The sequence below is a fragment of the Pristiophorus japonicus genome, chromosome 3 (genome assembly GCF_044704955.1).
Source record: "Pristiophorus japonicus isolate sPriJap1 chromosome 3, sPriJap1.hap1, whole genome shotgun sequence".
NCBI lineage: Eukaryota > Metazoa > Chordata > Chondrichthyes > Pristiophoridae > Pristiophorus > Pristiophorus japonicus.
The window spans coordinates 7,432,515-7,576,693 of NC_091979.1; the positions used below are offsets into that span (position 1 = coordinate 7,432,515).

Below are 144,179 nucleotides of genomic sequence, written 5' to 3' on the forward strand. Positions count from 1 at the left end.
CAACACTCCCTCCGTTCTCTCTCTCTCCAGCCTACTCCCCCTCCAGCCCCCTTCGCTCTCTCTCTCTCCCCCCAGCACCCCACCCCTCTCTCTCTCCAGCAACCCCCCCTCTCCCTCTCTCCAGCAACCCCCCTCTCCAGCAACCCCCCTCTCCCTCTCCCTCTCTCCAGCAACCCCCCCCTCTCCCTCTCTCCAGCAACCCCCCCCTCTAGCAACCCCCCTCTCCCTCTCCCTCTCTCCAGCAACCCCCCCCTCTCCCCAGCAACCCCCCTCTCCAGCAACCCCCCTCTCCCTCTCCCTCTCTCCAGCAACCCCCCTCTCCCTCTCCCTCTCCCTCTCTCCAGCAACCCCCCTCTCCAGCACCCCCCCCCCTTCTCTCTCTCTCTCTCTCTCTCTCTCTCTCTCTCGCACCCCTCTCTATCACCCCCACCACTTCGACTACACAATGTGAAATTGAAGGCTTACCAAAATTCCGACTTGGGATGGTTTTAAAGACTGAAATCAGCTCTGCATTGAAGCCAATCTCCACTCGGAACCGATCCTCTGCGTGCTTCACACACCTGCCCCTGGAGTTACTCCACCAGTTTCCGACTGAGCTCCCCGCGGAGCTGGTACAGCTCTCCCCTGTTCGGCAGCGGGGGCTACCGGGAATCACTCGCTTCGTCCCCGGCCGAGGCTCCTGCTCCGATCTGTAAAACGCTGACACTTTCATTGCTTCAGTTGCAAAGGTTGGAACGCCCTGAATATTGGAGTCAGTTTGTGCCGGGCATACATTGCACCGGGTTCCGCCATTGTCCAGAGAGTCCGGAGTTCGAGAAGCAGGCTTTGGCTGAGCCGTGTTCACAGGTGATCGCACCTCCGCTGCCGATTCACCGCGCTGTGCCAGTGCAAGGTGACTGGGAGAGGGTGGCAAACGCGAGCCATCCTGCCGATGGGACGGGGCCGCAGATTTCGGCGGAGTGAGAATTTGCTGCTGCAGTAACGCCAACCTCTCTGCTCGCCTGGCCAGTGCCTTCTGACGATTCTCTTCAATCCTCCGCTTCTGATCCTCAGTCAGACCCGTCGACATTCTCCCTCGTTCCTTCGAGCTGCCGCTAATCGGGAATGGCAGGTCAAGGCATCGCACCACGGCCAGCTCGGAAGTACAACCTTTAACAAATTATTTTAAAAATACACACACACACACAGAGCGTGTGAATGATTAGTCAGTAAGAAGCTAAACAGGCAATACACTCAGCCTGCACAGAGGTCATAGCTGAGGTGATTTTATCGAAACGTATAAGATTATGAGGGGGCTTGACAAGGTGGATGCAGAGAGGATGTTTCCACTGATGGGGGAGACTAGAACTAGGGGGCATGGTCTTAGAATAAGGGGCCACTCATTTAAAACTGAGATGAGGAGGAATTTCTTCTCTCAGAGGGTTGTAAATCTGTGGAATTTGCTGCCCCAGAGAGCTGTGGAGGCTGGGTCATTGAATAAATTTAAGACAAAAATAGACAGTTTCTTAACCGATAAGGGGATAAGGGGTTATGGGGAGCGGGCGGGGAAGTGGACCCGAGTCCATGATCGGATCAGCCACAATCTTATTGAATGGCGGAGCAGGCTCGAGGGGCTGAATGGCCGACTCCTGCTCCTATTTCTTGTGTTCTTATGTTCACGTGCCAGCCCACTCCAGGGAGATCGAACTAATACAGAAAACAGCTTCAATCCCGGGGCCGGAAAATATTACAGTCTCGAATTGAAGATGAAATTACCACGCACTGAGGCCAGGGGAAATCAGAAGTACTCAGTTAGATAGAGAGTAAAGCTCCCTCTACACTGTCCCATCAAACACTCCCAGGGCAGGTACAGCACGGGGTTAGATACAGAGTAAAGCTCCCTCTACACTGTCCCATCAAACACTCCCAGGGCAGGTACAGGGGGTTAGATACAGAGTAAAGCTCCCTCTACACTGTCCCATCAAACACTCCCAGGGCAGGTACAGCACGGGTTAGATACAGAGTAAAGCTCCCTCTACACTGTCCCATCAAACACTCCCAGGGCAGGTACAGGGGGTTAGATACAGAGTAAAGCTCCCTCTACAATGTCCCATCAAACACTCCCAGGGCAGGTACAGTGGGTTAGATACAGAGTAAAGCTCTCTCTACACTGTCCCATCAAACACTCCCAGGGCAGGTACAGGGGGTTAGATACAGAGTAAAGCTCCCTCTACAATGTCCCATCAAACACTCCCAGGGCAGGTACAGTGGGTTAGATACAGAGTAAAGCTCCCTCTACACTGTCCCATCAAACACTCCCAGGGCAGGTACAGGGGGTTAGATACAGAGTAAAGCTCCCTCTACACTGTCCCATCAAACACTCCCAGGGCAGGTACAGCACGGGGTTAGATACAGAGTAAAGCTCCCTCTACACTGTCCCATCAAACACTCCCAGGGCAGGTACAGCACGGGGTTAGATACAGAGTAAAGCTCCCTCTACACTGTCCCATCAAACACTCCCAGGGCAGGTACAGCATGGGGTTAGATACAGAGTAAAGCTCCCTCTACACTGTGCTGCCACCAAAGCCGAATATCCCCCCGGTTGAGTAGCGACACTCACAGCCCCCGCTCCAGGCCGCCTCAGGTACGTGAGCCCCAGGCTTTCTCCACTCGCAGGCCGCAGTGGGCGGGACCGGAAGGCAGTCGAAAAGTGATTGACAAGCCCAGCAGCCAATCGGAGGACGCTGTTCAGCCGCCGGATCACGTGACGGACAACCACTGACCGGGCTCCGTATTAAAGGGACCAGGCCCCGTATTAAAGGGACCAGGCCCTGTATTAAAGGGACCAGGCCCTGTATTAAAGGGACCAGGCCCTGTATTAAAGGGACCAGGCAGGTATTAAAGGGACCAGGCAGGTATTAAAGGGACCAGGCCCCGTATTAAAGGGATCAGGCAGGTATTAAAGGGACCAGGCCCTGTATTAAAGGGACCAGGCAGGTATTAAAGGGACCAGGCCCTGTATTAAAGGGACCAGGTAGGTATTAAAGGGACCAGGCCCTGTATTAAAAGGACCAGGCAGGTATTAAAGGGACCAGGCCCTGTATTAAAGGGACCAGGCAGGTATTAAAGGGACCAGGCCCTGTATTAAAGGGACCAGGCAGGTATTAAAGGGACCAGGCCCTGTATTAAAGGGACCAGGCAGGTATTAAAGGGACCAGGCCCTGTATTAAAAGGACCAGGCAGGTATTAAAAGGACCAGGCCCTGTATTAAAGGGACCAGGCAGGTATTAAAGGGACCAGGCCCTGTATTAAAGGGACCAGGCAGGTATTAAAGGGACCAGGCCCTGTATTAAAAGGACCAGGCAGGTATTAAAGGGACCAGGCCCCGTATTAAAGGGACCAGGCCCTGTATTAAAGGGACCGGGCTATAGGGAGGGAGGAACTTAATACAATCACTATCATTAATGAAGTACTACCAGGTAAAATAATGGGACTAAAGGCGGACAAGTACATCCTTGGGTCTTAAAAGAAAGGCCTGTCTGCTCCCCCGACTATTGAATCCCCTACCACTATAGCTCTTCCATTCTTCTTCCTCCCTCCTGTGCAGCTGAGCCACCCGTGGTGCCGTGGACTTGGCTCTGGCTGCACTCCCCAGAGGCACCATCGCCCTCACCGGTACTCAGAACAGAATACTGGTTGGAGAGCGAGATGGACTCAGAGGACTCCTGCCCTACCTGCCACGTCCTCCTCTTCTGTCTGGTGGTCACCCATTTCCTCTTTGCCTGCACACTTTTAAGCTGCGGGGTGACCACCTCCTGAAACGTGCTGTCCACGAAATTCTCAGTCTCGCGGATGCACCGCAGTGACTCCAGCCACTGCTCAAGCTCGGAAACGTGGAGCTCGAGTTGCTGTATCTGTTAACACTTCCTGCACGTGATCGTCCAGGCTACAGGAAGTGTCCAGGACTTCCCATGTGGCACAGGATGTGCACTCCACGGGACTAAGCTGCCCTGCCATGCGTCTATTTAATAACGTTCGGTGAGTAACGGCGAGAATTTCCATTTTTAATGTTTAAAGTAATTAAAACTAATCGCCCGGCAAGAAAATGGGCGTTGCACACTCATTGTTGGTGGTCTCTCGGCGGGTAAGTGGAAAGTTACTAACATGGGCAGTCGTTACCGGAATGGATGTTAAGTACTAAAATTTAGTCCCAGGCTGCGGTTGGGCCTTGGGAGGGGGGAAAACTTAAAAAAACATTTTCAATTAAAAAAATAAATAAAAACGTACAAAGCATTCCCAAGACAGTTTTATACCTAATCGCCATTTTATAATGAAAGAACCTTTAACTGACCTCTCTCTGCAGGATTCCCCCTTACCGCCCGGTTTAAACAGCTTTTACCGGGCGGGTCTCTCGGCGATCGGACGGCGGCGGTTGAGGCCAAACTTACGCTCTGATGGTTGTTCTCGGCGTTACACGTGGGCGGTTTGATCCCAGCTGGCGACTTCAGATGTGGGCGATAACATGAAAAAACTTAAGTGGAAACCTTCGCCGGGCGGAAAAACAGCTGTACCGCCGAGAAAATCGCCGACAATGAAGGCAAAAGTCTAGCCCCAAGAACTAACCCGGCAGAAATAAACTTAAAACTTAACAAAGAACACTCACCAGCTACTCAACAATCAGCTCCTTCCCTTGTGCCGACATCACTTTTTCTACTCTGATGTCACCCTTTCGAATTCTGCCTCTGTTGAGATGCTGCTGCCCTCTCTCTGCTCCTGTTCATGTCTGCTGCCTCCTCACTTGATTCCCCTATAGTTCAAGAATCTGTCTATCTCTGCCTTGAATATATTCAATGACTCAGCCTCCACAGCTCCCTAGGGCAGAGAATTCCAAAAATTCATGACCCTCTGAGAGGAGAAATTCTTCCTCATCTCCGTGTTAAATGGGCGACTCCTTATTCTGAGACTGTGAGCCCTGGTTCTAGACTCTCCAGCCCAGGGGAAACAACCTCCCTGCATCTACCCTGTCAATCCCTGTAAGAATTTTGTATGTTTCAATGAGATCACCTAAACTCTAGAGAATATAGGCCTAGTCTACTCAATCTCTCCTCATAGGACAATCCCCCCATCCCAGGAATCAGTCTGATGAACCTTCGTTGCACTCCCTCTACGGAAAGTATATCCTTCCTCAGGTAAGGAGACCCAAACTGTCCACAATACTCCAGGTGTGGTCTCACCAGGGTCCTATATAATTGCAGTAAGGCGTCTTTACTCTTATACTCAAATCCTCTTGTAATAAAGGCCAACATACCATTTGCTTTCTTCATTGCTTGCAGTACCTGCATGTTAACTTTCAGTGACTGGTGTACAAGGACACCCAGGTCCCTCTGAACACCAACATTTCCCAATCTCTCATCATTTAAAAAATACTCTGTTTTTCTATTTTTCCTACCAAAGTGGTTAACTTCACATTTCTCCACATTATATTCCATTTGCCATGTTCTTGCCCACTCACTGAGCCTGTCTCTATCCCCTTGAAGCCTCTTTGCATCCTCCTCACAACTTACATTCCCACCTAGCTTTGTATCATCAGCAAACTTGGATATATTACATTTGCTCCCCTCATCCAAATCATTGATATAGATTGTGAATAGCTGGGGCCCCAGCACTGATCCTTACGGTACCCCACTAGTTACAGCCTGCCAACCCCAAAATGACACGTTTATTCCTACTCTCTGTTTTCTGTCCGTTAACCAATCCTTAATCGTTGCTCGTATATTACCTCCAATCCCATGAGTCCTAATTTTGGTGAATAACCTCTTGTGTGGTACCTTATCGAATGGCTTCTGAAAATCCAAATACACCACATCCACTGGTTCCCCCTTATCTATTCTGCTAGTTACATCCTCAAAACACTCTAACAGATTTGTCAAACAGGATTTCCCTTTCATAAATCCGCGTTGACTCAACCCAATCCTATTATTATTTTCTAAGTGCCCTGTTACCACGTCCTTAATAATAGATTCTAGCATTTTCCCTCCTACTGATGCCAGACTAACTGGTCTGTAGTTCCCCGTTTTCTCTCTCCCTCCTTTCTTAAATAGCGGGGTTACATTTGCTACCTTCCAATCTGCGGGAACCATTCTAGAATCTATGGAATTTTGGAAGATGACAACCAATGCATCCGCTATCTCTGGAGTCACCTCTTTCAAAACCCGAGGATGTAGGCCATCGGGTCCAGGGGATTTATCAGCTTTCAGTCCCGTAAATTACTCCAGTACCATTTCGTTACTAATACTAATTTCTTACAGTTCCTCATTCTTGCTAGACTCTTGATTCTCCATTTTCCAGAAAGTTTTTTGTGTCTTCTTCCGTGAAGACAGACACAAAGTATTTGTTTAATTTCTCTGCCATTTTCTTATTCCCCCCACTATAATTTCTCCTGTCTCAGCCTGTAAGGGACCCACATTTACTTTCGCTAATCTCTTTCTTTTTACATACCTATAGAAGCTTTTACAGTCTGTCTTTGTGTCTCTTGCTAGTTTACTATAGTGATAGGAGATTCAATAGTCAGGGGAGCAGACGGGCGTTTCTACGACCACAGACGTGACTCCAGGATGGTATGTTGCCTCCCTGGTACCAGGGTCAAGGATGTCACTGAGCGGCTGCAGGGCATTCTGGGGGGAGAGGGCGAGCAGCCAGAGGTCGTGGTCCATATCAGGACCAATGACATGGGTGGAAAGAGGGATGAGGTCCTGCAGGCAGAGTTTAGGGAGCTAGGAGAGAGATTAAAAAGCAGGACCTCAAAAGGTAGTAATCTTCGGATTACTCCCGATGCCATGAGCAAGTGATTACAGAAATAGGAGGATAGAGCAGATGAATATGTGGCTGGAAAGATGGTGCAGGAGGGAGGGCTTTAGATTCCTGAGGCATTGGGACCGCTTCTGGGGGAGGTGGGACCTGTACAAGCCGGACGGGTTGCACCTCAATGGGGCGGTTTGCTAGTGCTGTTGGGGAGGGTTTAAACTAGCTTGGCAGGGGGATGGGAACCTGAGAATAGATTCAGTAGGGAGGGGAGTAAAGCTGGAATTAGAAAGCAAAAATGTTGAAAGTGAGTTTGAAGGACAAAGGAAACAAGCAGGAAAAAAGGGTAAAGAAACAAATTTAAAAGCTCTTTGTCTAAATGCACGTAGCATTCGTAACAAAATAGAGGCGTTGGTAAATGGGTATGATCTGATAGCCATTACAGAGACGTGGTTGCAGGGTGACCAGGACTGGAAACTAAATATTCAGGGGTATTTGACAATTCGGAAGGACAGACTGAAAGGAAAAGGAGGTGGGGTAGCACTGTTAATAAAGGATGGGATCAGTGCGTTAGTGAGAAACGATATTGGCTCAGAGGATCAAGATGTTGGGTGGCGATAAGGAATAATAAAGAGAAAAAAATCGCTGGTGGGCGTAGTCTATAGGCCCCCTAACTATAGCTACAATGTTGGACGAAGTATAAATCAAGAAATAAAGGAGGCTTGTAATAAAGGAACGGCAATAATCATGGGTGATTTTAACCATCATATTGATTGGACAAAGCAAATTGGCCAGGGTAACCTTGGGGAGGAGTTCATAGAATGTATCTGGGATTGTTTACTTGAACAGTACGTTGCGGAACTAACCAGGGAGCAGGCTACCTTAGATCTGGTACTGTGTAATGAGACAGGATTAATAAATGATCTCGTAGTAAAGGATCCTCGAGGAATGAGTGACCATAATATGGTTGAATTTCAAATTCAGTTGGAGGGTGAGAAAGTTGGTTCTCAAACTAGGGTCATAAGGTTAAATTAAGGAGACTACAAAGGTATGAGGGCAGAGTTGGCTAAAGTGGACTGGGAAAATAGATTAAAGTATGGGACGGTTGATAAGCGGTGGCAGAGATTTAAGGAGATGTTTCATTACTCGTCAAAAATATATCTCAATGAGAAGGAAAGACTGTAAGAGAAGGGATAACCATCCGTGGCTAACTAAGGAAATAAGAGAGGGTATCAAATTGAAAACAAGGGTATACAATGTGGCCAAGACTGGTGGGAGGCCAGAGGATTGGGAAATTTTTAAAAGCCAGCAGAGAACGACTAAAAAAAACATTAACAGAGGGAAGATAGATTATGAAAGTAAACTAGCACGAAATATAAAAACAGATAGTAAGAGTTTCTACAGGTACATAGAAAGGAAAAGAGTGGCTAAAGTAAATGTTGGTCCCTGGAGGATGAAACTGGGGAATTAATAATGGGGAACAGAGATGTTGAACAAATATTTTGTATCGGTCCTCACGGTAGAAGACACTAAAAACATCCCAATAATGGATAATCAAGGGGCTATAGGTAGGGAGGAACTTAATACAATCACTATCACTAATGAAGTAGCACTCGGTAAAATAATGGGACTAAAGGCGGTCAAGTCCCCTAGACCTAATGCCTTACATACCAGGGTCTTAAGAGAAGTGGCTGCAGAGATAGTGGATGCATTGGTTGTAATCTACCAAAATTCGCTGGATTCTGGGGAGGTCCCAGCAAATTGGAAAACCGCAAATGTAACGCCCCTATTTAAAAAAGGAGGCAGACAAAAAGCAGGAAACTATATACCAGTTAGCCTAACATCTGTGGTTGGGAAAATGCTAGAGTCCATTATTAAGGAAGCAGTAGCGGGACATTTGGAAAAGCATAATTTAATCAAGCAAAGACAGCATGGTTTTATGAAAGGGAAATCATGTTTGACAAATTTGCTGGAGTTCTTTGAGGATGTAACGAGCAGGGTGGATAAGGGGGAACCAGCGGATGTGGTGTATTTGGATTTCCAGAAGGCATTCAATAAGGCGCCACATAAAAGGTTACTGCACAAGATAAAAGTTCACGGGGTTGGGGGTAATATATTAGCATGGATAGAGGATTGGCTAACTAACAGAAAACAGAGAGTTGGGATAAATGGGTCATTTCCCGGTTGGCAAACAGTGACTAGTGGGGTGCTGCAGGGATCGGTGCTGGGACCCCAACTATTTACAATCTGTATTAATGACTTGGATGAAGGGACCGAGTGTAATGTAGCCAAGTTTGCTGATAATACAAAGATGGGTGGGAAAGCAAATTGTGAGGAGGACACAAAAAATCTGCAAAGGGATATAGACAGGCTAAGTGAGTGGGCAAACATATGGCAGATGGAGCATAATGTGGGAAACTGTGAGGTTATCCACTTTGGCAAAAATAATAGAAAAGCAAATTATAATTTAAATGGAGAAAAATTGCAAAGTGCTGCAGTACAGAGAGACCTGGGGTTCCTTGTGCATGAAACACAAAAAGTTAGTATGCAGGTACAGCAATTGATCAGGAAGGCAAATGGAATGTTGGCCTTTATTGCAAAGGGGATAGAGTACAAAAGCAGAGAAGTCCTGCTACAACTGTACAGGGTATTGGTGAGGCCACACCTGGAGTACTGCGTACAGTTTTGGTCTCAGTATTTAAGGAAGGATATACCTGTATTGGAAGCTGTTCAGAGAAGGTTGATTCCGGAGATGAGGGGGCTGACTTATGAGGATAGGTTGAGTAGATTGGGCCTATACATATTGGAGTTCAGAAGAATCAGAGGTGATCTTATTGAAACTTATAAGATAATGAGGGGGCTCGACAAGGTGGATGCAGAGAGGATATTTCCGCTCATAGGGAAAACTAAAACTAGGGGACATTGTTTTAGAATAAGGGGCCGCCCATTTAAAACTGAGATGAAGAGGAATTTCTTCTCTCAGAGGGTTGTAAATCTGTGGAATTCTCTGCCCAAGAGAGCTGTGGAGGCTGGGTCATTGAATATATTTAAGGCGGAGATAAACAGATTTTTGAGCAGTAAGGGAGTGAAGGGTTATGGGGAGCGGGCTGGGAAGTGGAGCTGAGTCCATGATCGGATCAGCCATGATCTTATTGAATGGCGGAGCAGGCTCGAGGGGCCAGGTGGCCTACTCCTGCTCCTATTTCTTATGTTCTTATGTACTCCCATATTCTATTTTACCTTTCTTTATCAATTTCTTGGTCCTCCTTTGCTGAATTCTAAAATCCTCCCAATCCTCAGGCTTACTGCTCTTTTAGTCCAAAGAATGGGTCCCCGGTTCATCTCTCTCTCTGTCTCTCTGTGTGAACCGGGGACCGAGAATAGGACAGAACCGGACCGGGAGAATGGGGACTGAGAATGGGACCGGACCGGGAAAATGAGGACCGAGAATGGGACCGGACTGGCAAGTCCTTCTGGCAGGGTTGGAGGTTAGTTGCTGCTATGTGTTTTTCAATTCTTTTAGTGTGTCTGGGCATCTGCTGCGCCGATTTCCTTAACTCTCTGTAAGTATTTTCAGCAGAGGCCACATATGCTAGCCTTAGCCCAACTGGAGCAACTCTCAGCTGGCCAAACTTCCCTAATTGGCGTGGGTGGCTGGTTACAGCCGCATTAACTGAAAAAAAACTGACCTAAAAAAATCGTAACTAACTGAGTTACACTGGTGCAAATTGATTGGGGAAACTGTGGTTTTTCAACTTAGGTCAAAAAGAGCAGCCTGCTCCAAAAAGAAACGCCGCAAGTCACTGGGGAAAATTGAGCCCATGATCACTATTCCCTAAAGGCCCCTTAACTACAAACTTATTAATTAGCAGCGAGGTCGGGACCCAGGGAAGGTTCAGCACGGACCAGTAGTGAGGTCGGGTCCCGAGCCCAGAATACGCGTGGTCACTGGTAAAGAACCAACGACCAAAGCGTGAGCGCGGAAAAGCACTGGAGAGCTGGAGCCAGAGAGCCCGAGGTACAGTGTAAGTACTTTATGGACAAATGCACAAGCTGTTCCAAGGTTAATGCGCTCACCTACACTGCGACCTCTAAAAACCAGGGAGAGAGGACCTGAGGGAGGGAGGGAGGGAGGGAGGGAGGGGGTCAGTAGGAACATGTGCGTGTGTGTGTGTGTGTGTGCGCTGGGCTGTTTACAGGATTTTTAGACAAGACAGAGAGGGGTGTAAAAAGCAGGGGGTCGCGGTATTGATTAAAGAAACTATTACAGCGGTGAGGGGGGATGATATGTTAGAGGGATCATCAAATGAGGCCGTATGGGTCGAACTGAAAAATAAAAAAGGAGCGATCACACTGCTGGGTGTGTATTATAGACCCCCAAACAGTGGGAGGGAGATAGAGGAGCAAATATGTAGGCACATTTCTGGGAAGTCCAAAAACCATACGGCAATAATGGTAGGGGATTTTAACTATCCTAATATTGATTGGGACAAATATAGTGTGAAGGGTATAGAGGATGCAAAATTCCTAAAATGCATTGGAGAACTTTTTTAGTCAGTATGTAACAAGCCCAACACAGGAGGGGGCGGTTCTGGATTTAGTTTTGGGGAATGAAGCTGGGCAGGTGGCAGGAGTATCGGTGGGAGAGCACTTGGGTGCTAGTGATCATAATTCAGTCAGATTCAAGTTAGTTATGGATAAGGACAACGGATAGACCAGGAATAAAAGTTCCAAATTGGGGAAAAGCTAACTTTGCTAAGATTTGGCCACAGTGGACTGGAAACTAGCTACTTGTGGGTAAGTCAGAGTTGGAACAGTGGGAGGCATTCAAGGAGGAGATCCAGAAGGTTCAGGCCAAACATGTACCCTTAAAAAAGTTAAGAAAAATAATTCTAGAGCCCCCTGGATGTCTAGGGACTTACAGGGGAGGATAAAGAAAAAAAGGGAAGCTTATGTCATATACCAACGTCTAAATACTGTAGAATCTCTGGAGGAATATAGAAAGTTAAGATGTAAAATTAAAAAGGATATTAGGAATGCTAAGAGAGAGCATGAAAAATTCTTGACTAGTAAAATTAAGGAAAACCCAAAGATGTTCTATAAATATATTAAGAGTAAGAAGATAACTAAAGAAAGGGTAGGGCCTAGTGGAGACCATGAGGGTAATCTTTGTGTGGAGGCAGAAGATGTTGGTATGGTTCTTAATAAATACTTTGCGTCTGTTTTCACAAAGGAAAGGGGCAATGCAGATACTGCTATCGAGGAGGAGTGTGAAATTCTGGATGAAATAAACATAATGAGAGAGGAGATATTAAGGGGTTTAGAAGCTTTGAAAATAGACAAGCCCCCAGTCTCCATGATAAAATGCATCCCAGGCTGTTGAGCGAAGTAAAAGAGGAAATAGCAGAGGCCTTGACCATCATTTTCCAGTCTGCTTTGGATCTGGGCATGGTGCCGGAGGATTGGAGGACTGCTAATGAAGTACCCTTGTTTAAGAAGGGAGAAAGAGATAGGCCGAGTAATTACAGGCCTGTCAGCCTAACCTCAGTGGAAAATGATTGGAAAAAATCCTGAAAGACAGGATAAACCTACATTTTGAAGGGCAAGGGTTAATTAGGGACAGTCAGCATGGATTTGTTAAGGGAAGATCGTGTTTGACTAACCTGATTGAATTTTTCTAGGAGATAACCAGGAGGGTCGATGAGGGTAGTGCGTACGATGTAGTGTACATGGACTTTAGCAAAGCTTTTGATAAGGTCCCACATGGTAGACTGGTCACGAAGGTTAAAGTCCATGGGATACAGGGAAAAGTGGCAAGTTGGATCCAAAATTGGCTTAGAGATAGGAAGCAAAGTGTAATGGTTGATGGATGTTTTTGTGACTGGAAGAATGTTTCCAGTGGGGTTCCACAGGGCTCAGTACTGGGTCCCTTGCTTTTTGTGATATACATTAATTATATAGATTTGAATATAAGGATTATGATTAAGAAGTTTGCAGATTACACTAAAATTTGCTCTGTGGTTGATAATGAAGAGGAAAGTCATGGACTGCAGGAGGATATCAATCTACTGGTCAGGTGGGCAGAGCAGTGGCAAATGGAATTTAATTCAGAAAAGTGTGAGGTAATGCACTTTGGAAGGGCTAATAAGGAAAGGCTATACACATTAAACGGTAGGCCACTTAATAGTGTAGATGAACAAAGGGACCTTGGAGTGCTTGTCCACAGATCCCTGAAAGTAGCAGGCCAGGTGGATAAGGTGGTTAAGAAGGCATACGGAATGCTTGCATTTATTGGCCGAGGCATAGAATACAAGAGCAGGGAGGTTATGCTTAAATTGTATAATACTTTGGTTAGGCCACAGCTGGAGTACTGCGTGCAGTTCTGATCGCCATATTATAGGAAGAACATGATTGCACTAGTGAGGGTGCAGAGGAGATTTACTAGGATGCTGCCTGGAATGGAGAATCTTAGCTATGAGGACAGATTGGATAGGCTGGGTTTGTTCTCATTGGAACAGAGGGGGATGAGAGGAGACCTCATTGAGGTGGATAAAAATTTGAGGGGCCTGGCTATAGTGGATAGCAAGGACATATTTCCCTTAGTGGAGGGGTCAATTACGAGGGGGCATAGGTTTAAGGTGGTTGGTGGAAGGTTCAGAGGGAATTTGAGGGGAAGCTTCTTCACGCAGAGGGATGTGGGGGTCTGGAACTCACTGCCTGGAAAGGTGCTAGAGGCAGAAACCCTTACCACATTTAAAAGGTGCTTGGATGTGCCCTTGAAGTGTTGTAACCTGCAGGGTTATGGACCTGGAGCTGGTAAGTGAGATTAGACTGGATAACCTCTTGTTGGCTGGTGCAGATACGATGGTAAGTACTTCAGCGAATTTAATATGGCCAGTGTGGTCTCCTGGACTAGTGTCGATCGCCTGGATGGGTTGGAGAGGAATTTTCCCAGATTTTCTTCCCCAATTGGCCTGGGTTTTAATCTGTTTTTTGCCCCTCCCAGGAGATCGCATGGCTCCGGGTGGGGTGGAGTGTAAAATGTTGCGATACATGAGGTATCGCAGTTGTGTGAGGCGGACTGGTTGGGCCGGGTGCTCTTTACCTTTCCGCCATTATTCATTGTTCACAGGTTTATATGTAACCTTCAGGGCTGCTGACCGAGGGCCGTGTGGCTCTTTGTCGGCCGGCGCGGACACGATGGGCCAAAATGGCCCCCTTCTGCGCTGTAAATTTCTATGTTTCTAAATAATCATGCTTGCGCAAGGAATTGAATGGGCAGCGCAGCCCGTTAATGGTGCTGCGTACCCAAAAATAATTAGCGGCTACATTGACTTGGATATACATTGATGACTTGGACTTTTGGGGACAGGGCACAAATTCAAAATTTTCAGGTAACATGTAACTTGGAAATGTAGTGAACAGTGATAAAGATATGAACAGACTTCAAGAGGGCCATAGATAGGCTGGAATGGGCGGACACATGGCAGATGAAATTCAATGCAAAAAAATGTGAGGTGCTACGTTTTGATAGGTAGAATAAGGAGAGACAATACATGCTCAATGTATTGTTCCCTGGGAGGACAGACATACCAATATTAGCGTCCTCGACCAGGCTAACATCCCCAGCATTGAAGCACTGACCACACTTGATCAGCTCCGCTGGGCGGGCCACATTGTCCTCATGCCAGACACGAGACTCCCAAAGCAAGCGCTCTACTCGGAACTCCTTCACGGCAAACGAGCCAAAGGTGGGCAGAGGAAACGTTACAAGGACACCCTCAAAGCCTCCCTGATAAAGTGCAACATCCCCACCGACACTGGGAGTCCCTGGCCAAAGACAGTCCTTAGTGGAGGAAGTACACACGGGAGGGCGCTGAGCACCTCGAGTCTCGTCGCCGAGAGCATGCAGAAACCAAGTGCAGGCAGCGGAAGGAGCATTCGGCAAACCAGTCCCACCCTCCCCTTCCCTCAACCACTGTCTGTCCCACCTGTGACAGGGACTGTGGCTCTCGTATTGGACTGTCCAGCCACCGAAGGACTCATTTTAAGAGTGGAAGCAAGTCTTCCTCGATTCCGAGGGACTGCCTATTATGATGAGAGTACAAAAGCCAGGAAGTTATGCAAATATATAAAATCAACATATAAAATTCTGACGGGATTGGACAGGTGAGATGCAGGAAGAATGTTCCCGATGTTGGGGCAGTCCAGAACCAGGGGTCACAGTCTAAGGATAAGGAAGGGGTAAGCCATTTAGGACCGAGATGAGGAGAAACTTCTTCACTCAGAGAATTGTGAACCTGTGGAATTCTCTACCACAGAAAGTTGTTGAGGCCAGTTTGTTAGATATATTCAAAAGGGAGTTAGATGTGGCCCTTATGACTAAAGGGATCAAGGGGTATGGAGAGAAAGCAGGAATGGGGTACTGAAGTTGCATGATCAGCCATGATCATATTGACTGGTGGTGCAGGCTCGAAGGGCTGAATGGCCTACTCCTGCACCTATTTTCTATGTTTTTATGCTAAACCTATAAAATCACTGGTTCGGCTCCAGCTGGAGTATTGTGTCCAATCTGGGCACCACACTTTAGGAAGGATGTCAAGGCCCTGGAGAGGGTGCAGAAGAGATTTACTAGAATGGTGCCAGGGATGAGGTATTACAATTACGTGGATAGACTGGAGAAGCTCGGTTGTTCTCCTTAGAGCAGAGAGGTTTAAGGGGAGATTTGATCGAGGTGTTCAGAATCATGAAGGGTTTTGATAGAGTAAATAAGGAGACTGTTTCCAGAGCAGGAGGGTCGGTAACCAGAGGACACAGACTTAAGGTGATTGACAGAAGAACCAGAGGCGACATGAGGAAAAACTTTTTCATGCAACGAGTGGCCAGGATTTGGAATGCACGGCATGCTAGGGCGGTGCAAGCAGATTCAATAGTAGTCTTCAAAAAGGAATTGAATAAATACTTGAAGAAGAAAAAAATTGCAGGGATATGGGGAAAGAGCTGGGGAGTGGGACAGACTGGATTGATCTTCGAAAGTCAGGATGGGCCGAATGACCTCCTTTTGTACTGTTCTATTCTATGATTTAATGACATTGATTGAGGGAGTGCAGCGAAGGTTCACCGGGATGGCAGGACTGACATATGAGGAGAGACTGGATCAACTGGGCCTGTATTCACTGGAGTTTAGAAGGATGAGAAGGGATCTCATAGAAACATATAAAATTCTGACAGGACTGGACAGGTTAGATGCAGGAAGAATGTTCCCGATGTTGGGGAAGTCCAGAACCAGGGGTCACAGTCTAAGGATAAGGGGTAAGCCATTTAGGACCGAGATGAGGAGAAACTTCTTCACCCAGAGAGTGGTGAACCTGTGGCCTACTCCTGCACCTACTTTCTATGTTTCTATGAGAAGGAGGCCATTTGGGTCACCATGCGGTGCTGGTTGTTTGAAAGAACTATCTAATTAGTCCCACTGCCCTACACTATTCCCATAGCTTCACAATATTTTCCTTTTCACATATTTATCCACTTCCCTTTTGAAAGTTACTACTGAATCTGCATTCCCGATCATAACAACTTGCTGCATAAAGAAAATGTTTCCTCATGTTGTGTTATGTATGTATGCTTGTATTGTTAATGTACCTGCACACTGCAGGTAACCCAGTATAAAAGGGAGCTCACAGCTTGGTATCCTCACTCGGAGACCTGCAAATGAAGGACTACAGTCGACACAGTTTAAGTACCATAACCCTGCCTCGTGGAGTCACTACCGAGGTGCCTATATACATAATATGTTGTCTCTTGTTCTTTTGCCAATCACCTTAAATCTGTGCCCCCTGGTTACCGACCCTACTGCCACAGAAACAGTTTCTCCTTGTTCACTCTATCAAAACCCTCCAAAATTTTCAACAACCCTAACAAATCTCCCCTGAACCATTTCTGCTCTATGGAGGATGAGCCCAGTTTCTCTAAATATTAAAAGAACAGAACTATGAATATTAAAAAGAATGTCCGATTTTAATGGGGCAGAGCCTGTGAATATTCAAGAAAAATGAGGATGCAACTATTAATAGACAAAATCCAATGAATATGAAAGGAACAGAGCGCTTGAATGTGAAATGAGGCTGAGAATCACAGAATGAAGGAATGTTAGAATCACAGAATCAGACAGCCAGAGAAATGGAGAATGAGAGAATCACTAAATTGCAGAATAATGCCAGCAGAGAATCATAGAAATATAGAATCAAATAATCACAGAATAACAGAATCATCGAATCTCAGAATCAGAGATTCAGAGAACCACAGAATCACACAATCACAGAATTATTGAATCACTAAATCAGAGAATCACATATCAGACAATCATGTAATCAGGAAATCACACAATCAAATAATCACAGAATCTCAGAGCCACAGAATGAGATCATCAAACAATTACAGTAGCATTGAGTCACAGTGTCAGAGAATAAATAAAGCATGCTGACCCATCAAACACTCCCAGGGTTAGATACAGAGTAAAGCTCCCTCTACACTGTCCCATCAAACACTCCCAGGGCAGGTACAGCACAGGTTAGATACAGAGTAAAGCTCCCTCTACACTGTCCCCATCAAACACTTCCAGGGCAGGTACAGCACGGGTTAGATACAGAGTAAAGCTCCCTCTACACTGTCCCATCACACACTTCCAGGGCAGGTACAGCACAGGTTAGATACAGAGTAAAGCTCCCTCTATACTGTTCCATCAAACACTTCCAGAGCAGGTACAGCATGGGTTAGATACAGAGTAAAGCTCCCTCTACACTGTCCCATCAAACACTCCCAGGGCAGGTACAGCACAGGTTAGATACAGAGTAAAGCTCCCTCTACACTGTCCCATCAAACACTCCTAGGGCAGGTACAGCACAGGTTAGATACAGAGTAAAGCTCCCTCTACACTGTCCCATCAAACACTCCCAGGGCAGGTACAGCACGGGGTTAGATACAGAGTAAAGCTCCCTCTACACTGTCCCATCAAACACTCCTAGGGCAGGCACAGCACAGGTTAGATACAGAGTAAAGCTCCCTCTACACTGTCCCATCAAACACTCCCAGGGCAGGTACAGCATGGGCTAGATACTGAGTAAAGCTCCCTCTACACTGTCCCATCAAACACTCCTGGGGCAGGTACAGCACGGGGTTAGATGCAGAGTAAAGCTCCCTCTACACTGTCCCATCAAACACTCCCAGGCAGGTACAGCACGGGGTTCGATACAGAGTAAAGCTCCCTCTACACTGTCCCATCAAACACTCCCAGGGCAGGTACAGCACAGGTTAGATACAGAGTAAAGCTCCCTCTACACTGTCCCATCAAACACTCCCAGGGCAGGTACAGCACGGGGTTAGATACAGAGTAAAGCTCCCTCTACACTGTCCCATCAAACACTCCCAGGGCAGGTACAGGGGGTTAGATACAGAGTAAAGCTCCCTCTACACTGTCCCATCAAACACTCCCAGGGCAGGTACAGGGGGTTAGATACAGAGTAAAGCTCCCTCTACACTGTCCCATCAAACACTCCCAGGGCAGGTACAGCACGGGGTTAGATACAGAGTAAAGCTCCCTCTACACTGTCCCATCAAACACTCCCAGGGCAGGTACAGCACGGGGTTAGATACAGAGTAAAGCTCCCTCTACACTGTCCCATCAAACACTCCCAGGCAGGTACAGCACGGGGTTCGATACTGAGTAAAGTGAGTGGGGGGAGGGGGAGGCAGGGCTGTGCAAGGCCATTTTAAGGAGCTGGAGGGGGCGGGTTGTGAGGAGGCGGGGGGCTGATGAGAGGTCAGATTAGCTATGGAAAAGGACTGGCAAGAACCTACAGCAAAAATACTTAATTTGGGGAAAGGCCAATTTCAGTGGGTTGAGAATGGATCGGGCCCGGGTAAATTGTAATCAAAGATTGTCAGGCAAAAGTGTAATCGAACAATGGGCTGCCTTTAAAGAGGAGATGGTTCGGGCACAGTCGAGGTACATTCCCACGAGGGGGAAAGGTAGGGCAGATAAAGTCAGAGCTCCCTGGATGATAAGAGAGGTAGAGAGTCAGAAGAAAACAGAAAAATTTCAGGTTGAGAATACGTGAGAACCAGGCTGAATATAGAAAGTTCAGAGGGGAAATGAAAAAGGAAATAAGAGGGGCAAAGGGAGAGTGTGAGAATAGACTGGCAGCTAACATAAAAAGCAATCCAAAAGTCTTCTATAGGCAAATAAAAAGTAAACGGGTAGTAAGAGGAGGGGGGCGGGGGTGGGGGGGGGTCAATTAGGGACCAAAAAGGAGACCTATGCATGGAGACCGAGGGGTATGGCTGAGGTACTAAATGAATACTTTGCACCTGTCTTTATCAAGGAAGAAGATGCTGCCATAGACATAGATGGCCTACTCCTGTTCCTAATTCTTATGTTCTTATGAAAGAGGAGATAGTTGAGATACTGGATGGGATAAAAATTGATGAAGAGGAGGTGCTAGAACTGCTGACAGTACTTAAAGTAGATAAGTCACCAGGACCTTTCAATCCTCCGGGGCGAGGTGGCAGAGGACTGGAGAAATGCAAATGTTACACCCTTGTTCAAAAAAGGGTGTAAGGATAAACCCAGCAACTACAGGCCGGTCAGTTTAACCTCGGTAGTGGGGAAGGTTTTAGAAATGATAATCTGGGACAAAATTAACAGTCACTTGGACACGCGTGGATTAATTAAGGAAAGTGAGCACGGATTTGTTAAAGACAAATCATATTTAACTAACTTGAAAGCGTTTTTGATGAGGTAACAGAGAGGGTTGATGAGGGTTGACGTGGTCTACATGGATTTCCAAAAGGCGTTTGATAAAGTGCCATATAATAGGCTTGCAGCAAAGTTGAAGCCCATGGAATTAAAGGGACAGTGGCAGCATGGATAGGGAATTGGCTCAGTGACAGGAAACAGAGAGTAGTGGGTAACGGTTGTTTCTCGGACTGGAGGAAGGTATACAGTGGTGTTCCCCAGGGGCTGGTACTGGGACCACTGCTTTTCTGGATATATATTAATGACTTAAACTTTGGTGTACAGGGCACAATTACAAAATTTGCAGAATGACACAGAACTTTTAAGTACAGTGAACAGTGAGGAGGAGAGGGATAGGCTTCAGGAAGACATAGACAGGCCGGTGGAATGGGCAGACACGTGGGAGATGAAATTTAACGCAGAAAAATGCAAAGTGATACATTTTGGTCGGAAGAACGAGGAGAGACAATATAAACTAAAGGGTACAATTCTAAAGGGGGTGCATGAACAGGGAAGCGCGCATTGCCCCCCTCACGCCCCGGGCTCATTGTTGTGTGGGGCGGGGCACCTTTCAGCGGGAGACCCCCCCCCCCGGGTGTGTGTGTGTGTGACAGGGAGGCTTTTGACAAGGTCCCACACAAGAGATTGGTGTGCAAAATTAAAGTACATGGTATTGGGGGTAATGTACTGACGTGGATAGAGAACTGGTTGGCAGACAGGAAGCAGCGAGCCGGGATAAACGGGTCCTTTTCAGAATGGCAGGCAGTGACTAGTGGGGTGCCGCAGGGCTCAGTGTTGGGACCCCAGCTATTTACAATATACATTAATGATTTGGATGAAGGAATTGAGTGTAATATCTCCATGTTTGCAGATGACACTAAGCTGGGTGGCGGTGTGAGCTGTCAGGAGGATGCTAAGAGGCTGCAGGGTGACTTGGACAGGTTAGGTGAGTGGGCAAATGCATGGCAGATGCAGTATAATGTGGATAAATGTGAGGTTATCGACTTTGGGGGCAAAAACATAAAGGCAGAATATTATCTGAATGGCGGCAGATTAGGAAAAGGGGAGGTGCAATGAGACCTGTGTGTCATGTTACATCAGTCATTGAAAGTTGGCATGCAGATACAGCAGGCAGTGAAGAAGGCAAATGGTATGTTGGCCTTCATAGCTAGGGGATTTGAGTATAGGAGCAGGGAGGTCTTACTGCAGGTGTACAGGGCCTTGGTGAGGCCTCACCTGGAATATTGTGTTCAGTTTTGGTCTCCTAATCTGAGGAAGGACGTTCTTGCTATTGAGGGAGTGCAGCCAAGGTTCACCAGACTGATTCCCGGGATGGCAGGACTAACATATGAGGAGAGACTGGATCGACTGGGCCTGTATTCACTGGAGTTTACAAGGATGAGAGGAGATCTCATAGAAACATATAAATTCTGACGGGACTGGACAGGTTAGATGCAGGAAGAATGTTCCCGATGTTGGGGAAGTCCAGAACCAGGGGACATAGTCTAAGGATAAGGGGTAGGCCATTTAGGACTGAGGAGAAACTTCTTCACTCAGAGAGTTGTTAACCTGTGGAATTCCCTACCGCAGAGAGTTGTTGATGCCAGTTTATTGGATATATTCAAGAGGGAGTTAGATATGGCCCTTACCGCTAAAGAGATCAAGGGGATGGCGAGAAAGCAGGAAAGGGGTACTGAGGTGGGTGATCATTATTGAATGGTGGTGCAGGCTCGAAGGACTGAATGGCCTACTCCTGCACCTATTTTCTATGTTTCTATGTTTCTATGACCTGTGGGTATATGTGCACAAATCGTTGAAGGTGGCAGGGCAGGTTGAGAAAGCGGTTATAAATGCATATGGGATCCTGGGCTTCAGAAATAGAGGTATAGAGTGCAAAAGCGTGGAAATTATGATGAACCTTCATAAGTGGAGATTTGATAGAAGTGTTCAAAATCAAGAGGGGTCTAGACAGAGTAGATCGGGAGAAACTGTTCCCATTGGTGGAAGGGTCGAGAACCAGAGGACACAGATTTAAGGTGATTGGTAGAAGAACCAAAGGTGACATGAGGAAAAACGTTTTTCACGCAGTGAGTGGTTAGGATCTGGAATGCGCTGCCTGAGAGGGTGGTGGAGGCAGACTCAATCGCGGCTTTCAAAATGACATTGGATAAGTACCTGAAGGAAGAAAAATTGCAAGGTCGGAGGGAAAGAGCGGGGGAGTGGGACGAGCTAAAGTATTCGTGTAGAGAGCCGGCACGGGCTCGATGGGCTTCTGTGCTGTAAACATTCTGTGATTCTTAGGAGCTGGGGGTGAGGAGGCGGGGAGAGGAGAGGCTGCTTTAAGGAGCCGGGGGTGAGTGAGGCAGGGAGGTGCAAGGCTGCTTTAAGGAGCCGGGGGTGAGTGAGGCAGGGAGGTGCAAGGCCGCTTTAAGGAGCCGTGGGTGAGTGAGGCAGGAAGGTGCAAGGCCGCTTTAAGGGGCCAGGGGGAGTGAGGCAGGGAGGTGCAAGGCCGCTTTAAGGGGCCGGGGGGAGTGAGGCAGGGGGGTGCAAGGCCGTTTTAAGGGGCCAGGGGGAGTGAGGCAGGGAGGTGCGAGGCCGCTTTAAGGGGCCAGGGGGAGAGGCCGCTTTAAGGGGCCGGGTGGAGAGGCCACTTTAAGGGGCCGGGGGGAGAGGCCACTTTAAGGGGCCGGGGGGAGAGGCAGGGAGGTGCGAGGCCGATTTAAGGGGCCGGGGGGGCACTTTAAGGGGCCGGGGGGAGAGGCCACTTTAAGGGGCCGGGGGAGAGGCAGGGAGGTGCGAGGCTGCTTTAAGGGACCGGGGGAAGAGGCAGGGTGGTGCGGGGCTGCTTTAAGGGACTGGAGGAGAGGCAGGGAGGTGCGAGGCCGCTTTAAGGGACCGGGGGGGGGGGGCGGGGGGGAGAGGCAGGGAGGTGCGAGGCTGCTTTAAGGGACCGGGGGAAGAGGCAGGGAGGTGCGAGGCCGCTTTAAGGGGCCGGGGAAGAGGCAGGGAGGTGCGAGGCTGCTTTAAGGGACCGGGGAAGAGGCAGGGAGGTGCGAGGCTGCTTTAAGGGGCCGGGGGGGGGAGAGGCAGGGAGGTGCGAGGCCGCTTTAAAGGGCCGGGGAAGAGGCAGGGAGGTGCGAGGCTGCTTTAAGGGACCGGGGAAGAGGCAGGGAGGTGCGAGGTTGCTTTCAGGGGCCGGGGGGGGGGGGGGAGAGGCAGGGAGGTGCGAGGCTGCTTTAAGGGGCCGGGGGGGGGGGAGAGGCAGGGAGGTGCGAGGCCGCTTTAAGGGGCCGGAGGGTGGGAGCTGTCCCTGGTGTCGGTGCTGAAAGCGCCGGGCCGGGATGGGAGGCCGGGCTGGGGCCCGAGGCTGGAGCCGGAGCGGGGAGCGGGCGGAGGCTGAACCGGAATCAGCGGCAGCGGCGGCGCAGGGAGGGACCGAGCTCCGGAACCCGGAGACATAGAGCGCGTTTATCATCATAAACCGAGCGGCTCCCGGACCCGGACCCGGACCCGGCCCGGAGCGGCACTGAACCCGGACCCGGACCCGGAGCGGCACTGAACCCGGACCCGGACCCGGAGCGGCACTGAATCCGAACCCGGACCCGGAGCGGCCCCAGAGCGGCACTGAACCCGGACCCGGAGCGGCACTGAACCCGAACCCGGAGCGGTACTGAACCCGGACCCGGACCCGGAGCGGCACTGAACCCGAACCCGGACCCGGAGCGGCCCCAGAGCGGCACTGAACCCGAACCCGGAGCGGTACTGAACCCGGACCCGGAGCGGCCCCAGAGCGGCACTGAACCCGGACCCGGGCCGGTCCTGCCGCCGCCTCCCACCTTCCGATTTATCGATTTATTTCCTGCCATTCACCTGCAGAACGCGCGACTCTGAAACTGATCAATGAACGATGCACCAATCGATATATCGATACCGGCCCGACTGCAACCGCTGAAATCGGCTCAATATCGGTGATTCCTCCAGAATCGATACATTTCCGATTGTTACTGTTGGGGGAGGAAAGCAAGAAATCCAATAATAAATCGATCAATAATTCAGCTCCGGAAGGCCTGGGATTGACCCGGGCTGGGTCCTGTCTACCCCAGGGACTCCGGGCTCAGTCTAGTCTACCCCAAACCCCCCGGGCTGGGTCCAGTCTACCCCAGGGACCCCGGGCTCGGTCCAGTCTACCCCAGGGACCCTGGGCTCGGTCTAGTCTACCCCAGGGACCCCGGATTCGGCTCAGTCTACCTCAGGGACCTGGGTTCGGCTCAGTCTACCCCAGGGACCCCGGGCTGGGTCCAGTCTACCCCAGGGACCCCGGGTTCGGTCCAGTCTACCCCAAACCCCCCCCCCGGGCTGGGTCCAGTCTACCCCGGGCTGGGTCCAGTCTACCCTAGGGACCCCAGGCTGAGTCCAGTCTACCCCAGGGACCCCGGGTTCGGTCCAGTCTACCCCAGGAACCGCGGGCTGGGTCCAGTCTACCCCAGGGACCCTGTGCTGAATCCAGTCTACCCCAGAGACCCCGGACTGGGTCCAGTCTACCCCGGGTTTGGTCCAGTCTACCCCAGGGACCGCGGGCTGGGTCCAGTCTACCCCAGGGACCCCGAGCTGGGTCCAGTCTACCCCAGAGACCCCGGGCTGGGTCCAGTCTAACCCAGGGAGCCTGGGCTCGGTCCAGTCTACCCCAGAGACCCCGGGCTAGGTCCAGTCTACCCCAGGGACCCCGGGTTCGGTCCAGTCTACCCCAGGGACCCCGGGCTGGGTCCAGTCTACCCCAGAGACCCTGGGCTGGGTCCAGTCTACCCCAGAGACCCCGGGCTGGGTCCAGTCTAACCCAGGGAGCCCGGGCTGGGTCCAATCTACCCCAGGGACCCCGGGTTCGGTCCAGTCTACCCCAGGGACCCCGGGTTCGGTCCAGTCTACCCCAGGGAGCCCTGACCGGGGCTTCTTCTGTTGCTCAGCTGCACATTGTTGGATCACAAGCCACAGATGTTGCGCCAGGTCCGGCTCAAGTGCCGCTGCCGCATGTTGTTCAGCGACCTGAAGGTTCTGCTGCTCCGGCGACCTCCTCCTCCTGCTCCGCCGCCTCCGGTGATGAATTACGACCAGCTCTCTCGGCCGATCCACCAGCACGGAGCCCCGTCCAACAACAACACACTGCTCGGCAAAGGGAGCAAGTGGCGGGCCGGCGGCGCGGCGCCGGGGGAGGAGTGCCCTCAGGAACACGAGTACACCGGCTACGAGCAGCCCCCGTCCCCGGGGAGCCGATCGCCCGAGGAGTATTACCGGAGGAAAGGCGAGGACCGGGTGTCGCTCACCAGCAGCATCGCCAGTGGCTGCAGATCTCCCCAGTGTCGGATCTGCTTCCAGGGCCCTGAGCAGGTGAGTGTCCCAACCTCTGAAACCCCGGACCCCCACCTCCCCTACTTCCAAGCACATACATTTTGAGCTCTTTTTGTGAGGGTTACCTGGCGCCACATGTAACTGGCAGGACAATGAGTTTTGATGATGTGGGTGTCACTGGACTGTTTAATTGTGAACACACTTAAAATGGTCAAAGCCTTGCACAAGAAGACTTTTCAGCCCTCACTGGAGACAGTGACAGTTCGTGGGCTGCACTCCACAGGCGCAAGTCCCTAAAATGTCAATGGATATTGATGGTGAGAGACACCAGAAGTGAACCGACAGCCCACTCACACCTCCGACAGACACGTTCACACACACACACACACACACACTCACTCACCTCCAACACATGTGTGCACACACACACACACACACACACTCACCTCCGACAGACACGTTCACACAGACACACACACACACACACACTCACCTCCGACAGACACGTGTGCACACACACACACACTCACCTCCGACAGACACGTGTGCACACACACACACACTCACCTCCGACAGACACGTGTGCACACACACACTCACCTCCGACAGACACGTTCACACAGACACACACACACACCTCCGACAGACACGTTCACACACACACACACACACACTCACCTCCAACATACGTGTGCACACACACACACAGACTCACCTCCAACTCACGTGTGCACATACACACACACACTCACCTCCAACACGTGTGCGCACACACACACAGACTCACCTCCAACACACGTGTGCACACACACACACTCACCTCCAACACACGTGTGCACACACACACACGCTCACTTCCAACAGAAGTGAGCACAATATATTAGCATGGATAGAGGATTGGCTAACTAACCGAAAACAGAGAGTCGGGATAAATGGGTCATATTCCGGTTGGCAAACAGTGACTAGTGGGGTGCTGCAGAGATCGGTGCTGGGTCCTCAACCATTTACAATCTATATTAATGATTTGGAAGAAGGGACTGAGTATAATTAGCCAAGTTTGCTGATGATACAAAGATAGGTGGGAAAGCAAGTCGTGAGGAAGACACAAAGAATCTGCAAAGGGATATAGCCAGGCAAAAATTTGGCAGATGGAGTATAATGTGGGAAAATGTGAGGTTATCCACTTTGGCAGGAAAAATAAAAAAGCAAATTATTATTTAAATGGAAAGAGATTACAAAGTGCTGCAGTACAGAGGGACCTGGAGGTCCTTGTGCATGAAACACAAAAAGTTAGTATGCAGGTACAGCAAGTGATCAGGAAGGCCAATGGAATGTTGGCCTTTATTGCAAGGGGGATGGAGTATAAAAGCAGAGACGTCCTGCTACAACTGTACAGGGCATTGGTGAGGCCACACCTGGAGTACTGCGTACAGTTTTGGTCTCCATATTTAAGGAGGGATATACTTGCATTGGAGGCAGTTCAGAGAAGGTTCACCAGGTTGATTCCTGAGATGAAGGGGTTGTCTTATGAAGAAAGGTTAAGCAGGTTGGGCCTGTACTCATTGGAAATTAGAAGAATGAGAGGTGATCTTATTGAAACATGTAAGATACCGAGGGGGCTCGACAAGATAGATGCAGAGAGGATGTTTCCCCTCGTGGGGGGAATCTGGAACTAGGGGACGTAGTTTAAGAACAACGGGTTGCCCATTTAGAACTGAGATGAGGAGAAATTTCTAATCTCAAAGGTTCTGTATAATTCTCTGCCCAGAGAGCTGTGGAGGCTGGGTCATTGAATATATTTAAGGTGGAGATAGGCAGATTTTCGAGCGATAAGGGAGTCAAGGTTATGGGGAGCGGGCAGGGAAGTGGAGCTGAGTCCATGATCAGATCAGCCATGATCGTATTGAATGGCGGAGCAGGCTCGAGGGGCCAAATGGCCTATCCCTGCTCCTATTTCTTTTGTTCTTATGCTCTCACACCGATGTGTCCACACACACTCACACCTCCAAGAGAAAGGACATCACTCTGCCTATGCAGAACATTTTGATGGGGGAAGTGAACAGTCAGAAACTGAGGTCCAATTTGGAACCAATGATGTGGGAAGGAAAAGTGCTTAGATCCCCCAGACAGTGTTTCAGGAGCTACGAAGGAAGTTGAAGAGCAGAACATCAAAGGTAGTAATCTCTGGATTATTCCCATTGATACATGCTCGTGAGTATAGGAGCAGTAAGATGAGGCAGGGTGAGACTATGATCTAGTGGCAACAACAGAGTCCTGGCTCAAAAAAAGGAAGGAATGGGGATAATATTCCTGGCTACAATGTATTCAGGAATGATAGGGAAGGAAAAAAAGAGGGGCTGGCAGTATTGGTCAAAGATACTGTTAAAGCACGAGAAAGGGATGATTTAATTGAGCGGTGAAAAACAGAGTCTATTTGGTTACAGTTAAGGAACAATGGAGGAGCCTCGAAAGGTCTGGCTCTTCGGGTACGGAGTCGACACATTCCTTTAAAGGGGAAAGGAATGGATATCGAAAACCAGAGCTTCCTGGATGATTAAAGATACAGAGATTAAAATATGATAATATGATAACTATGGTTGATGATAAATATCAGATCCATATTTCAGTGGAGAACTAAGCTGAATACAGAGAGTGCAGTGGAGAACTGACAAAGTCAATTAGAGAGGCAAAGAGAATGAATAAGAATAGATTAGCAGGCAACATAAAGGGAAGTTAAAAGTCTGTTAAACAATCATTAGTCAACTGATTCGGGACCAAAAAGATCATCTTGTGGAGGAAGAGAACATGGCTGGTTACAGCACAGAAAGAGGTCATTCAGCCTGTTGTGCCCATGCCGGCTCTCTGCAAGAACATTTCGGCTAGTCCCGCTCCCCCGTACTTTGCCCTGAATTTTTTTTTCCTTCAGCTAGTTGCCCAATTCCCTTTTGAAAGCCACAATTGAATCTGCCTCCACCACCCTTTCAGGCAGTGAATTCCAGATCATAAATACCCTCTACGGACCTTGGAGTGCAGGTCCACAGATCCCTGAAGGTAGCAGGCCAGGTAGATAAGGTGGTTAAGAAGATATACGGAATACTTGCCTTTATTAGTCGAGGCATAGAATACGAAAGCAAGGAGGTTATGCTTGAACTGTATAAAACACTGGTTAGGCCACAGCTGGAGTACTGCGTGCAGTTCTGGTCACCACATTACAGGAAAGATGTGATTGCACTGGAAAGGGTGCAGAGGAGATTTACAAGAACGTTACCTGGACCGGAGAATTTTGGCAATAAGGAAAGATTGGAGATGCTGGGTCTGTTTTCTTTGGAACTGAGGAGGCTGAGGGGAGACCTGATTGAGGTGTATAAAATTATGAGGGGCCTGGATAGAGTGGATAGGAAGGACCTGTTCCCCTTTGTGGAGGGGTCAACAACGAGGGGACATAGATTTAAAGTAAGTGGGGGAAGGTTTAGAGGAGATATGAGGGGAACTTTCTTCGCTCAGAGGGTGATGCAGGTCTGGAACTCACTGCCTGAAAGGGTGGTAGAGGCAGAAACCCTCACCACATTTAAAAAATACTAGGAAGTGCACTTGAAGAGCCGTAACCTGCAGGGCTACGGACCGAGAGCTGGAAAGTGGGATTAGGCTGGATAGCTCTTGGTCGGCCGGCATGGACATGATGGCCTCTGAAATGGCCTCCTTCTGTGCTGTAAATTTCTATGATTCTATGTCACCTTTGCTTCTTTTGCCAGTCACCTTAAATCTGTGTCCTCTGGTTTTTGACTGTTCCGCCAACGGGAACAGTTTCTCTCTCTATCTACTCTGTACAGACCCCTCGTGATTCTGAACACCTCGATCAAATCTCCTCTCAATCTTCTCTGCTCCAAGGAGAACAACCCCAGCTTCTCCAGTCTATCCACGTAACTGAAGTCCCTCATCCCCGGAACCATTCTTGTAAATCTTTTCTGCGCCCTCTCTAAGTCCTTCACATCCTTCCTAAAGTGCGGAGCCCAGAATTAGACATAATACTCCAGTTGGGGCCGAACCAGTGTTTTATAAAGGTTCATCATAACTTCCTTGCTTTTATACTCTATGCTTCTGTTTATGAAGCCCGGTATCCCGTAAGCTTTTTTAACCACTTTCTCAACCTGCCCTGCAGGTTGTGGACATGTACCACAGGATTCTCTGTTCATGCACCCCCATTTAGGATTACATTACCACTCTTCATTCTTCCTATAAAAATGTATCACTTCGAACTTTTCTGCATTAAATTTCATCTGCCACGTGTCCGGCCATTTCAACACCACTGTATACCTTCCTCCAGTCCGATAAACAGCCGTTCACCACTACTCTCTGTTTCCTGCCACTTCACCAATTTCGTATCTAAGCTGCCACTATCCCTTTTATTTCATGGGCTTCAACTTTGCTGGCAAGCCTATTATATGGCACTTTATCAAACTCCTTTTGGAAGTCCATGTACACCATGTCAACCACTTTGCCCTCATCAACTGTCTCTGTTACCTCATCAAAAAACTCTATCATTTAGTTAAACACAATTTGCGTTTAACAAATCCGTGTTGGCTTTCCTTAATTAATCCACACTTGTCCAAGTGACTGCTAACTTTGTCCCCGATTACCGTTTCTAAAAGCTTCCCTTCTACTGAGATTAAGTTGACTGGCCTGTAACATAGAAACATAGAAGCATAGAAAATAGGTGCAGGAGTAGGCCATTCAGCCCTTCGAGCCTGCACTGCCATTCAATAAGATCATGGCTGATCATCACCTCAGCACCTCTTCCCTGCTTTCTCTCCAGGATGATCAGGGCTGGGAACTCAACATTCAGGGGTATTCAACATTCAGGAAGGATAGAATAAAAGGAAAAGGAGGTGGGGTAGCATTGCTGGTTAAAGAGGAGATTAATGCAATAGTTAGGAAAGACATTAGCTTGGATGATGTGGAATCTATATGGGTAGAGCTGCAGAACACCAAAGGGCAAAAAACGTTAGTAGGAGTTGTGTACAGACCTCCAAACAGTAATAGGGATGTTGGGGAGGGCATCAAACAGGAAATTAGGGGTGCATGCAATAAAGGTGTAGCAGTTATAATGGGTGACTTTAATATGCACATAGATTGGGCTAGCCAAACTGGAAGCAATACGGTGGAGGAGGATTTCCTGGAGTGCATAAGGGATGGTTTTCTAGACCAATATGTCGAGGAACCAACTAGGGGGGAGGCCATCTTAGACTGGGTGTTGTGTAATGAGAGAGGATTAATTAGCAATCTCATTGTGCGAGGCACCTTGGGGAAGAGTGACCATAATATGGTGGATTTCTGCATTAGGATGGAGAATGAAACAGTAAATTCAGAGACCATGGTCCAGAACCTAAAGAAGGGTAACTTTGAAGGTATGAGGCGTGAATTGGCTAGGATAGATTGGCGAATGATACTTAAGGGGTTGACTGTGGATGGGCAATGGCAGACATTTAGAGACCGCATGGATGAATTACAACAATTGTACATTCCTGTCTGGCGTAAAAATAAAAAAGGGAAGGTGGCTCAACCGTGGCTATCTAGGGAAATCAGGGATAGTATTAAAGCCAAGGAAGTGGCATACAAATTGGCCAGAAATAGCAGCGAACCTGGGGACTGGGAGAAATTTAGAACTCAGCAGAGGAGGACAAAGGGTTTGATTAGGGCAGGGAAAATGGAGTACGAGAAGAAGCTTGCAGGGAACATTAAGGTGGATTGCAAAAGTTTCTATAGGTATGTAAAGAGAAAAAGGTTAGTAAAGACAAACGTAGGTCTCCTGCAGTCAGAATCAGGGGAAGTCATAACGGGGAACAAAGAAATGGCAGACCAATTGAACAAGTACTTTGGTTCGGTATTCACTAAGGAGGATACAAACAACCTTCCGGATATAAAAGGGGTCAGAGGGTCTAGTAAGGAGGGGGAACTGAGGGAAATCTTTATTAGTCGGGAAATTGTGTTGGGGAAATTGATGGGATTGAAGGCCGATAAATCCCCAGGGCCTGATGGACTGCATCCCAGAGTACTTAAGGAGGTGGCCTTGGAAATAGCGGATGCATTGACAGTCATTTTCCAACATTCCATTGAGTCTGGATCAGTTCCTATGGAGTGGAGGGTAGCCAATGTAACCCCACTTTTTAAAAAAGGAGGGAGAGAGAAAACAGGGAATTATAGACCGGTCAGCCTGACCTCAGTAGTGGGTAAAATGATGGAATCAATTATTAAGGATGTCATAGCAGTGCATCTGGAAAATGGTGACATGATAGGTCCAAGTCAGCATGGATTTGTGAAAGGGAAATCATGCTTGACAAATCTTCTGGAATTTTTTGAGGATGTTTCTAGTAAAGTGGACAAAGGAGAACCAGTTGATGTGGTATATTTGGACTTTCAGAAGGCTTTCGACAAGGTCCCACACAAGAGATTAATGTGCAAAGTTAAAGCACATGGGATTGGGGGTAGTGTGCTGACGTGGATTGAAAACTGGTTGTCAGACAGGAAGCAAAGAGTAGGAGTAAACGGGTACTTTTCAGAATGGCAGGCAGTGACTAGTGGGGTGCGCAAGGTTCTGTGCTGGGGCCCCAGCTGTTTACATTGTACATTAATGATTTAGACGAGGGGATTAAATGCAGTATCTCCAAATTTGCGGATGACACTAAGTTGGGTGGCAGTGTGAGCTGCGAGGAGGATGCTATTAGGCTGCAGAGTGACTTGGATAGGTTAGGTGAGTGGGCAAATGCATGGCAGATGAAGTATAATGTGGATAAATGTGAGGTTATCCACTTTGGTGGTAAAAACAGAGAGACAGACTATTATCTGAATGGTGACAGATTAGGAAAAGGGAAGGTGCAACGAGACCTGGGTGTCATGGTACATCAGTCATTGAAGGTTAGCATGCAGGTACAGCAGGCGGTTAAGAAAGCAAATGGCATGTTGGCCTTCATAGCGAGGGGATTTGAATACAGGGGCAGGGAGGTGTTGCTACAGTTGTACAGGGCCTTGGTGAGGCCACACCTGGAGTATTGTGTACAGTTTTGGTCTCCTAACTTGAGGAAGGACATTCTTGCTATTGAGGGAGTGCAGCGAAGATTCACCAGACTGATTCCCGGGATGGCGGGACTGACCTATCAAGAAAGACTGGATCAACTGGGCTTGTATTCACTGGAGTTCAGAAGAATGAGAGGGGACCTCATAGAAACGTTTAAAATTCTGACGGGTTTAGACAGGTTAGATGCAGGAAGAATGTTCCCAATGTTGGGGAAGTCCAGAACCAGAGGTCACAGTCTAAGGATAAGGGGTAAGCCATTTAGGACCGAGTTGAGGAGAAACTTCTTCACCCAGAGAGTGGTGAACCTGTGGAATTCTCTACCACAGAAAGTAGTTGAGGCCAATTCACTAAATATATTCAAAAGGGAGTTAGATGAAGTCCTTACTACTCGGGGGATCAAGGGTTATGGCGAGAAAGCAGGAAGGGGGTACTGAAGTTTCATGTTCAGTCATGAACTCATTGAATGGCGGTGCAGGCTAGAAGGGCTGAATGGCCTGCTCCTGCACCTATTTTCTATGTTTTTCTATGTTTCTATACCCCTTGATCCCTTTAGCTGTAAGGGCCATATCTAACTCCCTCTTGAATATATCCAACGAACTGGCATCAACAACTCTCTGCGGCAGAGAATTCCACAGGTTACCAACTTTCTGAGTGAAGAAGTTTCTCCTCATCTCGGTCCTAAATGACTTACCCCTTATCCTTAGATTGTGTCCCCTGGTTCTGGACTTCTCCAACATCGGGAACATTCTTCCTGCATTTAACCTGTCCAGTCCAGTCAGTATTTTATATGTTTCTATAAGATCCCCTCTCATTCTTCTAAACTCCAGTGAATACAGGCCCAGTCGATCCAGTCTCTCTTCATATGTCAGTCCTGCCATCCCGGGAATCAGTCTGGTGAACCTTCGCTGCACTCCCTCAATAGCAAGAATGTCCTTTCTCAGATTAGGAGACCAAAACTGAACACAATATTCCAGGTGAGGCCTCACCAAGGCCCTGTACAACTGCAGTAAGACCTCCCTGCTCCTGTACTCAAATCCCCTAGCTATGAAGGCCAACATGCCATTTGCCTTCTTCACCGCCTGCTGTACCTGCATGCTAAATTTCAACGACTGATGTACCATGACACCCAGGTCTCGTTGCACATCCTCTTTTCCTAATCTGCCGCCATTCAGATAATATTTTGCCTTCGTGTTTTTGCCATCACAGTGGATAACCTCACATTTATTCACATTATACTGCATCTGCCATACATTTGCCCATTCACCTAACCTGTCCAAGTCACCCTGCAGCCTCTTAGCATCCTCCTCGCAGCTCACACCGCCACCCAGCTTAGTGTCATCTGCAAACTTGGAGATATTACACTCAATTCCTTCATCCAAATCATTGATGTATATTGTAAATAGCTGGGGTCCCAGCACTGAGCCCTGAGGCACCCCACTAGTCACTGCCTGCCATTCTGAAAAGGACCCGTTTATCCCGACTCTCTGCTTCCTGTCTGCCAACCAGTTCTCTATCCACGTCAGTACATTACCCCGAATACTATTTGCTTTGATTTTCCACACCAATCTCTTGGTCAGTACCTCTGTAATTTGCACCTTTACTTCCCTCAGCATCCTAGGATGCATCCCATCCGGTCCTGGTGACTTATCTACTTTAAGTACAGCTAGCCTCTCTAGTACCTCCTCTTCATCAATTTTTATCCCATCCAGTATCTCCACTACCTCCTCTTTCATAAGAACATAAGAAATAGGAGCAGGAGTAGGCCATGCGGCCCCTCGAGCCTGCTCCACAATTTAATACGATCATGGCTGATCCGATCATGGACTCGGGTCCCCTTCCCTGCCCGCTCCCCATAACCCCTTAATCCCTTATCAGTTAAGAAGCTGTCTATCTGTCTTAAATTTATTCAATGTCCCGGCTTCCACAGCTCTCTGAGGCATCGAATTCCACAGAGTTACAACCCTGGGAGAAGAAATTCCTCCTCATGTATGTTTTAAATGGGCGGCCCCTTATTCTAAGATTATGGCCCCTAGTTCTAGTCTCCCCTATCAGTGGAAACATCCTCTCTGCATCCACCTTGTCAAGCCCCCTCACAATCTTGTACGTTTCGATAAGATCGCGTCTCATTCTTCTGAATTCCAATGCGTGCCCAACCTCCTCAACCTTTCCTTATAAGTCAACCCCCTCATCTCCAGAATCAACCTAATGAACCTTCTCGGAACTGCCTCCAAAGCAAGTATATACTTTTGTAAATATGGAAACAAAACCGCACGCAATATTCCAGGTGTGGCCTCACCAATACCCTGTATAACCGTAGCAAGACTTCACTGCTTTTATACTCCATCCCCTTTGCAGTAAAGGCCAAGATTCCATTGGCCTTCCTGATCACTTGCTGTACCTGCATACTATCCTTTTGTGTTTCATGCACAAGAACCCCCAGGTCCTGCTGTTGCCTTTGGATCTTCACCAATCATCTTAAATCTGTGTCCTCTGGTTCTCGACCCTTCCGCCAATGGGAACAGTTTCTCTCTATCCAGACTCTGTCCAGACCCCTCATGATCTTGAACACCTCTATCAAATCTTCTGTCAATATTTTCTGCTCTTAGGAGAACAACCCCAGCTTCTCCAGACTCCCCACACAATTGAAGTCCCTCATCTCTGGAATCATTCTCGTAAATGTTTTCTGCACCCTCTCTAAGGCCTTCACATCCTTCCTAAAGTGCAGTGCCCAGAATTAGACACAATACTCCAGTTGGGGCCGAACCAGATATCCAATTAGTCCTATTCCCCCCTGCCCTTAAACATACACTGAATATATTATCTCACATAAATTATTTAAGACGATAAAACATCAGAGAGTGCGAGCAAGGGAGTTCATGATCTCGAGGTTTGAAACTAAAGTATCGCATTCCCATCGGAATCCTTTGTTCATTTATGAACCCCCACTTTTGGCAGTGCCGTGCCTGATGTAACTAAATAGGAAATGTGAAGTACCAAAGGCAATACATAGAAGATTCAATTTAGGGAAGACTTCTACCTGCAAAGGGTGGTACAAGTTTGAAACTCTCTTCTGCAAACTGCAGTTGATACTAGGCCAGTTGTTAATTTCAAATCTGTGATTGATAGGTTTCTGTTAAGGGAAATGGGCCAACAGCGGGTATATGGGGCCAGACTAATGGCTTCATTGTGGGCAACTTTCTCGGCGGTACAGCTGGTTTGCCGCCCGGTGACAGTTTCCATGTAAGATTTTTCCTTGGTATCGTCCACATCTGAAGTCGGCGGCTGGGACCAAACCGCCCACGTGCAACATCGAGAACAACCAGGTTTGGCCTCAACCGCCGGCGTCAAGATTGCCGAGAGACCCGCCCGGTAAAAGCTGCTAAAACAGGGCGGTAAGGGGGGACCCTGCAAAGGAAAGGTCAGTTAAAGGTTCTTTAATTATTTTTTTTTAATTTTAACACGACGATTAGGGTTAAAACTGTCTTGGGAATGCTTTGCACGTTTTTATTTATATTTTTTTAATGACATTTTTTTTCAGTTTTCCCCCCTCCCTAGGCCCAACTGCAGCCTGGGACAAAATTTTACTACTTACCGTCCATTCCGGTAACGACCGGCCACGTTGCTAACTTTGCATTTACCCGCCGAGAGACCGTCAACAATGAGTGTGCAACTCCCATTGTCTCGCCGGGCGATTAGTTTGACTTACTTTTACTTTTTAAAATGGAAATTCTCGCCAGCTTTTTTCGCCAAACGTTAGCGGTGCTGCTCAGCGGGCAATCGGGCGTTGAGGGCCTTTAGGGAAAGTCGAGCCCCATGGAGTTAGGTCCCAGATCAGCCACAATCTCATTTATTGGCGGAACAGACTCGAGGGGCTGAATGGCCTCCTCCTGTTCCTATGTTGCTTTGATGTACAGAGTGAGGTTTGGTGATGAGAACAATACTTTGAGGTCACAGTTAGAGCAATGTATTATCACAGCAGAAAACCAAAATTATCATATTGCATGCAACTTGAAAATGGTTCTAGTAACTCTGCATAAATTACTCGCAAGTATGAGCTGAAGTTAAATCTCACCTGCAAACAATAATAGAAAAATGAATGAAAATATCCGGCACATTGCCTTGGGTGGTGCCAGAATTATTTTCTGTGTAAATCCAATCCAGCTGTTTACCACCCCATCAGTCTACTCTCAATTATCAGCAAAGTGATGGGAGATGTGGTCAAGAGTGCTATCAAGCGACACTTATGACATTCAATGGCATTACAACAATACGCAAGCTCGACACCATCTAAGACAAAGCAGTCCGCTTGATCGGCACGCTACCCACCACCTTCAACACTCACTCCCTCCACCACCGGCGCACCGTGGCTGCAGTGTGCACCATCTACAAGATGCACTGCAGCAACTCGCCAAGGCTTCTTCGGCAGCACCTCCCAAACCCACGACCTTCACCTCGAAGGACAAGGGCAGCAGGTGCATGGGAAGACCATCACCTCCAAGTACCCTTCCAACTCACACACCTGACTGGGAAATATATCGGCCGTTCCTTCATCGTCGCTGGGTCAAAATCCTGGCATTCCCTCCCTAACAGCCCTGTGGGAGCACCTTCACCACACGGACTGCAGCGGTTCAAGGCAGCGGCTCACCACCACCTTCTCAAAGGGCAACTAGGGACGGGCAATAAATGCTGGATGTGCCAGTGATGTCCACATCCAGAGAATGAATTAAAGCAATCTGTCAGTGATCTGTCTGTCTATTACAGTGTCTGTGTATTGTATGTCCGATGCTGTTGTCACACCTCCATTGTGCCTCTTGCTGCTGTTTAGGGAGATTTGTTGAGCCCTTGTCGCTGTGCCGGATCAGTTCGCTGTACACACCAGCCATGCCTGATCAAGTGGATCAGTGAGCGGGGATCCTGGAGTTGTGAGCTGTGTTACTACAAGTACCATGTCATCGCCATCAGTGCAAAGAACCCCCTCCAGGTACTACCTCTGCTTTTTCTACTGTTGTTTTACTCCACGTCTCTCCTTTCCTCCTCAAGGCACTGACTCAGACAAGGATCAGTCACTCCCTAGTGCCTCACCCAAGGGGTCATTGCCCATCAGTGAGCCTAGACCAAGGAGTCATTGCCCATCAGTGAGCCTCCCCCAAGGGGTCATTGCCCATCAGTGAGCCTCCCCCAAGGGGTCATTGCCCATCAGTGAGCCTAGACCAAGGGGTCATTGCCCATCAGTGAGCCTAGACCAAGGGGTCATTGCCCATCAGTGAGCCTCCCCCAAGGGGTCATTGCCCATCAGTGAGTCTAGACCAAGGGGTCATTGCCCATCAGTGAGTCTAGAGCAAGGGGTCATTGCCCATCAGTGAGTCTAGAGCAAGGGGTCATTGCCCATCAGTGAGTCTAGACCAAGGGGTCATTGCCCATCAGTGAGTCTAGACCAAGGGGTCATTGCCCATCAGTGAGCCTCCCCCAAGGGGTCATTGCCCATCAGTGAGCCTCCCCCAAGGGGTCATTGCCCATCAGTGAGCCTCCCCCAAGGGGTCATTTCCCATCAGTGAGTCTAGACCAAGGGGTCATTGCCCATCAGTGAGCCTCCCCCAAGGGGTCATTGCCCATCAGTGAGTCTAGACCAAGGGGTCATTGCCCAGCAGTGAGCCTAGACCAAGGGGTCATTGCCCATCAGTGAGCCTAGACCAAGGGGTCATTGCCCATCAGTGAGTCTCCCCCAAGGGGTCATTTCCCATCAGTGAGCCTAGACCAAGGGGTCATTGCCCATCAGTGAGTCTCCCCCAAGGGGTCATTGCCCATCAGTGAGCCTCCCCCAAGGGGTCATTGCCCATCAGTGAGCCTCCCCCAAGGGGTCATTGTCCATCAGTGAGCCTAGACCAAGGGGTCATTGCCCATCAGTGAGCCTCCCCCAAGGGGTCATTGCCCATCAGTGAGCCTAGACCAAGGGGTCATTGCCCATCAGTGAGCCTCCCCCAAGGGGTCATTGCCCATCAGTGAGCCTCCCCCAAGGGGTCATTGCCCATCAGTGAGTCTAGAGCAAGGGGTCATTGCCCATCAGTGAGTCTAGAGCAAGGGGTCATTGCCCATCAGTGAGTCTAGACCAAGGGGTCATTGCCCAGCAGTGAGCCTAGACCAAGGGGTCATTGCCCATCAGTGAGCCTAGACCAAAGGGTCATTGCCCATCAGTGAGTCTCCCCCAAGGGGTCATTGCCCATCAATGAGCCTAGACCAAGGGGTCATTGCCCATCAGTGAGTCTCCCCCAAGGGGTCATTGCCCATCAATGAGCCTAGACCAAGGGGTCATTGCCCATCAGTGAGTCTCCCCCAAGGGGTCATTGCCCATCAGTGAGTCTAGACCAATGGGTCATTGCCCATCAGTGAGTCTCCCCCAAGGGGTCATTGCCCATCAGTGAGCCTCCCCCAAGGGGTCATTGCCCATCAGTGAGCCTCCCCCAAGGGGTCATTGCCCATCAGTGAGTCTCCCCCAAGGGGTCATTGCCCATCAGTGAGCCTCCCCCAAGGGGTCATTGCCCATCAGTGAGTCTAGACCAAGGGATCATTGCCCATCAGTGAGTCTAGACCAAGGGGTCATTGCCCATCAGTGAGTCTAGACCAATGGGTCATTGCCCAGCAGTGAGCCTAGACCAAGGGGTCATTGCCCATCAGTGAGTCTAGAGTAAGGGGTCATTGCCCATCAGTGAGTCTAGAGCAAGGGGTCATTGCCCATCAGTGAGCCTAGACCAAGGGGTCATTTCCCATCAGTGAGCCTAGACCAAGGGATCATTGCCCATCAGTGAGCCTAGACCAAGGGATCATTGCCCATCAGTGAGCCTAGACCAAGGGGTCATTGCCCATCAGTGAGTCTAGATCAAGTGGTCATTGCCCATCAGTGAGCCTAGACCAAGGGGTCATTGCCCATCAGTGAGCCTAGACCAAGGGGTCATTGCCCATCAGTGAGCCTCCCCCAAGGGGTCATTGCCCATCAGTGAGCCTCCCCCAAGGGATCATTGCCCATCAGTGAGCCTCCCCCAAGGGGTCATTGCCCATCAGTGAGCCTCCCTCAAGGGGGTCATTGTCCATCAGTGAGTCTAGACCAAGGGGTCATTGCCCATCAGTGAGCCTCCCCCAAGGGGTCATTGCCCATCAGTGAGCCTAGACCAAGGGGTCATTGCCCATCAGTGAGCCTCCCTCAAGGGGGTCATTGCCCATCAGTGAGTCTAGACCAAGGGGTCATTGCCCATCAGTGAGCCTCCCCCAAGGGGTCATTGCCCATCAGTGAGCCTCCCCCAAGGGGTCATTGCCCATCAGTGAGCCTCCCTCAAGGGGGTCATTGCCCATCAGTGAGCCTAGACCAGATGATCATTGCCCATCAATGAGTCTAGACCAAGAGCTCATTCCCCATCAGTGAATCTCGACCAAGGGGTCATTCACCATCGAGAAAAAAGGGACGCTTATGTCATATACCAACAGCTAAAGAGTATAGAATCTTTAGAGAAATATAGAAAGTTAAGAGGCAAAATTAAAAAGGATATTAGGAATGCTAAGAGAGAGCACGAGAAATTCTTGGCTAGTAAAATTAAGGAAAACCCTAAGATGTTCTATAAATATATTAAGAGTAAGAGGGTAACTAAAGAAAGGGTAGGGCCTAGTAGAGACCATGAGGGTAATCTTTGTGTGGACGTAGAAGATGTTGGTAAGGTTCTTAACGTATACTTTGCATCTGTTTTTACAAAGGAAAGGGGCAATGCAGATACTGCTATCGAGGAGGAGTGTGATATTCTGGATGAAATAAATATAGTGAGAGAGGAAGTTTAAGGGGTTTAGCAGCTTTGAAAGTAGATAAGTCCCCAGGTCCGGATGAAAAGCATCGCTGGCTGTTGAACGAAGTAAAAGAGGAAATAGCAGAGGCCTTGACCATCATTTTCCAGTCCTCTTTGGATCTGGGCATGGTGCCGGAGGATTGGAGGACTGCTAATGTAGTACCCTTGTTTAAGAAGGGAGAAAGAGATAGTCCGAGTAATTACAGGCCCGTCAGCCTAATCTCAGCGGTGGAAAAATTACTGGAAAAAATCCTGAAAGACAGGATAAGTCTGCATTTGTAAAAGCAAGGATTAATTAGGAACAGTCAGCACGGATTTGTTTAGGGAAGATTGTGTTTGGCTAACCTGATTGAATTTTTTGAGGAGGTAACCAAGAGGGTCGATGAGGGTAATGGTATGATGTAGTGTATATGGACTTTAGCAAAGCTTTTGTTAAGGTCCCACATGGTAGACTGGTCATGAAGGTTAAAGCCCATGGGATCCAGGGCAAAGTGGCAAGTTGGATCCAAAATTGGCTCAGGGGCAGGAAGCAAAGGGTAATGGTTGATGGGTGTTTTTGTGACTGGAAGGATGTTTCCAGTGGGGTTCCGCAGGGCTCAGTACTGGGTCCCTTGATTTTTGTGGTATATATCTATATCGATTTAGATTTGAGTATAGGGAGTATGATTAAAATGCCTGCCGATGACACTAAAATTGGCTGTGTGGTTGATAATGAAGAGAAAAGTCATGGGCTGCAGGAAGATATCAATCTACTGGTCAGGTGGACAGAGCAGTGGCAAATGGAATTTAATTCAGAGAAAAGTGAGGTGATGCACTTTTGGAGGGCTAATAAGGAAAGGGTATAAACATTAAGTGGTAGACCACTTAATAGTGTAGAGGAACAAAGGGACCTTGGAGTGTTTTTCCACAGATCCCTGAAAGTAGCAGGCCAGTTGGATAAGGTGGTAAAGAAGACATATGGAGTGCTTGCCTTTATTGGCCGAGGCATAGAATATCCTTGCTACTGGACCAAGACCTATCTCTGTCAAGCCCCGTGTGGTGGCTGGTGTGCAACGGCCACCCCACGTTAAAAAAATCCACACACAGGCATCTTCCACCTTTCAAGATTTAGTTCGGACCTGGAAATTTAGGTCCTTCATTGAAATACCGTGAACTTTTTGACGTGGAAGTAAGTCATCCTCGATTCGAGGGACTGCCTATGATGATGAGAATATAAGAGCAGGGAGGTTATGCTTAAATTGTATAATACTTTGGTTAGGCCACAGAGGGAGTACTGCGTGCAGTTCTGGTCGCTGTATTATAGGAAGGAAGTGATTGCACTAGAGAGGGTGCAGAGGAGATTTACTAGGATGCTGCCTGGAATGGAGAACCTTAGTTATGAGGACAGATTGGATAGGCTGGGTTTGTTCTCAGTGGAATAGAGGAGGTTGAGAGGTGACCTTATTGAGGTGTACAAAATATTGAGGGGCCTGGACATAGTGGAGAGTAAGGGCCTATTTCCATTGGTGGAGGGGTATATTACGAGGAGGCATAGTTTTAAGGTGGTTGGTGGAAGGTTTTGAGGGGGGGCTTCATTACGCAGAGGGTTGTAGGGATCTGGAACTCACTGCCTGGAGCTGGTAATTGGAATTAGACTGGATAACCTCTTGTTGGCCGGCGCAGATATAATGGTAAGTACTGCAGGGAATCGAATACGACCAGGGTGATCTCCTGGACTAGTTTCGATCGCCTGGATGGGCCGGAGAGGAATTTTCCCAGATGTTTTTCTCCCAAAATTGGCCTGGGTTTTTATCTGGTTTTTGCCTCTCCCAGGAGATCACATGGCTCCGGTTGGGGTGGAGTGTAGAATGTTTCAGTATAAGGGGTGTCGCAGTTGTGTGAGGCGGACTGGTTGGACCGGATGCTCTTTACCTTTCCGCCATTGTTCATTGTTCATTGGTTTATATGCAACCTTCAGGGCTGCTGACCGAGGGCCGTGCGGCTCTTTGTCGGCCGGCGCGGACACGATGGGCCAAATGGCCTCTTTTCTGCGCTTTTAATATCTATGTTTCTATCAGTGAGCCTGGACCAAGGGGTCATTCTCCATCAGTGAGCCTAGAATATGCGATAGCGGCCTTTCCATTTATTGGGGAGGGTCTTGTTCCCTGATGTTCACACACCTGCAATTTGTGACAGGGGGGTCACCGGACAGTGTTCAGGAACGGGAATCCTGGCTGCCTCCTCCACCAAGGTCAACTGTGCATGGACCCATCCCAGTTCTTATACTTCAGGTCAAGACTAAAGGCAATACAGACATGAATTTATAAAAGGCCTTCTCATGTCTATCAGAATATGCCAGAGTTCTTCACCTGCAATGAAGCAGTCAGTACCATATTGTAGACAAATGTGACAACCATTGTGTGCACAGAAAGATCCCACAAGTAGTAATTCAGTGAACTACCAGTTAATCTGCTTGTATCAATGTTGATTGAGGGAGGACTTTTGCATAAGACACTGGGGCATCCTGGACCGGCAGATCAGGCACACAAAGCTCACTATAATGTCTCATCCAAAATACATTTATCAACCGAACCACTGGGTGGGTACACACCTTCTGCTGAAGATTAGCCTTCATTGGTAAGGATCATTGGATATATTCAAGAGGGAGTTAGATGTGGCCCTTACGGCTAAAGGGATCAAGGGGTATGGAGAGAAAGCAGGAAAGGGGTACTGAGGTGAATGATCAGCCATGATCTTATTGAATGGTGGTGCAGGCTCGAAAGGGCCGAAAGGCCTACTCTTGCACCGATTTTCTATGTTTCTATGATATTGGCTCAGCTACCAATCGGTCACAAACATATCCAGCCGGAGACCAGAAGGAATTTTGAGGAACAAATTCTTCAGCACATCAGAAAGTCAGCACCGCACTGTCCAGATCTTGAGCTGGTCACTGGCTAAATCACAACCTGATGTTAGAAAACGCCTTTAAAGTGAATGCGGTCTTGAGCAATACTCAGTCCTTCAACACGAATCGGTGACACTCTAACGCCAGCCAGCACCATGGTATTTAATAACTAATAGGTATTCAGCCAATTGTTCCCTCCAGAATGTCTGCTCGCTTATGAACACGGCCTTTGCCACTTTACCCAGAGAAGGTAGCTGGTTATTGGGGGAGGTGTCCTCCAGTCACTCTGGATAGAGGTAGGTCTAAAGGGAGGGAACAATTAATTTTTCCTACCAAAGTGGATAACTTCACATTTATCCACATTATACTGCATCTGCCATGTGTTTGCCCACTCACTCAACCTATCTAAATCGCCTTGTAGCGTCTTTACATCCTCCTCACAACTCACAATCCCACCTCGTGTTGTGTCGTCAGCAAACTTGGAAATATTACATTTGGTTCCTTCATCCAAATTATTTTTTATGTATATATATATATATAGTGTGTGTGTGTGTGTATATATATATATATATATATATATAATATGTGTGTCTGTGTGTATATATATATAATATGTGTATGTGTGTACGTATATATATGTGTACCCCATTAGTCACTGCCTGCCACCCCGAAAAAGACCCGTTTATTCCTACTCTCTGTTTCCTGTCAATTAACCAATTTTCAATCCATGCCAGTATATTACCCCCAATCCTATGTGCTTTAATTTTGCACACTAACCTCTTATGTGGGACTTTATCAAAGGCCTTCTGAAAATCCAAATACACGACATCCACTGGTTCTCCCTCATCTATTCCATCAATTACATCTTCAAAAAACTCCAGTACGTTTTTCAAACACGATTTTCCTTTCATGTTGACTTTGTTTAATCGTGTTGATGTTATCCAAGTGTGCCGTTATCACATCCTTTATAATAGACTCTAGCATTTTCCCTACCACTGATGTTAGGCTAAATAGTTCCCTGTTTTCTCTCTCCCTCCTTTTTTAAATAGTGGGGTTACATTCACCACCCTCCAACCTGCAGGAACTGTTCCATAATCTATAGAATTTTGGAAGATGAATGCATCCACTATTTCCATGGCTACCTCTTTTAGTCCTCTGGGATGCAGATTATCAGGCCCCGGGGACTTATCGGCCCTCAGTCCCAGCTCTATTTTCTTATTAATAATTATTTCCTTTAATTCCTCTTGCTCACTAGACCCTTGGTTCCCTAACAATTCTGGGACGTTATTTGTGTCCTCTTCCATGAAGACAGAACCAAAGTATTTATTTAATTGTTCTGCCATTTCCTTGTCCCCCGTTATAAATTCTCCCATTTCTGACTGTAAAGGACCTACATTTGTTTTCACTAATTTTTTATTTTTACATACTTGTAGAAAATTTTGCAGTCGTTTTTTATGTTCCTTGCAGTTTTCCTCTCATACTCTATTTTTCCCCTCTTAATCAATCTCTTGGTCCTTTTTTGCTGAATTCTAAACTGCTCCCAATCCTCACGCTTGCTACTTTTTCTGACAACTTTGTATAACTCCTCTTTGGATCTAATACTATCCTTACTTTCTTTTGTTAGCCATGGTTGGGCCACTTTTCTTTTTGTGTTTTTGTGCCAGAAAGGAATGTATAACTGTTGCAATTCATGCATTCATAGAAACATAGAAACATAGAAAATGAGTGCAGGAGTAGGCCATTCGGCCCTTCGAGCCTGCACCGCCATTCAATGAGTTCATGGCTGAACATGCAACTTCAGTACCCCATTCCTGCTTTCTCGCCATACCCCTTGATCCCCCTAGTAGTAAAGACTACATCTAACTCCTTTTTGAATATATTTAGTGAATTGGCCTCAACAACTTTCTGTGGTAGAGAATTCCACAGGTTCACCACTCTCTGGGTGAAGAAGTTTCTCCTCATCTCGGTCCTAAATGGCTTACCCCTTATCCTTAGACTGTGACCCCTGGTTCTGGACTTCCCCAACATTGGGAACATTCTTCCTGCATCTAACCTGTCTAAACCCGTCAGAATTTTAAACGTTTCTATGCGATCCCCTCTCATTCTTCTGAACTCCAGTGAATACAAGCTCAGTTGATCTAGTCTTTCTTGATTTGTCAGTCCCGCCATCCCGGGAATCAGTCTGGTGAACCTTTGCTGCACTCCCTCAATAGCAAGAATGTTCTTACTCAAGTTAGGAGACCAAAACTGTACACAATCTCCAGGTGTGGCCTCACTAAGGCCTTGTACAACTGTAGTAACACCTCCCTGCTCCTGTACTCAAATCCCCTCGCTATGAAGGCCAACATGCCATTTGCTTTCTTAACCGCCTGCTGTACCTGCATGCCAACCTTCAATGACTGATGTACCCTGATACCCAGGTCTCGTTGCACCTCCCCTTTTCCTAATCTGTCACCATTCAGATAATAGTCTGTCTCTCTGTTTTTACCACCAAAGTGGATAACCTCACATTTATCCACATTATACATCATCTGCCATGCATTTGCCCACTCACCTAACCTATCCAAGTCACTCTTTCCAAGTTACCCAGAGAGTGGTGAGAATGTGGACCCCACTACAACAGGGTGTGCTTGAAGCAAATAGTATCGATGCATTTAAGGGGAAGCTGGATAAACACATGAGGGAGAAGGGAATAGAAAGATATGGTGATAGGGTGAGCTGAGAAAAGACTGGAGAAGGCTCGAGTGGAGCATAAACACTGGCATGGACTGGTTGGGCAGAATGGCCTGTTTCTGTGCCGTATAACCAACGTATCCCATACCTGGCTCAACATCAATCACCATACCTGGCTCAACCGTATCAAACTCCCCTCTACCAAAATCACTCATTATTCGGGCATCATCCTGGAGAGCAAACATAACACAGTTTCTTTTCTCTATACTAACCTGTTGCTTAATCCCCTCCCCACTGTACCCTGAACCCTCCCTCCGACAAATGGGATCAGCTCATGGATTTCTTCATGACCAAGATACAGACCATCTATTCAGCTGCTCCTGTGGCTTTTACTCTTCTTGCCCCTGAACCCACACCTCCCTCTTACCCTCGCCCTGCACCATCTATCCCCATGCCCTTTCTGATCTCATCCATCAACTCTACATCCTGCCCCCTTGACTCTTTTCTCCTACTACCCAGCTTTCCTTCCTGGCCCCAATGCCACAAAATGGCAACGATTCCCTATCCTCGAGTACTATGCCCTCCCTTTTAAAATCACAATCATACAACATTACAGCAAGGCAGGAGGCCATTTTGGCCAATCGTGTCCGTGCCGGCCGACCAAGAGCCGTCCAACCTAATCCCACTTTCCAGCCCTCGGTCTGTAGCCCTGTAGGTTACGGCACTTCAGGTGCACATCCAGGTACTCTTTAAATGTGGTGAGGGTTTCTGCCTCTACCACCCTTTCATGCAGTGAGTTCCAGACCCCCACCACACTCTGGGTGAAGAAATTTCCACTCAAAAATCCCCTCTGAACCTTCAATGTCCCCTGGTTATTGATCCCTCTGCTAATGGAAATAGGTCCTTCCTATCGACTCTACCTAGCGGAAAGAGCGTGTGGTAAACCAGTCCCACCCTCCCCTTCCCTCAACTACTCTCTGTCCCACCTGTGACAGGGACTGTGGTTCTCGTATTGGACTGTTCAGTCACCTAAGGACTCATTTTAAGAGTGGTCTTCCTCGATTCCGAGGATGCCTACGATGATGATGACCTAGGCCCCTCATAATTTTATACACCTCAATTAAGTCTCACCTCAGCCTCCTCTGTTCCAAAGGAAACAGCCCCAGCCTATCCAGTCTTTCCCCATAGCTAAACTTCCCCAGTCCTGGCTCATCCTCTTAAATCCCCTCTGTACCCTCTCTAGTGCAATCACAACTTTCCTGTAATGTGGTGACCAGAACTGCACGCAGTACTCTAGCTGTGGCCGAACCAGTGTTTTATACAGTTCAAGCATAACCTCCCTGCTCTTGTATTCTCTGCCTCGGCTAATAAAGCGTAGTATCCTATGTGCCTTCTTAACTAAAGGGTACAATTCATGAGCAGAGAAACTTGGGAGTATATGAACACAAATTGGCAGGGCAGGTTGAGAAAGTGGTTAAAAAATTCATATGGGATCCTGGGCTTCATAAATTAGAACATAAGAATATAAGAAATAGGAGCAGGAGTTGGCCATTGGGCCCCTCGAGCCTGCTCCGCCATTTAATAAGATCGTGGCTGATCCGATCATGGACTCGGCTCCACTTCCCTGCCCTCTCCCCATAAGAACATAAGAATTAGGAACAGGAGTAGGCCATCTAGCCCCTCGAGCCTGTTCCGCCATTCAATAAGATCATGGCTGATCTGGCCGTGGACTCAGCTCCACTATAACCCTGAACCCTTTATCGCTCAAAAATCTGTCTATCTCCCCCTTAAATATATTCAATGTCCCAGCCTCCACAGATCTCTGGGGCAGAGAATTCTACAGATTTACAACCCTCAGAGAGAAGAAATTTCTCCTCCTTGGTGGAGCAGGCTCGAGGGACCAGGTGGCCTACTCCTGCTCCTATTTCTTATATTCTTAAATCCATGCTGACTGTCCTTGATTAATCTATGCCTTTCTAAATGATAATTAACACTGTCCCTCAGAATTTGTTCCAATAATTTTCCCACCGCCCAGGTTAGGCTGACTGGCCTGTAATTATTCGGTCTGTCACTTTCTCCCCTTTTTAAACAGTGGTGGAACATTAGCAGTCCTCCGACACCACATCTGTAGCCAGAGAGGATTGGAAAATGATAGTCAGAACCTCCGTTATTTCCTCCCTTGTTTCTCTCAACAGCCAGAGATACATTTCATCCGGGTCTGGGGATTTAAGAACATAAGAAATAGGAGCAGGAGTAGCACATTCGGCCCCTCGAACCTGCTCTGCCATTCAATAAGATCCTGGCTGATCTTCGACCTCAACTCCACTTTCCCGCACTATTCCCATATCCCTTGATTCCCTTAATAGCCAAAGAGACTACTGTCAAAGATGCTAAACCCCTTAATACTTCCTCTCTGACTATGTTTATCTCGGCTAATATTTCACACTCCTCCTCAACTATGATGTCTGCATCACCCCTCTCTTTTGTGAAGACAGACACAAAGTATTCGTTAAGAACCATACCCACATCTTCCGCCTCCACACCTGTTACCTGCTTTAGTCTATAATAGGCCCTGTACATACTTTAGTTATCCTTTTGTTCTTTAGGTATTTATAAAACATCTTTGAGTTTTCCTCGATGTTACTTGCTCTTTGTTCCTGCCTTCTCTTTGCTTTCCTTATTTCCTTTTTAATTTTACCTCTTTCTCGACTCCTCTCGGCTTTCTGCAGTATTTAGTTCTCGGTACCTCGTTTGCCTTCTCTTACCGTGTATGCCAGTTGACATCCAGGGTGTTAGGGATGCAATAACTCGATAGACTGAATACTGTAAACTAACACAGGTACAAACCTGGCTCTGCTTTATTAGGGCCCAAAGTGATCACATTACAAGATGGCTTGCCTTTTATAGAAACATAGAAACATAGAAATTTACAGCGCAGAAGGAGGCCATTTCGGCCCATCGTGTCCGCGCCGGCCGACAAAGATCCGCACGGCCCTCGGTCAGCAGCCCTGAAGGTTACATATAAACCTATCAACAATGAACAATGGCGGACAGGTAAAGAGCACCCAGCCCAACCAGTCCGCCCCACACAACTGCGACACCCCTTACACTGAAACATTCTACACTCCACCCCAACCGGAGCCATGGGATCTCCTGGGAGAGGCAAAAACCAGATCAAAACCCAGGCCAATTTAGGGAGAAAAAAATCTGGGAAAACTCCTCTCCGACCCATCCAGGCGATCGACACTAATCCAGGAGATCACCCTGGCCGTATTCGATTCCCTGCAGTACTTACCATTATATCTGCGCCGTCCAACAAAAGGTTATCCAGTCTAATCCCAATTACCAGCTCTGGGTCCGTATCCCTGCAGGTTACGGCACTTCAAGCCCCCATCCTACCATCTCTTAAATGTGGTTTGGGAATCCCACCCTTTTTCTCTGTGGGAATATATTTGATCTGAACCCTCACTATCTCCTCCTTTATTGCTTCCCAATGCTCTGACATTGATTTATCTTCAAGTAGCTGTTTCCAGTCCACTTTTGCTAAATCACATGCCAGTCATTGTCCCCTCAAAAATCCCACCCTCGACCCATTCTCACGAACTACCATTCCACCACCAATTGCCTTTTTACCTCTCAAGTCCTTCAATCTTTCGATCTTATCGAAACATATAAGATTATGAGGGGGCTCGACAAGGTGGATGCAGAGAGGATGTTTCCACTGATGGGGGAGACTAGAACTAGAGGGCATAAGCTTAGAATAAGGGGTCGCCCATGTAAAACTGAGATGAGGAGGAATTACATCTCTCAGAGGGTTGTAAATCTGTGGAATTCGCTGCCTCAGAGAGCTGTGGAAGCTGGGACATTGAATAAATTTAAGACCGAGATAGACAGTATCTTAACCGATAAGGGAGTAAGGGGTTATGGGGAGCAGGCAGGGAAGTCTCCAGTCATCTTAGGTAACCCTTGCCACTGGACCAAGACCTAGCTCTGTCAAGCCCCGTGTGGTGGCTGGTGTACAACGGCCACCTCATGTTAAAACAATCCACCCACAGGCATCTTCCACCCTTCAGCATGTATTTTTGGACCTTCATTGAAACGCCTGTGAACTCATCCTTTGTTGGCGTGGAAGCAAGTCATCCTCGTTTCGAGGGACTGCCCTATGATGATGATGGACCTGAGTCCATGATCGGATCAGCCATGATCGTATTAAATGGCGGAGCAGGCTCGAGGGACCGTATGGCCGACTCCTGCTCCTATTTCTTATGTTCTGATGTTCTAATGTTTTCTCACCAATTAGATCCATGCCCACCTCTCCTGCACTCTGTTTAAATCCCTCCAAATAGGTTTCTGTCCCTTCTGCAGCACGGAGTGACTCGCTGATAATCAGAAGGTAAGAAATAGGAGCAGGAGTCGGCCATTCGGCCCCTCGAGCCGGCTCCGCCATTCAGTAAGATCCTGGCTGATCTTCGACCTCAACTCCACTTTCCCGCCCCATCTCCAAATCCCTTGATTCTCCATGACTCCAAAAATCTATCTCGGCCTTGAATATATTCAGAGACTCAGCATCCACAGCCCTCTGGGGCAGAGAATTCCCAACCCTCTGAGTGAAGAAATTCCTCCTCAGCTCAGCCTTAAATGGCTGACCCCTTATCCTGAGACTGTGACCCCTGGTTCCAGACTCTCCAGATTGGGGGAAAAAAACTCTCAGCCTCTACTCTGTCAATCCACTTCAGAATCTTGTTTGTTTCAATGAGATCATCTCTCATTCTTCTAAACTCCAGAGAGTATGGTCCCATTCTACACAATCGCTTCTCATAAGACAGCTCTCTCATCCCAGGGATCAATCCAGTGAACCTCCATTGTACTGCCTCCAAGGCAAGTATATCCTTCCTTAGATAAGGAGACCGAAACTGCCCCGTACTCCAGGTGTGGTCTCACCAGGGCCCCGTGCAATTGTATCAAGGCTTTCCTATTCTTTTACCCAACCCTTTGTAATAAAGGACAGCGTGCCATTTGCCTTCCTTATTGCTTGCTGTGTACCTGCATGCTCGCTTTCTGTGTTTCCTGTACAAGCACACCCAAATCTCTCTGAACACCAACATTTAAAAGTTTCTCACCATTTAAAAAAAAAGATTCTGTTTTTCTATTCTTCCTACCAAAGTGACTAACCTCACATTTCCCTACATTATACTCCATCTGCCACCTCACTGCCCACTCACTCAGTCTATCTATATCCCTTTGCAGACACTTTGTGTTCTCCTCACAGCTTACCGTCCCACCTTTGTATCGTCAGCAAACATAGATACATTACCCTCGGTCCCTTCATCTCGGTCATTAATATAGATTGTAAATAGCTGAGGCCCCAGCACTGATCCTTAGGGCACCCCACTAATTACAGCCTGCCAATCTGAAAATTACCCATTTATCCTGACTGTTTTCTGACTGTTAACCAATCCTCTACCCATGCTAATATATTATCTCCAACCCCATGAGCCCTTATCTTGTGTAATAACCTTTTATGTGACACCTTAGCGAATGCCTTTTGCAAATCAAAATACTCATCCACTGGTTCCCCTTTATCTACCCTGCTAGTTGCATCCTCAAAGCTCGAATAAATTTGTCAAACACGATCTCCCTTTCATCAAACCATGTTGACTCTGCCTAATCATGTTATGGTTTCCATATTTCCGAAAGGATATACTTGTTTTGGAGGCAGTTCAGAGAAGGTTCACTAGGTTGATTCTGGAGATGAGCTCAAAGGCGTGCAGGTGGAGGGGAAGTGGGCGACCACCAGACGTAGTAAGTGTGCTAGGCAGGTAGCGCAGGAGTCCCCACCGTGAGTCCATCTCGCTTTCAAACCGATATTCACTTCTGAGTATCAGTGGGGACGATGGTGCCTCTGGGGAGTGCAGCCAGAGCCAATTCCAAGGCACCACGGGTGGCCCAGCTGCACAGGGAGGAGGGACGAGGAGCAAAAGAGCCCTAGTGATAGGGGGTTCTATAGTTAGGGGAACAGACAGGCGTTTCTGCGGCCGTAGACGTGACTCCTGAATGGTTTTGTGCCTCCCTGGTGGCAGGGTCAAGGAAGTCACAGAGCGGACGCTGGGTATCCTGGGGGCAGGGCAGGGGGCGGGGGTGGGGCGGAGGGTAAACAGCTAGAGGTCGTGGTCCATATCGGGACCAATGACATGGGTAAAATGAGGGATGAGGTCCTACAGGCAGAATTCAGTGAGCTAGGAAGAAAATTAAAGGGTAGGACCTCAAAGGTGGTAATCTCCGGGTTACTCCCGGTGCCACGTGCTAATGGGTACAAGAATAGAAGGATAGAGAGGATGAACACGTGGCTGGAGAGTTGGTGTAGGAGGGAGGGTTTTAAATTCTTGAGGCATTGGGACCGCTTCTGAGGGAGATGGGATCTGTACAAACCGGACAGGTTGTACCTCAACAGGGCCGGGACCAATATCCTCGCAGGGAGTTTTGCTAGTGCTGTTGGGGAGAGTTTAAACTGGCTTGGCAGGGGGATGGGAACCTGAGAGCTAATTCAATAGGGAAGGAAATAAAGCAGAAATTGGATAGCAAGAATTTAGAAAGTGAATCTGTAAGACAGAGGAAACAGGGCTCAGTATGTAGTAAACAAGGAGGTCTTCCTGTGCTGAATGATACATACTTTAATGCAAGGAGTATAACGAATAAGGTGGATGAGCTAAGAGCACAAGTAGACACTTGGGAGTATGACATTATAGCCATTACAGGGACATGGCTGAAAGAGGGGCAGGTTTGGCAGCTCAATATTCCTGGTTACAGGATATTGTGTTCCTAACACAGATGAGACTACACACAGGGAGGTTAAAGTAACAGTGACCTCAGTCTTTATTAAGACACTCCAGAGTGAGGAACAGGCCTTAGGGGCCGGCCTATATACAGTGCTCCCAAGGGATGCTGGGATCCCTTGGGACTTCAGGGGATGAGCTCCCTGGTGGCAGAACATGGGAGTGCATGCTTTACAGATACACAACATCACTCCCCCCGCCCCCACAAAGTCAAAGTGAAAACTATTTACAAGGTGAGGCGGTCAGGAGCCTTTCTTTCCCTGGTGGACCGCCTCGGTACAAATGTCTGTTCTGGTGTGTTGGCTGTGCCCTCGCTGAGCTTGTGTGATGTTGGCCCTGCAGGGCTGCTGGGTGAGCCTGGCCTTGCTGGGCTGTTGGGCGTGATGGGTTCGATTTCCTGGTCCGGGGTGGTGTCGTTGATCCTTTGGGTGTGTGTCGTGGGCTCGAAAAAGGTGGTGTCTGCTGTGGGTTGTTCAGGGCAGTCTGTGAACCGCAGCCTCGTTTGGTCCAGGTGCTTTCTGTAAATGTGTCCATTGTCTAGTTTGACTACAAACACCCTACTCCCTTCTTTAGCTACCACCGTGCCCGCGATCCACTTGGGACCATGTCCACAGTTTAGCACGTACACAGGGTCATTCAGATCAATTTCCCGTGACACAGTGGTGCGACCATCGTTTACATTTTGTTGCTGCCGCCTGCTCTTTACCTGATCATGCAGGTTGGGGTGAACCAGCGAGAGTCTGGTTTTAAGTGTCCTTTTCATGAGTAGCTCAGCCGGGGGCATCCCTGTGAGGGAGTGAGGTCTCGTGCGGTAGCTGAGCAGTACTCGGGACAGGCGGATTTGGAGTGAGCCTTCTGTGACACGTTTAAGGCTCTGTTTGATTGTTTGTACTGCCCGCTCTGCCTGCCCATTGGAGGCTGGTTTAAACGGGGCCGAGGTGACCTGTTTGATCCCATTGCGGGTCATGAATTCTTTAAATTCGGCACTGGTGAAACATGGCCCGTTGTCACTGACCAGTATGTCAGGCAGGCCGTGGGTGGCAAACATGGCCCTCAGGCTTTCAATGGTGGCGGTGGCGGTGCTTCCCGACATTATTTCATATTCAATCCATTTTGAAAAAGCACCCACCACCACCAGGAACATTTTACCGAGAAACGGGCCCGTATAGTCGACATGGATCCTCGACCGTGGTCTGGAGGGTCAGGACCACAAACTTAGTGGTGCCTCTCTGGGCGCGTTGCTCAACTGAGCACACACGCTGCATTGCCGTACACAGGACTCTAAGTCAGAGTCGATACCGGGCCACCACACGTGGGATCTGGCTATCGCTTTCATCATTACTATACCCGGGTGTGTGCTGTGGAGATCTGAGATGAATGTCTCCCTGCCCTTTTTGGGTAGCACTACGCGGTTACCCCACAACAGACAGTCTGCCTGAATGGACAGCTCATCCTTTCGCCGCTGGAACGGCTTGATTAGCTCTTGCATTTCAACGGAGATGCTGGCCCAGCTCCCATGCAGTACACAGTTTTTTACTAGGGACAGCAGAGGATCTTGGCTGGTCCAAGTCCTAATCTGGCGGGCTGTGACAGGTGATTTATCATTTTCAAACACTTCCATGACCATCAACAAGTCTGCGGGCTGCGCCACCATCAACAAGTTTGCAGGCTGCGCCATTTCCACCCCCGTGGTGGGCAATGGTAGCCGACTGAGAGCATCCGCACAGTTCTCGGTGCCTGGCCTGTGGCGGATGGTATAGTTATATGCTGATAGCATGAGTGCCCACCTTTGTATGCGGGCTGAGGCATTAGTATTTATCCCCTTGTTTTCAGCGAACAGGGATGTGAGGGGCTTGTGATCGGTTTCCAGCTCAAATTTGAGGCCAAACAGGTACTGATGCATTTTCTTTACCCCTAACACACACACTAATGCCTCTTTCTCAATCATGCTGAAGGCCCTCTCGGCCTTAGACAAGCTCCTGGAGGCATAGGCGACAGGTTGCAACTTCCCCGCAACATTAGCTTGTTGTAATACACACCCGACTCCGTACAACGACGCATCACATGCTAGCACAAGTCTTTTACACGGGTTATACAATACAAGCAGCTTGTTGGAGCATAAAATGTTTCTGGCTTTCTCAAAAGCAATTACTTGGTCTTCCCCATACCCAGTTCTCACCTTTACGCAATAACACATGTAGCGGCTCTAAGAGGGTGCTTAACCCCGGTAGGAAGTTACCAAAATAGTTGAGGAGTCCCAGGAATGACCGCAGCTCCGTGACGTTCTGTGGCCTGGGCACGCTCCTGATAGCCTCTATCTTGGCGTCTGTGGGCCGAATGCCATCCGCCACGATCTTTCTCCCCAAAAACTCCACTTCTGTTGCCATGAAGACGCATTTTAACCTCTTCAGCCGCAGCCCTACACGATCCAGCCGCTGGAGGACCTCCTCCAGGTTTTGTAGGGGCTCGCCCGTGTCCCGACCCGTGACCAATATGTCGTCCTGAGAAACCACCGTGTGTGGTACCGACTTGAGTAGGCTCTCCATGTTTCTCTGCAAGATCGCTGCAACCGACCGAATTCCAAACGGGCATCTGTTGTAGATGAACAGTCCCTTGTGCGTGTTGATGCAGGTGAGGCCCTTCGAAGACTCCTCCAGCTCCTGCGTCATGTAGGCCGAAGTCAGGTCGAGCTTGGCGAACGTCTTGCCTCCTGCCAGTGTCGCAAATAGGTCGTCTGCCTTAGGTAGCAGGTATTGGTCCTGTAGCGGGAAACGATTAATAGTTACTTTATAATCGGCGCAAATCCTGACCGTGCCATCACTTTTGAGTACTGAAACAATCGGGCTGGCCCACTCGCTCAATTCCACTGGGGAGATGATGCCCTCGCGTTGCAGCCTGTCCAGCTCGATTTCCACTCTCTCCCTCATCATGTGAGGTACCGCTCGTGCCTTGTGGTGAATGGGTCGTACCTCTGGGACCAAGTGGATCTGCACCTTCGCCCCGGAAAAGTTTCCAATGCCTGAATCAAAAAGGGAAGGAAATTTGTTCAGAACCTGGGTACATGAGACCTCATTGACATGTGATAGCGCTCGGATGTCATCCCAGTTCCAGCAGATTTTGGCAGCCAGCTCCATCCAAGCAGTGTGGGACCATCGCCCGGGACAATCCAGAGTGGCAGTTCGTGCACATAGAAACATAGAAAATAGGTGCAGGAGTAGGCCATTCGGCCCTTCAAGCCTGCACCGCCATTCAATGAGTTCATGGCTGAACATGCAACTTCAGTACCCCATTCCTGCTTTCTCGCCATACCCCTTGATCCCCCTTGTTGTAAGGACTACATCTAACTCCTTTTTGAATATATTTAGTGAATTGGCCTCAACAACTTTCTGTGGTAGAGAATTCCACAGGTTCACCACCCTCTGGGTGAAGAAGTTTCTCCTCATCTCGGTCCTAAATGGCTTACCCCTTATCCTTAGACTGTGACCCCTGGTTCTGGACTTCCCCAACATTGGGAACATTCTTCCTGCATCTAACTTGTCGAAACCCATCAGAATTTTAAACGTTTCTATGAGATCCCCTCTCATTCATCTGAACTCCAGTGAATACAAGCCCAGTTGATCTAGTCTTTCTTGATATGTCAGTCCCGCCATCCCGGGAATCAGTCTGGTGAACTTTCGCTGCACTCCCTCAATAGCAAGAATGGCCTTCCTCAAGTTAGGAGACCAAAACTGTACACAATACGCCAGGTGTGGCCTCACCAAGGCCCTGTACAACTGTAGCAACACCTCTCTGCCCCTGTACTCAAATCCCCTCGCTATGAAGGCCAACATGCCATTTGCTTTCTTAACAGCCTGCTGTACCTGCATGCCAACCTTCAATGACTGATGTATCATGACACCCAGGTCTCGTTGCACCTCCCCTTTTCCTAATCTGTCACCATTCAGATAATAGTCTGTCTCTCTGTTTTTACTACCAAAGTGGATAACCTCACATTTATCCACATTATACTTCATCTGCCATGCATTTGCCCACTCACCTAACCTATCCAAGTCACTCTGCAGCCTCATAGCATCCTCCTCGCAGCTCACACTGCCACCCAACTTAGTGTCATCTGCAAATTTGGAGATACTACATTTAATCCCCTCGTGTAAATCATTAATGTACAATGTAAACAGCTGGGGCCCCAGCCCAGAACCTTGCGGTACCCCACTAGTCACTGCCTGCCATTCTGAAAAGTACCTATTTACTCCTACTCTTTGCTTCCTGTCTGACAACCAGTTCTCAATCCATGTCAGCACACTACCCCTAATCCCATGTGTTTTAACTTTGCACATGAATCTCTTGTGTGGGACCTTGTCGAAAGTCTTCTGAAAGTCCAAATATACCACTTCAACTGGTTCTCCCTTGTCCACTCTGCTGGAAACATCCTCAAAAAATTCCAGAAGATTTGTCAAGCATGATTTCCCTTTCACAAATCCATGCTGACTTGGACCTATCATGTCACCTCTTTCCAAATGCACTGCTATGACATCCTTAATAATTGATTCCATCATTTTACGCACTACTGATGTCAGGCTGACCGGTCTATAATTCCCTGTTTTCTCTCTCCCTCCTTTTTTAAAAAGTGGGGTTACATTGGCTACCCTCCACTCCAGAGGAACTGATCCAGAGTCGATGGAATGTTGGAAAATGACTGTCAATGCATCCGCTATTTCCAAGGCCACCTCCTTAAGTACTCTGGGATGCAGTCCATCAGGCCCTGGGGATTTATCGGCCTTCAATCCCATCAATTTCCCGTGTCCTCGTAGGTGACCTTGACCATGGCGCTGCCCAGGACAGTGATAAGCTCTTTGGTGTATGTTCTCAGTTTCGTGTGGATGGGGCTCAGGGCTGGTCTGAATGCCTTGTTGCACCACAGTCTCTCAAACATCTTTTTACTCATGATGGATTGGCTAGCGCAAGTGTCCAGTTCCATGGCTACGGGTAAGCCATTCAATTTTACGTTTAGCATTATAGGTGGACATTTCATCGAAAATGTGTATATCCCGTGTCCTTCAGCATCTGCCTCCTCTCTCTGAGGCTTGAAATTGCTTTGATCCACCATGGACCGATCTTCCTCTGTCATGTGGTGGTTAGCAGGTTTTGCAGAGCTTGCAACTCGTCTGCAAGCTCGTTGGAGGTGCTCCATTGTTCCACAGCTCTTGCAAACATACCCTTTGAAGCAGCATGAATAAGCTGAATGGAAGCCTCCACAACGCCAACAAGGTGTGAATTGCCTTGCATTCATCCTTTGTTGGGGTCTCTGAGTCATCTGGGTCACATGAGGCCTGCTGGCAGTTGCAGACTCGTGGGTTCTGCCCTGTACATTTCTGCTCGCAAACACAGTTCCAGTTAATTTATGAACATTGCTAGCACTTGTGTGCTGAGAGATTTATTTGGTGTTATCACTGGTGGACATAAACACCTGTGCTATCGCAATGGCCTTACTGAGGGTCCGTGTCTCTCCAGTCAAAAGTTTTCGTCGGATGGTCTCGTGGCCAATGCCCAGTACAAAAACGTCTCTGAGCATTTTCTCCAGGTAGCCATCAAACTCACATTGTCCTGCAAGTCGCCTTAGCTCGGCGATGTAGCTCGCCACTTCCTGACCTTCAGATCACTGGCACGTGTAGAACCGATACCTCGCCATCAGCACGCTCTCCCTCGGGTTAAGATGCTCCCGAACCAGTGTACACAGCTCCTCAGACGACTTATCTGTGGGTTTCACTGGAGCCAGAAAATTCTTCATGAGGCTGTAGGTCAGTGCCCCGCAGACCGTGAGGAGGACCGCTCTCCTTTTTGCAGCGCTTCCTTCTCCGTCCAGCTCGTTGGCTACAAAGTACTGGTCTAGCCGTTCGACAAAGGCTTCCCAGTCCTCACCCTCCAAGAACTTCTCCAGGATGCCCACAGTTTGCTGCATCTTTGCGTTGGACTCGTATTCTTGTCGCCAGTTATTGTGTTCCTAACACAGATGAGACTGCACACAGGGAGGTTAAAGTAACAGTGACCTCAGTCTTTAAAAAGACACTCCAGAGTGAGGAACAGGCCTTAGGGGCCAGCTTTTATACAGCGCTCCCAAGGGATGCTGGGATCCCTTGGGACTTCAGGGGATGAGCTCCCTGGTGGCGGAACATGGGAGTGCATGCTTTACAGATACACAACACGGGATTTTTCGACAAGATAGAGAGGGGGGTAAAAAGACGGGGCAGGGGGGATTGCGGTACTGATTAAAGAAACTATTACAGCGGTGTGGAGGGATGATATGTTAAAGGGATCATCAAATGAGGCAAGATGGGTCGAATTGAAAAATAAAAAAGGGGCGATCACACTGCTGTGGGAGGGAGATTGAGGAGCAAATATGTAGGCAAACTGCTGTGAAGTCTAAAAACCATAGGGTACTAATAGTAGGGGATTTTAACTATCCAAATATTGATTGGGACAAATTTAGTGTGAAGGGTATCGAGGGTGTGGAATTCTTGAAACATAGAAACATAGAAAATAGGTGCAGGAGTAGGCCATTAGGCCCTTCGAGCCTGCACCACCATTCAATAAGATCATGGCTGATCATTCCCTCAGTACCCCTTTCTTGCTTTCTCTCCATACCCCTTGATCTCTTCAGCCGTAAGGGCCATATCTAACTCCCTCCTGAATATATCCAATGAACTGGCATCAACAACTCTCTGCGGTAGGGAATTCCACAGGTTAACAACTCTCTGAGTAAAGAAGTTTTTCCTTATATTGGTCCTAAATGGCTTACCCCTTATCCTTAGACTGTGACCCCTGGTTCTAGAACATTCTTCCTGCGTCGAACCTGTCCAATCCCATCAGAATTTTATATGTTTCTATGGGATCCCCTCTCATTTTTCTAAACTCCAGTGAATACAGGCCCAGTTAATCCAGTCGCTCCTCATATGTCAGTCCTGCCATCCCGGGAATCAGTCTGGTGAACCTTCGCTGCACTCCCTCAATAGCAAGAACGTCCTTCCTCAGATTAGGAGATCAAAACTGAACACAATATTCCAGGTGAGGCCTCACTAAGGCCCTGTACAATTGCAGTAAGACCTCCCTGCTCCTGTACTCAAATCCCCTCGCTATGAAGGCCAACATGCCATTTGCCTTCTTCACTACCTACTGCACCTGCATGCCAACCTTCAATGACTGATATACCATGACACCCAGGTCTCGTTGCACCTCCCCTTTTCCTAATCTGCCACCATTCAGATAATATTCAGCCTTCCTGTTTTTGCCACCAAAGTGGATAACCTCACATTTATCCACATTATACTGCATCTGCCATGCATTTGCCCACTCACCTAATCTGTCCAAGTCACCCTGCAGCCTCTTAGCATCCTCCTCACAGCTCACACTACCACCCAGCTTAGAGTCATCTTAGAGATATTACTCTTAATTCCTTCATCTAAATCATTAATATATATTGTAAATAGCTGGGGTCCCAGCACTGAGCCCTGAGGCACCCCACTAGTCACTGCCTGCCATTCTGAAAAGGACCTGTTTATCCTGACTCTTTGCTTTCTGTCTGCCAACCAGTTCTCTATCCACATCAGTACATTACCCCCAATACCATGTGCTTTAATTTTGCACACCAATCTCTTGTGTGGGACCTTGCCAAAAGCCTTTTGAAAATCCAAATACACCACATCCACTGGTTCTCCCTTGTCCGCTCCACTAGTTACATCCTCAAAAAATTCTAGATTTGTCAAGCATGATTTCCCTTTCATAAATCCATGCTGACTCAGACCACATCCTTCCAGTCACAAAAACATCCATCAACCATTACCCTTTGCTTCCTACATCTTACACATGACCCTCATCGACCCTCTTACCTCCTCAAAAAATTCAGTTAGGTTAGTTAAACACGACCTTCCCTTAACATCCGTGCTAACTGTCCCTAATTAATCCCTGCCTATCCAAATGCAGATTTATCCTGTCTTTCAGGATTTTATCCAATAATTTCCCCACCACTGAGGTTAGGCTGACAGGCCATTAATTACTCAGTCTATCCCTTTCTTTTTCTTAAACAAGGGTACCACGTTAGCAGTCCTCCAATCCTCTGGCACCATGCCCAAATCCAAAGTGGACTGGAAAATGATGGTCCAGGCCTCTGCTATTTCCTCTTCTAGTTTGCTCAACAGCCTGGGATGCATTTCATCCGGGCTTGGGGACTTATCTACTTTCAAAGCTGTTAAACTCCTTAATACTTCCTCTCTTACTATGTTTATTTCATCCAGAATATCACACTCCTCCTCGATAGCAGTATCTGCATTGCCCCTTTCCTTTGTGAAAACAGATGCAAAGTATTCATGAAGAACCCTACCAACATCTTTCGCCTCCACATAAAGATTACCCTCATGGTCTCTACTAGGCCCTGCCCTTTCTTTAGTTACCCTCTTACTCTTAATATATTTATAGAACATCTTAGGGTTTTCCTTAATTTTACTAGCCAAGAATTTCTCGTGCTCTCTCTTAGCATTTCTAATATCCTTTTTAATTATGCTTCTTAACTTTCTATATTCCTTTAAAAATTCTATAGTATTTAACCATTAGTATATGACATAAGCGTCGCTTTTTTTCTTTATCCTTCCCTGTAAGTCCCTAGATACCCAGGGGGCTCTAGAATTGTTATTCCCACCATTTTTCTTTAAGGGCACATGTTTGGCCTGAGCCCTCCAGATCTCCTCCTTGAATGCCTCCCTCTGTTCCGAACTGATTTACTCACAAGTAGCTGTTTCCAGTCCACTGTGGACAAATCACTCCTTAACTTAGCAAAATTAGCTTTTCCCCACTTCGGTACTTTTGTTCCAGGCCTATCCTTGTCCTTATCTATAACCAACGTGAATGTGACTGAATTATGGTCACTAGCACCCAAGTGCTCTCCCACTAATGCCCCTTCAACCTGCCCAGCTTCATTCCCCAAAACTAAATCCAGAACCACCCCCTCTCGTGTTGGGCTTGTTACATACTGACTAAGAAAGTTCTCTTGAATGCATTTCAAGAATTCCGCACCCTCTATACCCTTCACACTAAATTTGTCCCAATCAATATTAGGATAGTTAAAATCCCCTACTATTACTGCTTTATGGTTTTTGGACTTCACAGCAATTTGCCGACATATTTGCTCCTCTATCTCCCTCCCACTGTTTGGGGGTCTATAATACACACCCAGCAGTGTGATCGCCCCTTTTTTATTTTTCAATTCGACCCATCTGACCTCATTTGATGATCCCTCTAATATATAGACCAGTTAGCCTAACATCTGTGGTTGGGAAGATGTTGGAGTCCATTATTAAAGAAACAGTAGCAGGACATTTGGAAAAGCAAAATTCGGTCAGGCAGAGTCAGCATGGATTTATGAAGGGGAAGTCATGTTTGACAAATTTGCTAGAATTCTTTGAGGATGTAACGAACAGGATGGATAAAGGGGAACCAGTGGATGTGGTGTATTTGGACTTTCGGAAGGCATTTCACAAGGTGTCACATAAAAGGTTACTGCACAAGATAAAAGTTGGGGGTAATATATTTGCATGGATAGAGGATTGGCTAACGAACAGAAAACAGAGAGTCGGGATAAATGGTTCATTCTCAGGTTGGCAATCAGTAACCAAGGGGCTGCCGCAGGGATCAGTGCTGGGACCCCAACTATTTACAGTCTATATGAACGACTTGGAAGAAGGGACCAAGTGTAATGTAGCCAAGTTTGTCGACGATACAAAGATGGGAGGAAAAGCAATGTGTGAGGAGAACGCAAAAAATCTGCAAAAGGACACACAGGCTAAGTGAGTGGGCAAAAATTTGGCAGATGGAGTATAATATTGGAAAGTATGAGGTCACTTTGGCAGAAAAAAATCAAAGAGCAAGTTATTATTTAAATGGAGAAAGATTACAAAGTGCCGCAGTACAGCGGGACCTGGGGGTACTTGTGCATGAAACACAAAAGGTTAGTATGCAGGTACAGCAAGTGATCAGGAAGGCCAATGGAATCTTGGGCCTTTATTGCAAAGGGGATGGAGTATAAAAGCAGGGAAGTCTTTCCCTGTACAGGGTATTGGTGAGGCCACACCTGGAATACTGCGTGCAGATTTGGTTTCCATATTTTCGAAAGGATATACTTGCTTTGGAGGCAGTTCAGAGAAGGTTCACGAGGATCATTCCAGGTTGACTTATGAGGAAAGGTTGAGTAGGTTGGGCCTCTACTCATTGGAGTTCAGAAGAATGAGAGGTGATCTTATTGAAACGTATAAGATTATGACGGGGCTTGATAAGGTGGATGCAGAGAGGATGCTTCCACTGATGGGGGAGACTGGAACTAGGGGGCATAATCTTAGAATAAGGGGCCGCCCATTTAAAACTGAGATGAGGAGAAATTTCTTCTCTCAGAGGGTTGTGGATCTGTGGAATTCACTGCCTCAGCTGAGACATTGAATAAATTTAAGACAGAAATAGACAGTTTCTTAAACGATAAGGGAATAAGGCGTTATGGGGAGCGGGCAGGGAATTGGAGCTGAGTCCATGATCGGATCAGCCATGATCGTATTAAATGGCGGAGCAGGCTCTAGGGGCCGTATGGCCTACTCCTGCTCCTATTTCTTCTGTTGTATATCATCCCTCCTCACTGCTGTAATAATTTCTTTAATCAGTACCGCGACACTCGCCCCTCCCCCCCGCCCTTTTTACCCACCTCTCTGTCTTGTCTAAAAATCCTGTAACCAGGAATATTGATCTTCCAAACCTGCCCCTCTTTCAGTCATGTTTCTGTAATGGCTATACTCCCAAGTATCTTCTTGTGCTCTTAGCTCATCCGACTTATTCGCTATACTCCTTGCATTTAACTATATTCCATTCAGCACAGGAAGACCTCCTTGCTTATTACTTACTAAGCCTCCTTTCCTCTGTCTTATAGATTCGCTTTCTAGATTCTTGCTATCCAATTTCTGCTTTACTTCCCTATTGAATTTGTTCTCAGGTTCCCATCCCCCTGCCAAGCCAGTTTAAACTCTCCCCAACAGCACGAGCAAAACTCCCCGCGGGGATATTAGTCCCGGCGCTGTTGAGGTGAAACCCGTCCGGTTTGTGCAGGTCCCATCTTCCCCAGAAGCGGTCCCAATGCCGCAAGAATTTAAAGCCGACCCTCCTTCACCAGCTCTCCAGCCATGTGTTCATCCTCTCTATCCTTCTATTCTTGTACTCATTAGCACGTGGCACCGGGAGTAACCCGGAGATTACCACCTTTGAGGTCCTACCCTTTAATTTTCTTCCTAGCTCCCTGAATTCTGCCTGTAGGACCTCATCCCTCTTTCTACATATGTCGTTGGTCCCGATATGGACCACGACCTCTAGCTGTTTACCACTTCCACCTTCCCCTCTGCCTGCACGCTTTTAAGCTGCGGGGTGACCACCTCCTGAAACATGCTGTCCACGTAGCTCTCAGCCTCGCGGATTGACTCCAGCCGCCGCTCAAGCTCCAAAACACGGAGCTCGAATAGTTGAAGCTGGAGACACCTCCTGCACACAGGGTTGTCTAGGCCGTGCGAAGCGTCCAGGACTTCCCACACGCCGCAGGATGTGCACTCCCCGGGACTGAGCTGCCCTGCCATCTCTCTAGTTAGAAACATAGAAATTTAAAGCGCAGAAGGAGGCCATTTCGGCTCATCGTGTCCGCGCCGGCCGACAAAGAGCCACACGGCCCTCGGTCAGCAGCCCTGAAGGTTACATATAAACCTATCAACAATGGCGGAAAGACAAAGAGCACCCAGCCCAACCAGTCCGCCTCACACAACTGCGACACCCCTTACACTGAAACATTCTACACTCCACCCCAACCAGAGCCATGTGATCTCCTGGGAGAGGCAAAAACCAGATAAACACCCAGGCCAATTTAGGCAGAAAAAAAATCTGGGAAAATTCCTCTCCGACCCATCCAGGTGATCGACACTAGTCCAGGAGATCACCCTGGCCGTATTCGATTCCCTGCAGTACTTACCATTATATCTGCGCCGGCCAACAAAAGGTTGTTCAGTCTAATCCCAATTACCAGCTCTAGGTCCATAACTTTGCAGGTTACGGCACTTTAACTGCCCATCCAACCATCTCTTAAAAGTGGTGAGGGTTCCTGCATCCACCACTCTTCCAGGCAGCAAGTTCCCGATCCCCACAACCCTCTGCGTAAAGAAGCCCCCCCTCAAATCCCCTCTAAACCTTCCATCAACCAACTTAAAACTATGCCCCCTCATAATAGACCCCTCCACCAATGCAATGGACCCTCACTGTCCACTATGTCCAGGCCCCTCAATATTTTGTACACCTCAATGAGGTCTCCTCTCAACCTCCTCTGTTCCAATGAGAACAAACCCAGCCTATCCAATCTGTCCTCATAACTAAGATTCTCTAGTTAGACTTATCCAGTTTAAAATCTAATTAAAAAGAAATAAATAAAAGAGAGATACTTACCAACTCACCTCACCGACCTCTGTGGCCTCCCGAACTCCCCCGACCTCTTGGCCTCTCGGACCTCCGAACTCCCGACCTCTCGAACTCACGGACTCTCCCGCTCTCGGACTCTCTCGAACTCACTGTATGACCCCGGTCTGGACGTGGATTGTGTCTGTGATGGATCCGTTGGTCAGGATCACGGCCTGCATGTCGTCGTGGAGCAGGCGGAGGATGGCGACAAACTTTTGGGGACAGCCGAAACGTAGGAGGACGCTCCATAGACCCTCGCAGCTGACTGTGTCAAAGGCCTTTGTAAGGTCAAAGAAGGCCATGTACAAGGGTTGGTGCTGTTCCCTGCATTTCTTTTGCAGTTGTCGCGCGGTGAAGATCATGTCCGTTGTACCCCGTAGTTGGTGGAATCCGCACTATGACTCCGGGAGGAGCTCCTCAGTCACAGGGAGAAGACGGTTGGGGAGGACTCTAGCGATGACTTTCCCAGTGGCTGATAACAGGGAGATTCCTCTGTAGTTGCCGCAGTCGGACTTGTCCCCTTTTTTAAAGATGGTCACGATCACTGCATCTCTGAGATCTCCCGGCATGCTCTCCTCCCTCCAGATGAGAGAGATGAGGTCATGTATTCATGCCAATAGTGCCTCTTCACCATACTTTAGTGCCTCAGCGGGGATTCCATCCGCTCCCGTTGCCTTGTTGTTCTTGAGCTGACGGATGGCCTTTTCTACCTCATGCACTGCTGGGGTTTTGCTGAGATGGTGGCGGGTAGCATAGAAACATAGAAACATAGAAAATAGGTGCAGGAGTAGGCCATTCGGCCCTTCTAGCCTGCACCGCCATTCAATGAGTTCATGGCTGAACATGCTGTGGGATTGAGTCGAGGACACTCGAGTCAAAGGCAGAGTCTCGATTGAGGAGATCTTCGAAGTGCTCCTTCCAGCGGGTCCTGACTGCCTCGGTGTCCTTGATGAGTGTCTCCCCGTTCTTGGCCAGCGGTGGGGTGGGGCCTTGGGAATGTGGGCTGTAGGTGGCCTTGACCACGGTGAAGAATCCTTGCACGTCATGGCTGTTGCCAGGTTCTGAATCTCCTGTGCTTTCTTTAGGTCACGGTTTTTTAGTTGGACCTCGGCCTTAAGCCGTCTGTAAAGCTGCTTTGCTGCTACCGAGTTGGGTTATTGTTTTAGGTTCTGAAATGCCCTGCACTTGCGATTTACGAGCTCTTGGATCTCCTGGTCATTCTCATCAAATCAGTCCTGGTATTTTCTGGTTGAGTGACCGAGTATCTCTTCGCAGGCACTGGTTATAGAGGCCTGGAGGGCAGACCAGGCGCTGTGAGCATTCTGCGTCTCGGGGTCATCAAGGGTCGCCAGGTTAGCAGTGAGGCGCTGGCTGTATAGGGCTCTCTTAACAGGGTCTTTGAGAGCCCCGGCGATGATTTTTTTGCGGCACTGCTTCTGCTGCCATCACCGCTTTGGGGCTATATTGATGTTGATGACGGAACAGATTAGGTGGTGGTCCGTCCAGCAGTCAACAACTCCTGTCATGTCGCGGGTGATGCGCATGTCCTTGCGATCCCTGGCTCGAACGATGACACAGTCGAGCAGGTGCCAGTGTTTGGTGCGAGGGTGTTGCCACGATGCCTTGTACTTGTCCCTCTGACGGAACAAGGTGTTCGTGATGACAAGATCGTGTTCGAGGCATTTTTTCAGGAGCAGGGTACTGCTGGAGTTGGCTTTCCCTACCCCCTCTCTGCCGATCATGCCTCCCCAGAGGGCTGTGTCCTTACCAACCCTGGTGTTGAAGTCACCGAGGAGGATCAGTTTGTTGTCCGTAGGGACGCAGGACAGGAATTGTTCGAGGCTGGAGTAAAAACCCTCTTTGGTCTCATCTGTTGCGTCGAGTGATGGGGCGTACGCACTGCAGACACCTAGGATGTAGGCTGTCCTGTCCAGGAGATTTGTCAACTTTTAGTCCCATTCGTTTCTCTAGCACTTTTTTTCTACTTATATTAATTACATTAAGTTCCTCACCCTCATTAGACCCTTGGTTCCCCACCATTTTAGGTATGATTTTTGTGTCTTCCAATGTGAAGACAGATGCAAAATATTTGTTTAAGTTTCTGCCATTTCCTTATTCCCCATAATAATTTCTCCTGTCTCAGCCTCTAAGGGACATAGAAACATAGAAATTAGGTGCAGGAGCAGGCAATTCGGCCCTTCGAGCCTGCACCACCATTCAATAACATCATGGCTGATCATTCACCTCAGTACCCCTTTCCTGCTTTCTCTCCATACCCCTTGATCCCTTTAGCCGTAAGAGCCATATCTAACGCTCTCTTGAATATATATCCAACGAACTGGCATCAATAACTCTCTGCGGTAGGGAATTCCACAGGCTAATAACTCTGAGTGATGAAGTTTCTCCTCATCTCAGTCCTAAATGGCTTACCCCTTATCCTTAGACTATGTTCCCCTGGTTCTGGACTTCCCCAACATTGGGAACATTCTTCCTGCACCTAACCTGTCCAGTCCCGTCAGAATTTTATATATTTCTATGAGATCCCCTCTCATCCTTCTAGTTGATCCAGTCTCTCATATGTCAGTCCTGCCATCCCGGGAATCAGTCTGGTGAACCTTCGCTGCACTCCCTCAATAGCAAGAACGTCCTTCCTCAGATTAGGAGACCAAAACTGAACACAGTATTCCAGGTGAGGCCTCACTAAGGCCTTGTACAACTGCAGTAAGACCTCCCTGTTCCTATACTCAAATCCTCTCGCTATGAAGGCCAACATACCATTTGCCTTCCTCACCACCTGCTGTACCTGCATGCCAGCTTTCAATGACTGATGTACCATGACACCCAGGTCTCGTTGCACCTCCCCTTTTCCTAATCTTCTGCCATTCAGATAATATTCTGCCTTTGTGTTTTTGCCACCAAAGTGGATAACCTCACATTTATCCACATTATACTGCATCTGCCATGCATTTACCCACTCACCTAACCTGTCCAAGTCACCCTGCAGCCTCTTAGCGTCCACCTCACAGCTCACACCGCCACCCAGCTTAGTGTCATCTGCAAACTTGGAGATATTACACTCAATTCTTTCATCTAAATCATGAATGTAAATTGTAAATAGTTGGGGTCCCAGCACTGAGCCCTGTGGCACCCCACTAATGTTTACTTTTGCTACTCTCTTCCTTTTTTACATACTTGTAGAAGCTCTTACAATCTGTTTTTATATTTCTTGCTAATTTTCTCTGTCTATTTTTTCCCTTTTTACCAATTTTTTGGTCATCCTTTGCTGGTTTCTGAAACTCTCCCAGTCCTCAGGCTTACTGCTATTCTCTGCAACATTACAAGCTTCTTCATTCAATCTAATGCTAACCTTAACTTCTTTAGTTAGCCATACTACACACTTTCCCTGTGTAGTATTTGTTTCTCAATGAAATGTATTTTTGTTGAGAATTATGTAATATTTCTAACCACTGCTTATCTACTGCCATACCTTTTCATCTATTTTTCCAAGCTACCTTAGCAAAACCCCTCTTCATACCTGTGTAATTAGCTTTATTTAGGTCTAAGACTCTAATTTCGGACTTAGGCATATCACTCTCAAACGTGACGTGAAATTCTACTGTATTATGATCATTCTTCCCCAGAGGATCCTTTACTGTGAGATTACTAATTAACCCTGTGCCATTGCACAATGCAAGATTTTAAATAGCCTGTTCCCTGGTTGGTTCCATGACGTATTGTTCCAGGAAACTGTCCCGAATGCATTCCACACACTCGTCCTCTAGGCTACCTGTGCCAATTTGATTTGTCCAGTCTATATGAAGATTAAAGTATCTGAACCTGGACTGTTCAGAATCTTGGCGATCTGTTTGACCCTGGGCTGAGCTTGCAACTCCATATGCTCCATCAAAAAGACTGCCTACTTCCACCTCCGTAGCCTTACCCACCTCCGCCCCGGCCTCAGCTCATTTTATCTTCCGCTGATAAGAACATAGGAAAGGAGGAGGCTATTCAGCCCCTCAAGCCTGTTCCCATGCTCTCAGCTATGCCTTTGTCACCTCCAGGTTATTCCAGTGCTCTTCTAGCTGACATTCCATTCTCTACCCTCTAACCTTCAGCACATCCAAAACTCTGCTGCCCATATCCTAACCTGCATCAAGTCCCATTCTCCCATCACCCTTGCGCTTGCTGACCTACATTGGCTCCTGGTTCCTCAGTGCTCAAATTTTAAATTCGCATCCATGTGTTTAAATTCCACCATGGCCTAACCGTCCCATCTGTGACTTCCTACAGCCCGACAACCCTTCAGAAATTCTACATTGCTGATTCCTACCTCCAGTTCACGCCCATCTCCCTTTGCCCCACCATTGGCGGCTGTTGCCGAGGTCTCTTGCTCTGCAATTCCCTCCCTAAATCTCTCCATCTCCCCCTCCTTTTATCCTCCATAAAACACACTTCTTTGGCCAAGCTTTTGGTCATCATCCAAAGCTTCTTTGACTCTACATGTTGTTCATCCTTACACCCCTGGTTGTTTTTACATTAATTGTGCGACCTAAATAAGGCTAAGTGAGTGGGCAAAATGTTGGAAAGTGTGAGGTCATGCACTTTGGCAGAAAAAAAATCAAAGAGCAAGTTATTATTTAAATGGAGAAAGATTGCAAAGTGCCGCAGTACAGCGGGACCTGGGGGTACTTGTCCATGAAACACAAAAGGATAGTATGCAGGTACAGCAAGTGATCAGGAAGGCCAATGGTATCTTGGCCGTTATTGCAAAGGGGATGGAGCATAAAAGCAGGGATGTCTTGCTACAACTATACAGGGTATTGGTGAGGCCACACCTGGAGTACTGCGTGCAGTTTTGGTTTCCATATTTACAAAAGGATATACTTGCATTGGAGGCAGTTCAGAGAAGGTTCACTCGGTTGATTCCGGGGATGAGGGGGTTGACTTATGAGGAAAGGTTGAGTAGGTTGGGCCTCTATTCATTGGAATTCAGAAGAATGAGAGGTGATCTTATCAAAACGTATAAGATTATGAGGGGGGCTTGACAAGGTGGATGCAGAGAGGATGTTTCCACTGATGGGGGAGACTAGAACTAGAGGGCATGATCTTAGAATAAGGGGCCGCCCATTTAAAACTGAGATGAGGAGGAATTTCTTCTCTCAGGGTTGTAAATCTGTGAAATTCACTGCCTCAGAGAACTGTGGAAACTGGGACATTGAATAAATTTAAGACAGAAATAGACAGTTTCTTAAAGGATAAGGGGATAAGGGGTTATGGGGGCTGGGTAGGGAAGTGGAGCTGAGTCCATGATCAGATCAGCCATGATCCTATTGAATGGCGGAGCAGGCTCAAGGGGCCGTACGGCCTACTCCTGCTCCTATTTCTTATGTTCTTATGTTAAATATAGGTTATTATTACTGATTGTGCAGCTGTGATTTAGTGTGTGTTATGTAAGCAAACTCCAAATATACTGCCTACTAAAAAAGGTTCTCACTGCACAATAGAATGTCCTCCTGCAACAACCTGTAACAAAGAGTTTAACCATTTTCTGCTCCCTCTCCCAGTGGCAGGCAATATCCCTGACGGTGATTGAAAGAGTTCAGATTGCAGCTGCAATCCTCGGCTCTTTGTTCCTCATCGCAAGCATTTCCTGGCTCATCTGGTCAATAATCAGCCCGTCAGCAAAGTGGCAGAGACAGGACCTGCTCTTCCAGATCTGCTATGGAATGTATGGATTCATGGACGTTGTCTGCATCGGTAGGTTCTTATTACTGAGTCTCTGTGTAAATAATGTGAGCCAAACCGGAGAGAAGAAGGTGTTTGGTGTGAAAGTGAGGTGGGCGCTGGACTCTGGGAACAAGAACTGAATCTGCTGGGTGCAAGGAGTAAACATGAAGTGAATTTAGGGGATCTTGATCCCACTCCCTGTGAGCATTGGGCTCTGGAACAAAACTGTCCATAATTGGCAGTCTCACTCACAAAGGACCACAAGGCCACAACTAATGTTCGTCAGGACGAATGCCGCAACAACTTATCACACTGTGTCAGAGGGCATGAGGAATCAATCATAAAGTGGGGACTGAAATCACATGTCAGCCAGACTGGGTATTGTGGTACCTCTCTTCCCTGAAAGGCAACAGTGAACCAGTTAGGGTTTTCCGACAATCCGGGGGACACATGCACACATATTTGGAGCTGTGTGGCATTGTGTCTAATATATACACACTACACATATACAGAGCTGTGTGGCATTGTGTCTAATATATTCACACTACACATATATAGAGCTGTGTGGCATTGTGTCTAATATATACACACTACACATATATAGAGCTGCGTGGCATTGTGGCTAATATATACACACTACACATATACAGAGCTGTGTGGCATTGTGTCTAATATATTCACACTACACATATACAGAGCTGTGTGGCATTGTGTCTAATATATACACATTACACATATACAGAGCTGCGTGGCATTGTGGCTAATATATACACACTACACATATACAGAGCTGTGTGGCATTGTGTCTAATATATACATACTACACATATACAGAGCTGCGTGGCATTGTGTCTAATATATACACACTACACATATACAGAGCTGTGTGGCATTGTGGCTAATATATACACACTACACATATACAGAGCTGCGTGGCATTGTGTCTAATATATACACACTACACATATACAGAGCTGTGTGGCATTGTGTCTAATATATACACACTACACATATATAGAGCTGTAAGGTGCTTATTATAATGCATCCATTATAGTATTACTAAAAAAGACTACATGTACCCACACTTCCTCTTGTCACAATTTGTGGTAAGGCTTCGACGTCAACATTGAAACATCCTGCCTAAATAGCATTTCTCAATATAATGAGTTGTCTGTCATGGTTTGTTAATGAACCAATCGAATCATTCAAAATGCCTTCTGGGAAAAAAAACTATTTTACTTAGTAACTGACATTTATAACATATAATTGGCATTTATAACATACAAAATAATATATATATAAACATAACTGGCATTTATAACATACAAAATAATATATATATAAACATAACTGGCATTTATGACATACAAAATAATATATATATATATATTTTAACGATCAAATTTTCCAATTATTGTATTTTGTATCTTTTAATGCCTTCCTTCAGGAAGTTTTCCTTTTAGATTGGAAAATTACATATATAACTCCATTATTTAAGAAAGATGAGAGAAATAAACAGGAAATTGTAGACCTGTTAGTCTAATATCTGTTGTGGGGAAGTTATTGGTACCTACAATTAAGCACTTTGAGAAATTTGAGCTGATTAGAGGGAGCCAACATGAATTTGTAAAGGGTTGGTCATGTCTAACCTAATTGAATTTTTTTGAGGAAGTAACTGAAGTAGTAGACAGGGGAATGTCTACAAATGTAGATTATATGGACTTCCAGAAGGCATGTGATAAGGTTCCACATAAGATACTATTAGCTAAAATTAAAGCTCATGGAACGAAGGAAATGATTGACCTGGTTAGGTGGTAGAAGACGGTGAGTAGGGATAATGGGTATGTACTTGAATTGGAAGGAAGTGACTCATGTTATCTCACAAGGAGCTGTGCTGGGGCCTCAACTATTCACTATATTTATTAATGACTTAGATAGCGCAAATGAAAGCCAGATATCCAAGTTTACCAATGTCACAAAGATAGGTGGTATAGTAAGTAGTGTAGATGGGAGCATAAAATTGCAAAGGGATATTGATAGATTAAGTGAGTGGGCAAAAATAGCAGATGGATTTCAACGCTGGCAAGTATAAGGCCATCCAATTTGAACCAATGAAGGATAGATACGAGCATTATTAAAATTGTGAAAAGCTAGGAACAGTGGTGGACCAAAGAGATTTAGGGGCCCATGTACACAGATCATTAAAATATAATGGTCAGGTACAAAAATAATCAAAAATGCCAATGGAGTGTTAGCCTTTTTATCTAGAGGGCTAGAATATAAAGGGGAGGAAATGTTGCTACAGCTATACAACATCTAGCATCTGCAGTAAAAAACATAGAATAATAATCATGGGGGATTTCAACTACCCCGATATTAAGAGGTAGGTAAGGGGGATAAGGCAATGGATATTCGACAATGTGTAACCCAATATGTAAAAAGCCCAACAAAGGAGGATTCTCTATTGGCTCTAGTAATGGGAAATGAACCAGAGCAGATAGGAGAAGCAAAAGTAGAGGAACATCTAGGCAATAGTGACCGTAATATAATACACTTTATAATTGAGAAGGACACAAGTATGATGAAAACCAGGGTAATAGATTGGAGAAAAGCTGATTTTGAGGAGCTGAGAATAGAACTTGGGAAAATAAAATGGGCAACAACGATGTAGAACCACAATGGGAAACATTTAAAACGGTGTTCAACAGAGTGCAGGATCGGTAAATTCCGCAAAAAGGAAAGAACAAACTAAACACTAATGAGACTCCATGGATGAATAAAGCCATAAGGGAACAATTGAGGGTGAGGAAAGAGGCATACATTAAGCAGGGGAGTGCAAGATAATGGAGAATATGAAGAGATTAGGAGAGAAGTCAAAAAAAACAATTAGGAAGGCAAAAAGGAATGAAGAAATTACATTATCAAGGATCATAAAACAAAATAGTAAAATATTTTACAGGCACATCAGTAAAAAAGGACGGTTGGGATGGGAATAGGGCCAATTCAGGAATAGACAGGATAATACCATAGGTTCCATTCTTATCAATCTAATCGTAGCCAGAAAATCTCTTGAAATGACTTCTCTTCCCACTCCAGCATCACCCATCACCCTGTGCTCGCTGACCTAATTGGCTCCCGGTTAAGCAATGCCTCGATTTCAAAATTATCATTCTTGGTTACAAATCCCTCCATGGTTTCGCCCTCCCTAGCTCTGTAATCTCTTTCAGCCTCATAATCCCACGAGATGTCTGCGCTCCTCAAATTCTGCCCTCTTGAGCATCCCTGATTATAATCGTTCCACCGTTGGTGGCCGTGCCTTCTGTTGCCTGGGCCCCAAGCTCTGGAACTCCCTCCCTAAACCTCTCCGCCTCTCTACCTCTCTTTCCTCCATTAAGACGCTCCTTAAACACCTATTTAACCAAACTTTTGGTCATCTGCCATAATTTCTTCTTATGTGGCTCGGTGTCAAATTTATCTGTTTTGTCTTATATCACTGCTTTGAAGCGCCATGGGATGTTTTATTACGTTAAAGGTGCTATATAAATAAAAGTTGTAATGATAGAGAGATGGCAGAAATATTAAATAATTATTTTGCTTCAGTATTTATCAGGGAGATAGAACAGGTGGACATGACATTGTATGATGAGATTAGTAATGAGATAACTGCATTTAAAATAAGGGGGGATATATTAAATAAACTAATGAACCTCAAAGAGGTTAAAACCCTGGTCTGGATCGATTGCATCCACACATTTTAAAAGAATCTAAGGAAGAGATTTAATAATTCGTAAGAAAAAGGTGTCATGCCAGAGGACATAAGAACAGAAGAACATAAGAATTAGGAACAGGAGTAGGCCATCTAGCCCCTCGAGCCTGCCCCGCCATTCAATAAGATCATGGCTGATCTGGCCGTGGACTCAGCTCCACTTACCCGCCCGCTCCCCATAACCCTTAATTCCCTTATTGGTTAAAAATCTATCTATCTTTGACTTGAAAACATTCAATGAGCTAGCCTCAACTGCTTCCTTGGGCAGAGAATTCCACAGATTCACAACCCTCTGGGAGAAGAAATTCCTTCTCAACTCGGTTTTAAATTGGCTCCTCCGTATTTTGAGGCTGTGCCCCCTAGTTCTAGTCTCCCCGACCAGTGGAAACAACCTCTCTGCCTCTATCTTGTCTATCCCTTTCATGATTTTAAATGTTTCTATAAGATCACCCCTCATCCTTCTGAACTCTAAGGAGTAAAGACCCAGCCTACTCAATCTATCATCATAAGGTAACCCCCTCATCTCTGGAATCAGCCTAGTGAATCGTCTCTGTACCCCTTCCAAAGCTAGTATATCCTTCCTTAAGTAAGGTGACCAAAACTGCACGCAGTACTCCAGGTGCAGCCTCACCAATACCCTGTACAATTGCAGCAGGACCTCCCTGCTTTTGTACTCCATCCCTCTCGCAATGAAGGCCAACATTCCATTCGCCTTCCTGATTACCTGCTGCACCTGCAAACTAACTTTTTGGGATTCATGCACAAGGACCCCCAGGATCCTCTGCACCACAGCATGTTGTAATTTCTCCCCATTCAAATAATATTCCCTTTTACTGTTTTTTTCCCCAAGGTGGATGACCTCACACTTTCCGACATTGTATTCCATCTGCCAAACCATAGCCCATTCGCTTAACCTATCCCAATCTCCTTGCAGCCTCTCTGTGTCCTCTACACAACCCGCTTTCCCACTAATCTTAGTGTCATCTGCAAATTTTGTTGCACTACACTCTGCCTCCTCCTCTAGGTCATCTATGTATATTGTAAACAGTTGTGGTCCCAGCACCGATCCCTGTGGCACACCACTAACCACTGATTTCCAACCAGAAAAAGACCCATTTATCCCGACTCTCTGCTTTCTGTTCGCCAGCCAATTCTCTATCCATGCTAATACATTTCCTCTGACTCCGTGTACCTTTATCTTCTGCAGTAACCTTTTGTGTGGCACCTTATCGAATGCCTTTTGGAAATCTAAATACACCACATCCATCGGTACACCTCTATCCACCATGCTCGTTATATCCTCAAAGAATTCCAGTAAATTAGTTAAACATGATTGCCCCTTCATGAATCCATGCTGCGTCTGCTTGATTGCACTATTCCTATCCAGATGTCCCGCTATTTCTTCCTTAATGATAGTTTCAAGCATTTTCCCCACTACAGATGTTAAACTAACCGGCCTATAGTTACCTGCCTTTTGCCTGCCCCCTTTTTTAAACAGAGGCGTTACATTAGCTGCTTTCCAATCCGCTGGTACCTGCCCAGAGTCCAGAGAATTTTGGTAGATTATAACGAATGCATCTGCAATAACTTCCGCCATCTCTTTTAATACCCTGGGATGCATTTCATCAGGACCAGGGGACTTGTCTACCTTCAGTCCCATTAGCCTGTCCAGCACTACCCCCCTAGTGATAGTGATTGTCTCAAGGTCCTCCCTTCCCACATTCCTATGACCAGCAATTTTTGGCATGGTTTTTGTGTCTTCCACTGTGAAGCCCGAAGCAAAATAATTGTTTAAGGTCTCAGCCATTTCCACATTTCCCATTATTAAATCCCCCTTTTCATCTTCTAAGGGACCAACATTTACTTTAGTCACTCTTTTCCATTTTATATATCTGTAAAAGCTTTTACTATCTGTTTTTATGTTTTACGCAAGTTTACCTTCGTAATCTATCTTCCCTTTCTTTATTGCTTTTTTAGTCATTCTTTGCTGTTGCTTAAAATCTTCCCAATCCTCTAGTTTCCCACTAACCTTATACGCATTGGTCTTTGATTTGATACTTTCCTTTATTTCCTTGGTTATCCACGGCTGGTTATCTCTTCTCTTGCCGCCCTTCTTTTTCACTGGAATATATTTTTGTTGCGCATTATGAAAGAGCTCCTTAAAAGTCCTCCACTGTTCCTCAATTGTGCCACCGTTTAGTCCTTGTTTCCAGTCTACTTTAGCCAACTCTGCCCTCATCCCACTGTAGTCCCCTTTGTTTAAGCATAGTACACTCATTTCTGACACAACTGCCTCATCCTCAATCTGTATTACAAATTCAACCATATTGTGATCACTCATTCCGAGAGGATCTTTTACGAGGAGATCGTTTATTTTTCCTGTCTCGTTACACAGGACCAGATCCAAAATGGCTTGCTCCCTTGTAGGCTCTGTTACATACTGTTCTAAGAAACAATCCCGTATGCATTCTATGAATTCCTCCTCCAGGCTACCTTATACGCATGCGATTTGATTTGACCAATCGATATGTAGGTTAAAATCCCCCATAACTACTGCCATTCTTTTTTCACATGCCTCCATTATTCCCTTGATTATTGCCCGCCCCACCATGAAGTTATTATTTGGGGGCCTATAAACTACGCCCACCAGTGACTTTTTCCCCTTACTATCTCTAATCTCCACCCACAATGATTCAACATTTTGTTCATTGGAGCCAATATCATCTCTCACAACTGCCCTGATATCATCCCTTATTAACAGAGCTACCCCACCTCCTTTCCCTTCCTGCCTATCTTTCCGAATCGTCAGATACCCCTGTATGTTTAATTCCCAGTCCTGGCCACCTTGCAACCATGTCTCTGTAATGGCCACCAAATCATACCCATTTGTAATGATTTGTGGATTTAAGGACTGATGGATAGCTATACCTATATTTAAGAAGGGGGATAGAATATGTCCAGGGCATTATAGACCAGTCAGCTTAACATCGGTGGTAGGAAAAATAATGGAATCCCTACTGAAGGAGAAAATAAACACCGGGAAACCAAAAATATAATAATGAGTAGTCAGCATGGATTTCAAAAGGGAAAGTCTTGCTTGACCAACCCCATTGACTTTTTTGAAGAGGTAACAGAAAGAGTAGGCAAGGATAATGCAGTAGATGTAATGTATCTAGATTTTCAATAGGCCTTCGATAAGATACCCCATAATAGACTGATGAACAAGGTCAGAGAATGCAGAGTCAGGGGACAAGGAGCAGAATGGATCGCTAGCTGGCTTCAAGACAGAAAGCAGAGAGTGGGGGTAAAGGGCAGCTATTCACAGTGGCAGAAGGTGGGTGGTGGTGTTCCACCAGGATCAGTGCTGGGACCACGGCTGTTACAATTTATATTAACGATTTAGACTTTGGAATCAAAAACACCATTTCTAAGTTTGCGGATGACACCAAATTGGGGGGATAGTCAATACTGAGGAGGACTGCAACAAATTACAGGGGGACATTAATAAACTTGCAGAATGGGCATATAATTGGCAAATGAAGCTCAACACAGATAAATGTGAGGTATTACATTTTGGGAGGAGGAGTAGGGAGGTCACTTATTATTTGGAGGGTGTGAGTCTGGGTGGGGTAGAGGATCAAAGGGATCTCGGAATACAAATACACAAATCACTAAAAGTAGCGACATAGGTTAGCAAGACCATAAAAAAGCAAACCAGGCACTAGGGTTTATTTTTTAGAGGTATAGAATTGAAAAGCAGGGAAGTTATGCTAAACCTGTATTGGACCTTGATTACTTAGGGGCTGAAATTGATCAACTTACTGCCCACCACCACCGACATTCCTCTGCAAAATCCGCCCAGTGTCACTTTCGAGGTGGCCGAGGGCGGGCGGGAGGGGAGAGCCGCCGGGAAGCGCCCGCTGACGTCAGCGGACGGCCGAGTGGCACAACTGAGCTCCCACCCGCCGAGCTCCCAAATTCATGTGGGTGGGAGTCAGCGGCAGAACGGGGGTGGACCACGGGCTGGAGGCTGGTCTGTCCCCGATAGAAAGTCTGAAGGTCCTGATAAACATAGAAACATAGAAAATAGGTGCAGGAGTAGACCATTCAGACCTTCGAGCCTGCACCATCATTCAATAAGATCATGGCTGATCATTCACCTCAGTACCCCTTTCCTGCTTTCTCTCCATACCTCTTGATCCCTTTAGCCGTAAGGGCCACATCTACCTTCCTCTTGAATATATCCAACGAACTGGCATCAACAACTCTCTGCGGTAGAGAATTCCACAGCTTCACAACTCTCTGCGTGAAGAAGTTTCTCCTCATCTCGGTCCTAAATGGCTTACCCCTTATCCTTAGACTGTCCCTTGGTTCTGGACTTCCCCAACATTGGGAACATTCTTCCTGCATCTAACCAGTCCAGTCCCGTCAGAATTTTATGTTTCTATGAGATCGCCTCTCATCCTTCTAAACTCCAATGAATACAGGCCCAGTCAATCCAGTCTCTCCTCATATGTCAGTCCTGCCATACTGGGAATCAGTCTGGTGAACCTTCGCTGCACTCCCTCAATAGCAAGAACGTCCTTCCTCAGAATAGGAGACCAAAACTGAACACAATATTCCAGGTGAGGCCTCACCAAGGTCCTGTACAACTGCAGTAAGACCTCCCTGCTCCTATACTCAAATCCACTAGTTATGAAGTCCAATATACCATTTGCCTTCTTCAACGCCTGCTGTACCTGCATGCCAAACTTCAATGACTGATGTACCATGACACCCAGGTCTCGTTGCACCTCCCCTTTTCCTAATCTGTCATTATTCAAATAATATTCTGCCTTCTTGTTTTTGCCTCCAAAGTGGATAACCTCACATTTATCCATATTATACTGCATCTGCTATGCACTTGTCCACTCACCTAACCTATCCAAGTCACCCTGCAGTCTCTTAGCATCCTCCTCACAGCTCACACTGCCACCCAGCTTAGTGTCATCTGCAAACTTGGAGATATTACATTCAATTCCTTCATCTAAATCATTGATGTATATTATAAATAGCTGGGGTTCCAGCATTGAACCCTGCAGCATCCCACTGGTCACTGCTTGCCATTCTGAAAAGGACCTGTTTATCCCGACTCTCTGCTTCCTGTCTGCCAACCAGTTTTCTATCCACGTCAGTACATCACCCCCAATATCATGTGCTTTAATTTTGCACACCAATCTCTTGTGTGGGATCTTGCCAAAAGACTTTTGAAAGTCCAAATACACCACATCCACTGGTTCTCCCTTGTCCACTCTATTAGTTACATCCTCAAAAAATTCCAGAAGATTTGTCAAGCATGATTTCCCTTTCATAATTCCATGCTGACTTGGACTGATCCTGTCACTGCTTTCCAAATGCGCTGCTATTTCAACTTTAATAATTGATTCCAACATTTTCCCCACTACTGATGTCAGGCTAACTGGTCTATAATTACCCGTTTTCTCTCTCCCTCCTTTTTTAGAAAGTGGCGTTACATTAGCTACCCTCTAGTCCATAGGAACTGATCCAGAGTCGATAGACTGTTGGAAAATGATCACCAATGCATCCACTATTTCTAGGGCCACTTCCTTAAGTACTCTGGGATGCAGACTATCAGGCCCTGGGGATTTATCGGCCTTCAATCCCAGCAATTTCCCTAACACAATTTCTCGACTAATAAAGATTTCCTTCAGTTCCTCCTTCTCACTAGACCCTCGGTCCCCTAGTGTTTCCGGAAGGTGGCAAAAACACGAAGGCAGAATATTATCTGAACGGCGGCAGATTAGGAAAAGGTGCAATGAGACCTGGGTGTCATGGTACATCAGTCATTGAAAGTTGGCATGCAGGTACATCAGGTGGTGAAGAAGGCAAATGGTATGTTGGCCTTCATAGCTAGGAGATTTGGGTATAGGAGCAGGAAGGTCTTACTGCAGTTGTACAGGGCCTTAGTGAGGCCTTACCTGGAATATTGTGTTCAGTTTTGGTCGCCTAATCTGAGGAAGGATGTTCTTGCTATTGAGGGAGTGCAGCGAAGGTTCACCAGACTGATTCCCAGGATGGCAGGACTGACATATGAGGAGAGACTGGATCGACTGGGCCTGTATTCACTGGAGTTTAGAAGGATGAGAGGGGATCTCAATGAGATGTTTTCCACTGGTTAGGGATGGAGGGAGTCTAGAACAAAGGGACAGTACCTTAAAATTAGAGCCAAATCATTCAGGAGAGAAGTTAGGAAAACACATCATTATGCAAAGCGGGTAAAGTGTGGAACTCTCCCACAAAAAGCAGTAGACGTTGAATTAATAATTTAAAATCTGAGATTGATCGGTTATTTTCTAGACAAAGGTACAAAAGGTTATGGAGCCAAAACAGGTTAGGATACAGATCAGCCCATGATCACATTTAATGGCACAACAGGTTGGAGGGACTGAGTGGCCTCGTCCTGTTCTTATGTTCCTTCAAAAATTTACTTCAAGGCCACACCCCGTGTCCAAAATCTGGGCTCCAACTGGAAATGTTTACCCCAGAAAAGTTGTAGAGTTTCTATCCGCATGTCTGCATTCTGAGCATCTGCAATTTGCAGAATTAATCTGTTATGTATGTAAACCTCACCAATGTGTAAGACTTGCCACCAGGGGCCACACCTGTGGGAGACCTAAGGGTCACCTGTGCACCCTGGGCATGCAGATCTAAAAGGTAATCCACCTTGCTGCTTCCTCACTTTGGAGTTACATTAAAGAGACCAAGGTCACAATGGTTTTAGCTTACAACACAGTCTTGTGGAGTTATTCTGAACATAATAATTGGCGACGAGTTACAGATCATGAACTTTCACGCGGTAATGGCTGCCATTGGTATTCTTGAGAGATTTGTTGAAGGTGATGATTGGGAAGCCTCCATTGAGTATCACGACCAGTACTTCATGGCCAACGTACTGGACACGGTCAAGCGCAGGGCGATTCTCCTCACCGTATGTGGGTCTTCGATATATGGCCTCCTCAAAAATCTGCTGGCACCGGTCAAACCAACAGACAAGACTTACACAGAGCTATGCACTCTGGTTCGGGAACACCTCAAGCCGAAGGAGAGCGTCCACTAATGGCCAGGTATAGCTTTTACACGCACCACCGCTCCGAGGGCCAGAACGTGGCGAGCTTTGTCACCGACCTAAAACACCTTGCGGGACAGTGCGAATTTGCCGGATCTTTGGAGGAAATGTTGCGGGACTTTTTCGTGCTTGGAATCGGCCACGAGGTCATTCTTCGCAAACTGCTGTCTGCCGAACCCCTAGATCTGAGCAAGGCCATCGCAATAGCCCAGGTTTACATGTCCATGAACGACAACACGAAACAGATATATTCACAACATCGAAGCTCACCGGCAAGTACTGTGCATAAAATAATGCCTTCAGCAGGCAGAACTGTACATGGCAGGGCCAACACTGCAGAGACCTGGCCTCGGGTGACTCAGAGGCCGCTGTAGGGTGTGAATGCGAATCCATTAACACCATGCTGGCGCTGCGAGGGCAGTCATAGAGCCCATCAATGTCGATTCAAGCACTACGTGTGCAAGGGCTGTGGAATAATGGGGCACCTCTAGCGAATGTGCAAACGACCTCGGACCCACCACGTGGCAGAGTCAGCAGAGGACGACCAATCCAGCGCGGATCACACTGAACGAGCAGGAGAGGCGACTCAACCTGAGGTTGAAGAGGAAGTGTATGGGGTACACACCTTCACCACCAAAAGCCCTCCGATAATGTTAAAAGTTAAACTTAACGGCATTCCAGTCTCCATGGAATTGGACACGGGGGCAAGTCAATCAATCATGAGCCAGAAGGCTTTTGAGAAACTGTGGGGCAACAAGGCACAGAAACCAAAACTGAGCCCGATTCACACAACGCTGTGCACTTACACCAAAGAACTCATACCTGTTATCAGCAGTGCAGCAGTGAAAGTATAAGATGGAATGGTGCATGATTTACCACTATGGATTGTACCAGGCGATAGCCCAACTCTGTTCAGCAGAAGCTGGCTAGGAAAGATACGATGGAACTGGGACGACATCAAAGCGTTGTCTTCGGTGGATGACGCCTCGCGCGTCCAGGTGCTAAACAAATTCCTGCCGTTATTTGAGCCAGGCATCGACAACTTCACAGGCGCCAAGGTGCAGATCCACCTTGTTTCTGGGGCACGACCTGTTCATCACAAGGCCCGAGCACTCCCATATATGATGCGAGAGAAAGTCGAGATTGAGCTGGACAGACTTCAACGAGAGGGAATCATATCGGCAGTCGAGTTCAGTGAGTGGGCCAGTCCAATCGTGCCAGTGCTAAAGAGCGAAGGGACGGTCAGAATCTGTGGGTAACGATCAACCGAGTCTCGTTACAGGACCAGTACTCACTACCTAAGTGGAGGACCAATTTGCAACTCAACGAAAGTCGTTCACCAAGCTAGATCTAACCTCTGCTTACATGACACAGGAGCTGACGTGCATCAACAGGCACAAAGGACTGTTCGTGTACCACAGATGCCCTTTTGGGATTCGCTTGGCTGCAACCATCTTCCAGAGGAACATGGAGTCTGCTGAAATCGGTTCCGAGCACCGTGGTGTTCCAAGACGACATCCTGATCACTGGTTGTGACATCACCGAACACTTGCACAACCTGGAAGAGGTTCTAAAGCGACTGGACAGAGTGGGACTCAGACTGAAACGCTCCAAGTGTGTTTTCCTGGCACCAGAGGTCGAATTTCTGGGGAGAAAAATTGCGGCGGACCCACGGACTCCAAGACGGAGGCCATCAAGAATGCACCCAGACCACAGAATGTGATGGAGCTGCGTTCGTTCCTGGGACTCCTCAACTATTTTGCTAACTTTCTACCGGGGTTGAGCACTTTGCTGGAACCTTTGCATTTATTGCTACGCAAGGATGACGACTGGGTCTGGGGTAAATCTCAAGAGACAGCCTTTAACAAGACCAGAAACCTGCTATGCTCTAACAAGTTCCTTGTATTGTATGACCCGTGTAAACGTTTAGTACTAGCTTGTGATGCATCTTCGTACGGGGTCGGTTGTGTGTTACAGCAAGCCAATGTGTCAGGCAAACTGCAACCGGTTGCATATGCATCTAGAAGTTTATCTAAGGCTGAAAGAGCCTACAGTATGGTTGAGAAAGAAGCTTTAGCATGTGTATACGGGGTTAAGAAAATGCACCAATATCTATTTGGACTCCGGTTCGATCACGAAACCGACCACAAACCGCTTACCTCACTGCTCTCACAAAGGCATCAACACCAATGCTACATCCCGCATCCAAACACGGGCACTAACATTGTCTGCTTATGATGATGTAATCCGCCATAGACCAGGCACTGAGAACTGCGCTGACCCCCTCAGCCGGCTACCATTACCCACCACCGGGGTGGAAATGGTGCAACCCGCAGACTTGCTTCTGGTAATGGATGCTTTTGAGAGCGAGGGGTCACCCGTCACGGCTCGCCAGATCAGGACCTGGATCAGCCAAGACCCTGTGCTATCACTTGTAAAAAGCTGTGTCCTTAATGGGAGCTGGTCGGCGGTTCCCGGGGAAATGCAAGATGAAATTAAGCCGTTCCTGTTGTGTATGGAGAAAGAGTCTGCTGAACACTGTGAGCTCAAAGTAAAGTGTGACCTTAGTCTTTTATTGCAGGTCTCCAGAGTGCCTCTCCAACCTGTGAAGCCTCCTTAAATATCTGTGCTCCCAAGGGATTATGGGATCCCTTGGGACTCCAGGGGATGAGCCCTCTGGTGGCTGTACAGAGTAAATACAAGTATACATATATAACAACACTCGCCCCCCAAGTCAATAGTGTAACTATTTACAATGTGAGTCGATCTGGGGCCTTGATCATCTCGGTGTGAAAGCTGGTGTTGTTGAATCATTTGTTGGGCCCTCGGTGGGCTGCTGTGGATGATGGGTTCTGCTTCGTGGTTAAACGTGGTGCCGGTTGCCACTGGTGTGTATGTTGGGGGATCAAAAAAGGTAGGGTCCAAGGTGGGTTGCTCAGGATCCAGGGGTATTCAACATTCAGGAAAGATAGATAGAAAGGAAAAGGAGGTGGGGTAACGTTGCTGGTTAAAGAGGAAATTAACGCAATAGTAAGGAAGGACATTAGCTTGGATGATGTGGAATCGGTATGGGTGGAGCTGCGGAATACCAAAGGGCAGAAAACGCTAGTGGGAATTGTGTACAGACCACCAGACAGTAGTAGTGAGGTTGGGGATAGCATCAAACAAGAAATTAGGGATGCGTGCAATAAAGGTACAGCAGTTATCATGGGCGACTTTAATCTACATATAGATTGGGCTAACCAAGCTGGTAGCAACATTATGGAGGAGGATTTCCTGGAGTGTATTAGGGATGGCTTTCTAGACCAATATGTCGAGGAACCAACTAGAGAGCTGGCCAACCTAGACTGGGTATTGTGTAATGAGAGAGCACTGATTAGCAATCTTGTTGTGCGAGGCCCCCTCGGGAAGAGTGACCATAATATGGTAGAACTCTTTATTAAGATGGAGAGTGACAGTGTTAATTCAGAGACTAGGGTCCTGAACTTAAGGAAAGGTAACTTCAATGGTATGAGACGTGAATTGGCTAGAATAGACTGGCAAATGTTACTTAAAGGGTTGACAGTGGATAGGTAATGGCAAACATTTATAGATTACATGGATGAACTTCAACAATTGTATATCCTTGTCTGGAGTAAACATAAAACGGGGAAGGTAGCTCAACCATGGCTAACAAGGGAAATTAGGGACAGTGTTAAATCCAAGGAAGAGGCATATAAATTGGCCAGAAAAAGCAGCAAACCTGAGGACTGGGAGAAATTTATAATTCAGCAGAATGGCCTGCTCCTGCACCTAATTTCTATGTTTCTATGTTTCGCCCCTCAGCCTCCTCTGTTCCAGAGAAAACAGACCCAGCATCTCCAATCTTTCCTCATAGCCAAAATTCTCCAGTCCAGGCAACATTCTTGTAAATCTCCTCTGTACCCTCTCCAGTGCAATCACATCTTTCCTGTAATGTGGTGACCAGAACTGCACGCAGTACTCCAGCTGTGGCCTAACCCGTGTTTTATACAGTTCAAGCATAACCCATTGCTCTTGTATTCTATGCCTCGACTAATAAAGGCAAGTATTCCGTATGCCTTTTTAACCACCTTATCTACCTGGCCTGCTACCTTCAGGGATCTATGGACCTGCACTCCAAGTTCCCCTTTGTTCCTCTACACTTCTCAGTGTCCTACCATTTAATGTGTATTCCCTTGCCTTGTTAGCCCTCCAAAAAATGCATTACCTCACACTTATCCGGATTGAATTCCATTTGCCACTGATCTGCCCACCTGACCAGTACATCGATATCTTCCTGCAGTCCGCAGCTTTCTTCTTCGTTATCAGCCACACGGCCTATTTTAGTGTCATCTGCAAACTTCTTAATCATATCCCCAACAGTCAAGTCCAAGTCATTGATATACACCACAAAAAGCAAGGGACCCAGCACTGAGCCCTGTGGAACCCCCACTGGATACAAAAACACCCATCAACCATTCCCCTTTGTTTCTTGCCTCTGAGCCAATTTTGGATCCAACTTGCCGCTTTGCCCTGGATCCCATTCGGCCCGATCCCAACACCGCAGGAGGGAGCAGATGGTAAAAAGCTTCACCCAGCCCACAGGGTCTTGGCCCAGTCAGTTTCCTGGATATCCCTGAGCAGCAGTGCATCAAGTCCGTGCTTCACTAGTTAGACTGTCGCTGATCGACAGTGGTGTTACATTAGCTCCCCTCCAGTCCATAGGAACTGATCCAGAGTATTGGTGAGGCCACACCTGGAGTACTGCGTGCAGTTTTGGTTTCCATATTTACGAAAGGATATTCTTGCTTCGGAGAAGGTTCACTCGGTTGATTCCGGAGATGAGGGGATTGACTTATGAGGAAAGGTTGAGTAGGTTGGGCCTCTACTCATTGGAATTCAGAAGAATGAGAGGCGATCTTATCGAAGCGTATAAGATTATGAGGGGGCTTGACAAGGTGGATGCAGAGAGGATGTTTCCACTGAGAGGGGAGACTAGAACTAGGGGGCACGATCTTAGAATTAAGGGCCGCCCATTTAAAACTGAGATTTCTTCTTTCAGAGGGTTGTAAATCTGTGGAATTCGCTGCCCCAGAGAGCTGTGGAAGCTGCAACATTGAATACATTTAAGACAGAAATAGACAGTTTCTTAAATGATAAGAGGATAAGGGGTTATGGGGAGCGGGCAGGGAAGTGGAGCTGAGTCCATGATCAGATCAGCCATGATCATATTAAATGGCGGAGCAGGCTCAAGGGGCTGAATGGCCTACTCCTGCTCCGATTTCTTATGTTCTTATTGTTATATATGCAGACTATAGATATACTCTCTGTGTAGTCACTGTATAGTTGCATAAGATGGAGACTTGTTACCTGATGTACTATCAATAAGGTTTACACTGTGTGCATACTATGCTGGCACCACTAGAGAGTGCAACTGGTGGAGACCGGGGTTTCCTGCCCCTGTGGCAGAGGCTGTCCACCAGAGGGCACTGTGGTGGGAGACCTGAGGGTCACCTGCATAGGTGTGCGGGGCCCAGTATAAAAGGCTGCCCACCATGCATGTGCCTCCCTCTGGAGTTACGAATAAAGGACCAAGGTCACTACAGTTTGAGTACAACACATTGCCTCGTGGAGTCATTCATAAGTACATTACAGACATAATACTTATGTTCTTATAAGCTCCAATGGGGAGCCAGCACAAGCCTAGACACAGGAAGCCAATATGTCTCATTTTGTGTTAAAATTTCAGTGATTTTATCGTCACAAGTAACTAGAATTGTGCTGTGCTCCTGCAGTAACAGTGACCAGACCTTTGATTATGCTTTGCATTCTGCCTTTCCAGGACTGATTATCCATGAGGGACCGTCTGTTTATCGAATCTTTAAACGTTGGCAAGCTGTTAACCAGCAGTGGAAAGTACTGAACTATGAAAAATCCAAGGACACGGAGGATCAGAAGGGCGTCACGAACCGTAACAGGAACTCACGGGCCGATCGCTCGTCTACCACACACAACAGTTCCAGGGGCAACCGGCCAATAGGGACCATGTCCAATCACCACTGTGCATACACCATTCTACACATTCTCAGCCACCTGAGGCCTAATGAACAGAGGCATCAAACGAGCACAAGCAGAGAACTGGTCATGAGGGTGACGACAGTCTGATGACAAGAGCTGCCTTAAGGACATCTTGGCAAGGCATCGTTAAAACATGGGAATGACCACGGGAGGAAGAACGAAGAGGTTAAGATTGGGAGACGGATGGTAGAAGGACAGTACCTGGCACCGTGAATCTACCAGGACTGCCTGTGGAGATAGGCCGCGATCGAGGCCACACAGGACAATGGAAATGAGTCCAGTTCACAAATTACAGTCACTGTATAATCTGAACTGCCTGTGAAACGAGATAAAAATGGCCACAACTGTTACAAACAATTCTCTCAACACAATCTCATTCTTTTAACTCCAGTTCTGAGCCAAATCGCTAGAGAGTCAAACAATGGCTGATTACAAAGCCTAGATAACCTCACGCTGATCCAGGCTTGATATTCTCATTGTACACTTAGTCTTGTCCATTACGATATTCCCATTGTCTCTCCCTGGCATCTATCTGTATGAGGTTGAACCAGAGTGTTCGCAACCTTGGTGTCATATTTGACTGCAGGATGAGCTTATCTGCTCCATCACCAAGACCACCAACTTACACCGATGCAATATCGTCCGTCTCCGCTCCTGCCTCAGCACGTCTGCTGCCGAAACCCTTGTCCGTGCCCTTGTTACCTCGAGACTTGACTAATTTAACAACACTCTCCTGGCCGGCCTCCCATCTTCCAACCTCCATAAACTTGAGCTCATCCAAAACTCGGCTGCCGTGTCCTAACTCACACCAACTCCCGTTCACCCATCACCCGCTGTGCTCGCTGCCCCTTTCCTAACTCACACCAAGTCCCGCTCATCCATCACCCCCTGTGCCCTATGACCTAACTCACACCAAGTCCCATTCACCCATCACCCCCTGTGCTCGCTGCCACATGTCCTAACTTGCACCGAGTCCCGTTCACCCATCACCCCCTGTGCTCGCTGTCCCGTGTCCTACCCACACCGAGTCCCGTTCACTCATCACTCCCTGTGCTCGCTGCCCCGTGTTCTAACTCGCACCAAGTCCCACTCACCCATCACCCCCTGTGCCCCGTGACCTAACTCACACCAAGTCCCGTTCACCCATCACCCCCTGTGCTCACTGCCCCATGTCCTAACTCTCACTGAGTCCCGTTCATCCATCACCTCCTGTGCCCGCTGCCCGTGTCCTAACTCGCACCGAGTCCTGCTCACCCATCACCCCCTGTGCTCATTGCCCCATGTCCTAACTCTCACTGAGTCCCGCTCAACCATCACCCCCTGTGCTCACTGCCCCGTGTCCTAACTCGCACCGAGTCCCGCTCACCCATCACCCCCTGTGCTCACTGCCCCGTGTCCTAACTGACACCGAGTCCCGCTCACCCATCACCCCCTGTGCTCACTGCCCCGTGTCCTAACTCGCACCAAGTCCCGCTCACCCATCACTCCTGTGCTCTCTGCCCGTGTCCTAACTCGCACCAAGTCCCGCTCACCCATCACTCCTGTGCTCGCTGTCCCGTGTTCTAACTTGCACCAAGTCCCGCTCACCCATCACCCACTGTGCTCACTGCCCCGTGTCCTAACTCGCACCGAGTCCCGCTCACCCATCACCCCCTTTGCTCACTGCCCCGTGTCCTAACTCGCACCCAGTCCCGCTCACCCATCACCCCCTTTGCTCACTGCCCCGTGTCCTAACTTGCACCAAGTCCCACTCACCCATCACCCACTGTGCTCGCTGACCTAGCAACACCTCAATTAAAAACATTTTCATTCTTGTTTTCAAATCCTTCCATGGCCTCACCACCTCCCTATTTCTGTAGTCTCCTTCAACTCTACAAGCCATCGAGATATCTGCGCTTCTCAAATTCTGGCCTCCTGCGCATCACCGATTTTAATCACTCCACCCTTAGCAGACGTGCATTCAGCGGCCTAAGCTCTGGAGTTTCCTCCTTAAACCTCTCCACCTCTCTCCTCCTTTAACAACAATCTAATAACATTCCATCGTACAGATAGTCTTATCCATTATGAATTTCCCATTGTGCAGATAGTGGGGTAGAAGTGCAAAGGGATCTGGGGAGTACAAATTCAAAAATCACTAAAAGTAGCAAAGCAGGTTAATAAGACCACAAAAAAACGCTAAAGAAGCACTCCGGTTTATTTCTGGACTGATAGAATTGAAAAGTCAATAAGTTATGTTAAACTTCTATTGAACCTTGGTTAGACCATACTTGGAGTACTGTGTAACAGTTCTGGTCTCCAAATTATAAAAAGAACATAGAGGCACTGGAACATAAGAACATAAGAAATCGGAGCAGGAGTCGGCCACCTGCCCCCTCGAGCCTGCTCCGCCATTTAATAAGATCATGGCTGATCTGATCCACTTCCCTGCCCGCTCCCTATAACCCTTCACTCCCTTATCACTTAAAAATCGTCTATCTCCGCTTTAAGTATATTCAACGACCCAGAGTGCTGGGCAGAGAATTCCACAGATTTACAACCCTCTGAGAGAAGAAATTCCTCCTCATCTCAGTTTTAAATGGGCGGCCCCTTATTCTGAGACTATGTCCCCTAGTTTTAGTTTCCCCTATGAGTGGAAATATCCTCTCTGCATCCACCTTGTCGAGCTCCCTCATTAGCTTATATGTTTCGATAAGATCACCTCTGATTCTTCTGAACTCCAATGTGTATAGGCACAACCTACTCAACCTATCTTCATAAGTCAACCCCTCATCTCCGGAATCAACCTAGTGAACCGTCTCTGAACAACCTCCATTGCAAGTATATCCTTCCTTAAATATGGAGACCAAAACTGGATGCAGTACTCTAGGTGCAGCCTCACCAATACCCTGTACAGTTGTAGCAGGACTTCTCTGCTTTTATACTCTATCCCCCTTGTAATAAAGGCCAACATTCCATTTGCCTTCCTGATTACTTGCTGTACCTGCATACTCACTTTTTGTGTTTCATTCACAAGGACCCCCAGGTCCCTCTGTACTATAGCACATTGAAATTTTTTTCCATTTAAATTATAATTTGTTTTTCAATTTTTTTCTGCCAAAGTGGATAACCTCACATTTTCCCACATTATATTCCATCTGCCAAATTTTTGCCTACTCACTTAGCCTGTCTCTATCCCTTTGCAGATTTTGTGTCCTCCTCACAACTTGCTTTCCCCACCCATCTTTGTATCATCAGGAAAATTGGCTACATTACACTCGGTCCCTTCATCCAAGTCATTAATATAGATTGTAAATAGTTGAGGACCCAGCACCGATCCCTGCGGCACCCCACTAGTCACTGTTTGCCAACCGGAAAATGACCTATTTATCCCGATTCTCTGTTTTCTTTTAGTTAGCCAATCCTCTATCCATGATAATATATTACCCCCAATCCCGTGAACTTTTATCTTGTGCAGTAACCTTTTATGTGGCACCTTATCGAATGCCTTCTGAAATTCCAAATACACCACATCCACTGGTTTCCCCTTATCCACCCTGCTCGTTACATCCTCAAAGAACTCCAGCAAATTTGGCAAACATGATTTCCCTTTCATAAAACCATGCTGACTCTGCTTGATTGAATTATGCTTTTCCAAATGTCCTGCTACTGCTTCCTTAATAATGGACTGCAGCATTTTCCCAACCACAGATGTTAGGCTAATTGGTCTATAGTTTCTTGCTTTTTGTCTGCCTCCATTTTTAAATAGGGGCATTACATTTGCGGTTTTCCAATCCGTTGGGACTGCCCCAGAATCCAGGAATTTTGGTAGATTACAACGAATTCATCCACTATCTCTGCAGCCACTTATTTTAAGACCCTAGGATGTAAGCCATCAGGTCCACGGGACTTGTCCGCCTTTAGTCCCATTATTTTACCGAGTACTACTTCATTAGTGATTGTATTAAGTTCCTCCCTCCCTATAGCCCCTTGATTATCCACTATTGGGATGTTTTTAGTGTCTTCTACTGTGAAGACCAATACAAAATATTTGCTCAATGTCTCTGCCATTTCCCTGTTCTGCATTATTAATTCCCCAGTCTCATCCTCCAGGGGACCAACATTTACTTTAGCCACTCTTTTCCTTTTTATGTACCTGTAGAAACTCTTACTATCTGTTTTTATATTTCGTGCTAGTTTACTTTCATAATCTATCTTCCCTCTCTTTATCATTTTTTCAGTCGTTCTTTGCTGGCTTTTAAAAGTTTCCCAATCCTTTGGCCTCCCACCAGTCTTGGCCACATTGTATGCCCTTGTTTTCAATTTGATACCCTCTCTTATTTCTTTCGTTAGCCATGGATGGTTATCCCTACTCTTACAATCTTTCCTTCTCATTGGAATATATTTTTGTTGAGAGTTATGAAATATCTCCTTAAATTTCTGCCACTGCTCATCAACCGTCCCATACGTTAATCTATTTTCCCAGTCCACTTTAGCTCACTCTGCCCTCGTACCTTTGTAGTCTCCTTTATTTAAGCTTAGGACACTGGTTTGAGAACGAACTTTCTCTCTCTCCAACTGAATTTGAAATTCAACCATATTATGGTCACTCATTCCTATTACTACGAGATCATTTATTAATCCTGTCTCATTACACAGTACCAGATCTAAGATAGCCTGCTCCCTGGTTGGTTCCGCAACGTACTGTTCAAGAAAACTATCCTGGATACACTCTATGAACTCTTCCTCAAGGCTACCCTGGCCAATTTGCTTTGTCCAATCAATATGAAGGTTAAAATCGCCAATGATTATTGCCGTTCCTTTATTACAAGCCTCCATTATTTCTTGATTTATACTCCGTCCAACAGTGTAGCTACAGTTAGGGGGCCTATAGACTATGCCCACCAGCGACTTTTTCCCCTTATTATTTCTTATCTCCATCCAAACTGATTCAACCTCTTGATCCTCTGAGCCAATATCATGTCTCACTAACGCACTGATCCCATCCTTTATTAACAGTGCTACCCCACCTTCTTTTCCTTTCTATCTGTCCTTCAAAATTGTCAAATACCCCTGAATATTTAGTTCCCAATCCTGTTCACCCTGCAACCACGTCTCTGTAATGGCTATCAGATCATACCCATTTGTATCACTTTGTGCCGGCAACTCCTCTATTTTGTTACGAATGCTGTGTGCATTCAGATAAAGAGCTTTTAAATTTGTTTTTTTACCATTTTTTCCTGCTTTGACCCCACTTTCTGATTCACCTTTATGTTTCTACATTCTGTTCCTTCCTGGCACGCTCTGGTTATCATTTCCCCCATTACCCTGATCTATTGCCTTTTCCTTGTTCTTTGACTTTTTAAATTTTTGCTCACCTGAATCCTCCTCACCCCCCGCCCCCCCCCCCAATAATTAGTTTAAAGCCCTCTCTGCAGCCCTAGTTATTTGATTTGCCAGGACATAAGAACATAAGAAATAGGCACAGGAGTAGGCCATAATTGTGAATTGTGAACCTGTGGAATTCTCTACCACAGAAAGTTGTTGAGGCCAGTTCATTAGATATATTCAAAAGGGAGTTAGATGTGGCCCTTACGGCTAAAGGGATCAAGGGGTATGGAGAGAAAGCAGGAATGGGATACCGAAGTTGCAAAAATGATCAGCCATGACCATATTGAATGGCGGTGCAGGCTCGAAGGGCCGACTGGCCTACTCCTGCACCTATTTTCTATGTTTATGTTTCTATACGGCCCCTCGAGCCTGCTCCGCCATTTAATACGATCATGGCTGATCCGATCATGGACTCAGGTCCACTTACCTGCCCTCTCCCCATAACCCCTTATCCCCTAGTGCACCCTAGTGCAAAGGGTGCAAAAAATATTTCCAAGGATGATAAAACTGTGAGGTTATAACTGTCAGAAAAGGATGGCCACACTGAGTCGCTTTTCACTTGAAAAGTGAAGGTAGGGGGTGACCTAATAGAGGTCTTTAAAATTATGAAAGGTTTTGATAGAGTAGACACAGAGAGTATGTTTCCACTTGTTTGGAGGAACAAAATTAGAGGCCATCAATATAAGATCGTCACCAAGAAATTCAATAGGGAATTCAGAGGAAACTTCTTTGCACAGAGTGCTGAAAATGTGGAACTCATTACCACAGAGAGCAGTTGAAGCAAATAGTATAAATGCATTTAAGGGGCAGCTCGATAAGCATAGGAGGGAGAAGGGAATAGAAGGATGTGCTGATAGGGTGAGATGAAGAATCTTAGAAGTTTACAGCACGGAAGGAGGCCATTTGGCCCATCGTGTCCGCGCCGCCCAACAAGAGGCTACCCAGCCTAATCCCACTTTCCAGCTCTCGGTCTGTAGCCCTGTAGGTTACGGCACTTCAGGTGCACATCCAAGTACTTGTTAAATGCGGTGAGGGTTTCTGCCTCTACCACCCTTTCAGGCCGTGAGTTCCAGACCCCCACCACCCTCTGGGTGAAGACATTTCCCCTCAAATCCCCTCTAAACATAGAAACATAGAAAATAGGTGCAGGAGTAGGCCATTCGGCCCTTCTAGCCTGCACCGCCATTCAATGAGTTCATGGCTGAACATTCAACTTCAGTACCCCATTCCTGCTTTCTCGCCATACCCCTTGATCCCCCTAGTAGTAAGGACTACATCTAACTCCTTTTTGAATATATTTAGTGAATTGGCCTCAACAACTTTCTGTGGTAGAGAATTCCACAGGTTCACCACTCTCTGGGTGAAGAAGTTCCTCCGCATCTCGGTCCTAAATGGCTTATCCCTTATCCTTAGACTGTGACCTCTGGTTCTGGACTTCCCCAACATTGGGAACATTCTTCCTGCATCTAACCTGTCTAACCCCGTCAGAATTTTATATGTTTCTATGAGGTCCCCTCTCATTCTTCTGAACTCCAGTAAATACAAGCCCAGTTGATCCAGTCTTTCTTGATAGGTCAGTCCCGCCATCCCGGGAATCAGTCTGGTGAACCTTCGCTGCACTCCCTCAATAGCAAGAATGTCCTTCCTCAGGTTAGGAGACCAAAACTGTACACAATACTCCAGGTGTGGCCTCACCAATGCCCTGTACAACTGTAGCAACAACTCCCTGCCCCTGTACTCAAATCCCCTTGCTATGAAGGCCAACATGCCATTTGCTTTCTTAACCGCCTGCTGCACCTGCATGCCAACCTTCAATGACTGATGTACCATGACACCCAGGTCTCTTTGCACCTTCCCTTTTCCTAATCTGTCACCATTCAGATAATAGTCTGTCTCTCTGTTTTTACCACCAAAGTGGATAACCTCACATTTATCCACTTCTACCTTCTACCAATTACTTTAAATCTATGCCCCCTGGTTGTTGACCCCTCTCCTAAGGGAAATGGGCCCTGTCTATCCACTCTATCCACGCCCCTCATAATTTTATACACCTCAATGAGGTCTCCCCTCAACCTCCTCTGTTCCAAGGAAAACAAACCCAGCCTATCTAATCAGTCCTCATAGCTAAAATTCTCCACTCCCAGCAACATCCTGGTAAATCTCCTCTGTACCCTCTCCAATGCAATCACGTCCTTCCTGTAACGCGGTGACCAGGACGGCACGCAGTATCAAGGATGGGAGGAGGCTCTTGTGGAGCATAAACACCAGTGTGGACTGGTTGGGCTCATTGGCCTGTTTCTGGGCTGTATATTCTATGTAATCCTATGTAAAATATTCCCATTGTACAGATAGTCTGATCCATTATTATATTCCCATTGTACAGATGGTCAAAATGAATGAGCCAGCACCGGAGGTCATTTGACCCATTGTTCCTGTGCCATCTCCTTGAATGAGCTATCTAATTATTCCCATTCACCTGCTCTTTCCCTATAGTCTTGTCCATTTTTTTCCTTCAAGTATTTATCCAATGTCCTTTTGAATGTTACTATTGAATCTGCTCCAACTGAACGACTTGCATTTATATAGCACCTTTACATAGTAAATCAGCCCAATGCACTTCATCGGAGTGTTATCAAATTTTAAAGCGAGCCACATAAGATGAAAATAGGACGGGTGACAAAAAACATGCTCAAAGCGGTAGGTTTTAAGGAGCATCTTAAAGGAGGAGAGAGAGGCGGAGGGGTTTAGGGAGGGAATGCCAGAGCTTAGGTCCTAGGCAGCTTAAGGCACAGCCGCCAATGGTGGAGCGATTATAATCGGGAATAGACAAGGGGCCAGAATTGGAGGAGCGCAGAGATCTCAGGGTTGTCGGACTGGAGGGTCTAGAGGATTCCGTGTTCCACGCCGACGTAGAGTGTGTGAGGTTGCAGCCCCTCTTCCATTATTTGAAGGGGCTGCTCCTCAAATTCTGCCCGCACTTCAGTCCCACGCTCCTGATCTTTGGGCACCCTGTGCGGAGGGGAGCGGGCAGGTCGGAAGAGCCTCCTCGTAGGACTGCTCCTGGGCCTGGCCAAGATGGCCATCAGCCGGTCCAGGCAGCAGGTGGTCGAGGAGGTCGTTCAGCCCGACTGCCTGCCTCTCTTTCGCGGTTACATCCGAGCCAGGGTGTCCCTGGAGATGGAGCACGCGGTGTCCACCGGTACGCTCGCGGCCTTCCGCGAGAGGTGGGCGCCGGAGGGACTGGAGTGCATCATCACCCCCGGCAACCAAATTTTAATTTGATTTAAGTTTACTGTCTAAAGTTCAATTTGTTTAAGTCTGTCGGTTTTAGAGCCCCCCTTTCATCAGGGGGCACTTGTATTAAAATTTGCAACAAAATAGTTGTAGGGCTGGAGGAGATTAGAGAGATAGGGAGGGCAAGACCATGGAGGGATTTGAAAAAAGGCTAAGAATTTTAAAATTGAGGCCTTGCAGGTCTGGGAGCCAATGTAGGTGAGTGAGCACAGGGGTGGTGGTGAATGGGACTTGGTGCGAGTTAAGATACAGGATGAGGTCAAGTTTATGGATGATTGAAAATGGGAGGCCGACCAGGAGTGCATTGAAATAGTCAAGTCTAGAGATAACTAAAACATGAATTAGGGTTTCAGCAGCCAATGAGCTGAGGCAGGATTGGAGACGGGCGATGTAACGGAGGTGGAAGTGGGCGGATTTTGGTGATGGAGCAGACATGTGGTCGGAAACTCATCTCAGGGTCAAATAGGATGCCAAGGTTGTGAATGTTCTGGTTCAGCCTCAGACACGGGCCAGGGAGGTGGGTGGAGTCAGTAGCTGGGCCAACAGTTTGTGGCAGGGACCGAAGACAATGGCTTTGATCATCCCAATATTTAGTTGGACAAAATTTCTGCCCGTTCAGTACTGGATGTCGGACAAGCAGCATGATAAATCAAAAGCAGTGGAGGGGTCGAGAGAGGTGGTATGAGGTAGAGCTGGGTGCCGTCAGCGTACACTTGGGTGATGTCGCTGAGGGGCAGCATGTAGATGAGAAACAGGAGAGGGCGAAGGATAGATCCTTGAGGGACTCCAGAGGTAACGGGAGTGGGAAGAGAAGCCATTGCAGGAGATTCTCGGGCTACAATTGGACAGATAAGAACGGTGCCAGGCGAGTGCAGTCCCACCCAGCTGGACGACGCAAGAGACGTGTTGGAAGAGGATGGAGTGGTCAATCGTGTCAAAGGCTGCAGACAGATCGAGAACCATAGAATCATAGAAAATAGGAGCAGGAGTAGGCCATTCGGCCCATCGAGTCCGCACCGCCATTCAATATGACCATGGCTGATCCTCTATCTCAGCACCATATTCCCGCTTTTTCCCCCATACCCCTTGATGCCTTTTGTTTATAGAAATATAGAAAGATGAGGAGGAATAGTTTACAACAGGCATAGTCACATCGGATATCATTTGTGACTTTGATAAGTGCCGTTTTAGAGCTAAGGAAGGGTTGAAAACCTGATTGGAGGAATTTAAGCAAGGAGTTGGGGGAAAGATGGGCACGGGTTTGGAAGGTGACAACACGTTGAAGGACTTGGGAGAGGAAAGGGAGGTTGGAGATGGGCTGGTAGTTTGCAAGGACAGAGGTGTCAAGGGTGTTTTTTTTGAGGAGGGGGTGATGATGGCAGATTTTAAAGGGCGAGGCACAGTACCTGAGGAGAGGGAACTGTTAACAATATCTGCTAACGTGGGGGCCAGGAAACCTAGAAACATAGAAACTGGGGGCAGGAGTAGGCCATTCGGCCCTTCGAGCCTGCACCACCATTCAATAAGATCATGGCTGATCATTCCCTCAGTACCCCTTTCCTGCGTTCTCTCCATACCCCTTGATCCCTTTAGCCATAAGGGCCATATCTAACTCCCTCTTGAATATATCCAATGAACTGGCATCAACAACTCTCTGCGGTAGAGAATTCCACAGGTTAACAATTCTCTGAGTGAAGAAGTTTCTCCTCTTCTCAGCCCTAAATGGCCTACCCCTTATCCTAATACTGTATCCCTGGTTCTGGACTTCCCCAGCATTGCAAACTTTCTTCCCGCATCTAACTTGTCCAGTCCCGTCAGAATCTTATATGTTTCTATGAGATCCCCTCTCATCCTTCTAAACTCCAGTGTATAAAAGCCCAGTTGATCTAGTCTCTCCTCATATATCAGTCCAGCCATCCCGGGAATCAGTCTGGTGAACCTTCGCTGCACTCCTTCAATAGCAAGAACGGCCTTCCTCAGATTAGGAGACCAAAACTGAACACAATATTCCAGGTGAGGTCTCACCAAGGCCCTGTACAACTGCAGTAAGACCTCCCTGCTCCTATACTCAAATCCCCTAGCTATGAAGGCCAACATACCATTAGCCTTCTTCACTGCCTGCTGTACCTGCATGCCAACTTTCAATGACTGATGAATCATGACACCCAGGTCTCGTTGCATCTCCCCTTTTCCTAATCTGCCGCCATTCAGGAAGTCCAGTTGGGCGGTGAGCAGTTGGCGGGGGCGGGCGGGGATAGTGTTGATGGGGTCGGAGGTGTGTCTCATGGACAAGTTGAGCTTGGTGAGCGCATGAGTGGATAGATGAGAGAAAGTAGAGAAAGATGCTAGTTCAGGATTGGACATGGGGTAATAGAAACATAGAAACACAGAAAATAGGTGCAGGAGTAGGCCATTCGGCCCTTCGAGCCTGCATCGCCATTCAATGAGTTCATGGCTGAACATGCAACTTCAGTACCCCATTCCTGCTTTCTCACCATACCCCTTGATCCCCTAGTAGTAAGGACTACATCTAACTCCTTTTTGAATATATTTAGTGAATTGGCCTCAACAACTTTCTGTGGTAGAGAATTCCACAGGTTCACCACTCTCTGGGTGAAGAAGTTTCTCCTCATCTCGGTCCTAAATGGCTTACCCCTTATCCTTAGACTGTGGCCCCCGGTTCTGGACTTCCCCAACAGTGGGAACATTCTTCCTGCATCTAACCTATCTAAACCCGTCAGAATTTTAAATGTTTCTATGAGATCCCCTCTCATTCTTCTGAACTCCAGTGAATACAAGCTCAGTTGATCCAGTCTTTCTTGATATGTCAGTCCCGCCATCCCGGGAATCAGTCTGGTGAACCTTCGCTGCACTCCCTCAATAGCAAGAATGTCCTTCCTCAAGTTAGGAGACCAAAACTGTACACAATACTCCAGGTGTGGCCTCACCAAGGCCCTGTACAACTGTAGCAACACCTCCCTGCCCCTGTACTCAAATCCCCTCGCTATGAAGGCCAACATGCCATTTGCTTTCTTAACCACTTGCTGTACCTGCATGCCAACCTTCAATGACTGATGTACCATGACACCCAGGTCTCGTTGCACCTCCTCTTTTCCTAATCTGTCACCATTCAGATAATAGTCTGTCTCTCTGTTTTTACCACCAAAGTGGATAACCTCACATTTATCCACATTATACTTCATCTGCCATTCATTTGCCCACTCACCTAACCTATCCAAGTCACTCTGCAGCCTCATAGCATCCTCCTCGCAGCTCACACTCAACTTAGTGTCATCCGCAAATTGGGAGATACTACATTTAATCCCCTCGTCTAAATCATTAATGTACAATGTAAACACCTGGGGCCCCAGCACAGAACCTTGCGGTACCCCACTAGTCACTGCCTGCCATTCTGAAAAGTCCCCATTTACTCCTACTCTTTGCTTCCTGTCTGACAACCAGTTCTCAATCCATGTCAGCACACTACCCCCAATCCCATGTGCTTTAACTTTGCACATTAATCTCTTGTGTGGGACCTTGTCGAAAGCCTTCTGAAAGTCCAAATATACCACATCAACTGGTTCTCCCTTGTCCACTCTACTGGAAACATCCTCAAAAGATTCCAGAAGATTTGTCAAGCTTGATTTCCCTTTCACAAATCCATGCTGACTTGGACCTATCATGTCACCTCTTTCCAAATGCGCTGCTATGACATCCTTAATAATTGATTCCATCATTTTACCCACTACTGATGTCAGGCTGATCAGAGACAAACGTAAGTCCCTGCAGTCAGAATCAGGGGAAGTCATAACGGGGAACAAAGAAATGGCAGACCAACTGAGCAAGTACTTTGGTTCGGTATTCACTAAGGAGGACACATAAGGGGTTGACTGTGGATGGGCAATGTTTTCTCTCTCCCTCCTTTTTTAAAAAGTGGGGTTACATTGGCTACGCTCCACTCGATAGGAACTGATCCAGAGTCAATGGAATGTTGGAAAATGACTGTCAATGCATCCGCTATTTCCAAGGCCACCTCCTTAAGTACTCTGGGATGCAGTCCATCAGGCCCTGGGGATTTATCGGCCTTCAATCCCATCAATTTCCCCAACACAATTTCCTGACTAATAAGGATTTCCCTCAGTTCCTCCTTCTTACTAGACCCTATGACCCCTTTTATATCCGGAAGGTTGTTTGTGTCCTCCTTAGTGAATACCAAACCAAAGTACTTGCTCAATTGGTCTGCCATTTCTTTGTTCCCCGTTATGACTTCCCCTGATTCTGACTGCAGGGACTTACGTTTGTCTTTACTAACCTTTTTCTCTTTACATATCTATAGAAACTTTTGCAGTCCCTCTTAATGTTCCCTGCAAGCTTCCTCTCGTATTCCATTTTCCCTGCCCTAATCAAACCCTTTGTCCTCCTCTGCTGAGTTCTAAAATTCTCCCAGTCCCCAGGTTCACTGCTATTTCTGGCCAATTTGTATACCACTTCCTTGGCTTTAATACTATCCCTGATTTCCCTTGATAGCCACGGTTGAGCCACCTTCCCTTTTTTATTTTTACGCCAGACAGGAATGTACAATTGTTGTAGTTCATCCATGCGTTCTCTAAATATCTGCCATTGCCCATCCACAGTCAACCCCTTAAGTATCATTTGCCAATCTATCCCAGCCAATTCACGCCTCATACCTTCAAAGTTACCCCTCTTTAAGTTCTGGACCATGGTCTCTGAATTAACTGTTTCATTCGCCATCCTAATGTAGAATTCCACCATATTATGGTCACTCTTCCCCAAGGGGCCTCGCACAACGAGATTGCTAATTAATCTTCTCTCATTACACAACACGCAGTCTAAGGTGGCCTCCCCCCTAGTTGGTTCCTCAACATATTGGTCTCGAAAACCATCCCTTATGCACTCCAGGAAATCCTACTCCACCGTATTGCTTCCATAAGGGTAGTTTAACTTAGTGGGTTAGAGAAAAGGAGGGAAGTGGTAGCTGAGCGATGGTGACAAAGAAGTCCATGAGCTGTTTGTACTTGATGTTGGAGGTGAGGGTGCAGGTACAGCAGGCAGTTAAGAAAGCAAATGGCATGTTGGCCTTCATAGCGAGGGGATTTGAGTACAGGGGCAGGGAGGTGTTACTACAGTTGTACAGGGCCTTGGTGAGGCCACATCTGGAGTATTGTGTACAGTTTTGGTCTCCTAACTTGAGGAAGGACATTCTTGCTATTGAGGGAGTGCAGCGAAGGTTCACCAGACTGATTCCCGGGATGGCGGGACTGACACATTAAGAAAGACTGTGGATGAGCAATAACATATCAAGAAAAACTTCTTCTCCCAGAGAGTGGTGAACCTGTGGAATTCTCTACCACAGAAAGTTGTTGAGGTCAATTCACTAAATATATTCAAAAAGGAGTTAGATGTAGTCCTTACTACTAGGGGGATTCAAGGGGTATGGCGAGAAAGCAGGAATGGGGTACTGAAGTTGCATGTTCAGCCATGAACTCATTGAATGGTGGTGCAGGCTCGAAGGGCCAAATGGCCTACTCCTGCACCTATTTTCTATGTTTCTATGTTTCTATTCCAGATCATAACTTGCTGCATGAAAAACCCTCATTGCCGCTTCTGCTTCCTATGATAATCCCCTTAAATCGGTGACCTACGGTTACCAACCCTTCTGCCACTGGAACCATTTTCTCCTTGTTTACCCTCTCAAAACTGTGTATGACTTAGAACATCTGTCAATTCTCCTCTTAACCTTCTCTGCTCTAAGGAGAACAACCCCAGCTTCATCAGTCTTGCCACATTACTGAAGTCTCTCTTCCCTGTTACAGTTCTCGTAAATCTCCTCTACATCGTCACTAAAGCCTTGGCGTCCTTCCTAAAGTGTCGTGCCCAGAATTGGACATAATTACAAAGTACTACAAATTATTTACAGCACAGAACGAGCCTCCTCCTACCCTATGAATATCCTATTGCTCCCTCATCTGTTTATCCAGCTATCCGCCTCAACCACTCCCTGCGGTAATGAATTCCACATTCTAATCAGTCTCTGGGTGAAGTCGTTTTTCCTGAATTGCCCAATTGATTTCTTAGTGATTATCTTATATTTATGGCCCCTCGAGGTAAAATTAAAAAGGATATGAGGAATGCTAAGAGCATGAAAAATTATTGGCAAGTAAATTAAGGAAAACCCAAAGATGTTCTATAAATATATTAAGAGCAAGAGGATAACTAAAGAAAGTGTAGGGCCTATTAGAGACCAATCTTTGTGTGGAGGCAGAAGATGTTGGTAAGGCTCGGACACGTGTTATGCTCCTCCTGTACTATGTGGGAAGTCAGGGACGCCTCCAGTGTCCCTGATGACTATGTGTGCGGGAAGTGCATCCGCCTCCAGCTCCTGACGGACCGCGTTGCGGAACTGGAGTTGCGGGTGGATTCACTCTGGAGCATGCACGATGCTGAGAATGACCTGAATAGCACGTTTAGCGAGTTGGTCTTACCGCAGGTAAAGGGTCCACAGCCAGATAGGGAATGGAAGACCAACAGGAAGAGCAGTGCAAGGAAGGTAGTGCAGGGGCCCCCTGCGGTCATCCCTCTGCAAAACAGATACACCGCTTTGGGTACTGTTGAGGGGGATGACTCATCAGGGAAGGGCAGCGGCAGCCAAGTTCATGGCACCGTGGCTGGCTCTGCTGCACAGGAGAGCAGGAAAAAGAGTGGGAGAGCTATAGTGATAGGGGATTCAATTGTAAGGGGAATAGATAGGCGTTTCTGTGGCCACAACTGAGACTCCAGGATGGTATGTTGCCTCCCTGGTGCAAGAGGCAAGGATGTCTCGGAGCGGGTGCAGGACATTCTGAAAAGGGAGGGTGAACAGCCAGTTGTCGTGGTGCACATTGGTACCAACGACATAGGTAAAAAACGGGATGAGGTCCTAGGAGACGAATTCAAGGAGCTAGTTAAATTAAAAAGTAGGACCTCAAAAGTAGTAATCTCGGGATTGCTACCAGTGCCACGTGATAGTCAGAGTAGGAATCGCAGGATAGCTCAGATGAATACATGGCTTCAGGAGTGGTGCAGAAGGAAGGGATTCAAATTCCTGGGACATTGGAACCGGTTCTGGGGGAGGTGGGACCAGTACAAACCGGACAGTCTGCACCTGGGCAGGACCGGAACCAATGTCCCAGGGGGAGTGTTTGCTAGTGCTGTTGGGGAGGAGTTAAGCTAATGTGGCAGGGGGATGGGAACCTATGCAGGGAGACAGAGGGAAATAAAATGGAGTCAGAAGCAAAAGATAGAAAGGAGAATAGTAAAAGTGGAGGGCAGAGAAACCTAAGGCAAAAAACAAAAAGGGCCACATTAAAGCAAAATTCTAAAGGGGCAAAGTGTGCTAAAAAGGCAAGCCTGAAGGCTCTGTGCCTCAATGCGAGGAGTATTCAGAATAAGGTGGACGAATTAACTGCGCAGATAGCAGTTAACGGGTATGATGTAATTGGCATCACGGAGACATGGCTCCAGGGTGACCAAGGCTGGGAACTCAACATCCAGGGGTATTCAGCATTTAGGAAGGATAGACAGAAAGGAAAAGGAGGCGGGGTGGTGTTGCTGGTTAAAGAGGAAATTAATGCAATAGTAAGGAAGGACATTAGCTTGGATGATGTGGAATCTGTGTGGGTGGAGCTGCGGAATTCCAAAGGGCAGAAAACGCTGGTGGGAGTTGTGTACAGATCACCAAACAGTAGTAGTGAGGTTGGGGACAGCATCAAACAAGAAATAAGGGATGCGTGCACTAAAGGTACAGCAGTTATTATGGGCGACATTAATCTACATATTGATTGGGCTAACCAAACTGGTAGCAATGAGGTGGAGGAGGATTTCCTGGAGTGTATTATGGGATGGTTTTCAAGACCAATATGTCGAAGAACCAATCAGGGAGCTGGCCATCCTAGACTGGGTGATGTGTAATGAGAAGGGACTAATTAGCAATCTTGTTGTGCGAGGCCCCTTAGGGAAGAGTGACCATAATATGGTAGAATTCTTTATTAAGGTGGAGAGTGACACAGTTAATTCGGAAACTAGGGTCCTAAACTTAAGGAAAGGTAACTTCGATGGTATGAGACGTGAATTGGCTAGAATAGACTGGCAAAGGATACTTAAAGGGTTGACGGTGGATAGGCAATGGCAGACATTTATAGATCATATGGATGAACTTCAGCAATTGCACATCCCTGTCTGGAGTAAAAATAAAGCGGGGAAGGTGGGTCAACCGTGGTTAACAAGGGGAATTAAGGATTGTGTTAAATCCAAGGAGGAGGCATATAATTTGGCGAAAAAGCAACAAACCTGAGGACTGGGGGAAATTTAGAATTCAACAGAGGAAGACGATGGGTTTAGTTAAGAGGGGAAAAATAGAGTACGAAAGGAAGCTTGCAGGGAACATAAAAACTGACTGCAAAAGCTTCTATAAATATGTGAAGAGAAAAAGATTAGTGAAGACAAACGTAGGTCCCTTGCAGTCGGAATCAGGTGAATTTATAATGGGGAACAAAGAAATGGCAGACCAATTGAACAAATACTTCGGTTCTGTCTTCACGAAGGAAGACACAAATAACCTTCCGAATGTAATAGGGGACAGTGGGTCTAGTGAGAAGGAGGAACTGAAGGATATCCTTATTAGGCGGGAAATTGTGTTCGGGAAATTGTTGGAATTGAAGGCCGATAAATCCCCGGGCCTGATGGTCTGCATTTCAGAGTACTCAAGGAAGTAGCCCAAGAAATAATGGATGCATTGGTGATCATTTTCCAACAGTCTATTGACTCTGGATCAGTTCCTATGGAATGGAGGGTACCTAATGTAACACCACTTTTTAAAAAAGGAGGGAGAGAGAAAATGGGTAATTATAGACTGGTTAGCCTGACATCAGTAGTGGGGAAAATGTTGGAATCAATCATTAAGGATGAAATAGCAGCGCCTTTGGAAAGCAGTGACAGGATTGGGCCAAGTCAGCATGGATTTATGAAAGGGAAATCATGCTTGACGAATCTTCTGGAATTTTTTGAGGATGTAACTAGCAGAGTGGACAAGGGAGAACCAGTGGATGTGGTGTATTTGGACTTTCAAAAGGCTTTTGACAAGGTCCCGCACAAGAGATTGGTGTGCAAAATCAAAGCACATGGTATTGGGGGTAATGTACTGACATGGATAGAGAACTGGTTGGCAGACAGGAAGCAGAGAGTCAGGATAAACGGGTCCTTTTCAGAATGGCAGGCAGTGACTAGTGGAGTGCCGCAGGGCTCAGTGCTGGGACCCCAGCTATTTACAATATACATTAATGATTTAGATGAAGGACTTGAGTGCAACATCTCCAAGTTTGCGGATGACACTAAACTGGGTGGTGGTGTGAATTGTGAGGAGGACGCTAAGATGCTGCAGGGTGACTTGGACAGGTTAGGTGAGTGGGCAAATGCATGGCAGATGCAGTATAATGTGGATAAATGTGAGGTTATCCATTTTGGGGGCAAAAACACGAAGGCAGAATATTATCTGGATGGCGGCAGATTAGGAAAAGGGGAGGTGCAACGAGACCTTGGTGTCACGGTTCATCAGTCATTGAAAGTTGGCATACAGGTACAGCAGGCGGTGAAGAAGGCAAATGGTATGTTGGCCTTCATAGCTAGGGGATTTGAGTATAGGAGCAGGGAGGTCTTACTGCAGTTGTACAGGGCCTTAGTGAGGCCTCACCTGGAATATTGTGTTCAGTTTTGGTCTCCTAATCTGAGGAAGGACGTTCTTGCTATTGAGGAAGTGCAGCGAAGGTTCACTGCACTTCCAGGGATGGCTTGGCTGTCATATGATAGAGACTGGATCAACTGGACCTTTATTCACTGGAGTTTAGAAGGATGAGAGGGGATCTCATAGAAACGTATAAGATTCTGATGGGACTGGACAGGTTAGATGCGGGAAGAATGTTCCCGATGTTGGGGAAGTCCATAACCAGGGGACATAGTCTTAGGATAAGGGGTAGGCCATTTAGGACTGAGATGAGGAGAAACTTCTTCACTCAGAGAGTTGTAAACCTGTGGAATTCCCTGCCGCAGAGAGTTGTTGAGACCAGTTCATTGGATATATCCAAGAGGGAGTTAGATATGGCCCTTATGGCTAAAGAGATCACGCGGTATGGAGAGAAGCAGGAAAGGGGAATGATCAGCCATGATCTTATTGAATGGCGGTGCAGGCTCGAAGGGCCGAATGGCCTACTCCTGCACCTATTTTTTATGTTTCTATATTCTTCATGAATACTTTGCGTCTGTTTTCACAACGGAAAGGGGCAAAGCAGATACTGCTATCGAGAAGGAGTGTGATATTCTGGATGAAATAAACAGTGAGAGAGGAGGAATTAAAGGGTTTAGCGACTTTGAAAGTGGATAAGTCCACAGGCTCAGATGAAATGCATCCCAGGCTGTTGAGTGAAGCAAAAGAGGAAACAACAGAGGCCTTGACCATCATTTTCTAGTCCTCTTTGGATTCAGGCTTGGTGTCGGAGGACTGCTAATGTGGTACCCTTGTTTAAGAAGGGAGAAAGGGATGGGCTGAGTAATTACAGGCCTGCTGTTAATACGGATCCTTTTTCCCTCAATCTGTTTCAGCGAATACACTGACACACGAACACCTTGCTGCCTTTTCTGTAAAAGACCTTTATTGAGGATTCTCCGGCCGGGACTTGTCAAGACAAAGGAACACTCTCAATCAGAGCCTGTTTACCTTCCCCTGGACAAGCCCCTTTTTAGCGCGACACACTAACAGTTATACATTTTCAAAACAGAACACATTTGAGTAGCACTTGGTCTATCCAATCCCTTTCTGCCTCCCCCCCCACCCGAGTACATCCAATGGCAGGCAAGAAAGTCTCCCAATTAGGGCTGGTGTCAGAGTCAGGTTAGTTATAGCTTTGCTACACTGTCTTCCCTTATCAGTAAAAGCCATTACTTTTCCCTTCCTATCTAGGATTGCTTTCTTTCTTTGTGCTGCCTTGCGGCTTTCTCATGACCCGTGTTTAACCTCAACTTCAACTCTTGGTAACCCCTTTTTTTTCTGTCGATTCTGCAGTTGTCTGCATCTTGACATTTATTTAGCTATTTTCCCATGATTCCCTATCTCCATCCTTTTGCCACATTCTCTATCCATCTACCACATTCGCAACCCTTTTACACATTCTCATTCCCCCCTTTTATCATTCCATGATAACCCTGGTGCTTATTCCAGGAGTATCGCGTTTAGCCGTGCGCATTCTCTTTCCTGATCTTCCTTGTTGTCTGTGAGTCCGCCTCGAGCCTCTTCGCAAGGTCTTATCAATGTCTGTTTAGGTTCTCACATCGTATCCTGTCGGAATATTATTGAATTGATAACTTCTGGAGCCTTGGTACAAGGCCGAAGAGAGGCCTTTTACCTCCTTATGGGCCAGTGCGGGAACCAGCACTTTAACCCTTGTCCCGCTGGTATCTCTAATGCCAAATTTCTCTTACAATTTCCCCCTTTTGGCCCTTGGCTATACGCCAAGCTGGCCATATTTCCCGATAACTATCTCCCTGTAGGCGAGTTCCAGATAGGTTCGTTCACCCGGGTGGCCATCTCCCAAGCTTCGGGACCTCCTGAAACCTTCCCGCAGAGTTATATAAGGTAAGTCCTTCCTGTAGGACTGCTTAAATTTTCATCCCTTATGGCCTTAATCATAGTGCGTGCCCTGACTTATCGTTTGGCCTGTTTAATTCGTGCACATGTTAATCCCATCATGACCATCAGAACCAGACCCTGTATTAGTACAAGTGCATGTGATATTATTCTTATCCATGGGTGAATTTGACTATTAAGTCCAATGTCCCACAGCTTTGAGTACCAGGGCTGATCAGCCAGCATTGCGTTAGTGTCTCTCTGTAAGTTGTCTATTTCTTCCATCAGCCGGACATACTGTCGTCTTTGATACTGGATTCCTTGCACCAAACGTAATTGTTCCTCATTTAGTTCCGGTATCTGTTTGCCTTGCGGTTCCCATACCGCCTCTTCGTACCCTTCTCGGAGGGTATCCGTGATTGTTCCGTGGATGATTTCCGTTGTCTCGGGATATATGTGGTATTCCCATGGGCCTGAAACAGAAGTTAGGGTTGGTGATGACACAGGGGGTGACTCCTCCCCTGGTCTTAATCGTCGGGTTGGCTGCTCCTGTGCTCCATTTCCTTGTGGAGCAGCGATTGTTTCGGAATCCTGTTTGAGAGGAGTGCTACTCAGCACGCATCCCTTTGTTTGGTGGAATCTGCAATCATCATTCATCATTAGTGTCGTACCTCGACATAAAACCACTTGATTAATTTTATAGCAATCAGTTATATCAATGCCTTTGGTACTATTGTTAATTTTAATCACCCGTCTGGCAGGCTGATGGTAACGTAACCGAGTTTGGTTTCTCACTTCACCAATATTATCGATCTGGTATAAGGGGTCTCCCTTTGTTACATCATACTGTGGTATGGACAACACAAATCCGATCATATTCACCCACCCAGTAATACATCTGAGTTTCGGCACCCATGCGTGACTATTCCTTCGTACCTCGCATGTGTTATTCATTTTTTTATTTAGAGTCCAATTGTTAAGTATGCTGTTCGGAATCCAATCTGGTATGTCTCCATTCTGGAGTTGCTCCAAATTATGTTGTACCTCACTTAATATCCAGGCCCCATACCCGGAGCAAACTATCTCAGCCTGTACTCGTTTACTTATATCTTTCCCCATTGCGTGGATCAATTTTATTGTCTTGGCATTTCGGCAATGTATGGGCCACTTGTAACAGTTCCCCTTCCGCGCCATCTCCCAACCGCGCTTGTAGGGCTTGGTTATTCAAGTCCCTCCCCACTAAACCACTCAAGACTACGCCATTAAGTTGTTAACCCGGTCGTATATTGCCTACAGGTCTATGGAATTCATCGTCATAACCCCTGCCGCATAACCCGTGCCTAGAGTTTCCAGTATTCCCCTTTTTGCTCGACCTTGCCCTGTTCTATTTCTGACATTAAATCTCAGGGTAGTGGGTTCCGGGCCTTCGAGGATCCGTTGTGCCAGGTTCTGGTATAGACTTATAGTTTCATTCCCACAGAAGCTAGGAAAAATTATATCCATTAGGTTTAGGATAAGTAGTCGCTGACGCACCCCAAATTATATCCTTTCTTTAGATTCTTTTATTACTAGCCCTCCCCCTTTGCTCCGTTCTGTTCCCACCCTTCTGTTTCTCTTGCGGGGTGGATTTGGCTGCTTGTTTGCAGTTTCGTCCGGCCAGGCATGAGTTTCTAGAACTGGAATTCCATCCAGTTGGATTTCTGCGCCCTTCCCCTTTTGGTCCTATGAACTTGCTCCTGTCCTCGGAATCTACTGGCGCCCATGGCATCGGCAGCCTGCTGCATTACAACCTTACTTAATAAACTATACATAGCCATGTGTTAAAATAAGTTCTGTCCTTGCTCCAGTCCTTGGCTGCTGGGATGCATATTTTGGCAGTCAAATTAAACAAAGCTAGTTCATGTAGTTGTGTCTTTCCTGCGTGTGCTATATCTCTCGTAGTCCATCTGTATTATCCAGTGCCTGCGTGGGCCTCAAGGTCCCCAGTATCCTGAGTCTCCAGGGTCGAAGCCGCCACTGTGGTCCCATCTCGGTGAGTGTTTTATCTGCAAATTTTAAACAGATAGCCTGGTCGTCACCAGGTGTTAGATTCTGGTCTACTCCTCTTTTATCCATGCATGTTGTGGTCACTCTGTGAAATCGGAGGTAAGGGTTAGGTTGGGTCTGTACACTTACCCACCGTGGGGTACATTGGCTCTATTGCCATAGGTGATGGTGCGCACTGCACTATCCGTCTGGCCCCATTTAAAAAAAAAATCTTCCAGCTTATTTATCTTAGCTTTTAACTCTTGAATTTGTTTTGTTTGAGTATCTTTCTTTTATTTGTATCAGGCGAGTATTATTACATAGGCTAGTTCTGTTTTTATTTTTATTCTGACTATCGCACCATTTCCTCTGTTAGGTGAGTCTTTTTTATTCTATTAAGAAATCCAAATTAATAATGTCCAGTATAAAACAGCTGTCAATGGAAAGGGTTAACTCCTTTACAGGTTTGTAAGAAAGCCTGATGTCATTACGTGACTTCGCGTAATCATCCGAAAAATTCTTTTTTTTAAGTCTTTGTGCCTTCAAAACTTGCTTAGAAATTAGAAATCCGTTAAAACAGCAGAAATCATTCGTAAAGCCGTCATAATAAAAGTCTTCTCATCAGGGAAGACGGCATTTTAGAGTAAACTCCAATGTTTTCTTAACTTCTAATTGCCAAAGATTTTTTTTTTTGATTGATTTAAAACGAGACCACACATTTTTAATAGCTATTTTGTTTGCTGAAATCCAATTTTCACACACACTGTACATTCTAACATTTCGTTTTATTTTACGTTCCCGTTCACTGGGCATATCTTGTGTTTTATTTCTCTCTCGGCACAAAATCTAAACATCCGTGCCAGTTCCATTTTCTATAAGAATTTTAAAATTTAGTAAGATTCTCTAATTCCCAGTTCTTTCTGTGCTGAGTTTGCATAGCTTAGATCTTTTCTCCTCGTTATTTTCAAAACCCTCCTGCTTGTTTAGACTGTTCGGGACTTTTCCTGATAAGAACATAAGAACATAAGAATTAGGAACAGGAGTAGGCCATCTAGCCCCTCGAGCCTGCCCCGCCATTCAATAAGATGATGGCTGATCTGGTCGTGGACTCAGCTCCACTTACCCGCCCTCTCCCCGTAACCCTTAATTCCCTTATTGGTTAAAAATCTATCTATCTTTGACTTGAATACATTCAATGAGCTAGCCTCAACTGCTTCCTTGGGCAGAGAATTCCACAGATTCACAACCCTCTGGGAGAAGAAATTTTTTCTCAACTCGCTTTTAAATTGGCTCCTCCGTATTTTGAGGCTGTGCCCCCTAGTTCTAGTCTCCCCCACCAATGGAAACAACCTCTCTGCCTCTATCTTGTCTATCCCTTTCATGATTTTAAATGTTTCTATAAGATCACCCCTTATCCTTCTGAACTCCAAGGAGTAAAGACCCAGTCTACTCAATCTATCATCATAAGGTAACCCCCTCATTTCTGGAATCAGCCTAGTGAATCGTCTCTGTACCCCTTCCAAAGCTAGTATATCCTTCCTTAAGTAAGGTGACCAAAACTGCACGCAGTACTCCAGGTGCGTCCTTACCAATACCTTATACAGTTGCAGCAAGACCTCCCTGCTTTTGTACTCCATCCCTTTCGCAATGAAGGCCAATATTCCATTTGCCTTCCTGATTACCTGCTGCACCTGCAAACTAACCTTTTAGGATTCATGCACAAGGACCCCCAGGTCCCTTTGCACCACAGCATGTTGTAATTTCTCCCCATTCAAATAATATTCCCTTTTACTGTTTTTTTCCCAAGGTGGATGACCTCACACTTTCCGACATTGTATTCCATCTGCCAAACCTTAGCCCATTCACTTAACCTATCCAAATCTCTTTGCAGTCTCTCTGAGTCCTCTACACAACCCGCTTTCCCACTAATCTTAGTGTCATCTGCAAATTTTGTTGCACTACACTCTGTCCCCTCTTCCAGGTCATCTATGTATATTGTAAACAGTTGTGGTCCCAGCACTGATCCCTGTGGCACACCACTAACCACTGATTTCCAACCGGAAAAGGACCCATTTATCCCGACTCTCTGCTTTCTGTTCGCCAGCCAATTCTCTATCCATGCTAATACATTTCCTCTGACTCCGCGTACCTTTAACTTCTGTAGTAACCTTTTGTGTGGCACCTTATCGAATGCCTTTTGGAAATCTAAATACACCACATCCATCGGTACACCTCTATCCACCATGCTCGTTATATCCTCAAAGAATTCCAGTAAGTTAGTTAAACATGATTTCCCCTTCATGAATCCATACTGCGTCTGCTTGATTGCACTATTCCTATCCAGATGTCCCGCTATTTCTTCCTTAATGATAGCTTCAAGCATTTTCCCCACTACAGATGTTAAACTAACTGGCCTATAGTTACCTGCCTTTTGCCTGCCCCCCTTTTTAAACAGAGGCGTTACATTAGCTGCTCTCCAATCCGCTGGTACCTCCCCAGAGTCCAGAGAATTTTGGTAGATTATAACGAATGCATCTGCTATAACTTCAGCCATCTCTTTTAATACCCTGGGATGTATTTCATCAGGACCAGGGGACTTGTCTACCTTCAGTCCCATTAGCCTGTCCAGCATTACTCCCCTAGTGATAGTGATTGTCTCAAGGTCCTCCCTTCCCACATTCCTGTGGCCTGCAAATTTTGGCATTGTTTTTGTGTCTTCCACTGTGAAGATGGAAGCAAAATAATTGTTTAAGGTCTCAGCCATTTCCACATTTCCCATTATTAAATCTCCCTTCTCATCTTCTAAGGGACCAACATTTACTTTAGTCACTCTCTTCCATTTTATATATCGGTAAAAGCTTTTACTATCTGTTTTTATGTTTTGCGCCAGTTTACTTTCGTAATCTATCTTTCCTTTCTTTATTGCTTTCTTAGTCATTCTTTGCTGTTGTTTAAAATTTTCCCAATCTTCTAGTTTCCCACTAACCTTGGCCACCTTATACGCATTGGTTTTTAATTTGATACTCTCCTTTATTTCCTTGGTCATCCACGGCTGGTTATCACTTCTCTTGCCGCCCTTCTTTTTCACTGGAATATATATTTTTTTGCGCACTATGAAAGAGCTGATAAACAACGTCCATTTTGGAAATCTTTCAAACTGCAGTGAAACTTTCTCGTAATTTAAAATCATTATCACTGTCTAGTGTCTTTTACCTCCTCCAATTTTTTTTCCTTTTCCTAATTAAACCAATATATTTTTCACAACAAACATCAACTAGTATTTAGTAAGTTATGTCTTTTTCCATCACAAACACATTTTTTTCAGCACTTATTTAGTACGTTACATCTTTTTTCAAACCTTTTAATTTTATATCTCCTTTTTTCTTTAAGAGATCAGATTTAATTTAATAATTTTTTTTTAATCCACCTCAGTATTTTGTTGTGCCTTCTCTTAATATCTCAAAATCCCAATTCAAATTTTGTAATTTCAATCTTTATTTAAAACTTTTTTTTTGAGCTAGAAGCTTTTTTAAAAGGCATTCTTTATCTCATTCCGAGACTAAATTTATGTCTTTCAACCCAATGTAATCAATCATTGCATGTTTTCTTTCGACAAGTAAGTGAGCGTGTCAAATAAATTCTTTTTTTTCAACCACCGGGACCATGTATTTTTTATCTTTTACTCAACAAACCTATCCTTTGTGCATTTCCTAGCTCCGTAACTTATCATCCAAATAAATCCACACCTGCGTTTCTAACTTAAAATGTCTTAAAACTTCCCACATACAGGACAACACTACAAAGGGTTGAAAAAACTTTCACTCTGTTTGGAGAAGTGGGTGGAGCTAAAATAAACAAACAGCTGCTCCACTCTTCCAAACAGGCTTTTAAAAAAACATGAAAATATAAAAATTCATTCTGTAGTCAAAAAATCACACAAGTACTCTCATTCAAAAACAGACATTCACAAAAGTCTCTCTTCATTCAACAAAGCTTATTAATTAATTTTTTTCTTTGGCCGGCTCTATTTTTGGATCCATGATTGCCCATTCCCGCGTCGTCCCGCGGTAAAGAAATATTTTATCCTTACACAATTCCTTTTATCCTTACACAATTCCTTTTATCCTTACACAATTCCTCGTGTCGCCCCGCGATTTAGTTTTACACAATTCCTCGCGTTGCCCCGCGATTTAGTTTCACACAATTTCCCTTTTCTTTCACGTCGCCCTGCGGTTTTCCTATTTGCGTCGCTGCGCGATAGTCTATTTCCCTATCCCTCCGCGTCACCCCACGGTTTTCCTATTCGTGTCGCCGCGCGATAGTCTATTTCTCGCGTCGCCCCGCGATGTCCTTTTCCCTCCGTGTCACCCCGCGGTTTTCGTATTCGCGTCGCCGCGCGATAGTCTATTTAAGTCCAATCAGCGCCTAGACGGACTCAGTGATATACAAAGTCGACGTGGTACCTGACTTGAACACTTATTTCCTAAGTTAAAAGGTATTCGCCAGATTGACCTGGATCTCGTTCAGACGCTACCTGAGAACCAGCGAGTGGCAAAACTTTCTTCAGACTTTTGGGACTGGAGCAAACCGAAGTGGTATTTAAAAAGTACTCACTCCAGTGGCTACTTTCCTCCTGTCTCATCCGAGGCTAGTTCGGCTCTTAATTCGCAAGCTTTTGGCAGTCGTCCGTTGAGATCCCACTTCTGACACCAAATGTTAATACAGATTCTTTTTCCCTCAATCTGTTTCAGCGAATACACTGACACACGAACACCTTGCTGCCTTTTCTGTAAAAGATCTTTATTGAAGATTCTCCGGCCGGGACTTATCAAGACAAAGGAACACTCTCAATCAGAGCCTGTTTACCTTCCCCTGGACAAGCCCCTTTTCAGCGTGACACAACAACAGTTATACATTTTCAAAACAGAACACATTTGATTAGCACTTGGTCTATCCAATCCCTTTCTGCCTCTCCCTCCCCCCCACCCCCCCGAGTACGTCCAATGGCAGGCAAGAAAGTCTCCCAATTAGGGCTGGTGTCAGGGTCACGTTAGTTATAGCTTTGCTACACTGTCTTCCCTTATCAGTAAAGAACCCAATTAGTTTCCCTTCCTCCTTATCAGTAAAAGCCATTACTTTTCTCCCTCTTATCTAGGATTGCTTTCTTTGTGCCGCCTTGCGTCTTTCTCATGACCCGTGTTTAACCTCAACTTCAACTCTTGGTAACCCCTTTTTTCCTGTCGATTCTGCAGTTGTCTGCATCTTGACCATTTCTTTAGCTATTTTCCCATGATTCCCTATCTCCATCCTTTTGCCACATTCTCTATCCATCTACCACATTCGCAACCCTTCTGTACACATTCTCACTGTCAGTCTAATCTCAGTGGTGGGAAAATTATTGGAAAAAATCCTGAAAGACAGGATAAATCTACATTTGGAAAGGCAAGGATTAATTAGGGACAGTCAGCACGGATGTTAAGGGAAGATTGTGTTTGACTAACCCGATTGAATTTTTCGAGGAGGTAACCAGGTGGGTCGATGAGGGTTGTGCGTACAATGTAGTATATATGGACTTTAGCAAAGCTTTTGATAAGGTCCCACATCGTAGACTGGTCATGAAGGTTAAAGCCCAGGGGATCCAGGACAAAGTGGCAAGTTGGATCCAAAATTGGCTCAGAGGCAGGAAGCAAAGGGTAATGGTTGATGGATGTTTTTGTAACTGGAAGGATGTTTCCAGTGGGGTTCCACAGGACTCAGTACTGGGTCCCTAGCTTTTTGTGGTATATATTAACGATTTAGATTTGAATATAGGGAGTATGATTAAGAAGTTTGCAGATGACACTAAAATTGGCTTTGTGGTTTATAATGAAGAGCAAAGTCATGGGCTGCAGGAGGATATCAATCTACTGGTCAGGTGGGCAAAAAAGTGGCAAATGGAATTTAATTCAGAGAAGTGTGAGGTAATGTACTTGGGGAGGGCTAATAAGGAAAGGGTATACACATTAAACGGTAGGCCACTTAAAAGTGTAGATGAACAAAAGGACCTTGGAGTGCTTGTACACAGATCCCTGAAAGTAGCAGGCCAGGTGGATAAGGTGGTTAAGAAGGCATACAGAATACTTGCCTTTATTGGCCGAGGCATAGAATACAAGAGCAGGGAAGTTATGCTTAAATTGTATAATATACTGGTTAGGCCATAGTTGGAGTACTGCGTGTAGTTCTGGTCGCCGTATTATAGGAAGGATGTGATTGCACGAGAGAGGGTGCAGAGGAGATTTACTAGGATGCTGCCTGGAATGGAGAATCTTAGTTATGAGGACAGATTGGATAGGCTGGGTTTGTTCTCATTGGAACAGAGGGGGCTGAGAGGAGATCTCATTGAGGTCAAAATATTGAGAGGCCTGGACATAGTGGATAGCAAGGGCCTATTTCCCTTGGTGGAAGGATTAATTATGAGGGGGCATAGGTTTAAGGTGGTTGGTGGAAGGTTCAGCGGGGATTTGACGGGGGGCTTCTTCACGCAGAGGGATGTGGGTGTCTGAAACTGCCTGGAAGGGTGGTGGATGCAGAAACCCTCACCACATTTAAAAGGTGCTTGGATGGGCACTTGAAGTGCCGTAACCTACAGGGTTACGGACCTAGAGCTGGTAATTGGGATACGACTGGATAACCTCTTGTTGGCCGGTGCAGATACGATGGTAAGTACTTCAGGGAATCTAATACGACCAGAGTGATCTGCCGATCTAGTTTCGATTGCCTGGATGGGTCGGAGAGGAATTTTCCCAGATTTTTTCCCCTATTGGCCTGGGTTTTTATCTGGTTTTTGCTTCTCCCAGGAGATCACATGGCTCCGGTTGGGGTGGAGTGTAGAATGTTTCAGTGTGAGGGGTGTCACAGTTGTGTGGGACGGACTGGCTGGGCTGGATGCTCTTTACCTTTCCGCCATTGTTCATTGTTCATAGGTTTATATGTAACCTTTGGGGCTGCTGACCGAGAGCCGTGCGGCTCTTTGTCGGCCGGCGCGGACACGATGGACCGAAATGGCCTCCTTCTGCGCTGTAAATTTCTATGTTTCTATCTGGTCTCGCCCGCAAGTGGAGACATCACCTCTATGTCTACCCGACCAAACCCCTGCATAATCTTACAGAGCTCTATCAGATAAACCCTCTTCTACAGAAAACAGCCTTAGCCTGTTCAAACTTTCCTGATCGGTATTAACTCTCAGTTCTGGTATCATTCTAGTAAATTTCTTTTGCACCTATTCCAGTGCCTCTTTAGCCTTTTATATAATATGTAAGCTAGAACTGTTCACAGTACTCCAAATTTGGTTTAACCAAGGTTCGATACAAGTTTAACATACATTCTCTGCTTTACATTCCAGCCCCTGGGAAATGAACCTCAGTGTTTTGTTTGCCTTATTTATGGCCTTATTAACCTGCATCGCTGCTTTTCGTGATTTGTATATCTGTACCCTCAAATCATCCTGTTCCTCTACCTCTAGGTTGATTCTGGGGATGAGGGGGTTGACTTATGAGGAAAGGTCGAGGAGGTTGGGCCTCTACTCATTGGAATTCAGAAGAATGAGAGGTGATCTTATCGAAACGTATAAGATTATGAGGGGGCTTGACAAGGTGGATGCAGAGAGAATGTTTCCACTGATGGGGGAGACTAGAACTAGGGGGCATGATCTTAGAATAAGGGGCCGCCCATTTAAAACTGAGATGAGGAGAAATTTCTTCTCTCAGAGGGTTGTAAATCTGTGGAATTCGCTGCCTCAGAGAGCTGTGGAAGCTGGGGCATTGAATACATTTAAGACAGAGATAGACAGTTTCTTAACCGATAAGGGGTTATGAGGAGCGGGCAGGGAAGTGGAGCTGGGTCCATGATCGGATCAGCCATGACCGCATTAAATGGCGGAGCAGGCTCGAGGGGCCGTATGGCCTACTCCTGCTCCTATTTCTTATGTTCTTATTTAGACAAGTTTATTAATGTCTTACTGTATTTTTCCACAGTCCTCCTCTGTATTAACTACACCACCCCCCCCCCCCCCCAATTTGGTGTCATCCTCAAATTTTGAAATTTTAATTCCAATTCCCAAGTCGAAATGATTGATGTAAATGGTGAATGACAGTGGTCCCAGCACCTACCTTGGTGGAACACCACTGCCCACGTTTTGTCAATCTGAGTATTACTACTCCAGCTGAGGTCGAACCAACAACTTATAAAGGTTGAGCACGACTCCCTTGCTTTTGTACTCTCTACCTCTATTAATAAAGCTAAGCATCCAAATGGCATACAGGATCCTTAGCGTTATTAGCTTCTTAAGCTGTCCTACCATCTGCAAAGATTTTGGTACATAAACCCCCAGGTCTCTCTGTTCCTGCACCTGTAAAATTGTACCCGTTAGTTTATATCGCCTCTCCTCATTCTTCCTACCAAAATGTATCACTTCACACTTCTCTATATTAAATTTAATCTGCCATTTTTCTACCCATTTCCACCAGTCTGTCTATGACCTCCTGAAGTCTGTTACTCTCCTCTTCTTTGTTCATTGCATTTCTGTGTTTTGTGTCATCTGCAAACTTTGACGATGCCCTGTATACCCAAGTCCAGGTCATTGATAATTGTCAAAAAGAGCTTACATGTCTTAATACTGACCCCTAGGGAACACCACTATATACTTCCCTCCAGCCTAACAAACAACCATTCACCATTACTCTCTGCTTTCTATCCGTTAGCCAATTTTGTATCCATGCTGCCACTGTCCCTTTAATACCATGCTGGGCAGGCCACATTGTCCGCATGCCCGACACGAGACTCCCAAAGCAAGCGCTCTACTCGGAACTCCTTCACGGCAAACAAGCCAAAGGTGGGCAGAGGAAACGTTACAGGGACACCCTCAAAGCCTCCCTGATAAAGTGCGACATCCCCACCGACACCTGGGAGTTCCTGGCCAAAGACCGCCCTAAGTGGAGGAAGTGCATCCGGGAGGGCGCTGAGCGCCTCGAGTCTCGTCGCCGAGAGTGTGCAGAAACCAAGCGCAGGCAGCGGAAGGAGCGTGCGGCAAACCTGTCCCACCCTCCCTTTCCCTCAACCACTGTCTGTCTCACCTGTGACAGGGACTGTGGTTCTCATATTGGACTGTTCAGCCACCTAAGGACTCACTGTTAGAGTGGAAGCAAGTCTTCTTCAATTCTGAGGGACTGTCTATGATGATGATGAATGTCATGCGCCTTAATTCTTACAAGTCTCTGTTACTTCATCAAAGAACTCAATCAGGTTAGTTAAACACTATTTGCCTTTAATAAATCCATGCTGGCTTTTATTTATGAGCCCATCATTTTCCAAGTGCCAGTTATTATTGTCTCTAAAAATGTCCCCACCATAGATGTTATGCCAACTGGCCTGCTGGGTTTATCCCTATCCCCTTTTTAAACAAGGATGCAACATTTACAATCCTCCAGCCCACTGGCACCATTCCCCTGTCCAAGCAGGATTGAAAGATTGTGGCCATAGACTCCACAATTTACACTCTTACTTCCCCCACTAACCTAGGAGGCAGCTCATCTGGACCGGTGACTTTTCTACTTTGGTGAGTACTCGAGTGAAGACATGATGCAAAGTCCTCATTTAGTACCTCAGTCATGCCCTCTGCCTCCGCAAAATCATCTATTTTTTGGACCCTAATTGACCCCACTCTTCTGTTGACTAGCGTTTTATTATTTATAGGTTTTTAAAAGACTTTTTTGTTCACTTTTGTTAGTCGCTAATCTATTCTCATAGAAACATAGACAATAGGTGCAGGAGTAGGCCATTCGGCCCTTTGAGCCTGCACCACCATTCAATATGATCATGGCTGATCATGCAACTTCAGTACCCCTTTCCTGCTTTCTCTCCATACCCCTTGATCCCTTTAGCCGTAAGGGCCACATCTAACTCCCTTTTGAATATATCCAACAAACTGTGTTATATATTTAACCCCTTGTAACTTGTATTACATCCAGAGGCCCTACCTGTTGGAGTCCCAAGATGTGAATGTAGGTGGAAGAATCATGAAAGGGTTAATAAAATGGTTCTACGAATCAATAAGAAAATAAGAAAAGACAGAATTAGTTTCCCGTGAGAAAGAAGTGGACAAAGTAGCTTGTGTGACCATCACTGATAAACAAGGGTTGATGGCCATGACTTGATAAGGTGCACATTTGCTTCGTGTGATTAAGCTGGGCTATTCCGCTCGTAAAAGCATAAAGTGTTCTAAAGATAAACAGGCTGTCGATTCATGAAGCCCTAGTAACACAGTGTGATTGATGAAGCAGGCCATACCTCCTTCGGTTTGTAAGAATAAAAGGGATGCGTCTGTGAGGATAGGCAGACCTTTTGTCTGCCTGCCCCGGAATCTGTAGACTCTGTGCTGGCAGTTTGGTAACAGGTCCGAAGCTGCTTCAATAAAGATGTAAAGATTGAAGGTATCTGACTCGATTATTGTCGAATGCAGCTGACCACCCGAATTAGGACTTAACAAAGAGATCCAAGCATCCTTTGGGAGCACAGTATATAAGCAGGCCACCCACGAGGTACCTGCACTCTGGAGTCTTATTAAAGGAGCTAAGGTCACACTTGTTCATTGTACACAGTACTCAGTTTCATCCTTTATTGTGAGTGTATCAATTGGGGACGAGGTAACAAACAACCGCGCAAAAATGCGAAGAACAGTTGGTATCCTGGAGAAGTTCTCAGAGGGGGATGATTGGGAGGCCTTCGTGGAGAGACTCGACCAATACTTCGTGGCCAACGAGCTGGAAGGGGACGAGAACGCTGCCAAACGAAGGGCGATCCTCCTAACTGTCTGTGGGGCAACAACCTATGGTCTCATGAAGAATCTCCTAGCTCCAGCAAAACCAACAGAGAAATCCTATAAAGAATTGAGTATGCTGGTCTGGGAGCACCTAAATCTTAAGGAAAGCGTTTTGATGGTGAGATATCGGTTCTACATGTGTCAACGGTCGGAGGGCCGGGAAGTGGAGAGCTATGTCACCGAACTAAGGCGCCTCGCAGGACATTGCGAATTTGAGGGATACCTAGAACAAATGTACCGGGCATTGGCCATGAGGCAATCCTTCGCAAACTGTTGACTGTAGAAACTCCGAATCTGAGTAAAGCCATAACGATAGCCCAGGCATTTATGTCCACCAGCGGCAACACCAAGCAGATTTCGCAGAGTAAAGAAGTTTCAGCCAGTACTGTGAACAAAGTAACGTCGGTTTTGAGCAGGAAAATACATAGCAGGATGTACACGCCGGCTGCTGCTGTCCGACCTCAGTTGACCCAGAGTCCACCATCAATCGTTAATGAGAGGCAGTTAACACCTTGTTGGCGCTGTGGAGGTGATCATCGGCCCCATCAATGCCGCTTCAAGCACTATGCGTGCAACGGTTGCAGAACAATAGGTCACCTCCAGCGAATGTGCAGGCGAGCTGCAAACCCTGCAAACCACCACGTTGCAGAGGAAGATCGATCCACTGTGGATCAGGCTGAATTGGAGACTCGTAGCAAGGAGGCAGAAGTGTACGGGGTACACACCTTCACCACAAAATGTCCACCAATAATGTTGAAAGTTGAGCTGAATGGAATTCCAGTATCGATGGAACTGGACACGGGTGCGAATCAGTCCATAATGAGTAAAAAGGCCTTCGACAGGCTGTGGGGCAAAAAGGCACACAGGCCCAAGCTCAGCCCCATTCACACCAAACTAAGGACTTACACCAAGGAACTAATCCTTGTAACTGGCAGTGCAGAAGTCAAAGTCTCCTATGACGGAGCAGTACACGAACTCCCGCTGTGGATTGTGCCAGAGGATGGCCCCACGTTGTTTGGCAGAAGCTGGCTGGGAAAAATCCTCTGGAACTGGGACAACATCCAAGCGCTTTCATCCGTCGATGATGCCTCATGTGCCCAGGTTCTGAGCAAGTTCCCATCGTTGTTCGAGCCAGGCATTGGAAGCTTCTCGGGGGTGAAAGTGCAGATCCATCTGGTTCCCGGTACGCGACCCATCCACCACAAGGCTCGAGCGGTACCGTACACGATGCGTGAGAAAGTGGAAATTGAGCTGGACAGGCTGCAGTGAGAAGGCATCATCGCGCCGGTGGAATTCAACGAGTGGGCCAGTCCGATTGTCCCGATTACGGTTAGAATATGTGGGGACTATAAAGTGACGATTAACCGTTTTTCGTTGCAGGACCAGTACCCGCTACCCAAGGCAGACGACCTACTTGTGACCCTGGCTGGAGGGAAGACGTTCACCAAGTTGGAGCTGACCTTGGCCAACATGACGCAGGAGCTGGAGGAGTCTTTTAAAGGACTCACCTGCATCAACACGCACAAAGGTCTGTTCATCTATAACCGGTGCCCGTTCGGGATTCGGTCAGTCGCGGCAATCTTCCAACGGAACATGGAGAGCCCGCTAAAGTCGGTTCCTCGCACTGTGGTTTTCCAGGATGACATACTGGTTACAGGTCGGGTCACCATTGAGCACTTGAAGAATCTGGAAGAGGCTCTGAGTTGGTTGGATCGTGTGGGACTCGGGTTGAAATACTCGAAGTGTGTTTTCCTGGCACAGGAGGTCGAGTTCTTGGAAAGAAGAATCGCGGCAGACGGCATCAGACCCACCGACGCCAAGACGGAGGCCATCAAGAACGTGCCGAGACCACAGAACGTGACGGAGCTGCCGTCGTTCCTGGGACTCCTTAACTATTTCAGTCATTTCCTACCTGGGTTAAGCACCTGCTCGAACCCCGACATGTGTTACTGCGCAAGGGAGACGACTGGGTACGGGGGAATTCACAAGAGGCTGCCTTTAAGAAAGCCAGAAATCTGTTGTGTTCAAACAAACTGCTTGTCCTGTATGACCCTTGTAAAAGATTAATGCTAGCTTGCGATGTGTCGTCATACAGGGTCGGGTGTGTGTTACAACAGGCTAACGAATCGGGGATTTTGCAACCGGTCGCCTATGCGTCCAGGAGTTTATCCAAGGCCGAAAGGGCCTACAGCATGATTGAAAAAAAGGTGACAAATTTGCGCGGTCATGGTACACACTTTGTTTATGCCGCTTGCCCTCCACGTGATCATGGAGATCAGGGTGGACAAGAGAGAGCCTTGTTTTAAGCGCCCTTTTCATGAGCAGCTCGGCTGGGGAACCCCGGTGAGTGGGGTCTGGTGAGTTAGCTGAGCAGCACTCAGGACAGCCGGGTCTGCAGGGAGCCTTCCGACACACGTTTCAAGCTTTGCCTGATGGTCTGAACTGCCCGTTCTCCCTGGCCGTTGGATGCGGGCTTGAATGGGGCGGATGTGACGTGTTTGATCCTGTTGCGGGTCATGAGTTCCTTGAATTCAGCACCGGTGAAGCACGGCCCATTATCGCTCACTGGGACATCAGGCAAGCCGTGCGTGGCAAACATGGTTCGTAGGCTTTCAATAATGGCCGTGCACGTGCTTACAGACATTATTGCAATTCAATCCATTTGAGTAAGCGTGCATGACAACCAAAAACATTTTGCCTAGGAATGGGCCCGCATAGTCTACTTGGATCCTTGACCACGGTTTGGAGGGCCACGACCACAAACTTAGCGGTGCCTCTCTGGGTGCATTGCTCAGCTGAGAGCAAGTGTTGCACTGGCGCAAGCATGACTCTAAATCTGAGTCGTTGCCAGGCCACCACACATGGGATCTGGCTATGGCTTTCATCATTACAATGCCTGGGTGGGTGTTGTGCAGTTCACATATGAACGTATCTCTGCCTTTCTTGGGCAAGACCATGCAATTGCCCCACAATAGACAGTCCGCCTGCAGGGACAACTCGTCTTTACGTCTGTGGAACGGCTTAATTGTCTCCTGCATCTCCGCTGGGACACCGGACCAGCTCCCATGGAGGACACAGTTTTTTTTTACCAAGGACAGTAAAGGATCCTGGCTGGTGCAAGTCCTGATCTGGCGGGCCGTAACGGGGGACTTCTCGTTCTCGAATGCCTCCATGACCATGAACAAGTCTGCTGGCTGTGCCATTTCCACCCCGGTGATGGGCAATGGCAGCTGACTGAGAGCAACTGCGCAGTTCTCTGTGCCCGGTCTGTGGCGGATTACATAGTTGTATGCCAACGGCGTGAGCGCCCATCTTTGGATGCGGGCAGAGGCATTGGTATTAATCCCTTTGCTCTCAGAGAACAGTGATAAGAATGGCTTGTGATCAGTTTCAAGCTCAAACTTGAGGCCAAATAAGTACTGGTGCATTTTCTTCACCCCATAGACGCACGCCAGAGCCTCTTTTTCAATCATGCTGTAGGCCCTTTCGGCCTTGGATAAACTCCTGGACGCATAAACGACCGGTTGCAAAATCCCCGATTCATTAGCCTGTTGTAACACACACCCGACCCCATAAGATGACGCATCGCAAGCTAGCTCTAATTGTTTACAAGGGTTATACAAGACAAGCAGTTTGTTTGAACACAACAGATTTCTGTCTTTCTTAAAGGCAGCCTCTTGTGAATTCTCCCGTACCCAGTCGTCTCCCTTGTGCAGTAGCACATGTCGGGGTTCGAGCAGGGTGCTTAGCCCAGGTAGGAAATTACCCAAATAGTTAAGGAAGCCCGGGAACGACCGCAGCTCCGTCACGTTCTGTAGTCTCGGCACGTTCTTGATGGCCTCCGTCTTGGCGTCGGTGGGTCTGATACCGTCTGCCGCGATTCTTCTTCTCAAAAACTCAATGTCCTGTGCCAGGAAAACACACTTCAAGTGTTTCAACCTGAACCCCACATGATCCAACCGACTAAGAACCTCTTCCAGATTTTTCAAGTGCTCAATGGTGTCCCGACCTGTAACCAGTATGTCGTCCTCGAAAACCATGGTGCAAGGAACCGACTTTAGCGGGCTCTCCATGTTCCGTTGGAAGATTGCTGTGGCCGACCGAATCCCAAACGGGCACCAGTTATAGATGAACAGACCTTTGTGCGTGTTGATGCAGGTGAGGCCTTTCGAAGACTCCTCCTGCGTCGTGTAGGCCGAGGTCAGGTCCAGCGTGGTGAACGTCTTCCCTCCAGCCAGGGTTCCAAATAGGTCGTCTGCCTTGAGTAGTGGGTACTGGTCCTGAAGCGAAATACGGTTAATCGTCACTTTATAGTCCCCACAAATTCTAACCGTGCCGTCCTCTTTAGGTACCGGGACAATCGGACTAGCCCACTCGTTGAATTCCACCGGTGCGATGATGCCTTACCACCCGTGCCTTGTGGTGGATGGGTCGCGTACCGGGAACCAGATGGATCTGCACTTTCACCCCCGAGCAGCTTCCAATGCCTGGCTCGAACAACGATGGAAACTGGGTACACTGAGGCATCGTCGACGGATGAAAGCGCTCGGATATCGCCCCAGTTCCAGCAGATTTTTCCCAACCAGCTTCTGCCAAACAACGTGGGGCCATCCTCTGGCACAATCCACAGCGGGAATTCGTGTACTGCTCCACCATAGGAGACTTTGACTTCTGCACTGCCAATTACAGGGATTAGTTCCTTGGTGTAAGTCCTTAGTTTGATATGAATGGGGCTGAGCTTGGGCCTGTGTGTCTTTTTGCCCCACAGCCTGTCGAAGGCCTTTTTACTCATTATGGACTGACTTGTCCCCGTGTCCAGGTTCATCGATACTGGAATACCGTTCAGTTCAACTTTCAACATTATTGGTGGACATTTTGTGGTGAATGTGTGTACCCCGTACACTTCTGCCTCCTCGCTACGAGTCTCCAATTCAGCCCCATCCACAGTGGATTGGTTTTCCTCTGCAACGTGGTGGTTTGCAGGGTTTGCAGCTCACCTGCACATTTGCTGGAGGTGTCCCATTGTTCTGCAACCGTTGCACACATAGTGCTTGAAGCGGCATTGATGGGGCCGATGATCACCTCCACAGCACCAACAAGGTGTTAACTGCCTCTCATTAACGATTGATGGTGGACTCTGGGTCAACTGAGGTCGGGCAGCAGCAGCCAGCGTGTACATTCTGCCATGTATATTCCTGCTTGAAACTGACGTTACTTTATGCACAGTACTGGCTGAAACTTCTTTACTCTACGAAATCTGTTTGGTGTTGTCGCTGGTGGACATAAATGCCTGGGCTATCGTTATGGCTTGACTGTAGAACCTCCGAATTTAAGTAACCCGTTTGCTAAGGATTGTCTCATGTTCAATGCCCAGTACAAAAAAGTCTCTAAGCATTTGTTCTAGGAATCCCTCAATCTCACAATAGAAACATAGAAAATAGGTGCAGGAGTAGGCCATTCGGCCCTTCTAGCCTGCACCGCCATTCAATGAGTTCATGGCTGAACATGCAACTTCAGTACCCCATTCCTGCTTTCTCACCATACCCCTTGATTCCCCTAGTAGTAAGGACTTCATCTAACTCCTTTTTGAATATATTAGTTCGGCGACATAGCTTGCCACTTCCTGGCCCTCCGATCGTTGACAGGTGTAGAACCGATATCTCGCCATCAAAACGCTTTCCTTAGGATTTAGGTGCTCCCGGACCAGTGTACACAATTCTTCGCAGGATTTCTCTCTTGGTTTTGCCGGAGCCAGGTGATTCTTCATGAGGCCATAGGTTGTTGCCCCACAGACAGTTAGGAGGATCGCCCTTCATTTGATAGCGTTCTCGTCCCCTTCCAGCTCGTTGACCACGAAGTATTGGTCGAGTTTCTCCATGAAGGCCTCCCAATCGTCCCCTTCAGAGAACTTCTCCAGGATACCGACTGTTCTTTGCATTTTCGCGCGGTTGTTCGTTACCTCGTCGCCAATTGGTACACTCATAATAAAGGATGAAACTGAGTACTGTGTACAATGAGCAAGTAGCTCCTTTAATAAGACTCCAGAGTGCAGGTACCTCGTGGGTGGCCTGCTTATATACCGTGCTCCCAAGGGGTGCCGGGATCCCTTGGGACTCCAACAGGTGGTCAGGTGTCATGCAGGTTACAAGGGGTTAGATACATAACCGTATCTATCTCTTTCTTTTTAAGCTGATAAGTTTAATTCGAGGGATGGCAGGTTAGCTCAGTCCCGGGGAGTGCACATCCTGCGGCATGTGGGAAGTCCTGGACGCTTTGCACGGCCTAGACAACCCTGTGTGCAGGAGGTGTCTCCAGCTTCAACTATTCGAGCTCCGTGTTTCGGCGGCTGGAGTCAATACGGTACACCCGCGAGGCTGAGAGCTACGTGGATAGCACGTTTCAGGGGGGGGGGGATCACCCCGCAGCTTAAAGGCACACAGGTAGAGGGGTAGTGGGTGACCACCAGACGGAGGAAGAACGTAAGGCAGGTAGTGCAGGAGTCCCCCCGCAAGTCCATCTTGCTTTCCAGCCGATGTTCTCGTTTGAGCACTGGTGAGGGCGATGGTGCCTCTGGGGAGAGCAGCCAGAGCCAAGTCCAAGGCACCACGGGTGGCTCAGCTGCACACGGGGGAGGGACAAAGAATAAAAGAGTTCGAGTGATAGGGGATTCTATAGTTAGGGGAACAGACAGGCATTTCTGCGGCCGTAGACATGACTCCAGAATGGTAAGGTGCCTCCCTGGGCATTCTGGGGGGAGCGGATAAACAGCTAGAGGTCCTGGTCCATATCAGGACCAACGACATCGGTAGAAAGAGGGATGAGGTCCTGCAGGCATAATTCAGGGAACTAGGAGAAAAATTAAAGGGTTGGACCTCAAAGGTAGTAATCTCCGGGTTACTAATGGTGCCACGTGCTAATGGGTACAAGAATAGGATAGAGAGGACGCACGCGTGGCTGGAGAGTTGATGTAGGAGGGAGGGCTTTAAATTCCTGAGGCATTTAAAACTGAGATGAGGAGGAATTTCTTCTCTGAGGCTTATAAATCTATGGAATTCTCTACCCCAGAGAGCTGTGGAGGCTGGGTCATTGAATATATTTAAGGCTGAGATGGACAGATTTTTGAGTAATAAGGGGTTATGGGGAGCAGGCGGGGAAGTGGAGCTGGGTCCATGATCAGATCAGCCATGATCGTATTAAATGGCGGAGCAGGCTCGAGGGGCCGTATGGCCTACTCCTGCTCCTATTTCTTCTGTTCTTATATGCAGCACAGAAACAGACTGTTCGGCCCAACCAGTCCACGCCGGCGTTTATGCTCCACTCGAGCCTCCTCCTGTCTTTCCTCATCTAAATCTATCAGCATAACCCTCTATTCCCTTCTCCCTCGTATCCCTGTCTAGCCTCCCCTTAAATGCATCGATACTATTCACTTCAACCACTCCCTGTGGCAGCGAGTTCCACATTCTCACCGCTCTCTGGGTAAAGAAGTTTCTTCTGAATTCCCTGTTGGATTTCTTGGTGACTATCTTATATTGACGGCCACTAGTTTTGCTCTTCCCCACAAGTGGAAATATTGGGGCCCAAGTTTCGGCCTCAGTTGCTCCTGATTTTTTGGAGCAACTGGTGTAGAACCGAGTATCTTAGAAATTCAAATTCTCGGCATTTATATTTGCTCCAGTTCTAGTCCGTTAGAACAGTTTCACTTTGGAACAGAATTTTTTTTCAAAAGGGGGCGTGTCCGGCCACTTACGCCTGTTTTCAAAGTTTCAGCAGTGAAAACTTATTCCAAACTAACTTAGAATGGAGTAAGTGAAGAATTTTGTACGCTCAAAAAAACCTTGTCTACACTTTAGAAAATCAGGCGTAGGGAATGGGGGGGGGGGGGGGTTTAAAGGGAAGTTTACAAACATTAAACACTTCAGTTTTACAATAAATAGCCATCATCAATAATAAATGATAAATACATCAATAAACCAACCAATAAATCAATCAAAAAAAATTAATAAGCAATAATTTTTTTTAAAAATCAATAAATAAAACATTTTCTACTTACCGACTGCAGCACCGGGAGCCCTCCAACAGCATGCTGGGATGCCCCCCCCCCCCCCCAGTGTGTCTCTGTCAGTGTCTCTATCTCTCTGTCTGTCTGTGTGTGTGTCTCTCACTCTCTGTCTGTCAGTGTCTGTGTTTCTGATAGTGAGGGGAAGGGGAGGGTAAAGAGAGAGAGGGGGGGCAGGGGGAGGGGAGGGAGGGAGACAGAGGTTTGGGGGAGAAGGGGGAGGGAAGCGGGAGAAGGGGAAGGGAAGGGGGAGAAGGGGGGGGGAGTAGGGGGGAAGAAGGGGGGAGAGAAGTGGGGGGAGGAGAAGGGGAAGGGGGGAGAGAAGGGGGGGGAGGAGAAGGGGGGGAGGAGAAGGGGGGGAAGGAGAAGGGGGGAGGAGAAGTGGGGGGAGGAGAAGGGGGGGAGGAGAAGGGGGGGAAGGAGAAGGGGGGGAGGAGAAGGGGGGGGAAGGAGAAGGGGGGAGGAGAAGGGGGGGAGGAGAAGGGGGGAGGAGAAGGGGGGGAAGGAGAAGGGGGGGAGAAGGGGGGGGAGGAGAAGGGGGGAGGAGAAGGGGGGGGAAGGAGAAGGGGGGAGGAGAAGGGGGGAAGGAGAAGGGGGAGAAGGGGGGAAGGAGAAGTGGGGGAAGGAGAAGGGGGGAAGGAGAAGGGGGGAGGAGAAGGGGGGAGAAGGGGGGGAGGAGAAGGGGGGGAGGAGAAGGGGGGAGGAGAATGGGGGAGGAGAAGGGGAAGGAGAAGTGGGGGGAGGAGAAGGGGGAGGAAGGAGAAGGGGGGAGGAGAAGGGGGGGGAGGAGAAGTGGGGGGAGGAGAAGGGGGGAAGGAGAAGGGGGGAAGGAGAAGGGGGGAAGGAGAAGGGGGGGAGAAGGGGGGAAAGGAGACGTGGGGGGAGGAGAAGGGGGGGAGGAGAAGGGGGGAAGGAGAAGGGGGGAGAAGGGGGGGAAGGAGAAGTGGGGGAAGGAGAAGGGGGGAGGAGAAGGGGGGGAGGAGAAGTGGGGGGAGGAGAAGGGGGAGGAGAAGGGGGGGAGGAGAAGGGGGGGAAGGAGAAGGGGGGAGAAGGGGGGGAAGGAGAAGTGGGGGAAGGAGAAGTGAGGGGAGGAGAAGTGGGGGGGGGGGGGGAGGCTGAACGGGCAGGGCCCGTACCCAGCACAAGATTTACAGGTAGGTGGCGTTGGGTCGGGTCGGGTCCGGGGTCGGGAGGGGGGGGGGGGGGAGGGAGAGAGGGAGAGGGAGGTCAGGTCGGGTGGGGGGTGAGCGCGGGTCGGGTCCAGTCCGGGGGGTCGGATCTGGTCCGGGGACGGGGGGGCGGGGGGGAAGCGGGAGTCGGGTCGGGTCGGGAGGAAGCAGGAGCTGGGCGTGGGAGGAGCCTTGCGCACGCAGCCCCAGTGAGGCCATTCGGCCAGGGCTAGGGGCTGCGTGCTTCGGGCCCCTCCCACACAGTTTTGGGCGCCTGGAGCTACTGCACTTGTGCATCCACTGTAGCAGGGAGCCACGTGTGTGTGTGCTGGAGGGTCAACAAAGGTAGAGTCTATTGTGGATTGTTCTGGATAGTCTGCGAATCTGAGTTTGGTTTGGTCCAAGTGCTTTCTGCAGGTGAGTCCATTTGCGAGTTTGACCACAAACACCCTACTCTCCTCTTTGGCTGAAACAGTGCCAGCAATCCACTTGGGACCTTGTCCATAGTTCAACACAAATACAGGATCATTTACTTCAATTTCGCGTGACACATTTGCGCGATCATGATATGTATTCTGTTGAAGCAGCCTGCTCTCTACTTGTTCGTGTAGATCAGGGTGGACTAACGAGAGCCTTGTCTTAAGTGCCCTTTTCATGAGCAGTTCAGCGGGAGGGACCCCGGTGAGTGAGTGGGGTCTTGTGTGGTAATTAAGTAGGACTCGGGATAAGCGAGTCTGCAGTGATTTAGACGAGGGGATTAAATGCAGTATCTCCAAATTTGCGGATGATACTAAGTTGGGTGGCAGTGTGAGCTGCGAGGAGGATGCTATTAGGCTGCAGAGTGACTTGGATAGGTTAGGTGAGTGGGCAAATGCATGGCAGATGAAGTATAATGTGGATAAATGTGAGGTTATCCACTTTGGTGGTAAAAACAGAGAGACAGACTATTATCTGAATGGTGACAGATTAGGAAAAGGGAAGGTGCAACGAGACCTGGGTGTCATGGTACATCAGTCATTGAAGGTTGGCATGCAGGTACAGCAGGCGGTTAAGAAAGCAAATGGCATGTTGGCCTTCATAGCGAGGGGATTTGAATACAGGGGCAGGGAGGTGTTGCTACAGTTGTACAGGGCCTTGGTGAGGCCACACCTGGAGTATTGTGTACAGTTTTGGTCTCCTAACTTGAGGAAGGACATTCTTGCTATTGAGGGAGTGCAGCGAAGGTTCACCAGACTGATTCCCGGGATGGCGGGACTGACCTATCAAGAAAGATTGGATCAATTGGGCTTGTATTCACTGGAGTTCAGAAGAATGAGAGGGGACCTCATAGAAACGTTTAAAATTCTGACGGGTTTAGACAGGTTAGATGCAGAAAGAATGTTCCCAATGTTGGGGAAGTCCAGAACAAGGGGTCACAGTCTGAGGATAAGGGGTAAGCCATTTAGGACCGAGATGAGGAGAAACTTCTTCACCCAGAGAGTGGTGAACCTGTGGAATTCTCTACCACAGAAAGTAGTTGAGGCCAATTCACTAAATATATTCAAAAGGGAGTTAGATGAAGTCCTTACTACTCGGGGGATCAAGGGTTATGGCGAGAAAGCAGGAAGGGGGTACTGAAGTTTCATGTTCAGCCATGAACTCATTGAATGGCGGTGCAGGCTAGAAGGGCTGAATGGCCTGCTCCTGCACCTATTTTCTATGTTTCTATGAACCTTCAGTTGCCCTTTTCAAGCTCTGCTTGATTGTTTGAACTTTTCGTTCTGCCTGACCGTTGGATGCTGGCTTAAACGGGGCAGACATGACCTGTTTGACCCCATTGCGGGTCATGAACTCCTTGAATTCGGCACTGGTAAAGCACGGTCCATTGTCACTTACAAGGACATCAGGCAGGCCGTGTGTGGCAAACATGGCCCATAGGCATTCAATGGGGGCAGTGGACGTTCATGCCGACATTATCACACATTCAATCCATTTGGAGTATGCATCTACAACCACAAAAAAAATTTTTCCCAAGAGTGGGCCTGCATAGTCGACATGAACCCTAGACCACTGTTTGGAGGGCCAAGACCATAAACTTAGTGGCGCCTCCCTGGGTGCATTGCTTAACTGGGAACATGTAGTACATTTGTGCATGCAGGACTCTAAGTCTGCATCGATACCGGGCCACCACACGTGGGATCTGACTATCGCTTTCATCATTACGATGCCTGGGTGGGTATTGTGGAGGTCACTAATGAAAGTGTCCCTGCCCTTTTTTGGTACAACTACCCGATTGCCCCATAGGAGGCAGTCTGCCTGTATAGACATTTCATCTCTGCACCACTGGTACGGCTTTATTTCTTCCTGCATCTCTAACGGGACACTAGACCAACTCCCGTGGAACACACAGTTTTTTACTAAGGACAGTAAGGGGCCTGGCTCGTCCAGGTTCTAATCTGTCGGGCGGTAACAGGTGATTGCTGACTCTCGAATGCTTCCATTACCATAACTAAATCTGCGGGCTGTGCCATCTCCACCCCGGTGGTGGGCAATGGCAGCCTACTGAGGGCATCGGCACAGTTTTCTGTGCCTAGCCTGTGGCGGATGGCGTAGTTGTATGCGGACAATGTGAGCGCCCATCTCCGGATGTGGGCCGATGCATTCGTATTTATTCCCTTACTTTCAGAAAAGAAGGATATAAGCGGCTTATGGTCGGTTTCCCATTCAAATTTGAGCCCGAACAGATATTGATGCATTTTCTTTACCCCGTAGACACTGTAGGCTCTCTCGGCCTTGGACAGATTTCTGGATGCATAAGCAACCGGTTGCAATTTCCCAAATTCATTAGCTTGTTGCAATACACACCCGACCCCGTACGACGATGCATCACATGCTAGTACCAACATTATGTACAACATAAGCCATTTGTTTGAACATAACAGGTTGCCAGCCTTCTCAAAGGCATTTTCTTGGCTTTTACCCCATACCCATTCATCTCCCTTACGCAGTAAGGCATGCAGGGGTTCTAACAATGTGCCAAGACCCGGTAAGAAGTTACCAAAATAGTTCAGGAGCCTTAGAAACGACCGCAGCTCCGTCACGTTCCGTGGTCTCGGTGCGTTCTTGATTGCCTCCATCATCGAATCGGCGGGCCTGATGCTGTCCGGCGCGATTCTTCTCCCCAGGAACTCCACTTCAGGTGCCAGGAAAACACACTTTGAGCATTTTAGCCTGAGCCCCACATGATTAAGCCGACTAAGAACCTCCTCCAGGTTCTGCAGGTGCTCGACGGTGTCCCGACCTGTAACCAAGATGTCGTCCTAGAAGACCACGGTGCGCGGGACCGACTTCAGCAAGCTTTCCATGTTCCTCTGGAATATCGCCGCGGCCGATCGAATCCCAAACGGGCATCTGTTGTAAACAAAAAGACCTTTGTGCATGTTGATGCAGGTGAGGCCTTTCGAAGATTCCTCCAGCTCCTGCGTCATGTAGGCCGAGGTCGAGTCCAGCTTCGTGAACGTTTTCCATCCCACCAGCATCTCAAATAGGTCGTCTGCCTTTGGTAGTGGGTATTGATCATGCAGCGAGAAACGATTGATAGTTACTTTGTAATCACCACAGATTCTGATGGTGCTGTCTCCCTTGAGGACTGGAACGATCGGACTGGCCCACTCATTGAAGTCGATCGGCGAAATGATGCCCTCTCGTTGCAGCCTGTCCAGCTCGATCTCCACCCTCTCTCTCATCATGTAAGGTACTGCTCTCGCCTTGTGATGGATGGGTCGCGCCCCCGGAATCAAATGGGTCTGCACTTTTACTCCTTGGAGACCTTTACGGTAGCACTGACAATTACGGGAATCAGTTCCTTTGTTACGTTCTGAGTTTGGTACGAATAGGAGTCAGGTCTGGCCTTGAAGCCTTGATGCACCATAGCTTATAGAGAGTCTTTTTACTCATTATGGACTACCTTGCGCCCGTGTCCAGCTCCATGGACACCAGGAGTCCATTTAATTCAACCTTCAGCATTATCGGGGGACACTTTGTGGTAAATGTGTGCACCCCATATAGCTCTGCCTCCTCGGTCTGAGGCTCTGGTTCGTCATGATCCACCGTGGATCTGTCCTCCTCTGCTACACAGTGATTTGCAGGATTAGCAGGGTTTGCAGCTCGCCTGCACATACGTTGGAGTGTCCATTGTTCCACAGCCCTTGCAAACGTATCCTTTAATGCGGCATGAATGGAATCGATGATCAGCCCTGCAGCGCCAACAACATAGAAAATAGGTGCAGGAGTAGGCCATTCGGCCCTTCTAGCCTGCACCGCCATTCAATGAATTCATGGCTGAACATGCAACTTCAGTACCCCATTCCTGCTTTCTCGCCATACCCCTTGATCCCCCTAGTAGTAAGGACTTCATCTAACTCCTTTTTGAATATACGTCGTCCCAGTTCCAGTATATCTTTCCTAGCCAGCTCCTGCCGAAAAGCGTGGGGCCATCGCCCGATACCACTCAGAGTGGTAAATCGTGCACCGCTCCATCGTGTTAATTGCCTTGTATTCACCACCCTTGATGGCGGACTCAGTCATCTGCGGACGTGCAGCTACAGGCATGTACATTTTGATTCGAAAATGTTACTTTGTTCACAATACTTGCAGCAGCACTAGTGTGCTGGGAAATTTGTTTGGTATTGTCACTGGTGGCGATGAACGACTGGGCTATCGCTATGACTTTACTCAAGATTGGGGTCTCTACAGTCAAAAGTTTGCGAAGTATTACTTCATGGCCAATGCCAAGTACAAAGAAGTCCCTGAGCATGTGCTCCAAGTGTCCTTCAAATTCGCAATGTCCTGCAAGGCGTCTTAGCTCGGCGACGTAGCTCGCCACTTCCTGGCCTTCAGACCTCTTGTACGTGTAGAACCGATACCTCGCCATCAGAACACTTTCCTTCGGGTTTAGATGCTCCTGGACCAGTGTGCACAACTCATCGTACGACTTGTTTGTGGGTTTTGCTGGAGCGAGCAGGTTTTCCATGAGGCCATACGTTGATGCCCCGCAAACAGTGAGGAGAATCGTCCTTCGTTTGGCAGCGTTCGCTTCTCCTTCCAGCTCGTTGGCCGTGAAGTATTGGTCAAGTCACTCCACGAAGGTTTCCCAATCATCTCCCTCCAAAAATTTCTCCAGGATGCCCACAGTTCGGTGGGGTTCGTCATCTGTATCTCGTCGCCAGTTGCTATGTCTTGGATAAAGAGTCAGACTCGATACTGCAAGCTCAAAGTAAGTAAAGTAGTCCTTTATTGCAGATCTCAGAGTGCCTCTCCAGCCTGTGAGGCCTCCTTAAATACAGGTGCTCCCAAGGAATTGTGGGATCCCTTGGGACTCCAGGAGATAAGGTGGTTTGACGTGGTAATTACAGGTTTACATACATGGCACTATCCTTTTATGTTTCATGCACAAGTACCCCCAGGTCCCGCTGTACTGCAGCACTTTGCAATTTTTCTCCATTTAAATAATAACTTGCTCTTTGATTTTTTTCTGCCAAAGTGCATAACCTCACACTTTCCAACATTATACTCCATCTGCACTCTTACATTTCTGGTGGTATCCTTGTAAATCTTCTCTGCACCCTCTCCAGTGCCTCTATATCCTTTTTATATGGCGACCAGAACTGTACGCAGTACGCTAAGTGTGGTCTAACGAAGTATGCTGTAACAATTCTAGGATTCTTTTAGTGTCTCATTACAGCTTGCAATGTCATTCGAGCTCTGCAGCATTGGGGGGTCTTTGACTGGAGGTTAACCTTGTGCTCTCAGACCGCCACCATCGGGTTTGAACAAGTTCACTACAAGTTGATCCATAGAATCATAGAAATTTACAGCACGGCAGGAGGCCATTCGGCCCATCGTGTCCGCGCCGGCTGACAAAGAGCTACCCAGCCTAATCCCTCTTTCCAGCTCTCGGTCCGTAGCCCTGTAGGTTACGGCACTTCAGGTGCACATCCAGGTACTTTTTAAATGTGGTGAGGGTTTCTGCCTCTACCACCCTTTCAGGCCGTGAGTTTCAGACCCCCACCACCCTCTGGGTGAAGACATTTCCCCTCAAATCCCCTCTAAACCTCCCCCCAATTACTTTAAATCTATGCCCCCTGGTTATTGACCCCTCTCCCAAGGGAAATAGGTCCTTCCTACCCACTCTATCCAGGCCCCTCATAAGTTTAGACACCTCAATCAGGTCTCCCCTCAGCCTCCTTTGTTCCAAAGAAAACAAACCCAGCCTATCCAATCTTTCCTCATAGCTAAAATTCTCCAGTCCAGGCAACATCCTCGTAAATCTCCTCACTACCCTCTCTAATGCAATCACATCTTTCCTGTAATGTGGTGACCAGAACTGCACGCAGTACTCTAGCTGTGGCCTAACTAGTGTTTTATACAGTTAAAGCATAACCCCCCCTGCTCTTATATTCTATGCCTCGGCTAATAAAGGCAAGTATCCTATATGCCTTCTTAGCCAGCTTATCCACCTGTCCTGCTACCTTCAGGAATCTGTGGACCTGCACTCCAAGGTCCCTCTGTTCCTCTACACTTTTCAGTGTCCTACTATTTATTGTGTATTCCCTTAGCTTGTTAGCCCTACACAAATGCATTACCTCACACTTCTCCAGATTTAATTCCATTTGCCACTGATCTGCCCACCTGACCAGTACATCGATATCTCCCTGCAGTCCGCAGCTTTCTTCTTCATTATCAACCACACGGCCTATTTCAGTATCATCTGCAAACTTCTTAATCATACCCCCGACATTCAAGTCTAAATCATTTACATATACCACAAAATAAAAGTACCTAATACTGAGCCCTATTGAACCCCACTGGAAACAGCTTTGAGTCACAAAAGCACCCATCAACCATAGAAACATAGAAAAATAGGTGCAGGAGTAGGCCATGCGGCCCTTCGAGCCTTCACCGCCATTCAATAAGATCATGGCTGATCATTCTTTCAGTATCCCTTTCCTGCTTTCTCTCCATACCCCTTGATCCCCTTAACCGTAAGAGCCATATCTAACTCCCTCTTGAATATATCCAATGAACTGGCATCAACAACTCTCTGCGGCAGGGAATTCCACAGGTTAACAACTCTCTGAGTGAAGAAGTTTCTTCTCATCTCGGTCCTAAATGGCCTACCCTTATCCTAAGACTATGTCCCCTGGTTCTGGACTTCCCCAACATTGGGAACATTCTTCCCGCATCTAACCTGTCCAGTCCCATCAGAATCTTATATGTTTCTATGAGATCCCGTCTCATCCTTCTAAACTCCAGTGAATAAAGGCCCAGTTGATCCAGTCTCTCCTCATATGACAACCCAGCCATCCCTGGAATCAGTCTGGTGAACCTTCGCTGCACTCCTTCAATAGCAAGAACGTCCTTCCTCAGACTAGGAGACCAAAACTGAACACAATATTCCAGGTGAGGCCTCACTAAGGCCATGTACAACTGCAGTAAGACCTCCTTGCTTTTATATTCAAATCCCCTAGCTATGAAGGCCAACATACCATTTGCCTTCTTTACTGCCTGGTGTACCTGCGTGCCCACTTTCAGTGACTGATGAACCATGACACCCAAGTCTCGTTGCACCTCCTCTTTTCCTAGTCTGCCGCCATTCAGATAATATTCTGCCTTCGTGTTTTTGCCCCCAAAATGGATAACCTCACATTTATCCACATTATACTGCATCTGCCATGCATTTGCCCACTCACCTAACCATTACCCTTTGCTTCCTACCTCTGAGCCAATTTTGGATCTAACTTGCCACTTTGCCCTGGATCCCATGGGCTTTTACTTTTGTTACCAGTCTGCCATGTGGGACCTTATCAAAAGCTTTGCTAAAATCCATATATACTACATCAAACACACTACCCTCATTGACCCTCCTGGTTACCTCCTCAAAAAATGCAATCACATTCGTCAGACATGACCTTCCCTTAACAAATCCGTGCTGACTGTCCTTGATTAATCCGTGTCTTTTTAAATGAAGATTTATTCTGTCCCTCAGGAATTTTTCCAATAATTTTCCCACCGCCAAGGTTAGGCTGACTGGCCTGTAATTACTCGGTCTGTCCCTTTCTCCCTTTTTAAACAATGGTCCCACATTAGCAGTCTTCCAGCACTGCAGCTGTAGCCAGAGAGGATTGCTAATTTAGGCATTGAGTTACTCTTGTGATCACCACAGGCGGTCCCTCGGAGTCGAGGCCGACTTGCTTTCACACTAGATGTGAGTTCTCAGGTGACTGAAGAGTCCAATGCGGGAATTACAGTCTCTGCCACAGGTGGGACATATGGTGATTGAGGGAAAGGGTGGGTGGGGTTCCTGGGTTGCCGCACGCTCCTTCCGCTGTCGACATTTAGCTTCTGCTTGTTCTCGGCGACGAGACTCGAGGTGCTCAGCGCCCTCCCGGATGCACTTCCTCCATTTAGGGCGGTCTTGGGCCAGGGATTCACAGGTGTCGGTGGGGATGTTCCACTTTATCAGGGAGGCTTTGAGGGTGTCCTTGAAGTGTTTCCTCTGCCCACCTGTCATGTCGGAGCTCCGAATAGAGCGCTTGTTTTGGGAGCCTCGTGTCAGGCATGCGAACAATGTGGCCCACCCAGCGGTGCTGATCGAGTGTGGTCAGTGCTTCGATGCTGGGGTTATTGGCCTGAGCGAGGACGCTGACGTTGGTGCGCCTATCCTCCCAATGGAGTTGCAGGATCTTGTGGAGACAGCATTGGTGGTACTTCTCCAGTGTTTTGAGGTGCCTGCTGTACATTGTCCATGTCTCTGAGCCATATAGGAGGGCGGGTATTACCACTGCTCTGTAGACCATGAGCTTGGTGCCGGGTTTGAGGTCCTGGTCTTGAAACACTCTCTTCGTCAGACGACCGAAGACTGCACTGGCACACTGAAGGCAGTGTTGGACCTTGTCGTCGATGTCTGCCCTTGCTGACAGTCGGCTCCCGAGGTATGGAAAATGATCCACGTTGTCCAAGGCTTCATTGTGGATTTTGATAACCCGGCGGGGGGGAGGGAGGCAGTGCTGTGTTGCGGTGGAAAGTTGGTCGAGGAACTTTGTCTTACGGATGTTTAGTGTAAGGCCCATGCTCTCATATGCCTCAGTGAAGGTGTTGACGATGACTTGGAGTTTGGCCTCCGAGTGTACGCAGATGCAGGCGTCGTCTGCGTAATGTAGTTTGATGACGGAGGATGGGACGACCTTGGATCTGGCCTGGAGGCAGCGGAGGTTGAACAGATTCCCGGTTGTCCTGTAATTTAGCTCCACTCCAGCGGGGAACTTGCCGAGGATGAGATGGAGCATTGCAGCAAGGAAGATCGAGAAGAGCGTTGATGCGATGACACAGCCTTGCTTGACCCCGGTCCGAACATGGATTGGGTCTGCGGTGGATCCGTTGGTTAGGATCACGGCCTGCATGTCATCATGGAGCAGGCGGAGGATGGTGATAAACCTCTGAGGGCAGCCGAATCTGGGGAGGACGCTCCAAAATCCCTCACCGTTGACAGTATTGAAGGCTTTTGTGAGGTCAAAGGCGGCCTGGGGTTTGGCGCTGTTTCCTGTATTTCCCTCGTATCTGCCGCGTGGTGAAGATCATGTCCATTGTGCCCCGTGGAATCCGCATTGTGACTCTGGGAGGAATTCCTCAGCCACAGGAAGAAGGTGATTCAGGAGGATTCTTGCAATGACTTTCCCGGTGTTCGACAACAGGGAGATTCTTCTGTAGTTACCGCAGTCGGACTTGTCACTTTTCTTGAAGATGGTCACGATTACAGCGTCTCTGATGATCTCCTGGCATGGTGTCCTCCTTCCAGATAAGAGCGATGAGGTCACGGATCTGTGCCAGTCGTGCTTCTCCGCCATGTTTAAGTGCTTCGGCGGGGAGTCCATCTGCTCCTGATGACTTCTTGTTCTTCAGCCAACGGATGGCCTTTTCTACCTCGTGCCGGGCTGGGGTTGTGCTGAGGTGGTGGCGGGTCGCATGGTGCGGGATAGAGTCGAGGACACGCACGTCGAAGACAGAGTCTCGCTTGAAGAGATCCTCGAAGTGCTCCATCCCAGCGGGCACTGACTGCCTCTGTCCTTGATGAGCACCTCTACGGCTCTTGGCCAGCAGTGGGGTAGGGCCTTGGGTGCTTGGGCCGCAGGTGGCCTTGACTGCGCTGAAGAATTCTCGCACGTCATGCCTGTCGTGTGATAGTGCCACGCAGACCGCCATTTGTGCTTTTTTTTTTAAGTCAGCAGATTTTCCTTATTGTCACTGAACGGGATCACACACATTGGGTAGAGTTGAAACTGTGTGTGTGCCTCCTTTGCCCCAGCAGTGGTGCTTCCCATTGAGCCAGGGAGCAAGGAGGTGGGAAGAGTGTGTGTGCGCATGCGCCGGGCTGGGTCGCCCACTCTCACGATGTCCATTTCTGCCGTGCGCAGTGGGCCAGGTGTCGCGCATGCGCACGATGAGGAGTTGGGGGGCAAGCTGCCGAGCCGGCGCATGCTCCGTGGGGTTTTTTTGTTGTCGGAAACCCGCGCCTGCTCAGTGGGGTTTTGTCGGAATCCCGCGCGTGCTCAGTAGGTTTTGCCCGAACCCCCCCCCCTCCCTCCCGCGCATGTTCAGTGGCGGTGCTGCGGCTTCTCTCGGCTGTCCGCGGGCGGCCTGTGTGTGTGTGTGAGAGAGACACAGAGAGAGGGAGCGGGAGAGGGAGAGGGGCTCCGAGCCCGGGACCCGGCACCATGGGCAAAAAGGACAAGTCGGACCGAGGTGAGGCCCTGGGGGAAGCTGCGGTTCGGGTCCGCGCCTGTTGCCCGGGTGACCAGGCCGGCGGGGCCCAATATTTATCCCCCAATTAGCACAACAACAACAACAACAACAACAGATTATCCGGGTCATTATCACATCGCTGTGTGTGGGAGCTTGCTGTGCGCAAATTGGCTGCCGCGTTTCCCGCGTTACAGCAGTGACTGCGCCCCAAAAGTACTTCACTGGCCGTAAAGCGCTTTGGGCCGTCCGGTGTTGGTGAAAGGCGCTATATAAATGCAAGTCTGTCTTTGTCTCCCAGCACTGGCCCACCGTCAAACCCCGAGCCCCCCCCCCCCCGACACATATCCCCCCCCCCCCGACACATGTCCCCCCCCCCCCCCCGACACATATCCCCCCCCCCTCGACACATATCACCCCCCCCTCGACACATATCACCCCCCCCACGACACATGTCCCCCCCCCCCCCGACACATATCCCCCCCCCGACACATATCCCCCCCCCGACACATACCCCCCCCCTGACCCGACACATATCCCCCCCCCCGACACATATCCCCCCCCCCGACACATATCCCCCCCCCCGACACATATCATCCCCCCCCCTGACACATATCCCCCCCCCCCCCGACACATCCCCCCCCCCCGACACATATCCCCCCCCCGACACATATCCCCCCCCCGACACATATCCCCCCCCCCCGACACATATATCCTCCCCCCCCGACACATATATCCCCCCCTGACACATATCTCCCCCCCCCCCCGACACAAATCCCCCTCCCGACCCGACACATATCCCCCCCCCCCCGACACATATCCCCCCCCCGACACATATCCCCCCCCCGACACATATCCCCCCCCCGACACATATCCCCCCCCCGACACATATCCCCCCCCCCCGACACATATCCCCCCACCCGACACATATCCCCCCCCCCCGACTCATATCCCCCTCCCCCCCCCGACACATATACCCCTCCCCCCCCCCCCCCGACACATATCCCCCCTCCCCCCAGGCACATATACCCCCCCCCGACACATATCCCCCCCCGACACATATATCCCCCCCCCCCCGACACATATCCCCCCCCCCCCGACACATATCCCCCCCCCCCCCGACACATATCCCCCCCCCCCGACACATATCCCCCCCCCGACACATATCCCCCCCCCCCCCCCGACACATATCCCCCCCCCCCCGACACATATCCCCCCCCCCCCCCGACACATATCCCCCCCCCCCCCCCCCCCGACACATATCCCCCCCCCCCCCGACACATATCCCCCCCCCCCCCGACACATATCCCCCCCCCCCGACACATATCCCCACCCCCCGACACATATCCCCCCAATGCATCCACTATTTCGAGGGCCACTTCCTTAAGTACTCTGGGATGCAGACTATCAGGCCCCGGGCATTTATTGGCCTTCAATCGCATCAATTTCCCTAACACAATTTCTTGCCTAATAAGGATTTCCTTCAGTTCCTCCTTCTCACTGGACCCTCGGTCCCCTAGTATTTCTGGAAGGTTATTTGTGTCTTACTTCGTGAAGACAGAACCAAAGTATTTGTTCAATTGGTCTGCCATTTCTTTGTTCTCCATTATAAATTCACCTGAATCTGACTGCAAGGGACCTAAGTTTGTTTTCACTAATCTTTTTCTCTTCACATATCTACAGAAGCTTTTGTAGTCAGTTTTTATGTTCCCAGCAAGTTTCCTCTTATACTCTATTTTCCACCTCTTAATTAAACCCTTTGTCCTCCTCTGCTGTATTACAAAATTCTCCCAGTCCTCAGGTTTGCTCCTTTTTCTGGCCAATTTATATGCCTCTTCCTTGGATTTAATACTATCCTTAATTTCCCTTGTTAACCACCTTCCCCGTTTTATTTTTTACTCCAGATAGGGATGCACAATTGTTGAAGTTCATCCATGTGATCTTTAAATGTTTGCCATTGCCTATCCACCGTCAACCCTTTATGTATCACTATTCTAGCCGATTCACGTCTCATACCATCGAAGTTACCTTTCCTTAAGTTCAGGACCCTAGTCTCTGAATTAACTGTGTCACTCTCCATCTTAATAAAGAATTCTACCATATTATGGTCGCTCTTCCTCAAGGGGCCTCGCACAACAAGATTGCTAATTAGTCCTTTCTCACTACACATTACCCAGTCTAGGATGGCCAGCCCTCTAGTTGGTTCTTCGACATATTGGTCTAGAAAATCATCCCTAATACATTCCAGGAAATCCTCTTCCACCGCATTGCTACCAGTTTGGTTAGCCCAATCAATATGTAGGTTAAAGTCGCCCATGCTAACTGCTGTACTTTTATTGCACGCATCCCTAATTTCTTGTTTGATGCTGTCCCCAACCTCGTACATATAAAATTCTGACGGGATTGGACAGGTTGGATGCAGGAAGAATGTTCCCGATATTGGGGGAAGTCCAGAACCAGGGGTCACAGTCTAAGGATAAGGGGTAAGCCATTTAGGACCGAGATGAGGAGAAACATCTTCACTCAGAGAATTGTGAACCTCTGGAATTCTCTACCGCAGAGAGATGTTGATGCCAGTTCGTTGGATATATTCAAGAGGGAGTTAGATGTGGCCCTTACGGCTAAAGGGATCAAGGGGTATGGAGAGAAAGCAGGAAAGGGGTACTGAGGGAATGATCAGCCATGATCTTATTGAATGGTGGTGCAGGCTCGAAGGGCCGAATGGCCTACTCCTGCACCTATTTTATATGTTTCTATGTAACCACTACACTGCTCTGAAACAAAAATGACTAAAGAATTAAAAAAATATATTCTTTCATCAGATAAGAAAAAATTGAAGAAGCGCCGCAATGATGATGATGAAGAGGACGAAGATGATCTCTCTATGGGAGTTGAGTCCCAGGAGGCGGTTCCCTCGGCCGCTGGGAAGCAGGTGGAACAGTCTGTGATTAAGGAAGATGAGTACGGAGCGAAGGACTACAGGTCACAGATGAACCTGAAGGAGGATCACTTATCCAGGCCGCTTTGGGTGGTGAGTCACGGTGTTGAATGGGATATTTACGGAAGGATATACTTGCATTGGCGGCAGTTCAGAGAAAGTTCACTCGGTTGATTCCGGAGATGAGGGGGTTGACTTATGAGGAAAGGTTGAGTAGGTTGGGCCTCTACTCATTGGAATTCAGAAGAATGAGAGGTGATCTTATTGAAACGTATAAGATTATGAGGGGGCTCGACAAGGTGGATGCAGAGAGGATGTTTCCGCTGATGGGGAGACTAGAACTAGGGGGCATGATCTTAGAATAAGGAGCCGCCCATTTAAAACTGAGATGAGGAATTTCTTCTCTCAGAGGGTTGTAAATCTGTGGAATTTGCTGCCTCAGAGAGCTGTGGAAGCTGGAACATTGAATAAATTTAAGATGTCGATAGACAGCTTCTTAACTGGTAAGGGGGCGGGCAGGGAAGTGGACCTGAGTCCATGATCGGATCAGCCATGATCGTAGTAAATGGCGGAGCAGGCTCGAGGGGCCGAATGGCCTACCCCTGCTCCTATTT

At 47.5% G+C, this 144,179-nt stretch overlaps 3 protein-coding genes across 5 annotated transcripts in view; 2 read left to right on the plus strand and 1 right to left on the minus strand.

Moving 5' to 3' along the window:
• Nucleotides 1-2,667, minus strand: part of smarcal1 (SWI/SNF related, matrix associated, actin dependent regulator of chromatin, subfamily a-like 1) — a 46,478-nt gene extending 43,811 nt beyond the window's left edge. For all 3 annotated transcript variants that reach the window (XM_070875161.1, XM_070875160.1, XM_070875159.1), the window contains exons 1-2: nucleotides 2,600-2,667; nucleotides 466-1,149 (exon numbers count right to left, since the gene is read on the minus strand). In XM_070875161.1, coding sequence (XP_070731262.1) covers nucleotides 466-1,069 — 604 coding nt within the window. In that variant the 5' untranslated portion in view covers nucleotides 1,070-1,149; nucleotides 2,600-2,667. The remainder of the gene's footprint in view (nucleotides 1-465; nucleotides 1,150-2,599) is intronic.
• Nucleotides 2,668-24,562: 21,895 nt separating this feature from the next.
• Nucleotides 24,563-87,671, plus strand: LOC139256735 (E3 ubiquitin-protein ligase MARCHF4-like). Its single transcript, XM_070874286.1, has 4 exons — nucleotides 24,563-24,955; nucleotides 36,814-36,969; nucleotides 70,282-70,474; nucleotides 87,179-87,671. Exons 1-4 carry the CDS (start codon nucleotides 24,563-24,565, stop codon nucleotides 87,499-87,501), a joined length of 1,065 nt encoding a protein of 354 aa, XP_070730387.1. The 3' UTR covers nucleotides 87,502-87,671.
• A 52,808-nt stretch (nucleotides 87,672-140,479) lies between these two features.
• Nucleotides 140,480-144,179, plus strand: part of ercc3 (excision repair cross-complementation group 3) — a 69,055-nt gene continuing 65,355 nt past the window's right edge. Inside the window, exons 1-2 of the mRNA XM_070875162.1 lie at nucleotides 140,480-140,630; nucleotides 143,450-143,658. Of these exons, the coding sequence (XP_070731263.1) occupies nucleotides 140,603-140,630; nucleotides 143,450-143,658 (237 nt within the window). The 5' untranslated portion in view covers nucleotides 140,480-140,602. The remainder of the gene's footprint in view (nucleotides 140,631-143,449; nucleotides 143,659-144,179) is intronic.

What these genes read in the sequence shown, in the direction of transcription:
- LOC139256735 (XM_070874286.1), top strand. Translation starts at nt 24,563, where the DNA reads ATGTTGCGCCAGGTCCGGCTCAAGTGCCGCTGCCGCATGTTGTTCAGC. An exon ending in GCTTCCAGGGCCCTGAGCAG is followed by an intron (nt 24,956 to 36,813) that starts GTGAGTGTCCCA and finishes GCTGCTGTTTAG; the next exon opens with GGAGATTTGTTGAGCCCTTG. An exon ending in GTGCAAAGAACCCCCTCCAG is followed by an intron (nt 36,970 to 70,281) that starts GTACTACCTCTG and finishes TCCCTCTCCCAG; the next exon opens with TGGCAGGCAATATCCCTGAC.